Source organism: Stenella coeruleoalba (assembly GCF_951394435.1).
Source record: "Stenella coeruleoalba genome assembly, chromosome: X".
NCBI lineage: Eukaryota > Metazoa > Chordata > Mammalia > Artiodactyla > Delphinidae > Stenella > Stenella coeruleoalba.
In genome coordinates this window covers 31,317,227-31,461,405 of record NC_137152.1, presented here as the reverse complement: position 1 = coordinate 31,461,405, position 144,179 = coordinate 31,317,227, and positions in this window count along the sequence as shown.

Here is a 144,179-nt window from a genome sequence, read left to right as displayed (position 1 = left end):
CTTTGTAAGAAGCTGCTACACTGTTTTCCAGAGTGGCTGTACCATTTTGCCTTCCAGCCAGCAGTGTATGATAGTTCCAGTTGCTCTACATCCTTGGCAGCATCTGCTATTGTCAGTATTTGTTTTGTTTTGTATAGCTAGTCTAACAGGTGTGTGGTAGTCTCTCACTGGGATTTTATTTTGCATTTCCCTAACAGCTAATGATGATGAGCATCTTTTCATGTGCTTATTTGCCATCTGTATATCTTCTTTGGTGAAAGGCTATGTATATCTTTTGCCCATTTTCTGATTGTTTTGTTACTGTTGAATTTCAAGAATTCTTTATATATTCTGGATACAAATCCTTGGTCAGATTTGTGGTTTGCAAATTCTTTCTCCCAGGCTATAGCTTGACTTTCCACCCTCTTAACAGGGTCTCTTACAGAGACAAAGTTTTCATTTTGATGACATCCAGTTGACCAGTTTTGCCTTTTAGGGATCGTGCTTTTGGTGTCAAGTTTAAGAATTCTTTGCCTAGCCCTACGTCCTAAAGATTTTCTTCTACTTTTTCCTAAATGTTTTATAGTTTTATGTTTCGCATTTAAGTTCATGTTCCATTTTTAGTTAATTTTTGTACAAGATGTGAGGTTTAGGTTGAGATTTTTTCCCCCTAAGGATGTACAGTTGTTCCAGCACCATGTTGAAAAGGCAATTTTTCCTCTGTTGGATTGCTTTTGCACCTTTATTGAGAATCAGTTGTACACCTTTCTGTAGGTCTTTTTCTCATTTCTCTCTTCTTTTCTATTGATCTATGTGTCTATTAATCTATGTGTCTATCCTCCTGCAAAATACCACATCGTTTTGATTACTGTAGTTCTACAGTAAGTCTTAAAATCAGGTAGTGTGTTTCCTCCAACTTAATTCTTCTTTCTCAAAATTGTTTTAGCTCTTCTAGGTCCTTTACTTTTCTGTATAAATTTTAGAATCATCTTGTTTATATCTAAAAAGATTATGCTGAGAATTTGATTGAAATTGTGTTACATTTACAGATCAATTGGGGGGAATTGACATCTTTTCTGTGTTGAGTCTTCCAATTCATGAAGACAGTATGTCACTCCATTTATTTACGTCTTTGATTTCTTCCATCAGCTTATAATAGTTTTAGTATACAGATCCTATACATGATTTGTTACATTTATACCTTGATATTTCATTTTGTGGAGCTATGGTATTTAAAAATGGTATTTAAAATGGTATTTAAAAATATTTTGGTTTCCAAATTTATTTAAAATATTTTAAATGGTATTTAAAATATTTAAATGGTATTTAAAAATATTTTGGTTTCCAAATTACTAGTATATAGGAACATGATTGCCAAATTGTCAATATACCAAAATATTGTGTGTTGACCTTGTATCCTGTGACCTTGGTTAACTCCCTTATTAGTTCTAGAAAAAATGTTTGCAGACTTCTTGGGATTTTCTCCATACACAATCATGTTGCTTGTAAAGAAGGCCAGTTTTATTTCTTCCTTTTCAATATGTGTACCTTTAATTTCTATTTCTTACCTTATTGTACTGGCTAGGACTTCTACTATGAAGCTGAATAGGAGTGGTGAGAGTGTATTTCCTTGCCTTGTTTGCAGTCTTAGAAGGAAAGTGTTCAACCTTTCATCATTAACCATGTTGTTTGCTATAGGTTTTTTGGAAAATGCCTTTCAACAGGCTGAGAAAGTTTCTTTCTATTCTTAGTTTGCTGAGACTTTTTGTTTTTTTCATGAATGGATGTTGACTCTTGTCAAATACCTTTTCTGCATTATTTGATATGATCATGTAGTTTTTCTTGAATAGCCTGTTGATATGAAGGATTACATTGATTTTTGCACATTAAATGAGCCTTGCATTCCTGGTATAAACTCCACTTGGTTACAGGGTATTCTTCTTTTTATGTATTCCTAGATTTGATTTACTAATGTTTTTCATGGTGTCTTTGTCTATGTTCATAAGGGATATTAATATGTTGTTTTCTTTCCTTGTAATGTCTTTATCTGGTGTTGGTATCACAGTAATGCTGCCCTCATAAAATGAATTGGGATGTGTTCTTTTCTATTTTCTGAAAGAGATTGTTTGCAAGTGGTGTTATTTATTCTTTAAATGTTTGGTAGAATTTGCCAGTAAAACTATCTGGACCTAGAGCTTTCCTTTTTGAAAGGTATTTAAGCATGAATTCAATTTCTTTAATAGTTATTGGACTATTCAGGTTATCCATTTCACCTTGAGTGATTTTTGGTAGATTTTGCTTTTTGGGGAATTGGTCCATTTAATTTGCCAAATTTTTGTATGTAGAACAATTCATAATATTCCCTTATTATTCTTTTAATGTCTACAATGTCTATAGTGATACTCTCTTTCATTCTTGATATTGGTAATTTGTGTCTTCTCTCTTTTTTTTTTTTTTTTTTGCGGTACGTGGGCCTCTCACTGTTGTGGCCTCTCCTGTTGTGGAGCACAGGCTCCGGACGCGCAGGCTCAGCGGCCATGGCTCACGGGCCCAGCTGCTCCGCGGCATGTGGGATCTTCTCGGACTGTGGCACGAACCCGTGTCCCCTGCATTGGCAGGTGGACTCTCAACCACTGTGCCACCAGGGAAGCCCACAAATAGTTTTTTAAAGTATAAAAGGATTAAAGAGAAAATGACATATATAGAGAACAAAGAAGATCTACCACATGTATGATTGGTGTTTCTCAATAAGAGAATGGATTAAATGGAACAGCAACATCAACAAAAATGTTCAAACATAATTCAAGAGTGCTTCCAGAAATAAGACTTGAATTTTAGCTTGAAAGAACAAAACTGTCCCAGGTAAAATGGATATAGCATAACTAACTTCAACACATATCCTGATGAAGTTAATAGACTTGAGATATAAAGAAACAATCCTATGAGAATCCTTGCAAATAAAACCAAATCACTTGTGAATGGGAAAAAAATTGTCTAGCTTCCAGCCTTTCTATAATAGCATCCAACATTAGAAGACGGAGGAGTAATGTCTACCAAGTCCTCAGGGAAAGAGAATATGTGCCAAGTCAGATGCCATCCAAGTATAATGGCACAAACAGATGCCTTTATAGTTCCCAAGAGCCTTTCTTGAAGGCACAACTGCCTGATAACTTTCTACCAACAGATATAATAGTCAAAATGACTGGTAGTGATCAGTGAGTCTATTAAAGGCTAAAGCAACTATAGAAAAAGAATATCATATGAATGTTATGTATACTGTAGTGCTATAGATAGAAATCATAATATAGCCAACCAACTTCTGGAGATCCTAGAGGGGGAACATATGGAGGTAGTGTAAGTATGCTAGTTTCTTTATCTTTTGAGAATTATTTAAGTTCAATAATAGAGACATAAGTATTTTTCTCTGAAGGTATAAGTTCACTTTAAGAAAGTTGTTATCTGTAGAGATTAAAGAACATTTATTTATTTTTAACATTTCATTTATAAATAATTTTAGATTTACAGAAGAGTTACAAAGATAGTACAGAGTATTCCTGTATAGTCTTCACCGAGTTTTCTCTAATGTTAGCATCTTACATAACCATTGCTCTGGTATGAATGTCTGTGTCCCCTCAGAATTCATACACTGAAATCCTAATCCCCAAAGGGGATGGTATTTGGAGGTGGGGACTTTAGGAGGTGCTTAAGGCATGACTGTGGAACTCTCATGAATGGGATTAGTGCCATATAAAAGAGGCTCTAGAGAGGTCCCTACCTCCTTCCACCATGTGAGGACATAATGAGAAGACACGTAGTATAAACCTGGAAGAGGGCCCTCACCTGACAATTATGGCACCTTGATCTTAGATTTCCAGCCTCCAGAACTGCGAGAAATAAATATCTGTTCTTTATAAACTAGCCAGTCTGTGGTATTTTGTTATAGCAGCCTGAATGGACTAAGGCAACCTTAGTTGGTACATTTATCAAAACTAAGAAATTAATATTGGTACAATACTTTTAATTAGACTACAGACATTATTTGGATTTCCCCCTTTCTCTTTCAAGATCTGATCCAGGACACCACATTGCATTTAGTCTTTTATGTTGCTTTAGTCTCCTACAATCTGTGACAATTTCTTAGTCTTTCTTGGTCTTTAAGGAACATTTATTTTAAAAAACTTTTTATTATGGAAAACTTTAAAGTTATATATATAACATATATAATATTATGTGTTGCATACTATTATAATATATATGTAATTTCATCCATACATTTCAGTAAACACCTCTACCTAATAAGGACATTGAAAATATAAGTACCATGCCACTATTACACCTTAGAAAATGAACAGTAATTCCTTAGTATCATATCATCCCAGGTTATAGTCAAAGTCCCCCAGTTCTCACAGATGATTTTCAGTTTGTTCACGTCAGGATTCAAGCAAGTTTCATATATTGTATTTGGTTATCATAGCTCTTAAATTTCTTTTATTCTGTAACAGCCCCCACCTCCTTTTCCTCCATACCATTGATCTATTGGAAAAACTGGGATCCTTTATTCTATAGGATGTATTATATTCTGGATTTGGTTGATTGCTTCTGTGGTGTGTCATGCATCTCATTCTCTGTGCCCTGTGTTTCCTGATAATTGGTAGTTAGACATAGAGGATTGATTAGATGAAGGGATTTTTTTATAGGCAAAAATATTTAATAGGTGATGCTGTGTACTTTCCATCATATCACATCCATCAAGAGGCAGATAATGTGTGTTGTCTCTCTTATAGTGACGGTAAAATTGGTGAGTGGGATTGGGTGGTGTCAGCCTGACTCATCCATTGTAAAGTTTCCTACCAATCTTTTTCCTAATGGTTTTAGCAGCCTTTGATGATCATCGCTAACATCCATTATTTTATTATGACCTGAAAAATTATAATACTCTTATTTTATCATTATTCTGCATACTAGCTAAAATCCTTCTAAAAAGAACATTCTTTGTCAACAATTTGGCTACCTAGAAGTTCAGTTCAGGGACTTTCCTGGCAGTCCAGTGGTTGGAACTCCATGCTTCCATGGCAGGGGGTGCAGGTTCCATCCCTGGTGGGGGAACTAGGATCCCGCATGCCGTGTGGCCAAAAAAAAAAAAAAAAAAAATTCAGTTCATATACAGGAAAGGAAGGATAAATGTTTGATTTTTTTCTCTCTTTTTTAAAAAAACAATTTTCAGAACAATGAATTGGTGCTCTAGCAACCTCCAGTGATGACAAATGAGCTTTCTGGGGTTTTGTTTCATTCTTAAAGTATCATTGTGATCTCATAAATTAAAATAATTGATGTTTATCAATTGCAATACTTATTCATTTTGATGCTCAAATGATCCCATCTTAAACAAGTGGATGCACCTTTAAGTTGTGTCCTTTTGACACAACCCCAGTAGTCATTGATAGCTTCTTTGCTTGTTTTATACACTTCCTACCTTTGAGTGGAATCAGCCATTTCACTAAGGATCCCTGTTTCCTTTAGGTGAAAATGGTATTCAGAGGCCACCATTTTGGTACGTGTGCTCACCACTATTTAGTCGCTGTTGTATCTAAACCTTTTCAGTGTACAAAGATAAGAGATGCAATTTTTTTTTGAAAAAAAATCACGAGTTTTTAGTGATACTTCCAATTTGAAGTTTTTTACAATTCAATGGTATTTATTACATTCACAGAATCACCGCAATCAATTTTAGAACGTTTTCACCACCCCCCAAAAAACCCTATACTCATTATGGTCATTCTCCATTTCTCCCCAATTCCCCTCCCTCCAGCTCCTGGCAACAACTAATCTACTTTTTGCATCTATGGCTTTGCCTATTCTGGACATTTTATATAAATGGAGTCATACAATATGCAGTCCTTTGTAACTGGCTTCTGTCACTTAGCATTCAGTTTTTAAGTTTCATTCATGTTGTAGCATGTATCGGTACTTCATTTCTTTTTACGGCCAAATAAAATATACTGTATTTCATTATTGATTCATCTGTTGGTGGACACTTGGGTTTTTCCACTTTGAGGCTATTATGAATAATGCTGCTATAAACATTTGTGTACAAGTTCTTGTGTGGACATAAGTTTTCATTTTTGGGGGGATATATACCTAGGAGTAGAATTGCTGGTCCACGTGGTAACTCCATGTTTAACCTTTTGAGCAATTGCAGACTGTTTTATATTTCTACCCACAGTGGCTACACTATTTTATATTTCTACTCACAGTATATTTGTGATTAAAGGGCTTATACTTAATTTATTTGATTTTATACTAGCATTTCTCTTTTATCTTTTGTGGAAAATCTTGGTTCCTAGCAACATTAACATAATTATTAATTAGGTTTATGGTGTGTGTGTGTGTGTGTGTGTGTGTGTGTGTGTGGAAATAGCAATACTAATGTTACTAGCTAAGATTGCTGAAAGCAGTTTAAGATGTTTTTAGAGTGCTTTGTCCTTGGGGTATATTCCACTAGGTTTGTGTAGTCAAAACACTGTATTTTAAAGCAATTTGAAAAAATTATTTTTCAGTGTGAGAGTATGCCACCATCTGATGCATGAGTGCCTCTAACTGGCATAACCTAAACCACATCCAAAACCCCGGCTGCAAAGGAGCCTTTTATCTTTCCAGACTCTACACACTAAAATGTGTGTTGAACAAGTCAGTCTGCTGAATGTACCTCTACAAGGTTATAGGTAAGGGATTCAAGGTCATCTGCTAAAAAGTTAGTTGGGGGGCTTCCCTGGTGGCGCAGTGGTTGAGAGTCTGCCTGCTGATGCAGGGGACACAGGTTCGTGCCCCGGTCCGGGAGGATCCCACATGCCGCGGAGCGGCTGGGCCCGTGAGCCATGGCCGCTGAGCCTGCGCGTCCGGAGCCTGTGCTCCGCAACGGGAGAAGCCACAACAGTGAGAGGCCCGCGTACCGCAAAAAAAAAAAAAAAAAAAAAGTTAGTTGGGTAGAGGATCAGAAAATGTGGTGACAACTTAGAATCCCTGCTTTGGGGCGGTGAAGGGAAATGGACTCAAAGACACATCAGTTTCTAATTAGTGGTCAGAACCCATCTGAGAAAAGAGGGCCTAAATTCCTAATGGCATCATTTGCACCGTTGCATCTGGAGCCCAGGTAAGAGATGAGGAGAGTGGACTTTGTACAGGTGGGAGTGTAAAAGAGCTGGTGACTCAGGATGCTGGGGTGCTGGCAATAGAGGAATAGATGTGATATACCATGAAGCTCTAGGCTGGAAGAGAGAGGAAGTTCAACTAGACAGAAAAATAATGATAAGCACTTGCAATGAGCCAGACACCGTCCGAAGTACTTTACATCTGTTAACTCAATCTTTACAACATGTTAAATCATCCTCATTCTACAGATAAGGAGACTGAGATCCTGAGAGGTTAATTTGACCAAGGTACCCATCTAGTCAGAAGTTAAGAGTCAGAATTTAAACCCAGCAGTCTGGCTCCAGAGACAGAAGCAATGAGACATTATTTTATAGTCATAATCTGGCAAAAAAATTATAAAAGCTATAACATCTATAGCTTGTGGGGATATGGATGAAAAGAGCACATTGCTGCTCTTTTGCTGCACATTGCTGCACATTGCTGGTGGACATTGAAGTATTACAGCCAATTTAGAAAGTAATCTGGTAACATCTGTTAATATGAAAAGAATTAATTTCCCCAGCATCCCCACTCCTGGGAATCTACTCCATAGGAATGAAAGTACTAGTAAGTAAGGACATACGTAAAAGGATGTTTTATTGAAGCATTGCTCATAGTTGCAAAAAAACTGGACGCCAAGAAAAAGCCTGTCAATAGGATAATGGTTGAATAAACGATAGTACCTTCAGACCACAAAAATGATGCAGCCATTGCAAAGGATGCATTAGGGCTATAGCAGGTGGCATGGGGGAGTTCCGTGAGGTATTATGAACTGAAAAAAAAACCCAAACCAAGATGCAAAATTGCTAACATAAGAAAGGGACTATATTTGAATATCATCATTTTATAATCTCCAATGAATTCATGGATCTAGGTATAATCACCATAGCTACTAACATCACAAAAATTGCCAACCAGACTTTTTGTGCTTCCTGAAGGAAGAATACATCACCATCTATGAAGTAGTAATAAAAATCGGAGCTGCATCTGATTAAGCCTCTAGAGCCAACTATAAACTTACAAGAAGCCCAGAGGAAAGAGCATCTTAAACTCGATCATGGGAATATAATCACCAAAATCTAGACTGTGGGAAAAGCTGCAGGAGAAATGTCTTATTTTCTTCAACAAATAAATTGCAAGAAAAAGAAAAGTGATGGAGGGGGAAGCTATAGATTTAAAAGAGACTCAAAGGACATACCAACCGATTGCAAGCATTAGCCCTCATCTGGATCTTGATTTAAGCAAACGAATTGTTTTTTCAAAAGCCATGTTCAGTATTTATTGGACAGTTGGAAATTTAACACTGAGTGGATATTCAGTGGTATTAATTATTTTATTTATTTATTTTTGCTAATGGTTTTGTGGTTTAAAAAGAATCCTTATCTGTTACGGATGCATATGAATTATTGATAAATGAAATGATATGATGTCTGGCATTTGCTGTAAAACAATAAGGGGACAGAATGAGCGGGGATATAGAGAAAGTAAGATTGGCTCTAAGTTGATAATTGTTGAAGCGGGATGATGGGTACGTTGGGTGCATTATGCTGTTCTCTCTACGTTTTTTTAATGTTTGAAAATTTTCCACGATAAAGCTTTTCTAAAATGTTATGGGAGGGGTCCTAGATATATGTCCCTCCAGATCCACTCTCCACTCTTCCCCACCATGCTCTGTGCTGGGAAGCTGACCTCTACGGATAGACTCGGTAGGCTCCTGTGCCCTCTGTTGGGTTTGGAAAATGGGATACCTGTAGAGGATGAAAGGAAGGAAGGACAGTGAGGTTGGGTTTTTAATTTCCCACGCTCTCTCCCTGATGCGTCTTAGTGAGCTGGCTGCTTTCTCTAATCAACCACAAGCCTCAGCTCCTGCCAGGGCCGTCTCCATCCATCCCTGCTGGCCCCTCCTCTTGCCCCAGGGTACCGCCCTATCTGTAGTGATTTCCTTATACCCTGCCCACACTTTCATAAATAACCCCTTATTAAACTCTTCTCAAATTACCCCATTTGAGTGTGCCATCTGTTCCTTGCTGCAAAGGCAGAATCAGGGGAAGAAGCCCGGGCTAGTGGGGAGGTGGCAGTAGGGGGGATTGAAGTGAGATGAGAAGCAGCTGAGGACAGAGGTGATAGCCAAAATATTTAACAACTGGTAGACCACAAGCACTGCACAATCAGAATGGATTCCAGGTCTAAACAACTACTACTGCTACTAGCACTGATCCATCCCAGCTGAATCTCAGCGCTGCTTGTGTTGAATTCAGATCTGCAGGACAGGACTGGTTGGATTATTTGAACTCAAGTTTTCCCAGATGGTTGGGGTTTGGTGGTTAGCGGGACTCTCAGGTTCTCACGTCCCAGGGGAATCTCAGCTGCCACCAGGGGCCCTGATGAAGCTGCAAAGCCTTGGTGGCCTCTGGGAAAAAAGCCCTTAAATTCTCCCCAGGGAGCTGAAGTTGGAAAGGTAAGTGGTGCTTCTGTTAAAGGACAGTGTTCAGGCTGCAAAATCCAAACCTGGGGCCAGGGGAAGAGTCTCCTTCCTATGCTGACATCCTGGTCCCACACGACCAAGGAAACTCTGTGTGTGTGTGTGTGTGTGTGTGTGTGTGTGTGTTGCTGGGGATAATGCTATACAGTTCATGTGTCTCTCTAACTCTATGGAACCTAAGCCTCTTTTAAAATGTTTTAGTTTTAAAATACATGCATTTAACATTTTATGTAACTGATAGTTCAAAATGGTTCAGAAATTAAAAAGTATAACCAGACGCACAGCGAAAGGTCTCCCTCTAATGCCTGCCCCCATCTGCCTAGTCTCCATCCTCCCGAACTAGGCAGCTACTGTAACCTTCCAGAGATTTTTAAAAATGCAGGTACGAGCAAATGTGAATATATATCCTCACTCTCCTCCTTTTAACATGATGTATGCTCTGTTCTGCTTTTTCCCTTAAAAACGTATTGGAGATCTGTATTGACACATACAAACCTTCCTGGCTCCTTTCTTCCAGCTCGGGGGTATTCCATTGTACAGTAATGATCCCTATTGATAAAAATTTAGTTTGTTTCCAATCTCTTGCTGTTGCTAACAATGTACATGTGTCGAATGAATGAATGAGTGAGCAGGTGAATGTTCAAATGGATAACTTTTTAAAAAATATTTAGTTATTTGGCTGCTCTGGGTCTTAGTTGTGGCATGCGAAATCTTTTAGTTGCAGCATGCAGGATCTAGGTCCCTGACCAGGGATCGAACCCAGGCCCCCTGCATTGGAAGCGTGGAGTCTTAACCACTGGACCACCAGGAAAGTCCCCGGATAACATTTTTTTAAATTTAAATTTAAATTTTTAAAAATTTTATTGGAGTGGAGTTGATTTACAATGTTGTGTTAGTTTCAGGTGTACAGCAAAGTGATTCAGTTCTCATATATGTTATCACAGAATATTGAGTAGAGTTCCCAATGCTATACAATATGTCCTTGTCGGTTATCTATCTTATATATAGTAGTGTGTGCATGTTAAATCCAAGCTCCTGATTTATTTCTTCTCCCATGTTTCTCCTTTGGTAACCATAAGTTTGTTTTCAATATCTGTAAGTCTGTTTCTGTAAATAAGTTCATTTACATCATTTTTTAAAAATTAGATTCCAGGGCTTCCCTGGTGGCGCAGTGGTTGAGAGTCCGCCTGCCGATGCAGGGGACATGGGTTCATGCCCCGGTCCGGGAAGATCCCACATGCCGCGGAGCGGCTGGGCCCGTGAGCCATGGCCGCTGAGCCTGCGTGTCCGGAGTCTGTGCTCCGCAACGGGCGAGGCCACAGCAGTGAGAGGCCCGCGTACCGCAAAAAAAAAAAAAAAAAAAATTAGATTCCACATATGAGTGATATCATATGATATTTGTCTTTATCTGTCTGACATACTTCACTTAGTATGATAATCTCTAGGACCATCCATGTTGCTGTGAATGGCATTATTTCATTCTTTTTTATGGCTGAGTAGTATTCCATTGTATATACGTACCACATCTTCTTTATCCGTTCCTTGGTCAATGGACATTTAGGTTGCTTCCATGTCTTAGCTACTATAAATAGTGCTGCTGTGAACATTGGGGTGCATGTATCATTTCACATTATGGTTTTCTCTGGATATATGCCCAGGAGTGGGATTGTCAAATGGATAACTTTGTACATGGATTATTTCCCATGTCTGCTAATATATCTGTGGGGTAAATTCCTGGGTCAAAAATCATATGCTCTTGTAATTTTGACACGTATTGCTAAATTGACTTTCATGGATGTTGGGCCAATTTACACTCCTGCCCAGCAATGTCTGAGAGTGGCCAAGGCCCCTTAAAGACAGCTGTGGAAGGGCTGGAGTGTCCTCTATGGTTGCCTCGTTTGAAGCTAGTGCCCTGTGGGATCCATCTACCCAGCCGGGCACTGTCACCAACCCTCTTCGATCACAGCATTCCTGAATGTAAGCCAGACCTTCTATATTAGTTCTCTATGGCTGTGTAACAAATTACCACACACTCAGTGACTTAAAACAACATGAATTTATTACTCACAGTTTCATGGGTCAGGAATCCTGGCACAGGTTAGCTGCGTCCTCTGCTCAGGGTCTCACCAGGCTGAAATCAAGGCGTCAGCCAGATGGGGGTATGATCTCATCTGAGGCTCAGGGTCCTCTTCAAAATTCATTTAAATTGTTGGCAGAATTCATTTTCTTAAAGTTGTAGGATTGAGATTTCCACCTTCTTGCCGGCTGTTGGCAGGAGATCTCTCTCAGCATCTACAGACTGCCCCTGGATCCTCGCCATGTGGCCCTCTCATAACATGGCAGCTACATCTGCAAAGGCAGCAGGAGAATCTCCTTCTAGTCTGCTATGGCAGAATCTTGTATGATACAACCTAATCCACAGAATGATTCTCCTACCATATTCACAGATCCTGCCCACACTCAAGGGAAGGGGATGATACAGAGCATGTACACTGGGGGGCGGGACTCTTGGGGGCCATCTTAGAATTTTGCCTACCACACCTTCATTTGTTCTTCATCCCAGCTTTGCTCAGCTGTTAGATTCAGCCTGAATTTTGGTTCCTGCTGATCTGGCTGCTGTCCCTGATTCAGGGCTCCACATCACCCCCTCTTCAACCTTGTGTGCACCAGAGCCCTTGCTGTTTGATCCTTGCTTAGACCATGCCTCAGTCTCCTGGTTGCTGGCTGCATATCCATACTCTTTTAAAGACCAAATCATGTTACCAGGTGGCTCTCAGCTGCCTACCTCCAGTCCCTGCCTCAGCCAACCCATGAAGGTTGGGCAGCCCTTCCAGGATAGGATTTGGAACCTGCAGATAACATGGGCCAAATGCTAAGCCCATGGCCAAAAACCACGCCAGTCACCTCCTCGCCACTCCTCTCTTCTTCCTCTGAATGCTCGATGTTGAAGATGGTCCACACTGATACACTAATGCCACTATCTTCATGGTCATGTCTTTTATTTTTTTAATATTTATTTATTTATTTATTTGGCTGTGTTGGGTCTTCGTTGTGGCATGTGGAATCTTTCCTTGCAGCGCTCATTGGTGCACGTGGGCTCTTTTTTGCGGTGCGCGGGCTTCTCTCTAGTTGTGGCGCGCAGGTTCCAGAGCGCGTGGGCTCTGTAGTTTGTGGCATGGGAGCTCTCTAGTTGAGGTGTGCGAGCTCAGTAGTTGTGGAGTGTCGGCCAGCTGCCCCGCGGCATAGGTGGGATCCTAGTTCCCCGACCAGGGATTGAACCCGCGTCCCCTGCGTTGGAAGGTGGATTTTTCACCACTGGACCACCAGGGAAGTCCCCATGGTCATGTCTTTAAGATGAATTTCTCCTGTATCCTTTGGTTCTCACAGAGTCCTCTTTAAAATCTGAATGATTAAATTATTAGTACAATTCCTTCTTATCTTAAGACATATTTCCTGAACTTCTTAGGCTTACCCAAAAGAGGTATTAGTTCCAAGAGTCTCTCTTTAAGAATCTCTCCTATCCATCTCCACCCCTCTGGCTCCCACTTTTCTACCAACCTACCTACCAGGGCACCACAGCAGGAGTTACACAGCCCTGGAAAAACCTCTGGACTTGACAAATTTGCCTCTAGTTTTTGCAACCCTATTGGTAATGCTAGAAGTATTTTTCCTCCCAAAGAAATATTTTATGAGTCATCAGGAGACCATATGCCTGTAACCACATCTGAGACCAGGACTGTTTTCTCTGTAGGAAAATTGAGATATTTTGAAAATTTACCTAGATAGGACTGAGATGTTTTCAGCTGCAAATTCCTCTTTGGTGAAGATTACAAATGTGTTCATCTTTTTTATGTAAATCACTATAGTTAGATTACATAAACACACAGAGCACCAAGTAAGATTTTTAAGTCTTTTATGTCTAGGGCTAAGAATACCAGATAGACATGAAACACAAAATCTTGTCTTGCCTTTATTGATGACTCCAAATTTTATAAAGGGTAATGTATGAAGAATCATCCTTAAATTATCCATATGTAAATATTAGTATCTCTCTATATTAGGTGCCAGGGTTGACTTTAATGAAAATGGCAAAGGGTACATCTATCTCCCTCTTCTACTGATTTGCCAGCATGCCTGAAGTCATACCATTAGATGCTTTTCCTCTTAGTCTTAAAGGCTTTCTGTTCTTCAGGAGACTCTCTATCTCATTTCTTTTTTAACTAAATATTTTATTTTGAAATAATTATAAACGCAGTTGTAAGAAATAATAGAGATTCTATGTATCTTTTGTTTGTTTGTTTTTGTGTTTTTGTTTGTTTGTTTTTTGCGGTACACGGGCCTCTCACTGTTGTGGCCTCTCTGGTTGCGGAGCACAGGCTCCGGATGCGCAGGCTCAGCGGCCATGGCTCACGGGCCCAGCCGCTCCGTGGCATGTGGGATCTTCCCGGACCGGGGCACGAACCCGTGTCCCCTGCATCGGCAGGCGGACTCTCAACCACTGCGCCACCAGGGAAGCCCTCTATGTGTCTTTTATCCATTTCCCCCCAAAGGGAAAACTGTAGCACAATATCACAATGTAATATAGCACAATATCACAATGCAAAACTATAGCACAATAATACCACAACTAGGATATTGACACTGATACAGTCAAGGTACACAACAGTTCCAGCAACACAAGGATCCCTCATATTGCCCTTTTATGGCCACACCCACTTCCTTCCCATGCCACCCCTCCTTGGCCCCTGGCAGCCACTAATCTGTTCTCCATTTTTATGATTTTGTCAAGAAAGTTACATAAATGCAATCATACATTATGTAGCCTTCTGAGATTGGCTTTATTCACTCAACATAATTTTCTGGAGATCCATGCAGGTTGTCATGTGTATCGACAGCTTATTCCTGTTTATTGCTGAGTGGTATTTCATGGTATGGAGGTACCACAGTTTGTTTAACCAGCCACCTGTTGCAGGACGTCTGGGTTGTTTCCAGTTTGGGGCTATTATGAATAAAGCTGCTATAAACATTTATGCACAGTTTTTTTGTGTGAACATAAGTTTTTATTTCTCTCATAGGAGTACCAGTGCTGGGTCATATGGTAAGTGTATATTTAGTCTTTTAGGAAACTGTCAAACTATTTTCCAGGGTGGCTGTATCATTTTGCACCTCCCCCCCCATCACCCTGGAAGGATAAGCGATCTAGTTTCTATGTATCTTCACCAGCATTTGATGTTGTCACTATTTTTTATTTTAGCTGTTCTGATGGGTTTGCATTTCCCTAAAGGCTAAATTTAGTTTTTTAGGAAGCCGCCAAACTATTTTCCAGGCTGGTTTATTATTTTACATGCTCCCCCACCCCGAGCAAGTTATGAGCGATCTAGTTTCTCTGTATCCTTGCCAGCATTTGATGTTGTCACTGGTTTTTATTTTAGCCATCTGATGGGCCTGCATTTCCCTATAGGCTAAGGATGCTTTACATTTTTTTGTGTGTACTTATTTGCCATCTGTATATCCTCTTCAGTGAAATGTCTCTTCATTGTTTTAATCCATATTCTAAGTGGATTATTTGTTTTGTTTTGTTTTTTGACTATTGAGCTTTGAGAGTTCTTTGTATATTCTAGATAGAAGTCCTTTGCCAGATATGTGGTTTACAAATATTTTCTCCCAGTTTGTAGCTTGTTTTGTTCATTCTCTTAGCAGGATCTTTCCCAAAGCAAACGTTTTTTATTTTGTTGAGGTCTAATTGATCAATTTTCCCCTTATTGCTTGTGCTTTGGGTGTCAAGTCTAAGATCTCTTTGTCTAGCCCTAGGTCCTGAAAATTTTCTATGCTTTTTTCTAAAGGTTTTATAGATTTATATGTTACATTTAAGTTGGTGATGCACTTGAGTTAATTTTGTGTAAGGAGTGAGACTTAGGTCAAGTTTCATCTTTTACCTGTGGATGCCCAACTGCTCCAGCACTATTTATTGAAAAGGCTGTATTTCCTTCATTTAATTGCTTTTGCACCTTGTCAAAAATAATTTCACCCTACTTGTGTGGGTCTATTTCTGGTTTCTGTATTCTATTCCATTGATCTGTGTGTCTGTCCCTCCACCAATACTGCACAGTCCTGATTACTGTACCTATATGATAAGTCTTGAAATTGGGTAGAGTGACTCCTCCCATTTTATTCTTCAAATTTTGTTTTAGGTATTCTAGTTCCTTTGCCTTTCCATATAAAATTTAGAATAATCTTACCTATATCTACAAAAACTCTGTTGTCATTTTGATAGTAATTATGTTTAACATGTGTGTCAATTTCTGGAGGATTGGTCATACTTACTATGTTTAATCTTCCAATCCATGAACATGGTATGTTTCTCCATTTATTTAAAAAGTCTGTTTTTTTCATCAACGTTTTGTAGTTTTCATCATACAAGTCCTATATATCTTTTGAACAATTATAATAGTATTTTATTTTTAATTTTGATATCTACATGTTCATTGCTAGTATATAGAAATATGATTGATTTTTTTTGTGTGTGTGTGTGTGGTACGTGGGCCTCTCACTATTGTGGCCTCTCCCGTTGTGGAGCACAGGCTCCAGACACACAGGCTCAGTGGCCATGGCTCACGGGCCCAGCCGCTCTGCAGCATGTGGGATCTTCCTGGACTGGGGCACGAACCCGTGTCCCCTGCATCGGCAGGTGGACTCTTAACCACTGTGCCACCAGGGAAGCCCGTGATTGACTTTTATATGTTGTTCTTGAATACTACAATTTTAATGAACTCACTTATTAATTCTAGGAGAGATTTTTTAGGATTTTCTTACATGATTACATAGGTAATCATGTCATTAGCAAATAGGCACAATTTTATTTCTTCCTTTCCAGTTTGTTTGTATGCCTTTTATTTCTTTTTCTTGCCCTATTGTGTTGGCTAAGACTTCCAGTCCTATATCAAATAAAAGTAGTGGGAGCAGGTATCCTTAGCTTGTTCCTTAGCTTGTTCCTTAGCTTGTTCCTGATCTTAAGGGGAAAGTATTCAGTCTTTTACCATTAAGTATTATGTTTGTCATAAAGTTTTTATAGTTGCTCTTTATCAAGTTGAAGAAGTTCCCCTTTATTCCTAGTTTGCTGAGAGTTTTCTCATTGTCATAAATGGATATTGAATTTTGTCAAATGCCTTTTCTTCATCAATTGATATGATCATATGATTTTTCTTCTTTAGCCTGTTAATATGATGGATTGCATTGAATGATTTTAGAGAATTGAACCAGTTTTACATCCCTAGAATAAATCCTACTTTGTCATGGTGTACAATTATTTTTATATATTTTTGAATTTTATTTGCTAATGTTTTGTTAAGAATTTTTGCATGTATATTCATGAGGCATATTAGTATGTAGTCTCTTTTTGTACTGTCTTTGTCTAGTTTTCTTATCAAGGTAATAATATGTTCATAAAATAATTGGGAACAGTTTCCTTCTCTACTATTTTCTAGAAGAGATTGTGTAGAAATGGTATTAATTCTTCTTTAAATATTTGGTAGAATTCTCCAGTGGAACCATCTGACTTCAAATATTTCTTTTGGGGGAGTTTTTAAACTACAAATTCAATATCCTTAGTAGTTATATTTCATATTGAGTGAGTTGTTGTAGTTTGTGTTTTTTGAGTAATTGAACTGTTTCTTCTAGCTTGTCAAATTTATGTGTGTAGAGTTGTTCCTAGTATTCCTTTATTATCCTTTTTATGTCTGCAGGGTCTGTAGTGACATCTTCTGCTTCATTGGTAATTGGTATCTTTTCTCTTTCTTTGTCAGTCTTACTAGAGGTTTTTCAATTTTATTGATGATTTCAAAGAAAAGGCTCTGTGTTTCATTGGTTTTCGCTACTGTTTTACTGTTTTCAATTTCATTGATTTCCACTCTTATCGTTATTATTGCCTTCCTCTTGCTTGTTTTAGGTTTATTTTTCCCTTCTTTTTCTAGATTCTTGAGGTGTATTCTGCTGCTGTTGGGTAGAGTGTTCTATAAATATTGGCTAGATTCTGTTGGATGAAGGTATTGTTCAGTTTTTCTATATCCTTGCTGATTTTTCATCTAGTTGTTCTATCAATTGTTGAGAGAGGGGTGTTAAAATTTCCAACTACAATTTTGAATTTGTCTACTTCTCCTTTTAGCTCTAGTAGGTTTTAATTCACATATTTTGTGGCTCTGTTGCTTGGTGCATATACATTTAGGAGCGCTATGTCCTCTTTGGTGTATTGACCTTTTAAATCATTATATAATGTTCTTCTCTGTCTCTGGTAATTTTCTTTTCTCTGCAGTCTACTTTATCTGATATTAATATAATGATTCCTACTTTATTTTGATTAAAGTTTGCATTATATATCTTTTTCCATCCTTTTACTTTCAGTCTGCCTTTATCATTATATTTGAAATGAACTTCTTGTAGACAGCATGTAGTTGAGTCCTGGTTTTTCATCCACCCTGCCAATCTCTGTCTTCTGATTGGTATATTTAGACTGTTTACATTTAGTATAATTAAATCTGCCATTTAATTTGTTTGTTTGCTCTCTTTTTCATTTTCTATTTTATTTTTTCTGCCCTCCTGGGAGTTCCTTGAACATTTTTTAAAAATTCATTTATTTATCTGAAGTGTTTTTGAGTGTATCTCTTTGTGTTGTTTTCTTATTGGTTTCTCTAAAAATTACATTATATACACATAACCTATGACACTCTACTTGTGTCATCACTTTACCAGTTTGAGTGAAATATAGATACCTCTCCTCTTTTTGTATCTATTTACCCTCCCCCATTTATAATATAATTGTCTTGAATATTTCCTCTACAAGCATTTTAAACCACATCAGACACTGTTATAATTTTTGCTTCAACTATCAAACATAATTTATAAAACCCAAGAGGAGAAGGAAAGTCTATTGTATTTACCTATTTTTGCTTACCATATTCTCTTTTCCTTCCTCATGTTCCAAGGTGCCTTCTCTTATCATTTCCTTTCTGTTTAGTGAACTTCCTTTAGTCATTCTTTAGGGTAGATCTGCCAGAAACAAATTCTTAGTTTCCCTATATCTGGGAATGTCTTATTTCCTCTTCATTCCTGAAGAATATTTTCACTGGATGTAAGAGTCTGGATTGACAGTTATTTTCTTTTAGTACTTGAAAGATACTGTGCCACTTCCTTTTAGCTTTGTTTCCTGATGAGAAATCCTCTGTTAACTCAAATTGTTTTTCTCCTGTCATACGGTGTCATTTCTCTTATTTTTTTAAACTTTTTATTTTATATTGGGGTATAGCCAATTATCAATGTTGTGATAGTTTCACAGCAAAGCAACTCAGCCATACATATACATGTATCCATTCTCCCCAAACTCCCTCCTATCCAGGCTGCCACATTAACATTGGGCAGAGTTCCCTGTGCTCTACAGTAGGTCCTTGTTGGTTATCCATCTTAAATATAGTAGTGTGTACATGTCAATCCCAAACTCCCTAACTATCCCTTCCCCCCTGGTAACCATAAGTTCATTCTCTAAGTCTATGAGTCTGTTTCTGTTTTGTAAATGAGTTCATTTGTATCATTTCTTTTTACATTCTGCATGTAAGGGATATCACACCATATTTCTCTTTCTCTGTCTGATTTACTTCACTCAGTATGACATTCTCTAGGTCCATCCATGTTGGTGCAAATGGCATTTTTTCATTCTTTTTATTTTTATTTATTTATTTATTTAGGGCTGCATCAGGTCTTCATTGCTACATGTGGGCTTTCTCTAGTTGCGGTGAGTGGGGGCTACTCTTTGTTGCAGTGTGCGGGCTTCTAGTTGTGGTGGCTTCTCTTGTCACAGAGCACAGGCTCTAGATGTGCAGGCTTCAGTAATTGTGGTGTGTGGGCTCAGTAGTTGTGTGGCTCGCAGGCTCTAGAATGCAGGCTCAGTAGTTGTGGTGCATGGGCTTAGTTGCTCTGTGGCATGTGGGTTCTTCCCGGACCAGGGCTCAAACCCATGTCTCCTGCATTGGCAGGCAGATTCTTAACCACTAGGCCACCAGGGAAGCCCCTCATGCTTTTTAATGGCTGAGTAATATTCCATTGTATATATGTACCACATTTTCTTTATCCATTCCTCTGTTGATGGACATTTAGGGTGCTTCCATGTCTTGGCTGTTGTAAACAGTGATGCAATGAACACTGGGGCACATGTATCCTTTCAGGCCATGTTTTTCTCTGCATATATGCCCAGGAGTGGGATTGGAGGGTCATATGGTAGCCTATTTTTAGTTTTTTTAGTTTTTTTTGTTTTGCTGTACGCAGGCCTCTCACTGCTGTGGCCTCTCCTGCCACAGAGTACAGCTCCAGACGCACAGGCCCAGTGGCCATGGCCCATGGGCCCAGCCACTCCGCGGCACGTGGGATCCTCCCGGACCAGGGCATGAACCCGTGTCCCCGGCATCGGCAGGTGGATTCCCAACCACTGAGCCACCAGGGAAGCCCTATTTTTAGTTTTTTAAGGAACCTCCATACTGTTCTCTATAGTGGCAGTACCAATTTACATTCCCACCAACAGTGTAGGAGGGTTCCCTTCTCTCCACACCCTCTCCAGCATTTATTGTTTGTGGATTCTTTGATGATAGCCATTTTGACTGGTGTGAGGTGATATCTCATTTGTAGTTTTGATTTGCATTTCTCAAATAATTAGAGGTGTTGAACATCTTTTCATGTGCCTCTTGGCCATCTGTATGTCTTCTTTGGAGAAATGTCTACTTAGGTCTTCTGCCCATTTTTTGATTGGGTTTGGTTTTTGTTTTTTTGGATGATATTAAGCCTCCTGAGCTGTTTGTAAATTTTGGAGGCTAATCCCTTGTCAGTCACATCATTTGCAAATATTTTCTCCCAGTCTGTGGGTTGTCTTTTCATTTTGTTTATGGTTTCCTTTGTGGTTCAAAAGCTTTTGAGTTTAATTAGGTCCATTTGTTTATTTTTGTTTTTATTTCCATTATTTTGGGAGATGGATCAAAAGAAATATTGCTGCAATTTATGTCAGAAAGTGTTCTGCCTATGTTTTCCTCTAGGAGTTTTATAGTGTCCAGTCTCACATTTAGGTCTTTAATCCATTTTGAGCTTATTTTTGTGTATGGTGTTAAAGAACTACTGCTGTCGGTGCCCTTGCCCCACAGTGAGCCACAGCCACTCTCCACTTCTGCAGGAGACCCTCCAACACTTGCAGGTACGTCTGGTTCAGTCTCCTATGGGGTCACTGCTCCTTTCCCCTGGGTCCTGGCACACACTAGACTTTGTGCGTGCCCTCCAAGAGTGGAGTCTCTGTTTCCCCCAGTCCTGTGGAAGTCCTGCAATCAAATCCCGCTGGCCTTCAAAGTCAGATTCTCTGGGGATTCCTGTTCCCATTGCTGGACCCCCAGGCTGGGGAGCCTGATGTGGGGCTCAGACCTTCACTCCAGTGGGAGAACTTCTGTGGTATAATTGTTCTCCAGTTTGTGGGTTGCCTACCCGGCGGTTATGGGATTTGATTTTATCATGATTGTGCCCCTCCTACCATCTCATTGTGGCTTTTCCTTTGTCTTTGGATGTGGGGTATCTTTTTTGGTAGGTTGCAGTGTCTTCCTGTCAATGGGTTTTCAGCAATTAGCTGTGATTTCAGTGCTCTCACAAGAAGAGGTGAGCTCACGTCCTTCCACTCCACCATCTTGAACCAATCTCTGCATACCAGTTTAAAAGATGAGTTCAGTGCGTTTGACTTTTTTGAGGCACCAGGAGGCCATTTGGGGTCCAGAGTTAGGTCAGCCTGGTTAGGTCCACTCTCCCTCAGCCGCTGAGCCTGGCTTGGTATCAAGGAAGTGGCATTCAGACACGAATCATGAGGCAAAGGGTGGAAAGAGCATCTGTAGGTAAGACTGCCTACCCTGCGACTGCCCAGGAGCCTCCTGATGCTGTGCCTCATTTCTTTTATTGCTTTCAAGATTTTTCTTTGTCTTTGGTTTTCAAAAATTTCATCGTATGTGTCTTTGTTTGGGTTTCTTTTGGTTTATCCTGTTTGAGGTTCACTGAGCTTCTTGAGTCTTAGGTTTATGTCTTTTGCCAAATATGGGATATTTTCAGCCATTATTTCTTTGAATACTTTTTTTAGCCCTACCCTCTTTCTCCTCTCCTTTTGAGACTCCAGTAATACCAATACTAAATCTTTTGTTGAAGTCCTACGTGTCCCTGAGGCTCTGTTATTTATTTGTTTATTTATTTATTCATTTATATATGTATGTATGTATAGTCTACTTTCTCAGATTGGGTAATTTCTATTGTCCTACCTTTCAGTTCACTGATTCTTTCCTCTGTCGCTTCTATTCTTCTGTTGAGCTCATCTGTTGAGTTTTAAAATTTTGGTTACTGTATTTTTTAGTCTAAAATTTCCATTTGGTTCTTTATGTCTTCTATTTCTTTATCAAGACTTTCAATATTTTAATTTGTGTCAAGTGTGTTTGTAATTGCTCATGAATTAGTTTCATAAAGCCTGCTTTAAAATCTTTGTCATATAATTTTAACATGTGTTTTATCTCAGTGTTTGCACCTGTTTTCATTTACTTTGAGATGTTACTCATTCCTAGTATCACAAGTGATTTTTGATTGAAACCTAGACATTTGGAGTGTTATGTTATGACTCTGTATCTTATTTAAGTCTTTTGTTTTAGCTGTTTTTTTTTTTTTTTTTTTTTGACACAGCTCCAGCAAGAGAGGGGTGGTGTCCCTCCCATTACTACCAGGTCAGCATAGAAGTCTACTCAGCTTCTGTTGACATCTTTTGGAGGGGATCCCCTTATTACTGCTGGGTGGGATGGGAGTTCAGGCTCCCCACTATGTCTCCACTGACACACCAGGTAGAGAGAGGGTGGCCTCAATATTGCTGAGCAATGGTGAAAGTCCTGACTCTCCGCTAGGTTTCTTCTGATACCACCTCAGCAGAAGGGACACAGGGTGGAAGAACAGATTCCCCATGTGGTTTCCTCATTACCACCCAGCAGGGATGAAAGAGCTGGCTCCAAACTTGGCCTTCTCTGATGCCATCCTGGCAGGTGGGTTGAGGTACCTAGTTTCAGCCTGGCAAGGGTGAAATTCTAGGCTCCTCATTCAGCCTTGCTGGCATGAGTGGAGGTGGGGCCACAGTTTTTTTCTGTGGTGTTTAGCTCGAGTAGAGCAGTTACTGTCTAAAAATTTTCTCTTCCTATATGGTTTCTTTCGTGGTCCTTTGGCTATAAAAAACAAGCTTTTTGGGCTTTTTTTTTGTCCGCACTTGTTTGCATTTATGGGTGCCAGCTTCCTCGGGTACAAATCTGGGATATATGAGTCAAAAAGAAAATCCAGACCACTCAGTACCATGTTGTTCCTTGGATGCTGAGGTCCTTAGCAGGTCTTCCTTCCTTCTCCACTTTCAGAGTCTTCTTATGTTCGTTTCATATATAGTGTCTGGAGTTTTTAGTTGAACTTAGTGGGAGGAGTAAGGAAAAGTATGTCTGTTCCATCTTCTTGGAAACAGATGTTCTCAAGTTTTAAAAACTTTTTATTAAAACATGACATACATACAGAAAAGGGCACATATCTTAAGTATACAGGCCAATGAATGTTCACTAACAATACACCTATGTAAACAGAACTCGGGTCAAGAAACAGAACAACGCCCCTTAGAAGCCCCCTCATGCCCCCTCTGATCACTAGCCTCACTTGCAATGTTAACCCCTATCTAACTTCTGACAATATAGATTACTGCAGCCTGTTTTTATACTTTATATAATGGGTCCCTTTAAAAACTGGAAATATCCCTGGGAGATTTAATGCCTTAAGATGTCATTGACCAACACCTTATAATGGATTAGTTTATCATATAATTGTATTTATGTTCAATAAGAATAAATTTATTAATAATAATATTATAAAATACTTTAAAGTTTATAATAGCCTTTCTCATGATTTATGTCATTTGATCCTCACATATTTTTATGATATATAATATAATATTGATATAATTATGAGGTGGATTATATTATTAGCTTCATTTAAAGTGAGAAAATTGAGACTCCAGAGAAGTTAAATGATTTGTCTAAGGTCACCCAGGTAATAGGCAGAAAGATTTAGTAGCTCCAGGAGAAAGACCTTCATTGTCCCCTTGTCTGTATATCAATTTTAGAAAAGGTTCTGATTGGCTCTGCTTTGGTCACGTGACTACAAAATGCCTCTCAAAGAGGGGCAGGGCACTATGATTGACTGGCCCACCAGGGTCATGTGAAATAGAGGAAGGAATCTTAAAGTGACCCATACAAAGAAATGAAAAACCATGCTGGACCATGAAGACAGAACTTCAGTTACCACAGTCCACAGTGGGACACAACCAGTTCTACCTATTTCTCTATTTTTATAGAAATGTGAAAATAATCAAAATCTCTCTCTCTTTCTGTATCCACATTTTTATGACTCATTTTAACAGTTTAGAATTACATTTCATAAAATCTGGAATGGACTGTAGAGACCATTTATCTCATTACATAGATGAGGAAGAGGAGGCTGAAAAGAAAATACCTTGTTCAATTTCATATAAATACTTGCTTTGTGTTTTTTCTCCATTTTTATTTATTATAAAAATAATGTAATGAGGTAAACAATTTTTAAAAAATAATTTTATTTATTTATTTATTTATTTATGGCTGTGTTGGGTCTTCGTTGCTGTGCACAGGTTTTCTCTAGTTGTGGCGAGTGGGGGCTACTCTTCGTTGAGGTGCGCGGGCTTCTCATTGCTGTGGCTTCTCTTGTTGCGGAGCACGGGCTCTAGGTGCACAGGTTTCAGTAGATGCAGCATGTGAGCTCAGTAGTTGTGGCTCACGGGCTCTAGAGCTCAGGCTCAGTAGTTGTGGCGCACAGGCTTAGTTGTTCCACAGCATGCGGGATCTTCCCGGACCAGGGCTCAAACCTGTGTCCCCTGCATTGGCAGGCGGATTCTTAACCACTGCGCCACCAGGGAAGTTGCGAGATTAACCATTTTTAATGAAGAAATATGCAAAATGAAGAAATTCTAGAGATCTGCTGTCAAACATATACTTACAGTTAAATATGTTAAGGATAGACCTCATATTAAATGTTCTTTCCAAAAAAAAACCCCCAAAACAAAAAACACCACAAAAGAACACAAGGAAGTTTTTTAAGGTGATGGATATGTTTAGTACTTTGTGGTGATACTATCACAGTTGTATGCATATGTTAAAACCCATCAAGATGTATACGTTAAACATATGCAATTTTTGTATATCAATTATACCTCAGTAAAGCTTAAAAAAGGAAAATTCCACAACATCAGCACTCAATACAATAAATACTTTCATGTGTATTCCAGACATTATCAAGATATGTATATATTTAGACATAGTTGTAATCATGGTATACATTGGCTTTCAAAAAAATGAAAGGTCACATATACATATTTTTCTAATAACAGCGTATTTCTATACTGCAAAATTTGCAGGTAACTGGCTTATATCTGTCATTTGGTGAGAGGTGAAAACCCCCCCTGCACGGTGGTGGGAGCTCTTGTTTTTCTCTTGATTCTCTCAAGCTGGATTAGCACCTCCTCCTGACCCAGAACTTTGGCCTTGAGCAAAGCTGTGGGATAGGTGGAGGTCTCTGGAGCTCTCCATTTCTCCCTGTGAGGGTACATTCTTCCTCCAGTGCTGTTCCAGATCCTCACCTCCTCAGTCCCTGCCTCTTCCTGGGGCCTTTTCTAGCTCTCAGAGTGTTGACATCTAATTCCTACTCAAGGACTCACTGTTTTGATCTTGGCAGAAACTCATTCAAAGTACAACCTCTCAGGGACATCATTCTTTGAGAAAGGGATCCTTCTAAGACAGAGCAGTGTTCCTAAACTGAAAAAAGAGAGGAAAGCTGTTTTTAGAGGGCCCCGTACAAGAAAATTGGCCCTGTCGTAGTGCTGGGGCTGCAAAGACGATAAGGCACAGTCTCTGCCTCCAAAGAGTTCAAATTCCCAGCTTCATTCCAGGTGCCTGTAGTAACCTCCAGCTATCTGCAGGCTGCCCCGCCTCTGCCTAAAACAGTGAGGGGTCCTTGGACTCTCCATCAGTAGGCCCTGTCAGACAAGCCATCTGTATCATTCCAGATCCTGGCAGGAAACAGATAGCACCCTCAGATTGGGTAAATTGAGGCGAGTTTAATAGATGATTTACAAAGGCCTATTAGGGTGTAGGGAAACCACAGGCCAGAAGGAGCAGAAGGAGGGAGTAGTTATTGGAACCTCACGAGAGAATTCTGTAAAGAAGGCATCTTGACAGGTGCAATGACTTGTGGTTCAGGGATGTAACCAGCCAGCCCTCAGAGACCCAGCAAGGACGCATTTGAGGGAAATAGACACCCTGATCTCTCTCCTCCCAGCCTCCTGTCTCCTAGTGGTGGCCAAAGGCAACTGGAAGGCAGAGGGCATAGGAGCCCATTGCTGGAGTCCATTGAGGTCTGTTGTAGGGTCCAGGGTGGATGGAGAAGGATGGAGCGGATCAGGAGGGGAACAGGAAGCCATCTGACACACCCTCTGAGTTTGGAAATACTCTGCTGTGGTTCTGCCCAGGGTGGTTTCTACCAGCGCTCCCGAGGCTTGGGGTGGAGGTGAGGGGGCTTGGGGAGGTCCCCCTCCCTGAGTAGTTCTAGCAGGAGGTGAGACAGCCGAAATGATCCCCTTCTGCCTGGGGCTCTTGAGTTTCCTCTCTGTTTATCCTCCAGTTTCCAGAGAAGGCAGTGTTGCCCAGTAAGGAGAGGAGGCCGAAGAGGTGAACAGGGGCTGGATGTTGGAGGGCTTTGAATGCTACCTGACGGCTTGACCCTTATTCTGGGGCCAGTGTCTCCTGAGTGTTGGTCTGGGCCAGGCTACATGAGAATCACCTGGCACCTGATAAAAACACCACCCGGATAGAGCGCCCAGCTACAGGGGATTAAATATCTACTTTTTTCACTTTCCTTTTGCATCAGAATTTGTCCTTTCAGGCACTAGAGAGGGCTAGAAAATCCGCTAAAGGAGATTTTTTTTTTTTTGAAGAGTTACTTGACTTGTCTCCCTTCACTGTGTAGTATAGTGCTACGAGGCCCCATCGCTCTGGGAAAAGGTTTTCTGGGTTGTTTGTTTGTTTTGTTTTTTGATGGTTAAAGAGGTTTTTGTTTTGTTTTAGGCCAGGCAAAAAAGAAGGGCCCTGTTCATGGTTTTTCCCGCAACAGTTGAGCTGTGGGAGCTCCATTGTCCCTCTAACGGAGTGGGGATATTTGGGGCCATCTTCTTCTCAAAGGACTACAGCAGTCGGCTCATTTGAGCCTCCAGAGTGGCAGGAGAATTAGAGATTGCAGTCCTTCCTGCTTCCCTACCTGACATCCAGAAATTTCAAGGAACGAGCTTCCCTCCAATGTGCCTGGGCTTCCTGACCCTCCTCACTCCAGAATCCAGATCTCTGCCATCCTGATCTTGTGAGGCCTGAGCCTAGAATGAGTCCCATCCCACTCCACTGGGGGTGGGAGTGGGGCAAGCACTTGATGGGCTTGGCTAGATGAGGGCCAGGAAAGAGTTGAGGCCCAAGGGCCCTGGCCTAAGATGAAGAAAGAGTAGTCTCTGCGGATGGGGCCACCATCAGAAGTGGAGGGTAGCTGCATAACCAACACAAAAGATGAAACACGTTGGTAGGATTTCTCCTCTCCAGCACTTAGAAAAGCAGCTTATAAAGTTGAGAGAGTGTATGTGGAGAGACCATTTTCATATATATTTGTCTTTATGACGGTCTCTTAAAATAAGATTTATAAAATCATAAGTGAGCTCAGATTTGCAAATGGAAAGAGTTAGGATCCCTCCAAAATCAGGTAACAGATGTGTCGAAGTTTGAGCGCAGAGGATTTGGATGGGGATTCAGACGGGGCACGGGGAGCTGAGGAGCCGTGAGATCGCAGAAGAGCTCCCAGGTTGGCCGTTGTGCGAGGGAGAGGGGGAGTCTAGGACACAGAGGAGCAGCCTGGTCTGGGTATGTGCATTACGGAGAAAAGTGACCACTGGATGACACAGTAAGAGATGGCCCAGGAAGAGGGTGTAGTGTAAGAAGAGAGGGGAAAACCAGCATTTAAGGTGCAGGCAGAGAAAGAAAAGTCCCTGGACAATAAGAAAGAATGATTTATCATATTTTTTTTTAAAGAAGAAGTGAATGGTATCAAAAATAACTGAACTAACATTGACTCTACTCTGTGCCAAGCATGATGCTAAATTCTTTATATACAAGAATTCATTTTCCAGAGAAATCCTCAGTGGTAACCTGTCGCCGGTGCTCTTGGTGCCCCTCCACCTCAGTGTACTCCACCTGCCTGTATCTGCCTCAGGGCTTCGGCCCAGAGAATGGCGGGCTGGAAGTGCCGGGGGTTCTGACAACCCTGTGAGCAGCCCTCAACAAAAGACTATGGCTGGGGGCTTCCCTGGTGGCGCAGTGGTTGAGCGTCCGCCTGCAGATGCTGGGGACACGGGTTCGTGCCCCGGTCCGGGAGGATCCCACATGCCGCGGAGCGGCTGGGCCCGTGAGCCATGGCCGCTGAGCCTGCGCGTCCGGAGCCTGTGTTCCGCAACGGGAGAGGCCGCAACAGTGAGAGGCCTGCGTACCGCAAAAAAAAAAACAGTGAGAGGCCTGCGTACCGCAAAAAAAAAAAAAAAAAAAAAGACTATGGCTTGTTAGTGTATAAATACCCCAGCTCCCTCACTTACAATGTGGGATGACTCTGAGGTTCATGTTCTACGCCATTTCCCAGAGTTCCCCAGTGGGATTAGGCCCCAGTCGCCTGCAGTTATCTTGCTGGATAATCCACCCTTTAATGCCTTCCCTCCGTGGCCTCACTTCCCTGCACCCCTATGCATGTTTTCCTTCACCTCCCCAGTAAACTACTGTACTTGCTCTTGAATGCTTGTCTCGCAGTTAGCTTCTGGAGGAGTCTAAACTAAAGAAAGACCATTGAATAATCTGAGAGTGAAAGATTAGAAGACTGTAAACATCTAAATGTAAATGAAAAACAATCCCTAGGATATAATGGTTGTTAATTACCAACTCCCCAAGCTTGACAAGAATGTTTATTTATTTAGTTATTTATTTAATTGAAGTATAGTTGATTTACAATGTTGTGTTAATTACTGCTCTACAGCAAAGTGGTTCAGTCATACACATATATACATCCTTTTTTTAATTTTTCCACTATGGTTTATCATAGGATATTGAATATAGTTCCCTGTGCTATACAGTAGGACCTTGTTGTGTATCCATCCTATATATATAAACTTACATCTGCTAACCCCAACCTCCCACTCCATCCCTCCCCCAAGCCCCTCCCCCTTGGCAACCACCAGTCTGTCTTCTACATCCGTGATTCTGTTTCTGTTTCATAGAGAGGTTCATTTGTGTCCTATTTTAGATTCCACATATAAGTGATAGCATATGGTATTTGTCTTTCTCTTTCTGACTTACTTCACTTGGTATGATAATGTATAGTTGCATCCATGTTGCTGCAAATGGCATTATTTCCTTCTTTTTTAAGGCTGAGTAATATTCCATTGTATATATGTACCACATCTTCTTTATCCATTCATCTGTTGATGGTTGTTTCCATGTCTTGGCTATTGTGAATAGTGCTGCTATGAACATAGGGGTGCGTGTATCTTTTTGAATTGCAGTTTTGTCTGGATATATGCCCAGGAGTGAGATTGCTGGATCATATGGTAAAGAATGTATATCTATACTTACATTGAATCTTTTAAGAGGCAAAGCTCTTCCAGGATCATAAACACCACTCAGGGATTTCTCACCTTTGCCAAGCATCAAAGCTCCCCCCTTTTATTCTAGACGGGAAAACCCCCTCCAAATGTCTACCTGAAAAATACTAGCTTAAAAAGAGCCTGGACTTCCCTGGTGGCACAATGGTTAAGAATCTGCCTGCCAGTGCAGGGGACATGGGTTCAAGCCCTGGTCCGGGAAGATGCCACATGCTGTAGAGCAACTAAGCCCATGCACCACAACTACTGAGCCTGCGCTCTAGAGCCCATGAGCCACAACTACTGAGCCCTCATGCCACAACTACTGAGCCCACATGCCGCAACTACTGAAGCCTGTGTGCCTAGAACCTGTGCTCCACAGCAAGAGAAGCCACCGCAATGAGAAGCCCGCACACCGCAACAAGAGTAGCCCCACTTGCTGCAACTAGGGAAAGCCCATGCACAGCAACGAAGACCCAATGCAGCCAAAAATAGATAAATAAATTTACAAAAACAAAAGCAAAACAGAAAACAAAAAGAGCCCAACTTTGCTTTTCTAAATCCTCTACGGTAAAACTCAGACACATCTGTTATCTGATTTTAGAGAAATCCTCTCTTTCCATTTGCAAATCTGAGCTCACTAGAAAATATTTTATAAATCATATGTTACGGGACAATAATACAGACAAAAATGTATTAAAATGATCTCTCCACATACACTCTCTCAATAAGCTGCTTTTATAAGCACTGGAGAGTAGAGATCCTACTAATATGTTTTAGGTTTTGTGTTAATTATGCTAATGAAACTTTAATAAAACTTTGGCTATGTTGTCATTTTAAAAATGTATCAGAATATACCACCAGTCAGCAAAAATCATGTCAAGTAAAAGACCGTGTATTGAATTTTTGAAACTATGACAATATGGCAGGATAAATAGGGGGGAAATTAATGAGATGACTAATTGAAATTTTGTTGGTACTTCCTCATTGTTTCCATCAATGGCCATTAATTTGCTTAAAAGGGCTTTTGTGACTCACACATATGTTAAAATTTCATAAGTCTTGCATTTTATAAAAGGGAACCTGGTTGAATCAACATTTCCAATTACCAACTACATTGTAGGCTTTACTAAACAAATAAATACTCTTGAGAATAAATAAACAGAAACGTAAGTTACATATTTGCTTGTTGATTCCACCCCGTTAGGGTAAAATGTGCAGCCCAAGATTCTTAACTGATAAATGTTGCTAATAAAGCTGCCCCTGCTGTCCTGCATGAAAATGTGTATGTTTACAAAATTATGAAACAAGCTATCTTTAAAAAATTTTTAATTATTTTAACATCTTTATTGGAGTATAATTGCTTTACAATCGTATGTTAGTTTCTGCTTCATAACAGAGTGAATCAGTTACACATATACATATGTTCCCATATCTCTTTCCTCTTGCGTCTCCCTCCATCCCACCCTCCCTATCCCACCCCCCCAGGCGGTCACAAAGCACCGAGCTGATCTCGCTGTACTATGCGGCTGCTTCCCACTAGCTATCTACCTTACGTTTGGTAGTGTATATATGTCCATGCCTCTCTCTCGCTTTGTCACAGCTTACCCTCCCCCCTCCCCATATCCTCAAGTCCATTCTCTAGTAGGTCTGTGTCTTTATTCCTGTCTTAACCCTAGGTTCTTCGTGACATTTTTTTCCCTTAAATTCCATATATATGTGTTAGCGTATGGTATTTGTCTTTCTCTTTCTGACTCACTTCACTCTGTATGACAGAGTCTAGGTCTATCCACCTCATTACAAATAGCTCAATTTCATTTCTTTTTATGGCTGAGTAATATTCCATTGAATATATGTGCCACATCTTCTTTATCCATTCATCCGATGATAGACACTGAGGTTGTTTCCATCTCCGGGCTATTGTAAATAGAGCTGCAATGAACATTTTGGTACACAACTCTTTTTGAATTATGGTTTTCTCACGGTATATGCCCAGTAGTGGGATTGCTGGGTCGTATGGTAGTTCTGTTTGTAATTTTTTTATTTTTTTTATTATTTTAACATCTTTATTGGAGTATAATTGCTTTACAATGGTGTGTCAGTTTCTGCTTTATAACAAAGTGAATCAGTTATACATATACATATGTTCCCATATCTCTTCCCTCTTGCATCTCCCTCCCTTTCACCCTCCCTATCCCACCCCTCCAGGCAGTCACAAAGCACTGAGCTGATCTCCCTGTGCCATGCGGCTGCTTCCCACTAGCAATCTACCTTACGTTTGGTAGTGTGTATGTGTCCATGACTCTCTCTCGCCCTGTCACAGATCACCCTTCCCCCTCCCCATATCCTCAAGTCCGTTCTCCAGTAGGTCTGTGTCTTTATTCCTGTCTTACCCCTAGGTTCTTCATGACATTTTTTTTTCTTAAATTCCATATATATGTGTTAGCATACGGTATTTGTCTTCTTCTTTCTGACTTACTTCACTCTGTATGACAGACTCTAGGTCTATCCACCTCATTACAAATAGCTCAATTTCGTTTCTTTTTATGACTGAGTAATATTCCATTGTATATATGTGCCACGTCTTCTTTATCCATTCATCCGATGATGGACACTTAGGTTGTTTCCATCTCCGGGCTATTGTAAATAGAGCTGCAATGAACATTTTGGTACATGACTCTTTTTGAATTATGGTTTTCTCAGGGTATATGACCAGTAGTGGGATTGCTGGGTCATATGGTAGTTCTATTTGTAGTTTTTTAAGGAACCTCCATACTGTTCTCCATAGTGGCTGTACCAATTCACATTCCCACCAGCAGTGCAAGAGTGTTCCCTTTTCTCCACACCTTCTCCAGCATTTATTGTTTCTAGATTTTTTGATGGCCATTCTGACAGGTGTGAGATGATATCTCATTGTAGTTTTGATTTGCATTTCTCTAATGATTAATGAAGTTGAGCATTCTTTCATGTGTTGGCAGTCTGTATATCTTCTTTGGAGAAATGTCTGTTTAGGTCTTCTGCCCATTTTGGGATTGGGTTCTTTGTTTTTCTGTTATTGAGCTGCTTATAAATTTTGGAGATTAATCCTTTGTCACTTGCTTCATTGGCAAATATTTTCTCCCATTCTGAGGGTTGTCTTTTCATCTTGTTTATGGTTTCCTTTGCTGTGCAAAAGCTTTGAAGTTTCATTAGGTCCCATTTGTTTATTTTTGTTTTTATTTCCATTTCTCTAGGAGGTGGGTCAAAAAGGATCTTGCTGTGATTTATGTCACAGAGTGTTCTGCCTATGTTTTCCTCTAAGAGATTGATAGTTTCTGGCTTTACATTTAGGTCTTTAATCCATTTTGAGCTTATTTTTGTGTATGCTGTTAGGGAGTGATCTAATCTCATACTTTTACATGTACCTGTCCAGTTTTCTCAGCACCACTTATTGAAGAGGCTGTCCTTTCTCCCCTGTACATTCTTGCCTCCTTTATCAACGATTAGGTGACCATATGTGCGGGGGTTTATCTCTGGGCTTTCTATCCTGTTCCATTGATCTATCTTTCTGTTTTTGTGCCAGTACCGTACTGTCTTGATTACTGTGGCTTTGTAGTATAGTCTGAAGTCAGGGAGCCTGATTCCCCAGCTCCGTTTTTCGTTCTAAAGATTGCTTTGGCTACTCGGGGTCTTTTGTGTTTCCATGCAAATTGTGAAATTTTTTGTTCTAGTTCTGTGAAAAATGCCAGTGGTAGTTTGATAGGGATTGCATTGAATCTGTAGATTGCTTTGGGGAGTAGAGTCATTTTCACAATGTTGATCCTTCCAATCCAAGAACATGGTATATCTCTCCATCTATTTGTATCATCTTTAATTTCTTTCATCAGTGTCTTATAATTTTCTGCATACAGGTCTTTTGTCTCCTTAGGTAGGTTTATGCCGAGATATTTTATTCTTTTTGTGCAATGGTAAATGGGAGTGTTTTCTTGATTTCACTTTCAGATTTTTCATCATTAGTGTATAGGAATGCCAGAGATTTCTGTGCATTAATTTTGTATCCTGCTACTTTACCAAATTCATTGATTAGCTCTAGTAGTTTTCTGGTAGCATCTTTAGGATTCTCTATGTATAGTATCATGTCATCTGCAAACAGTGACAGCTTTACTTCTTTTCCAATTTGGATTCCTTTTATTTCCTTTCTTCTCTGATTGCTGTGGCTAAAACTTCCAAAACTATGTCGAATAAGAGTGGTGAGAGTGGGCAACCTTGTCTTGTTCCTGATCTTAGTGGAAATGCTTTCAGTTTTTCACCATTGAGGACCATGTTGGCTGTGGCTTTTTCATATATGGCCTTTATTATGTTGAGGAAAGTTCCCTTTATGCCTACTTTCTGCAGGGTTTTTATCATAAATGGGTGTTGAATTCTGTCAAAAGCTTTCTCTGCATCTATTGAGATGATCATATGGATTTTCTCCTTCAATTTGTTAATATGGTGTATCACGTTGATTGATTTGCGTATATTGAAGAATCCTTGCATTCCTGGAATAAACCCCACTTGATCATGATGTATGATCCGTTTAATGTGCTGTTGGATTCTGTTTGCTAGTATTTTGTTGAGGATTTTTGCATCTATGTTCATCAGTGATATTGACCTGTAGTTTTCTTTCTTTGTGACATCTTTGTCTGGTTTTGGTATCAGGATGATGGTGGCCTCGTAGAATGAGTTTGGGAGTGTTCCTCCCTCTGCTATATTTTGGAAGAGTTTGAGAAGGATAGGTGTTAGCTCTTCTCTAAATGTTTGATAGAATTCGCCTGTGAGGCCATCTGTTCCTGGGCTTTTGTTTGTTGGAAGATTTTTAATCACAGTTTCAAGTTCAGTGCTTGTGATTGGTCTGTTCATATTTTCTATTTCTTCCTGATTCAGTCTTGGCAGGTTGTGTATTTCTAAGAATGTGTCCATTTCTTCCAGGTTGTCCGTTTTATTGGCATAGAGTTGCTTCTAGTAACCTCTCATGATATTTTGCATTTCTGCAGTGTCAGTTGTTACTTCTCCTTTTTCATTTCTAATTCTATTGATTTGAGTCTTCTCCCTTTTTTTCTTCATGAGTTTGGCTAATGGCTTATCAATTTTGTTTATCTTCTCAAGAACCAGCTTTTAGTTTTATTGATCTTTGCTATCGTTTCTTTCATTTCTTTTTCATTTATTTCTGATCTGATCTTTATGATTTCTTTCCTTCTGCTAACTTTGGGATTTTTCTGTTCTTCTTTCTCTAATTACTTTAGGTGCAAGGTTAGGTTGTTTATTCCCGATGTTTCCTGTTTCTTAAGGTAGGATTGTATTGCTATAAACTTCCCTCTTAGAACTGCTTTTGCTGCATCCCATAGTTTTTGGGTCATCGTGTCTCCATTGTCATTTGTTTCTAGGTATTTTTTTATTTCCTCTTTGATTTCTTCACTGATCACTGTGTTACTAAGTAGTGTATTGTTTAGCCTCCATGTGTTTGTATTTTTTACAGATCTTTTCCTGTAATTGATATCTAGTCTCATAGCGTTGTGGTCGGAAAAGATACTTGATACAATTTCAATTTTCTTAAATGTACCAAGGCTTGATTTGTGACCCAAGATATGATCTATCCTGGAGAATGTTCCATGAGCACTTGAGAAAAATGTGTATTCTGTTGTTTTTGGATGGAATGTCCTATAAATATCAATTAAGTCCATCTTGTTTAATGTATCATTTAAAGCTTGTGGTTCCTTATATATTTTCATTTTGGATGATCTGTCCATTGGTGAAAGTGGGGTGTTAAAGTCCCCTACTATGAATATGTTACTGTCGATTTCCCCTTTTTTGGCTGTTAGTAGTTCCCTTATGTATTGAGGTGCTCCTATGTTGGGTGCATAAATATTTACAATTATTATATCTTCTTGGATCGATCCCTTGATCATTATGCAGTGTCCTTCTTTGTCTCTTCTAATAGTCTTTATTTTAAAGTCTATTTTGTCTGATATGAGAATTGCTACTCCAGCTTTCTTTTGGTTTCCATTTGCATGAAATATCTTTTTCCATCCCCTTACTTTCAGTCTGTATGTGTCTCTAGGTCTGAAGTGGGTCTCTTGTAGACAGCAAATATATGGGTCTTGTTTTTGTATCCATTCAGCCAATCTGTGTCTTTTGGTGGGAGCATTTAGTCCATTTACATTTAAGGTAATTATCGATATGTATGTTCCTATTCCCATTTTCTTAATTGTTTTGTGTTTGTTATTGTAGGTCTTTTCCTTCTCTTGTGTTTCTTGCCTAGAGAAGCTCCTTTAGCAGTTGTTGTAGAGCTGGTTTGGTGGTGCTGAACTCTCTCAGCTTTTGCTTGTCTGTAAAGGTTTTAATTTCTCCATCAAATCTGAATGAGATCCTTGCTGGGTAGAGTAATCTTGCTTGTAGGTTTTTCTCCTTCATCACTTTAAATATGTCCTGCCAGTCCCTTCTGGCTTGCAGAATTTCTGCTGAAAGATCAGCTGTTAACCTTATGGGGATCCCTTGTGTGTTATTTGTTGTTTTTCCCTTGCTGCTTTTAATATGTTTTCTTTGTATTTAATTTTTGACAGTTTGATTAATATGTGTCTTGGCATGTTTCTCCTTACATTTATCCTGTATGGGACTCTTGGCACTTCCTGGATTTGATTGACTATTTCCTTTCACATATTAGGGAAGTTTTCAAGTATAATCTCTTCAAATATTTTCTCAGTCCCTTTCTTTTTCTCTTCTTCTTCTGGAACCCGTATAATTCGAATGTTGGTGTGTTTAATGTTGTCCCAGAGGTCTCTGAGACTGTCCTCAGTTCTTTTCATTCTTTTTTCTTTATTCTGCTCTGCAGTAGTTATTTCCACTATTTTATCTTCCAGGTCACTTATCCGTTTTTTTGCCTCAGGTATTCTGCTATTGATCCCATCTAGAGTATTTTTAATTTCATTTATTGTGTTGTTCATCATAGTTTGTTTCATCTTTAGTTCTTCTAGGTCCTTATTAAATGTTTCTTGCATTTTGTCTATTCTGTTTCCAAGATTTTGGATCATCTTTACTATCATTATTCTGAATTCTTTTTCAGGTAGACTGCCTATTTCCTCTTCATCTGTTATGTCTGGTGGGTTTTTATCTTGCTTCTTCATCTGCTGTGTGTTTTTCTGTATTCTCATTTTGCTTATCTTACTGTGTTTGAGGTCTCCTTTTTGCAGGCTGCAGGTTCGTAGTTCCCATTGTTTTTGGTGTCTGTCCCCAGTGGCTAAGGTTGGTTCAGTGGGTTGTGTAGGCTTCCTGGTGGAGGGGACTAGTGCCTGTGTTCTGGTGGATGAGGCTGGATCTTGTGTTTCTGGTGGGCAGGTCCACCTCTGGTGCTGTGTTTTGGGGTGTCTGTGGACTTATGATTTTAGGCAGCCTCTCTGCTAATGGATGGGGTTGTGTTCCTGTCTTGCTAGTTGTTTGGCATCGGATGTCCAGCAGTGTAGCTTGCTGGTCGTTGAGTGAAGCTGGTCTTGAGATGGAGATCTCTGGGAGATTTTCGCCATTTGGTATTATGTGGAGCTGGGAGGTCTCTTATGGACCAGTGTCCTGAAGTTGGCTCTCCCACCTCAGAGGCACAGCACTGACTACTGGCTGCAGCACCAAGAGCCCTTCATCCACACGGCTCAGAATAAAAGGGAGAATAAGTAGAAAGAAAGAATTAGTAGAAGTAGAAAGAAAGAAAGAAAGATAGGATGGAAGGAAGGAGGGAGGGAGGGAGGGAGGAAGGAAGGTAGGAGGGAAGGAAGAAAAAAAGAAAGAAGATAAAGTAAAGTAAAATAAAGTAAGATAAAATATAATAAAGTTATTAAAATAAAAAAATAATTATTAAGACAAAAAAAGAAAAAAATAAAAAAAAAAACCAGACAGATAGAACCCTAGGACAAATGGTGGAAGCAAAGCTATACAGACAAAATCTCACACAGAAGCATACACATACGCACTCACAAAAAGAGGAAAGGGGGAAAAATCATAAATCTTGCTCTCAAAGTCCACCTCCTCAATTTGGGATGATTGGTTGTCTATTCATATATTCCACAGATGCAGGGTACATCAAGTTGATTGTGGAGCTTTAATCCGCTGCTCCTGAGGCTGCTGGGAAAGATTTCCCTTTCTCTTCTTTGTTCTCACAGCTCCCAGGGGCTCAGGTTTGGATTTGGCCCCGCCTCTGCGTGTAGGTCGCCGGAGGGCGTCTGTTCTTCGCTCAGACAGGACGGGGTTAAAGGAGCCGCTGATTCGGGGGCTCTGGCTCACTCAGGCCGGGGGGGAGGGAGGGGCACGCAGTGCAGGGCGAGCCTGCGGCGGCAGAGGCTAGCGTGACGTTGCACCAGTGTGAGACGCGCCGTGCGTTCTCCCGGGGTAGTTGTCCCTGGATCCCGGGACCCTGGCAGTGGCGGGCTGCACAGGCTCCCCGGAAGAGGGGTGTGGATAGTGACCTGTGCTCGCACACAGGCTTCTTGGTGGCGGCAGTGGCAGCCTTACGTCTCATGGACGTCTCTGGGGTCGCGCCCGTCTCTGGAGCTCCTTTAAGCAGCACTCTTAATCCCCTCTCCTCGCGCACCAGGAAACAAAGAGGGAAGAAAAAGTCTCTTGCCTCTTCGGCAGGTCCAGACTTTTCCCCGGACTCCCTCCCGGCTAGCCGTGGTGCACTAACTCCCTGCAGGCTGTGTTCACGCCACCAACCCCAGTCCTCTCCCTGCACTCCATCGGAAGCCCGAGCCTCAGCTCCCAGCCCCCGCCCGCCCCGGTGGGTGAGCAGACAAGCCTCTCGGGCTGCTGAGTGCTGGTCAGCACCCATCCTCTGTGCAGGAATGTCTTCGCTTTGCCCTCCGCACCCCTGTTGCTGCGCTCTATTCCATAGCTCTGAAGCTTCCCCCCCCGCCCACCTCTGGTCTCCGCCCATGAAGGGGCTTCCTAGTGTGTGGAAACCTTTCCTTCTTCACAGCTCTCTCCCACTGGTGCAGGTCCCGTCCCTATCCTTTTGTCTCTGTTTATTCTTTTTTCTTTTGCCCTACCCAGGTACATGGGAGGTTTCTTGCCTTTTGGGAGGTCTGAGGTCTTCTGCCAGTGTTCAGTAGGTGTTCTGTAGGAGTTGTTCCACGTGTAGATGTATTTCTGGTGTATCTGTTGGGAGGAAGGTGATCTCCACGTCTTACTCTTCCGCCATCTTCCCGGAAGCCGAAAGAAGCTATCTTAAGCCTGGAAGATAGACGCTACATCTTGAGGTCTGTAAAAGCCTTTTACATGGAGAAAAATTATTCCATTGTGTTTGAATCATTGTTATGACATACAAACAACAACAAAGTCACTTAATTTACTTGAGGTCTATTTGACACTATGACTTTGGGCTTTTATCTTTCATTCAACTCAACAAACTTAAGTGTCTACATTTCGACTTTTGTAGATAGTCACTGGTAAACTCACTTCATCTCTTTTTAAAGGCCCCTTTAATATAGTTTGGCTCATATACACTGTATTTGCCTAAGAAGAATGAGCTAGAATGGCATGGGAACTGTAATAACAACAATTATGAAAGCAACAACAAGGGCTAATGTTTATTCAGTGCTTACTGTGTGCTGAGTATCCTTTATACACACTGTCTCATTTTAGCCTTATAACAACTCCATGAGATAAGTCTCATTATCATCCCTATTTTAGAGATGAGAAAATAGGTACAGAAAGCAAAGAACTTGCCCAGGTCACACCACTAGGGATGGCAGAGCAAGACCCAAACCCAGCATCCTAGATAAGCCCTTGGTGCTAGCTTGTTGTTAGCCATAGCTGAGCTGGCAAAAATCAGTTTTCTGAAGTAACTAACTACTGAACAAATACGGAACACCAAACTTCAGTTTGTGTCTGTAGTTGTCAAGAGATGTTCTTAACTAACAACCTTTGTTTTACTTTCCAAATGGTTTTACTTGTGTCGGCTTTGAAGCCAGCATCATGTCAAAGGGATTACTTCATCACTCTAAGAACTAAGTCTGGGGACAGATTAGCTTTGCCAGATTCTGAGGATGCCTGAGGTTGGTTGAGGTGATTTAGGAGAGGACCCGACTGCATAATTTATTGGCTCCAGTCTTGGCTGGTTCTTCCAGTCCTATCTTTTACAGCCTTCATCTACCACCATTGTAGGCTGAATAATGTCCCCCAAAGATATCAGGTCCTAAGCCCTAGAACTGTGAATGTTACCTAATTTTGAAAAAGGGTCTTTGCAGATGTGATTAAGTTAAGGATCTTTTTAAAAAAATTAATTAAGTTTTAAATTGAGGTATAGTTGATGTACAATATTATACAAGTTTCAGGTGTACGCATAGTGAGTCACAATTTTAAAGGTTATACTCCGTTTATATTATTATAAAATATTGGCTATATTCTCCGTGTTGTACAATATATCCTTGTAGCTTATTTTACACCTAATAGTTTGTACCTCTTAATCCCCTACCCCTATATTGCTCCCCCCCTCCCCTCTCCCCACTGGTAACTACTAGTTTGTTCTCTATATCTGTGAGCCTGCTTCTTTTTTATTATAGTCACTAGTTTGTTGTGTTTTTTAGATTCCACATATAAGTGATATCATAGAGTATTTGTCTTTCTCCATCTGACTTATTTCACTAAGCATAATGCTCTTCAAGTCCATCTATGTTGCTGCAAATGGCAAAACTTTGTTCTTTTTCATGGCTGAGTAGTATTCCATTGTGTGTGTGTGTGTGTGTGTGTGTGTGTGTGTGTGTGTGTGTGTGTGTGTATCACATCTTCTTTACCCATTCATCTGTTTATGGGCACTTAAGTTGCTTCCATATCTTGGCAATTGTACATAATGCTGCTATGAACATGGGGGTGAATGTATATTTTCAAATTAGTGTTTTTGTTGTTTTGGATATATACCGAGGAATGGAATTGCTGGATCATATGGTAGTTCTAGTTTCAGTTTTTTGAGAAACCTCCATACTATTTTCCACAGTGGCTGCACCAATTTACATTCCTACTAACTGTGTATGAGGGTTCCCTTTTCTCCACATCCTTACCAACATTTGTTATTTGCGGCCTTCGTGATGATAGCCATTCTGACAGGTGTGAGTGATATCTCATTGTGGTTTTAATTTGCGTTTCTCTGATGATTAATGATGTTGAGCATCGTTTTATGTGCCTGTTGGCCATCTGTATGTCTTCTTTGCAAAAATGTCTTTTCAGATCTTCTGTCCATTTTTTAACTGGGATTTTTTTTTGATGTTTAGTTATATGAGCTGTTTATATATTTTGGATATTAACTCCTTATTGGTCATATCATTTGCAAATATTTTCTCCCATTCAGTAGGTTGTCTTTTCATTTCATTAATGGTTTCCTTTGCTGTGCATAAGCTAAATTAAGGATCTTGAGATGAAGAGATTGTCCTAGATTATCCAGGTGGGACCTAAATGCAATCGTATTTATCCTTATAAGGGGGTGGGGCAAAGGGCGATTACACACACACACACACACACACACACACACACACACACACACACACGCTGATGTGAAGATGGAGGCAGAAATTGTAGTGATGTGGCCGCAAGCCAAGGAACACTGGCAGCCACAGAAGCTGGAAGAGACAAGGAATGGGCTCTCCTCTAGAGGCTCTGGAGGGAGAGTGGCCCTGCCTACGTCTTGATTTTGGCCCAGTGATAGTGATTTCAGACTTCTGGCTTCCAGAACTATAGGAGAATAAATGTGTGTTGTTTTAAGGCATCAAGTATGCGGTCGTTTGTTACAGCAGCCACAGGAAACTAATACAACTGCTAATCCTTGCTGAGACATTATGTTCCAGCTTTGAAGAGGAAACCGAAGTCCTGTTTTAGTGTGTGGTTTATCAGGCAAATGAACAGCTGAACTTCAATCCAGGATTTCCCTCCGTGACACACACAGAACATCACTGGTGGTATGTGTGTGTCAGGAGGCCCTTCCTAAGCCATGTGTCCCTCTTTAGCTCTTGCTCGCTGCTGTTGCTGCTGTCTTGGGTTACCCCACCAGCACAAGCATCCCATGACCTTGGAAGATCAAGAAGAGTGTTACTGTGCTCTTCTAATGGATGGGAAATGCCAGATTTCAAATGTCACCGAGGCAGTGTGTAGAGAGGCCAACAACGTGGGACTAGAACTCTGTGTACATTCTGCCTTAGGCTCACTTAACAAATGAACATTTTTTCCATGCCTTTTGGCAGCCTGGCACCTCTTCACACCCTCCCTATGTTAGGAGGACTTTGTATATTTTGCCTCCCAAGGCAGAAACTTGCTTTCTCAGACTGACTTGCAGCCAGGGTGTGGGTATACAATGGTGCTCCCATGAGAGCCCGTGATTTGGAAAAGGGTGAAGGCAGAGGCACGGCATGGAATCCATTCTAGTGAGGATGGCAGAACCTGAAGGAGAAGTTCCGGCCTTCAGGGCAGCACTGGCAGAGGTCCTAGTGGGAGAATCCCATGCCCAGCACTGGCCACGTGAGCAGTGGTGCTCAGGTCCAGCAGCGGGAGCAGTTTGATGGCATACTTCCTGCTTACAAGCCTGATTCTCTCACTGCCCTAGAGATCCTGTGAGCTCCCCTAATATCCTTCAATACATTCCTTTTTGTTTAACCGATCAGAATGGATGTTTTTGCAACTAAGGACCTGCCTGATGCGCCTGCTGTGTGGTTCTGTGTTGCCATCTTGCTGCCTGGTTGCTTCAGCAGAAGATGGGCCCTGTGGGCTATCTGTGGGACTTGGTTTTCTTGATCCCCACTTCTTGTAATCCAGCTTTCTAGAGCTTAGCAGGAGGTAAATGAGAGCTTAAAGCAGACAGGCATCTGGGGTGTTGAGATCCTGAGCAGATCAGTTGTAAGGTTGGTGTGTTTTAGCACTGGGCTCAAAAGTGCATGTTGGCCCTTAGGTTCACTTGATGGCCTGGTCATCAAGTCTTCACTTGATGACCTGGTCTCATCATGTAGAAAATGAGAGAGCCTTGCTCTATTCAACAGCCCACTCACAGTGGGCAGGACTTCTCCAAACAAGCCATAGAATGGCACCAGCGACACAGATCTCTTTAGCTGAACTTACTTCTCCGTCCATACAACTTAGCTCTTTATCAGATGCCATCTGATATCATGCTCAGGTTGTCTCATGAGGACCCAGCAAGACTGAAAACTCCTTGAGAGCAGACCACCATCTCCTTCTTTGGGCTCTTTCTGGCACCTGGCTCAGAGGTGAATACACAGGAATCATGCAGTGCATGCTGCTGGACATAAGGGCATGAGGAGTGGGGAAGCAGCCTTCATTTCATCCTTTTCAGTTCATTATCACGCTCTGAGGAAAGAGGAACTGATGGCTTTGGTGAGCACAATCTTCCTGCTGCTTCTGTATTCTCAGGTGGAGGGGTGATGTTTTCCTGAGACCAGGGCTCTGGGGACAACCCCTCAGACTCCCTTTTACCCTCACACTGTCACACAGACCTGGATATACCATTGGATTAAAAAGCTGTTCTGTCAGGGCCAACTTTTAATTGATGAGCCATTCACAACTAGTTGTTACAGTAAAAAATAGACTTGAAAGCATTTGTCAGGGTTTATTCTCATGATTAAAAATTTTGCACTTGTCATTTGTGTTTAGAACTCTGAAGAACTCAAACATATGGACATTCTGGTGCATAGGAATTATTGGGTTTTTAGTGCCACTTGTTATTCGCTTTACACAAGTTGGTGGAAAAACTGTGGTTTAGTTCTTCATTTTCCTCTAAATGTATATATTCATATAAAAACACAAATTATAGAATAAATATAGTTGGAATGCCATAATTATATAGAGTTTCAACTAAATATGATAAATATGGTACCTTCATGAAGATTTAATCTCAACTCACTTCTTTCCTAGATTGAAAACAGTACACTTTTTCAATTTATTTCACCAGTCTGGACCTCATTTTCCACCTCTCTAACAAAAGGAGAGTTAAATGTTTATTCCTCTGAGATGGTGTTTTTGTTTTTATAGTCCACTCTGGGAATTCTGTTAGCTTAAGCCTTGAATCACCGGGCTGGTAGTTTAAGCATCAGTTAATTGCAAATAGGTCTGGATTTCCACCCCATTTCCTACTGTAATGGATGTGATTTTTATTCTTGCTTGATACGTTATTGTGGTGTTCCCCCAGCCCCATCCTGAACAATTATATTTCTTTGTAGGTAGTGGCTTCCACGATAAAGCAATATATCGTTCCAACAGAGAGGCTCTGAACTTATTTCTTTATTAGCTGTTGAACCAAGAACATTATAACGAACAGGGTGAATAAAATAAGAGCTGCATGTGAAACTGTTCACCTGGCAGGGCCTCCCACAAGTGCAGTGAATATTACTCCTGACAGCCATTCAAAATGTAACTGCGTCCACAGAGAATAATATAGCCCTTTAACCCTATTTGGTTAGGTTATTTACTTCTCTGCCCTGTCTTCAGCCACCAATCTTTTTAGAATAGTGACTTTCAAGCTTTTCTGAGCCCAGTTCAAATACATTTTACATCACACACACACACACACACACACAGAAATATAAAACTGAACAGCTTAACAAATCCATATCTACTCTCACCACTTGTGAAAAATCCTGATAATTTCTACTCTCTTCTAATTAATAAAATTGATACTAAATCGATTTCAAATCCTGCCAATGGGTTCTCAAACCACAGTCCAAAAAACACAATTTTGAAAGCTATTCCTCAGGTATTCAAATAGGAAATCAGAAAGATCTTAATTTCCTCAACTCTGTTTTTGCTATTTCTTCTGAGATTGACTTCCATATTTCTAAATAGTATGAATACACTCCTGTTTCTTTATTTTTTTTGCTTTTGGATATAATCCATTTTCTTCTTGTGGGAAATGAGGATTTAGCTCCCTTCCACGCACCTTCTTCAAATATGCACGTATTTCCCCTCCTTACCTCCTAAAATATCATGAGTTTTTTTATTAAGTCAATATTCATTGTTTATATTATCATGGTTGTATGTATTAGGCTCCTAGCAAGAAACAGATGGCAAACTCAAATTGGGTCATTTGAAAAGAGTTTAATAAAGGACGATTTAAAATTTTTTTCTTAATTATTTATTTTTGTTAGGCACTTATTATTTTTTTAATTGAAGTATAGTTGATTTACAATGTTGTGTTAGTTCCAGGTGTACAGCAAAGTGATTCAGATATATAGAGGGCTGGCCAAAAAGTTCGTTCAGATTTTCCATAACCCGGACGAACTTTTTGGCCAACCCTTATGTATATTCTTTTTCAGATTCTTTTCCCTTATAGGTTATTACAAAATACTGAATATAGTTCCCTGTGCTATACAGTAGGTCCTTGTTGATTATTTTGTATGTAGTAGTGTGTATATGTTAATCTCAAACTCCTAATTTATCCCTCCTCCCCTCTTTTCCCTTTAATAAGGGACCATTTGTAAAAGTGTGGGCATGGTATAGGGAAACAACTAGGCACAGGGCTGGTAAAACTGCGGGGGTGTCCCATGATCACTCCTAGGCCCCAAAGAACCTGGGGACCAAGGGCTAAACAGACAGAGCTGCTTGATCGCAGCTGTAGCCATTGTGAAAGCATGCAGCCAGCCTGAGATGGCCACGTTAGGAAGACAGCCAGGAATGACATACCCCCAACCCGTCCTCCTCCCTCCCTCTGCTGTCTTGCTGGGGCTCTCCAGGGGCAAAACCTTCCTGGAAGCCAGAGGGCACGGGAGCCTGTTGGTGGACTCCACAGAGGTCCGTCTCCTGGGCACAGAGCAGGTGGAGAAGGGTAGATGGATCTGGAAGGCGAAGAGAATATAGTTGGCACATTATGTCATTAGTATTCACAGCTGAGCACATTTTGTGTTCTTTCCTTTCTTAAATAACTCTTATTTGCCTTGGAGTTAATAATTGGCTTCTTTTTTTCTTTTTTAATTTATTTATTTCTTTATTTTTGACTGCATTAGGTTTTCGTTGCTGCACGCGGGCTTTCTTTAGTTGCCTCAAGCGGGGGCTACTCTTCGTTGCAGTGCGTGGGCTTCTCATTGCGGTGGCTTCTCTTGTTGTGCAGCACGGGCTCTAGGCACGTGGGCTTCAGTAGTTGTGGCACGTGGGCTCAGTAGTTGTGGCAAGAGGGCTCTAGAGTGCAGGCTCAGTAGTTGTGGCGCACGGGCTTAGTTGCTCTGCGGCATGTGGGATCTTCCTGGACCTGGGCTTGAACCCGTGTCCCCTGAATTGGCAGGCGGATTCTTAACCACTGTGCCACCAGGGAAGCCCCTTGGCTTCTTTTCTTAAAAAAAAAATTGGGAGGGTGTTTCTTATGTTTTAAATCTAATCTTTACTTTTACTAAAGTTATTCAAACTCCTAAACAGTAAATCAGTCCTACAAGGCTAATGACGAAAAAAGAACAGTCCTCTGCTCCCCATCACCTCCATTTTTCACTCCCCAAAGGCAACCATTCGCTTCTCTCATAACTGTTTCTTTTGGTATTTCCCTTCATATCCCTAAATAACATGCTTATGTTGATGACTCTTGCTTTGTACAGTGTAAGCGTTATCTATTGATGTTTCCATTTGAAAAATAAAGATTTTTGCTCTTTCACGAACTCAGCCCTCCTTGTTTACCACATCCAGCTACACTTTCCATTCTTCAAGCCTCCCAGTATAGATGTATCATGATTTGGCTGAACCCATATTCATTCTTTACATTATTATAATATGTAAATGTAATTCATGGCTAAGCTATGTAGTACCCCATGATTACTTGTCCTTGCTTGCTCAACATTTTCTTCCTCCTGGAATTAATAGTTGTGTGGTTTTCTCACCTGTGTTGTTCCCTACATACTTATGATGAATTCATCCCCCCAGTCTTCCTTTATTATCTATATCTCCTTTCACTATGTTCAAATTCATCAAGTATTCCATCAGTTTCATCTTCTTGAAGAACTCTTTCCTGGAGATATTTGACTCACTCTAATCTATATTGATCGTCCTCTACTCCTGGGGCTCAGCCGCTGTCCTGGTGTTTCCTTTCACTATCATCCTGGGAGCTCCCATCACCTCTCTCTTGAGTTACATCCCCTGTTTCCTGGTCCCCGTGTCTTTCTCTTCCTTTGTTTTGATGAAGCAGTTCCAGTAGTTTCTGAGAATTGGGTGCATGGGAAGTAAATTTTTTGAGACTTTGCGTATCTGAAAATATCTTTAATTTATCCCCACATTAATTGATTGTTTTGCAGGTATAGAATTCTAGGTTAGAATTAATTTTCCTTAGAATTTTGAAGTTTCCATTGTCTTCTAGGTTCCAAATGTTGCTGTTGAGAAGTTCAGACTCATTCTGATACATGATCCAATGTAACTATTTTTTTCCCTGAATTAATAAGGAAAATGTATTATTTCACATAACAAGAAGTCCAAAAGTAGGAATGTTTCAGGATTGGTTAAGTTCTTTCCAGCCTTATACTCTTCCATCATGAGCTTGCAGGCTTTCCTAGCCTGTCTCCCCTCATGGTCATAAAATGGCTGCCATAGGTCCACATGTTGCCTCCAGACAATACCATATTCAGCAGCAGAAGAGAGTCATCTCTTTCTTTTGTGTTTTATTAAAAATGAGAAAACCTTTCCCAGAAATTCCTCTCTGACTTTCCTTCCCACATCTTTGGCCAGAGCTGGGTCAAAGCCTGCCTTTAATTCAATCACTGACAAAGGGGAATAGGATCACTCTGATTGATTTACACAATCCTGCTGGAGGTAAAGTCCCTTTTCCTGAGGAAGAGATATCTGAACAAAATAAGGATTCTGTTAGCAGGTAAGGGAGGGGTGGGATGGCTGTTGGCTAGGCAACCAACAGTGTCTGTTACAGCATGGAGTCTGGCACATAGTAAGCATTAAATATATGTTAGCTATTGTTACTAACTCTTAATAGCTGTGGGAACTTATTCAAGCCAGATACCTCCTAGAATTCCAATTTCCTCATCTTTAAAATGGGGATAGGATTATCTCATTTGTTGGATGGTTATAAAATTAAAAGAGATGACATATATAAAGTCTTTGGTCTTTATCATTATTAATAAATGATAGCTATTTATTATAGTTGCATATAATTATTGCCAGAGTACCAAGTTTACTGAGGTTGACCCCAGCCTGGTGTGACTAATTTTTCCCCTGCAGCTCAGAACATTTTGTCTCCTGTGTTCTGAAATTTCATTATTATGTGTCATGGTATAGTTGGTGTTTTTTCCTCAGCTCACACACATCCTGGAAACATATCCTTCAAGTCAGAGAAGTTTTTTTGAATTATTTCTTTGATGGTTTCTATTCTTCCATTTTCCATGTGTTCTCACCCCGGAACTCATATTTTTCATGTGTTGGACTTCTTGACTGACTCAAAGATTTTTTTTAATATTTTATCTCCTATTTTCCATCTGTCGTTTTGCTCCACATTCTGGGAGATTTCCTCAACTTTAGCTTCCAATCCTATTGAGTTTTTGATTTCTCTTATCCTATTTTTAATTTCTTTTCTATTCTCTTAATGTTTTCTTTTTATTTGGTCACATTATCTTCTCTTATTTTCAGAAAATAATAGATATCAAAGATGATACCTTTCAGCATAGTCTCGGTTTCCTCCAAATTCTTTTTTCTCAATGTCTTGCACCTTAGAGTTTCATGAGATGTCTGGCGGTCCTAGGCTATCTTCTCACTTTTAAGATTATAACCTAAAAACCTGATTGGATGAGAACTTGGTTGGGGTTGTTGATTATAGATTTCACTGTAATCTAGATATCAGGATAGTTAGGTCTTTTGTCTTGGGCTGTCAGATTTTCAGAGAAGAAGCTTCCAATCTCCTACCTGGAGAATATATATCTGACTTTCAGTGGAAGTCATGTGGGAGAAGAGTGATGAGGTCCTGATGTTCAGTAAGCTTTTGCTTAGTTCCTGTTTTCAATGTAGGGTACCACTCTCAACAGTGCTTAATGTCCCCCAGTCCAGAGACCCTTTCCCCTCCAGAGAATATACCTCAGTATTCAGCTGGAGTGGAAGGAGCTGCAGTTCCTTTGCTGAGCTTGAAGATCTGGGTATAAACTTGCTTCTAATACCAACGCTGCCAGTTATTATGTTACTGTCTCCCAGCTCTAAGCCCAACTCTTCTGTACTCAGTTTTGTAACAGCTGGGGTTGGGACTCTGCAAACCACAGTCATTTTGCCAGCTGTTCCTTGTTAGGCTCTTCCCATAGAAGACAACAGAGGGAAACTAGAAGGCTGGGGAAAAAAAGAAGGAACAAGCTACTTCTGGTTGTCTTCCTACTGCTGTGAGCAGCACCCAGCAATGCTTCTTCACTTCAGCAGCAGTTCCTCCAGCAATAGGAAGTTGGTTTGCAGTTTTTCTAACACTCACAGAAGCAGCTTCATCATGGCCCCACACCAGAGACACCAGCACCAGCTGAGCAGCAACACCTTCCCAGGGGTCTGGGTCACAACCCCGTGGGCCCTTCCTCCAAGCTTCTAGGTTCTAATAACACCATCCTTTTTCCTTTTATTGGCTCCAGCCCTGGGAGTGGTAGCTGCTTCCTATAGTTACTGCCTCCGTGATACCTTAGAGTTCTCTTTTTACCCTTTCAGTTACCTAGTTAATAACTTTATGCCTCGTTAACAATTCTTTGTATTAAATTCCTTCTGTTCAAATAACTGGTGTGGTTTCTGTCTCCTGACTGATAACAGCCATTTTCAACGAAACCTCTTGTTTTCTAGCCGCACTTACAACCCACTTTCAGAGGTATGGGTTGCCTCCACATCCCAAATAGTTCTGGAGTTTCACAGCAGAAATGAGGTTGCTTCTTGGTCTTCCTAATCTCCTTTAGAAACTTAAGAGTCAGCCTCTTCTGGTCTGCTGGGTCAGTAACTACTTGTCCATCTGCTTTCTTGCTTCTAAAACTTTGTTGTTTCCTTTCCCAATCTGTCCCTGTAGAGTTTTGCTTTTTAGAAAATCTTGATTATTGTCATAATGGACTTTGGGGGAGGGAACTCATTTACTTTAAAAGAAAATAGAACAAGAGACTAATTTTTTAAAAGGAATAACAATGACCTTGGAAAAATACCTCCACAACAAGTCTGGGTGGTTGTCTCCTCTGGGGGAGGAGAGTGGAGCAGGATCCAGGAGAAAACAAGGGGAAATTTCTTTTACTCTATTTCTAAATTCTATATATGCGTTTCAATTGTTCTATGCATGATAAATTTCATGATTTTTGAAAAGGTTAACTTCAACATGAAACTATATCAGTTACCATGTATTCAGCTGCATAGAATACAAACTTGACCACAGAGGTTCAACCAAAGAGGAGTATCTTTTTCTCCCATAATGAAGAAGTTTAGGAGAAGGCAGTCCAGGATTAGTACAATATCTCCATAGTGTCATGGGCACCCAGGCTCCTCCTAGCTTTGGGTGCGATCATGCTTGGCTTTTTGTCTTCCTGCTTCTTAGATGGCTGTTTCATCTCTGATGATCACATCCATATTTTAGGAAGAATGGTGAAGGACAAAGGGCAAAAAGCCAAAGAGAAAAGCTAGCTGAGTTGGCCTCCCTTTAAAAAGCTTTCCTTGTACACCTGAAGCTACTATAATGTTATTTGTCAGTTATATTTCAATTTGAAAAAAATAAATAATGTTTTTTGAAAAAAAGTGAAACCAGGCCCTCGTATGTTTAAATTATGATTAAAATTGGTTTATGATCAAATAAAAAGTAAGGACTGACATCTGGGGAAAAGCATGTGAAAAAGATGAAACCATGCTGTGCTTAATTAAAGAAGTTTACATTTGTGGATGATTAAACTGGCATAGCAGCCCCCTGGCACTATTTCCAAAATGTCCTTGCTCTCAGGTTGTTTACTGTAAAGTGTCCACATTATAAAATGAAATATGTGTGTAATTGTCTCACAAACCGTGCCTGACCCTGTGTCTTGGCTCTGTGTTGTAAATACAGAAGGGCAAGGACGCTGTTTTGACAAGTATTAAGTCGCCTGTGGGTAGAATTGTTTTCTTTAAAAAAAAATTAATTTATTTTTAATTGAAGTATAGTTAATTTACAATGTTGTGTTAGTTTGTGGTGTACAGCAAAGTGATTCAGTTATTCATATGTATTTTTTAATATTATTTTCCGTTATAGTTTATTATAAGATATTGAATATAGTTCCCTATGTTATACAGTAGGACCTTGTTTATCTATTTTATATATATAGTAGTTTGTATCTGCTAATCCAAAACTCCTAATTTATCTCCCCCATCCCCCTCTATTCCATCTGGTAACCATAAGTTTGTTTTCTATATCTGTGAGTCTGTTTCTGTTTTGTAAATAAGTTGATTTATATCATTTGTTTAGATTCCACATATAAGTGATATCATATGATATTTGTCTTTCCCTGTCTGACTTACTTCACTTACTATGATCATCTCTCGGTCCATCCATGTCGTTGCAAATGGCATTAGTTCATTCTTCTTTATGGCTGAGTAATATTCCATTGTATATATGTACCACATCTTCTTTATCCAGTCATCTGTTGATGGACACTTGGGTTGCTTTCATGTCTTGGCCATTGTAAATAGTGCTGCTATGAACATTGGGGTGCATGTATATTTTCAAATTAGAGTTTTCTCCAGATATATGCCCAGGAGTGGGATTTCTGGGTCATATGGCAACTCTATTTTTAGTTTTTTAAGGAACCTCCATACTGTTCTCCATAGTGACTGCACCAGAATTTGATCTGACCTATTTATTGTCAGATTTTTAAATTATTGTCATATTTAAGAACACTTGCAAAATCTGCATATATAAGTCTGCCTATGCAGATGCCCATGAAAATTGGGTCATGGAGTTCCAAACAGTCCAATTTTTTCTTATAAACCCAAATCTATGTAGTGCATACCCTCTCTATGGACATTACTAGGAGCCAAAACAAACTTTATATACATATTTTGATGCTCCTTTGAAAAAACTTTTTAAGAAAAAGCTTCCCTGAATGGCCCAAGCAGCAGCCTTGCTTACTTCTCATTGTGTAAGACTCTAGTCACAGGCCTCCCTGAACAAAGAAGTCTGGAAAAGTGATATGTTTTACCTGGGCACATTGTCTGAACAAAACCAGAGCCTCATGCGGAAGGAGGATTTGTGAAGGAAATTCTTTGGAGAGGGCTATTGCCATGCTATGAGTATCCCCTCCCCTGTCCAGGGGGAGGGAGGGGAGCTGCCTTCTCACCCAAGCATCATGAGAGGTACAGGAAGAAGGGCAAAATGGATATTACCTAGGCAACTAATGGTATCTGCTACAGTTGCCATAAGGATTAAAATAGACTATTTTAATAAGGATTAAAATAGTCTATATTAATAGAGACAATATTTACAGAGCCCCTAGCAGTGTGTCACAGTGATCATCCAATAAATCTAAACCTCTTTAAAAACTATTCATCCCAACCTATCTTGTTCATTAAAGAGAAAAAAAAAAAAAAAAAAAAGGAAAAGAGAACCAAACAGGTAATTTCAGTAATACTAAATATAAGAAACATTGTTGATTGTTCTTTAATGCTCAGGTTTTTTTTTTTTTTTTCTAGTTTGACGTTTGCACGTTGAAAGAGTATAACTTCTGCTGTGGAGAAAGTCTAATGCATAGAATGTACATTCAACTTGGTATGTGAAGGGAAACGTATTGCACATGACTTACTTTGCTGTAGCATCCTTATAGCTTTCTTTTAGCTCCTTCTCCAATCTGGTGAAGAGAATTCCCTCTATGTTTCCATCCTTTTTTTGTCACCTATTCACTTTATTTCTAGCACCTCATTTGTCTTTTCTTGCACTAGGACCCTGTGTTCTCTCTCCTCTGATTGCTATCTGTTGGCTATATCATCTAATAAATGAGTATTAATCACATTGTAAAGAACAATATGGTACTAAACTGTTTGCTCTTTTGGTTAGAATGCTTTTGGTAGCAAGGAGAAAACACTTGGCTAAAATTGGCTTTAAAATAATGGCATTTATTAACTCATATAATATGTCTGGAGGCAGGTGGTTCCAGAGTCGTCTAATTCAGTGGTAGAACATTATCAAGGACTCAGTTTTTTTTTCTTACTGTTTCCCTATCTTTTTTATGTTGGGTTTTAGCTTCACATTTGTGTCTCATGATCACAAGATGGCTGCAGCAGCTTCAGGCATCACATCCTCACAAAATAGCCTTGAGTGGGGTAGCAAAAAAGGGAGATATTTCCCATCTTGTGTTCCTTTCGAAGACTGAGCAAAACTTTCCCAGAATTCTCCCCAGCAGACCTCCCCTCAGATTTCATTGGCCAAGTTTGGATCATATACCCATGCCTGAACCCACTACAGACAAAAGAAATGAAATCACCCTAATTGTCTGGGAGTGGGTATGGGTGGGGAATACTTTCCGTGAGTACATGGCCATAGAAGGTGATTCCAGAAGCAGAAATGGATTTGGGTAGATAACCAACAGTGTCTGCTATATTTGGTAATTCTGAACTACTGCAAATACAAAACAATGCTGGAAAGGCTTAAAAAGAGGTGAAGGTGGGGAGAATCTGTTGGCTAGTTTTCCTGATTCCGTCATAGAATAATTATCAACTTCTGACATGAAAAGCCTTATCTGTGGTTTCAAGTTCTTTCAATTTACCTACTTCCCTTACTCCAAACACCTGGCTACTGGGTACTAGAACTTGGACTGCAGCCTAGTTTTGCAGTTTGGGTTAAATTGTTTGTTCCAAATACTAAACAGACTAAACAGTGTTATGGAGGAATAAATTCTGCCCTGACTTAATGAGGGACCACATGTTATAGTCTCACTCTGTCCAGTGCACCACCATGATCCATAACAGCTATGCAGAACCTTCCTCTATTTTTCCCTTTTTTTAAAAAATTGAGTTATAGTTGATTTACAGTGTTATGTTAAATTTCAGGTGTACAACATAATAATTCACAAGTTTTAAACAGTAAACTCCATTGATAGTTACTGTAAGATATTGGCTATATTCCCTGTCTTGTACAATATATCCTTATAGCTTGTTTATTTTATACACAGTAGTTTGTACCTCCTAATGCCCTATCCCTGTCTTGCCCCTCTCCCCCTCCCCCCCCGTAACCACTAGTTTGTTCTCTATATCTGTGAGTCATTTTTTTTTGTTGTTGTTATATTCACTTGTTTGTTTTATTTTTTAGATTCTACATATATCATATAGTATTTGTCTTTCTCTTTCTGACTTAGCTTAGTATGATAATCTCTCATGTTGCTGCAAATGGCATTATTTCATTCTTTTTTATGGCTAATATTCCATTATATATATATATATACTACATCTTCTTTATCCATTCGTCTGTTGATGGACACTTAGGTTGCTTCCGTATCTTGGCAATTGCAAATAATACTGCTATGAACATTGGGGTGCATGTATCTTTTCAAATTAGTGTTTTTGTTTTCTTTGGATATATGCTCAGGAGTGGAATAAGAAAACATAGGCAGGGGCTGCCCTGGTGGCACAGTGATTAAGAATCCACCTACCAATGCAGGGGACATGGGTTTGAACCCTGGTCTGGGAAGATCCCATATACCGCGGAGCAACTGAGCCCATGCGCCACGACTACTGAGCCTGCGCTCTACAGCCTGCAAGCCACAACTACTGAAGCCCGCATGCCACAACTACTGAAGCCTGTGCACCTAGAGCCTGTGCTCCTCAACAAGAGAAGCCACCACAATGAGAAGCCCACACACCGCAACAAACAGTAGCCCCTGCTCGTCGCAACTAGAGAAAGCCCGCACTCAGCAATGAAGATCCAACACAGCCAAAAATAGATAAATAAATTTTTTTTAAAAAATAAAGAAAACATAGGCGGAACACTCTTTGACATAAATAGCAGCAACGTTTTTATTTTTTTGGATTTGTTTCCTAAGGCAAAGGAAACAAAACCAAAAATAAACAAATGGGGCCTCATTAAACTTAAAAACTTTTGCACAGCAAAGGAAACCACTGACAAAACAAAAAGACGACCTATCGAATGGGAGAAAATATTTGCAAATGATATGACCAATAAGGGGTTAATATCCAAAATATATAAATAGTTCATACAACTCAACATCAAAACATCGAGCAACCTGATTAAAAAATGGGCAACCTGAATAGACATTTTTCAAAAGAAGATATACAGATGACCAACAGGCACATGAAAAGATGCTCAACATCATTAATCATCAGAGGCAACTCATCATATGGTAAATTAAAACCACATTGAGATATTACCTCACATCTGTCAGAATGGCTATCATCAAAAAGACCACAAATAGCAAATGTTGGTGAGGATGTAGAGAAAAGGGAACCCTAGTACACTGTTGGTGGGAATGTAAATTTGTGCCACCACTGTGGAAAGTAGTATGGAGGTTTCTCAAGAAACTAAAAAGGTAGAACTACCATATGATCCAGCAATCCCACTCTTTTGTTAATGTTTATCATCCCTCCCCATGTACTCTTCCTTAGACTGGAGAACTTTGTTCAAAAGGAGAAGGAAACCAATACCCTTTAACAGCCTTGTGCTAGGTGTTTTGCACAGGAACCATCAGAAGTAGATTCTATCATCCAAGGTCCAGAGAGGTGAAATAACCTAACTTAAATTGCGTAGTAGGTTTGCCATTCAAACCCAAGCCTGTCCCTTCCAAAGTTCACGTTCTAGAACAGCGGGTAGACGTTTCCCAGATTTTTCTCTCTCTGCTTTGGTACATTGCCACCTTGGCCTTCCCTTGATGGGGGGAAAGAGAACAAATCTGGAGTCAGAATACCTAGCCTGGGATCCCAGTGTCCTAATGTAGTACCCGTGTGACCTCAGGCAGGACAGGTCACCTCACCAAATCTACTACTTGATTTGGCGTTAGGTTATTTTGCCTCTCTGGACCTTGGATGATAATATCTACTTCTGATGGTTCTTGCAAAAATCAAATAAAAGAGCCATGTGAAATGCCCAGCACAAGGCTTTAAAAGGATATATGCTCTCACTTGTAACATGAAAGATAATGAAGACATCTACCTCATAGTGTTGCTGTGAAAATTAAGCAAGGTAGTAGATCTTTTTTTTTTTTGGCCAGGCCATGTGGCTTGTGGGATCTTAGTTCTCAGACCAGGCCCTCTGCAGTGAGAACACTGAGTCCTAACCACTGAACCACCAGGGAATTCCCAAGATAAGAGATCTGAATCATCTTTATAAACAACAAGCACTATATGAATTCAGTGAGTCATTACTGTGGATGGATTTATTATTTACCTACACAACAAGATATTAAAATGAGACCTTTCTGATGCTATTTTGCACCAATATGGAAGACATTGTAATCCAAAATGAGTGTGGACAGGCACACAGAGGCAGACTTTACAAAAGACATGCTTTAAGAATTTCAAACGCCCTCAACAATTTTGATTATAAAGGCATCAAGAAAGGGGAGAGGGAAGGAGGGTTTGTGAAGAGGATTCTTTGGGGAAGACTGTTGCCATGCTACGAGTATCCCTCCCCCCACCACCGGGGATGGGGGAGGGGGAGAGCTGCCCTCTAACTTCTGGCTTCATGAGGGGGTGCATTAAGGGGACCCCTTAAAGAGGTTGCAGTGTGTTCCCTGTGGTTGGACTGAAGCCTGAGTTAAAGACAGCCTGTGGCCGGGGGAGAGACGGGCTGTGCTGGACTCAGCCAGCACTCCCGCGTAGGGGAGCTATGGTGAATAAAGAATCAGGCTGGAGCCTTCTTTCCTTAACCTTTCTGGAAATATAAGACCCATATTCAAATAAATAAGGAAACACAAGCTTTAAATGATACATTAAACAAGATGGACTTAATTGATATTTATAGGACATTTCATCCAAAAACAACAGAATACACATTTTTCTCAAGTGCTCATGGAACATTCTCCAGGATAGATCATATCTTGGGTCACAAACCAAGCCTTGGTACATTTAAGAAAATTGAAATCGTATCAAGTATCTTTTCCGACCACAATGCTATGAGACTAGATATCAATTACAGGAAAAAAAATCTGTAAAAAGTACAAACACATGGAGGCTAAACAATACACTACTTAATAACGAAGTGATCACTGAAGAAATCAAAGAGGAAGTCAAAAAATACCTAGAAACAAATGACAATGGAGACATGACGACCCAAAACCTATGGGATGCAGCAAAAGCAGTTCTAAGAGGGAAGTTTATAGCAATACAATCCTACCTTAATAAACAGGAAACATCTCAAATAAACAACCTAACCTTGCACCTAAAGCATTAGAGAAAGAAGAGCAAAAAAACCCCGAAGTTAGCAGAAGGAAAGAAATCATAAAGGTCAGATCAGAAATAAGGAAACGATAGCAAAGATCAATCAAACTAAAAGCTGGTTCTTTGAGAAGATAAACAAAATTGATAAACCATTAGCCAGACTCATCAAGAAAAAAAGGGAGAAGACTCAAATCAATAGAATTAGAAATGAAAAAGGAAAAGTAACAACTGACACTGCAGAAATGCAAAAGATCATGAGAGATTACTACAAGCAACTCTATGCCAATAAAATGGACAACCTGGAAGAAATGGACAAATTCTTAGAAATGCACAACCTGCCAAGACTAAATCAGGAAGAAATAGAAAATATGAACAGATCAATCACAAGCACTGAAATTGAAACTGTGATTTAAAATCTTCCAACAAACAGAAGCCCAGGACCAGATGGCTTCACAGGCGAATTCTATCAAACATTTAGAGAAGAGCTAACATCTATCCTTCTCAAACTCTTCCAAAATATAGCAGAGGGAGGAACATTCCCAAACTCATTCTACGAGGCCACCATCACCCTGATACCAAAACCAGACAAAGATGTCACAAAGAAAGAAAACTACAGGCCAATATCACTGATGAACATAGATGCAAAAATCCTCAACAAAATACTAGCAAACAGAATCCAACAGCACATTAAAAGGATCATACACCATGATCAAGTGGGGTTTATACCAGGAATGCAAGTATTCTTCAGTATACGCAAATCAATCAACGTGATACACCATATTAACAAATTGAAGGAGAAAATCCATATGATCATCTCAATAGATGCAGAGAAAGCTTTTGACAGAATTCAACACCCATTTATGATAAAAATCCTGCAGAAAGTAGGCATAGAGGGAACTTTCCTCAACTTAATAAAGGCCATATATGACAAACCCACAGCCAACATCGTCTTCAATGGTGAAAAACTGAAAGCATTTCCACTAAGATCAGGAACAAGACAAGGTTGCCCACTCTCACCACTCTTATTCAACATAGTTTTGGAAGTCTTAGCCACAGCAATCAGAGAAGAAAAGGAAATAAAAGGAATCCAAATTGGAAAAGAAGAAGTAAAGCTGTCACTGTTTGCAGATGACATGATACTATACATAGAGAATCCTAAAGATGCCACCAGAAAACTACTAGAGCTAATCAATGAATTTGGTAACGTTGCAGGGTACAAAATTAATGCACAGAAATCTCTGGCATTCCTATACACTAGTGATGAAAAACATGAAAGTGAAATCAAGAAAACACTCCCATTTACCACTGCAACAAAAAGAATAAAATATCTAGGAATAAACCTACCTAAGGAGACAAAAGACCTGTATGCAGAAAATTATAAGACACTGATGAAAGAAATTAAAGGTGATACAAATAGATGGAGAGATATACCATGTTCTTGGATTGGAAGGATCAACATTGTGAAAATGACTCTACTACCCAAAGCAATCTACAGATTCAATGCAATCCCTATCAAACTACCACTGGCATTTTTCACAGAACTAGAACAAAACATTGCACAGTTTGTATGGAAACACAAAACACCTCGAATAGCCAAAGCAATCTTGAGAATGAAAAATGGAGCTGGAGGAATCAGGCTCCCTGACTTCAGGCTATACTACAAAGCTACAGTAATCAAGACAGTATGGTACTGGCACAAAAACAGAAAGATAGATCAATGGAACAGGATAGAAAGCCCAGAGATAAACCCATGCACATGTGGTCACCTTATCTTTGATAAAGGAGGCAAGAATATACAGTGGAGAAAAGACAGCCTTTTCAGTAAGTGGTGCTGGGAAAACTGGACAGGTACATGTAAAAGTATGAGATTAGAACACTCCCTAACACCATACACAAAAATAAGCTCAAAATGGATTAAAGACCTAAATGTAAGGCCAGAAACTATCAAACTCTTAGAGGAAAACATAGGCAGAACACTCTGTGACATAAATCACAGCAAGATCCTTTTTGACCCACCTCCTAGGGAAATGGAAATAAAAACAAAAATAAACAAATGGGACGTAATGAAACTTAAAAGCTTTTGCACAGCAAAGGAAACCATAAACAAGACCAAAAGACAACCCTCAGAATGGGAGAAAGTATTTGCAAATGAAGCAACTGACAAAGGATTAATCTCCAAAATTTACAAGCAGCTCATGCAGCTCAATAACAAAAAACCACCCAATCCAAAAATGGGAAGACCTAAATAGACATTTCTCCATAGAAGATATACAGATTGCCAACAAACACATGAAAGAATGCTCAACATCATTAATCATTAGAGAAATGCAAATCAAAACTACAATGAGATATCATCTCACACCTGTCAGAATGGCCATCATCAAAAAATCTAGAAACAATAAATGCTGGAGAGGGTGTGGAGAAAAGGGAACACTCTTGCACTGTTGGTGGGAATGTAAATTGATACAGCCACTATGGAGAACACTATGGAGGTTCCTTAAAAAACTACAAATAGAACTACCATATGACCCAGCAATCCCACTACTGGGCATATACCCTGAGCAAACCGTAATTCAAAAAGAGTCATGTACCAATATGTTCATTGAAGTTCTATTTACAATAGCCAGGACATGGAAACAACCTAAGTGTCCATCAACAGATGAATGGATAAGGAAGATGTGGCACATATATACAATGGAATATTACTCAGCCATAAAAAGAAACGAAATTGAGTTATTTGTAGTGAGGTGGATGAATCTAGAGTCTGTCATACAGAGTGAAGTAAGTCAGAAAGAGAAAAACAAACACTGTATGCTAACGCATATATATGGAGTCTAAGAAAAAAGAAAAACGAAAGGTCATGAAGAACCTAGGGGTAAGACAGGAATAAAGACACAGACCTACTAGAGAATGGACTTGAGGACACGGGGAGGGGGAAGGGTAAGCTGTGACAAAGTGAGAGAGTGGCATGGACATATATACACTACCAAACCTAAAATAGATGGCTAGTGGGAAGCAGCCACATAGCACAGGGAGATCAGCTCGGTGTGTTGTGACCACCTAGAGGGGTGGGATAGGGAGGGTGGGAGGGAGGGAGACGCAAGAGGGAAGACATATGGGAACATATGTATATGTATAACTGATTCACTTTGTTATAAAGCAGAAACTAGCACACCATTGCAAAGCAATTATACTCTAATAAAGATGTAAAAAAAAGATCCATATTCAAATGTGCACAAATAGGTTTACAACTTGATGAATTTTCACAAACTGAACATCCCCATGAAACCAGAACATTAAATTACCAGCCTCCCATGAGGACCCTTGTACCCCATCTTAGTCACTACCATTACCCGCCAAGGAAAACCACTTTCCTGATCTCCAAGAGCATAGATTAGTTTCGCCTCTTTCTGTTCTTTATATAAATGGAATCATACAGTGTGTACCCTTTACTGCCTGGCTTTATTTACTCAACATTATATTTATGAGAGTCATCATACTGTTGTATGTAGTTGGAGATAGTTTATTCTCACTGCTGTAAAGCATCCCATTGCTTAAATATTCCACAACTTATGTATCCATTCTACAGTCAGTAGGCATTTGAGTCGTTTCCAATTTGGGGCTATTATGAACAGATATGGACATGCAGATATGCCCAGGAGTGGGGTTTCAGGGTCATGCGGGGTGGTATTTGTCAAATCTGGAGCAGTTTGAAGTCTTGCCCAAGAAGACTTCTTGGAGAGAGAGTGGCATCAACACTGAGAGTCTGGACAGAGCATCCCCCGCTCACCTCCATCCCAGAGTCCAGGGCCAAAAAGGGAGCGGCAGTTAGAGAAACAGTGTATGGTCCACATCAGAAGAGCTGCAATCAGAGTGACCCAGCAAAGGCATCTCCCATGAATCCCCCGGAGAAAGGCACGTGCCAGGGAACACTGGCAGCCTACAGAACCTAGCACAGTGTTGGGCCTGTCTCCAGGTGGCTGTTGTGAAGGGCTAGTGCTGAAGAGGGAGCATCGGGGCTCTGGTTCTGGACACCAGGTTTTCATCTGACCAATTCCATTCCATGACTCTGTAACCATGGGAAGGCCATTTTCCCTCTCTGGGCCTCCCTTTTCTCGTCTCTCTGATGTGTGGCTCCTTTCCACTCTGAACTACTAAGAACTGCCCGTCATCTAAACTCCTTGAGAACAGGGACCACATCGTCTCTTTCTTCTGTATTCCTGAAGCTCTGCACACCTATGGGTACAATACGTCACTGGATAAGAAATGTCTTGCAATTTCACTTTCTTAAAGAAAAAGCTACTTTTATAAGTCCGGCGATGCACAGAACAAAAATTAAATTGGGGCATTAAAATTAACAGCATGGTGTGTGTGCCTGTCCAAATACAGATGTTATATAGCATCCCAGCTTTATGGAAAAATCCATTTCCATTCTTGTCACACAACTGATCTTCTCCAAAGGAGCAGAGCAAAGACTGTCTGTGCGTTGTAAATTTATTGACTCATTATCTTATCCAAGGACATTGGGTAGTTAGAAGATTCCAGCATAGACGCAAAGAATTCTCTTCATTTGGGAACATGTTTTATCACTTGCTACTGCCTCATTCCTAATGCTTAGCATTTAAAGGTTATATTGGGGGGAAAAAAAGACTCCAGACATGATGTAGTCACTGTCTGGATCAGCATTATATTTCAACAGGATGTTATCACTCAGGCAAAGAGAAATCATTTTTACTGGGTAAGAAATTATTCCACTGTGCGGTATTATTCAAGCAATTAGAAATCACATTGTGCGGCGAATTATCAGATCTTCTCACTGGAGTTTGTTACTGTGCCATTCATGTTTAAAATGTGGGGCAGTGGAGAGAAAAAGGCTTTTTTTTTTTTTTTTTTTTTTTTTGGTAGAAGCATGGATACTTTAAAGAATTCAGGCAGCTGGGCAGGTGAGCCATGATATCATTTTGTTTCCAAGGAAATTCTTTTGGAGTTCCCCTGAAGTTCCCCTGTCTTACTTCACCCATCAGCAACCTCGGTTCCTTGGAGTCGTTCCCTTTAGCAAAGGAAAACTTAGCTTGGCCCCCTAGGGCTTTGTAGGGAACTGACAACTTAAAAATTGATGTTGTTCCAAAAGTTTGTTGGCAAATCTGTCTTAGAATTCAGAACAGATTGTCCTCAGCACATTACGAATGACTTTGGTTCCCAAGCAGACCACTGGAGCCCACGTCACCTATAACGAAGTGGGACTCTAGTATTAATGATGATCAGGAAACCATTTATTGGGTAGTGTTATTTCCTTGTGAAAATCCACTCTAATTTCCAACTTGGGAGAACAGAAATGCAGCTGCCTTCTTTCCTCCCTCTGCAGTCAGAAATGGGGCTTCCTACAGCTTGGGGGTTTGCAGCACGCAGGACAAGAAAAGGAGTTGGATGACGTCCAGAAGCAGAGGCAGGGGCTTCCCAGCAGTGACAGAAGGAAGAAGGGAAAGGAGCGGGGGTGGGCCCAGCAGTGATGCAGTGGCAGAAGTGAGAATATTTATAGCTTCAGCTGCAGTCAAGAGGAAAGTCCCTGGACCCAGCAGTGATTTTGTTCATGGGACACTGGTAACTTGGCCGGTCATAATTGAGGGACTGTCCCAATCGATATACAAGTCAGTGGTTTAACTTTATTCTCAAGTCCCCTGAAACCTAAGCTTTCTTTCTGCTTTTAAAAAATCATCATGGCCAACAATTCCACTTCTGGGTATATAACCGAAAGCAGGGTCTCAAGGAGATATCTGTATACTCATGTTCATTTTGTTCATTTGTACACTCATTACTCACAATGGCCAAAAGATAGGAACCAAGTGTCTACTGATAAGTGAATGGATAAACAAAATGTGATATACGCTGTAACATGGATGAACCTTGAGGACATTATGCTAAATGAAAATTTAAGCCAGTCATAAAAACACAAATCCTGTATAATTTCAATTGTATTAGGTACCTAGAGTAGCCAAATTCATAGATACAGAAAATGGAATGGTGGTTGCTATGGGTTGGGGGAGGGGAGATTGGGGAGTTGTTATTTAATGGGTATAGGGTTTCAGTTTTGCAAGATGAAAATAGTTTGGGGGATTGGTTGAACTACACACTTAAAAATGGTTAAGATGTAAATTTTTTTTAAAAGATAGTAAATTTTATACCTGTGCATTTTACCACAACTAAGGTTAAAAAAAAATCATGGAATATTTCAGATGTACAAAAGGTATACAGAACAATATAATAAACACACAGCTTAAGGTATAAAACATTTCAGATATGGTTGGAGCCTTCTGTGTACCCCTTCTCACTCTCAGCCTCTCTACCCCCAAGACAACCACAAATTTGAAGTTATCATTTCCATGTGTACTTTTATATTTTTATTACATATATATCACATATATATATACTATAAATCCTATATGTTATATCCTATTATAAATCATTAGGGATATATATATTTAAACTAAATAATTTATATTTTTTGCATGTTAACATTTTATAAATGGGAGCACACTCTATGTATCCTTCTGCAACTAGCTTTTTCCCTTCAAAATTATGTTTTAAAAATGAGTCCAGGGCTTCCCTTGTGGCACAGTGGTTGAGAATCTGCCTGCCAATGAAGGGCACACAGGTTCGAGCCCTGGTCTGGGAAGATCCCACAGGCCGCGGAGCAACTAAGCCCATGTGCCACAACTACTGAGCCCGCATGCCACAACTACTGAAGCCCGCATGCCTAGAGCCCATGTTCCACAACAAGAGAAGCCACCACAATGAGAAGCCCGTGTACCACAACAAAGAGTAGCCCCCGCTCTCCACAACTAGAGAAAAGCCCACGTGCAGCAACGAAGACCCAATGCAGCCAAAAATAAATAAATAAATAAATTTATTTTAAAAAATGAGTCCGTGTTGATAGTGTGGCTCTGGGTCATCCGTTTACATTGCTATATAGTATTCCATCCTATGACTAGACATACCTTTCCTACCAGTCAGACTCAGAACCCAGCTATGTACTCACTCCCCTTTCCTGCCTTCTTTCCACACAGGATGTTGGATTTTTAATTCACAACCAGAGCAACACCCCTTTATAAGAGCCAAATTGTGCAGACCCCCTCATCCAAGCCCTCCTTCCCGGGCCTCAGGAGAAGCTTTGCTGGAAATGGTGGCTGCCTGGTGAGTACGGATTCAGAGCATTATCTGACCTTGAGAGAGAGTTTGTCCTTGCCCTGGGATGAGGACTGAAGGACCACCTCCACCCTGGGTGGCAGGATGGTTCATGTACATGGAGTTCCCTGGCTCTTTCCCCTGGAGGGAGTTCAAATCATGCTGTCAGAGTGTCACTAGTTCACTCTTTAAAAGGGAAAAGGAATCCTCAGAATTTAGAATAACAGAATCATACAGTGTGAGAGCTAGGAGAGTTATTTATCACTCCCTCCTTCCCTGACATCTCGGTGTGGGCCAAGAGATATTTGGGCACCAGCCAAACCAATCGTCTGAGGAGGTTTCGAGACAGCAGTTACTTGAGGTCTTTCTAGAAGGGGCAAGAGGGTGAAGCCTTGACAAGAATAAGCAGCAGCAGAGTGCTGGAATGACTGAGCATCAGCCTTGGTGATTCATCAGTGGCATTTAGAGCTCGCTCGCTCGCTCTCTCTCTCTCTCTCTCTCTCAACTCAACAAGGCAGGGAACCTCCTGGTAAAAGGCTCTGTTCCAGGATTTCTGGCACTTGCTGTATCGAGCATTTCTTGAGAACTGTCTGGCCAGTCCCTTGCTGGTGCCCGCCACGGTGTTCTCAGCAGGATCTTTGAAGTAGGAAAAGGGCTTCTTCGCGTTCTAACCAATGACTTTGACTGCATGGAGACAGCTAATGCACCCTAGTTGGCTGCTTTCCCCATCACCCCTCTATCCTACAGGCAGGACCTGAAAAGGAAGCCCAGAGGTTAGAGCTGACGTGACCCATAGAGATGTTTCAGCTCAACACCTGATTCATCAAGTGGTTTATTTAATTAATATTTAATAAACGGGTGCCAAGTCCCTAGGGTGGGTCAGACTCTGTCCTGGGAATACAGTGATGACTAAAATCAGATGTGGCCTCTGCCCTCCTGAAGATCACGTTATAGTGGGTCAGGCGGGGGTAGGGGGGAGAGGCGATCAATATTAATTAAGCCGTCACAGAAAGGTAAAATATGCCATGCTATGAGCCAGACTTAGGGAAGTCAGAGAGGGCTTCCTTGAAGAGGTGCTGCTTGGGCTGAGGTGTGAAGCATGAGTAGCTGTTAATAAGACAGAGAGGGGAGGAAGAGCTTCACAGGGAAAAGGAACAGAAGGGGTAAAATGGCACATAGCAAAGAAAGGAGGCCTTGTGGTCTTTTATAGCAAATACAGAGAGCGGAGTCAGAGGATGAAGCAGCCGAGCCGAGGCCACACCACCCAGAGCCTTGAGGCCTATGTTAAGTACTCTGCTCTTTATCCTAAAAGCAATGGGAAGCCATCTGTGGTCTTCAACTGGGGCATGGGACATGATTGAAATGGAATTTTCAAAAAGAACTTTTTGACTGCTGTATGGAGAACCAACTAGAGAGGGGCTAATTGGGAGGTTCTTTTTATTTTATTTGTTTATTTTTATTAGATCTTTACAATCAATTCTTCTATATGAAAAGAAAACTCAGATGACATTTTTATTGAGATCCTATTAAATAAATATATTACATTAGAGAGAATTAACATCTTTATAATGCTATATCTCCTTTTCCCTCCCAGTTTTATTGACGTATAATTGACATACAGCACTCTATACGTTTAAGGTGTACGGCATAATGATTTGACTTAGTGCGGCATGAAATGATTACTGCAGTAAGTTTAGTGAACATCCATCATTTCATACAGATACAAAATAAATGGAAAGGAAAAAAATATTTTTTCCTTGTGATGAGAACTCTTAGTATTTCCTCTCAACTACTTTCATATATAACACACAGCAGTGTTCATTATGTTAATCATGTTGTACATTACATCCCTAGTACGTACTTACAACTGCAAGTTTATTACCTTTTGACTGCCTTCATCTAATCTCCCCTACCCCCATTCCCCACCTCTGGTAACCACAGTTCTGATCTCTTTTTCTCTGAGTTTGTTTGTGTTTGAACTATGATTGACCTACAACACTATATTAGTTGCTGGTGAACAATATCATGATTCAATATTTCTATACATTTCAAAAACATTGCCACAGTAAGTCTAGTTACCATCTGTCACCATACAAAGCTATTACATAATTATTGATTATATTCCCCACACTGTACATTTTATCCCTGAGACTCATTTATTTTGTAACTGGAAGCTTTTACCTCGTAATCTCCCTCACTTGTTTCTCTCTTTCCCCCACCGCCCTCCCCTCTGGCAACCACCTGTTCTCTTTATCTATTGCTCTGTTTCTGTTTTGTTTTGTTTGTTCATTTGATTATTTTTTTAGATTCCACCTATAGGTGAAGTCATACAGTATTTATCTTTCTCTGTCTGACTTATTTCACTTAGCGTTAATACCCTCTAGGTCCATCCATGTTGTTGCAAATGGCAAGATTTCATTCATTTTTTGTGGCTGAGTAATATTCCACGTGAGATATATATCACATCTTCTTTATCCATTCATCTATTGATGGGCACTTAATAGCCAAGATTCGGAAGGTTATTTTAGATAAGAGATATTGGTGGTTTAGCCTAGGGTAGTGCTGCTGGTTGTGGTAAAGAGAAGCAAACAGATTTGAGAGATATTTAAGGGGTTAAATTAATATGACTTGGTGATGGTTTGAGTACAGCGGTGACAGGGAGGTGGGTGTCCAGGAGAGTACCCAGGTTTCTTCAATGGGTGGTGCTGCTGAGTGAAATGGAGGACCAGGTTCGTGATAGAGGAGTGAGTGCTGAGTTTCAGGTGCCTTTTTGATGACTAAGAGGAGATATGGAGCACACCACTGACTCTATATCGGTCTGGGACCGAGAAGAGAGGTCTGAACTGGAGATCTGTACAGCTTTGAGTCATCTGCAAAAAGGCAGTGATTCAGTCAGGGTTCTAAAAGGAAACAGAGGGCACAGTCAAATTAGGGTAATTCAATGAGGATTAATAAAAGGAGTATATTAGGTTTCTGCTGCATAACAAACAGCACCATAACCTCAGTGGCTTAATAGAGCAAACATTTTATTTCTTGCTCACGGGTCTGTGGGTGGGTTGTACTTCAGCTGATTTAGGCTGGGCTCAGCTGGGTCAGGCTGACACCGGACTTCACGTCCCGTTCATGTCTGCTCCCACAAGCCTGGACCCCTCAGAGAATGGCGCTATATCAAAGACTCACAGTTGGCCTCTGCTGTCTGTGTTGTGGATGCTATGACGCTGAGTTCACAAGATCATTGAGTAAGCAGCAGGGTAGCTGGAGGAAGAGGCTGGCTGACATCCAGGGATGGGTCATCCAGTCCACCTAATTATTGAGAGCCTCCTCTGCAGTAGATGCTGTCTGGTGGGCATTTACGTGGATATGGTAACTTTCCTATTTTGGGCTTAGTCCCAGAGGTCCATCCACATACCTGCCCTCAAGACAGCCTTGTCACCAATTTTCCAATCTTGTTCCTTCCTAGTCCTTGACTAATAGGATAACCCAATTGTCATTGCCCACGAGCCAGTGTGAATCCAGTCATCTGGCCGTCTTGGTCCCAACAAATAAGCAACCAAACGTTCTACCTCCTGGGAGGATTTGCCTTCATCATCATTTTCAGGGCCACTCCTGAAATGGGGGTGTAGTATAGCAGTCGACCACTTCTGGCTGGTGCCAGCAGACCCATTTGGGAAGTGGACCCAACAGGTCATCGGGGATGGAGGCCATGAGGCCACAGTTGTAACTGAATGAGAGGCACAGTAGCAGTAAGAGAAGGTACCATGGGAGTCTAAGCCACCTGCTTGGACAGTTTTCTCTTGCTTTCCTGACATATTAGAGCCTGGTTTTACATATTCCACTTCTGTTTTATAATTGAAAACTGCAATGCATGTCCAAGTTTATGGTTTGGTAGATCAGATAACATCTAGGTCGTAAAAAAAAACATTGAGTCGATGTTGAATTTTATTGAATGCTGTTGCATGATTTACAAAAATAGGCATGCGAATTTTTCTTTGGCTCTATTAATATCTCGTATCATAGTAATACATTCTTGCACACTGAACCCCCCTTGTATTCTTAGTATAAACCCTATTTGGTGGTAGTAATTTATTCTTTTAATATGATGCTGGGTTTTATTTGCCAATATTTTATTTTGGATTTTTATATTGATATTCATGAGTGAGAAGGGTCTGCAGTTTTCTTTTGTGTGTAATTTTTGCTAGGTTTGATTTCGATGTTATCTTGACTTAATAGAATTGTATTTCCTTCTTTGTCTATGGTCTGGAACTCTAAAAACATTAGAATTCTCTGTTCCTTAGAGATTCGCTAGAATTCACTCCTGAAACCGTCTGGCCCTGCTGTTTTGTGAAACTTTCCCATCACCTACCAGTTCTGCTGAGTCTCTTTGGGTCAGTCCATCCCTTGGTCAGGAAAGCTTTCTTTAACAGACCAAACTACCGGCAGGCAAGACCTTTGGATCAGTGTTTCTCAGAGTATAGCCTGGAATCACCTGAGATACCAGTTAAAAGGCCTTTGACCTTTTGAATTAAACTTTCTTAGGGGAGGGGCCAAGTTTGCATTTCGAATGGGCTCCCTGGGTAATTCTCCTGTACACTCTAGTTTGAATTCCCTGCATTATCGAGAAGCTTCCAGTTTCTCTGTGTTAAAGCAGAGACTATTCTGTCTTTAGGCCTCCCCACTCCTGGTTAGGTGCCTGTAAGCCAGGCAAAGCCAGAGCACTCGTTTTCCTTCCTTTGCCCCAGTATCTATTGATGCCTCAAGGAGGATTATGTGCCCAGCAATTCCCTTCTCCTTTCCCAAGAGCATCCTCTGGTCCTGTTTGCCCCACTTTACCAATGGTGCCTATTTGGTTGGAAAAGCTACATGACTGTGGCCAGAACTTCACTGGCCAGAAGGTCAGGGATGGGTAGTGTGACTAACCATCCCGATTTACCCAGACTTTCCTATTTTAGCACTGAAAGCTCCAGGTCCTGGGAAACCCCTGAGATGCAGGCAAACAAGGATAGTTGGTCGTCCTATATCCTGCATCAGAACTGGTATTATCATGTAGTCCATCCACCTTTCACCACATTAGCTGTCCACAGATTATTTCTGGGAAGTCTGGCTGGATGAGTAGGAAGGAACATCCTTCCCGCCACCATCACCACTGCCCTAAACTACACTTAACGCCCTAAATTGTGGACCCCGCTCCAAACCTAAACAAGATTCACATGCACATTAAAGTTGGAGAAGCATTGCCCCAGAGCGCTTGTTCTCAAACCTGGCTGCGCAGCGGAATCACCTGGGGAGTTTTAAAAAATACTGATACCTGGGTCTCACCTCCAGTGATACTGTTAACTTGGTCAGGGTGTGGCCTGGGTGTCTGAATTTTTTCCAGCTTTATTGAGATATAATTGACAATGACATCGTATAAGTTTAGGGTGTTCAAGGTAATGATTTGTTCTAAGTATATATCGTGAAGTGATTACCACATTAAGGTTAGTTAACAAATCCGTCACCTCATAATTTAAAAAATTTTTAAGATCTACTCTCCTGGCAAATTTCAAGTACACGATACAGTATCGTTAACTTTAGTCACTATGCTGTACTTTAGATCCCCAGAACTTACTCATCTTACAGTTGAAAATGTGTACACTTTGACGGACATCTCCCCATTTCCCCCACACCCCAGCCCCTCGTAACCACCATTCTACTCTGTTTCTATGAGTTTGAGTTTTTCAGATTCCACATATAAGTGAGATATGCAGTATTTGTCTTTCTCTGTCTGACTTATTTTACTTAGCGTAATGCTCTCAAGTTTCATCCATGTGGTTGCAGATGGCAGGCTTCCCTCCTTTTTTATAGCTGAATAATATTCTATTGTATATATGGTATCTGGATTTTTTTAAAGCTCTCCAAGTGATTCTAACGTGCAACCAAGGTTGAGAACCACTGCTCTAGAGAATAGGGTATGTTCAGCCCAGATGCTAGGGTAGACTTGGATGACTGTCCAAACCTAACAATCTTGCACCACATTGATTTTCTACCCCCTCCATCAGCCCTCTTCATAACCTTCAAAAAGGATAAAGGCTAGCACTTCAGTTGGCCCACACTTCTTCCCTTCTTATCTAATATCCCCTGATTCTATACCATACCATTCTGTACAATACCATACCATACGACTAAGTTACCAGCCACAGTCCTTGATGTTTCATTATTATTACAACAGTGATCAGGCCTAGTCCAACTCCAATTACGTCCATTAACTCCTCCCCAGCTCTTGCGCCTCTGGACTTCTGTTGCCTTTGTGATCAGTACCATGCAGTATAGCACCGTATATGGGTTGACTTTTATTGTTCTCTAGTTATTTGGTCTTTATTTTATTAACCAATGCTCTTTGGGTGGCAAGTGACAGAAGCCTCACTCAGCTTGGCTTCAATGAAAAGCCAGTATTTTGACTCATAAGAGCCAAATGCAGATGTACCGACTTCATTCAGGCGTGGTTGGCTGCAGGTCCTCAGATGATGTCATCAGAAAGACGCCTTTCTCTCTTTCCCTTAACTCCAATGTCCTCTCTTTAGGCTTCATTCTCAGGCAGGATCTCTCCTCTTGGTAGTGAAAATGGCCAGTCTAAGGCACAGTAGGTTGAGGGTTTCTAATTCTCATCACACTTTGGAATCCCCATCAGATAATTTTTTTTTTTCACATTATGCCTGGAACCCCAGTCACTCTACTCAGCTGCATTTTACAGAAATTCAGCCCCAGGAAGGGCAAATACATACCAGAGAACACACACAAGCCCTGGGAACCCAGAAGATGGACACTAAAGACCTCATTCTGCTCTTTCATTAATGCCAGATGCCAGGCCAAGATGGACTGTGACAAGTCCAAGAGCATTTCACTCATTTATTAGACATTTACTCACCACCTACTATGTCTCAAGTTACAGTGCTGGGGACTTGGATGTATAAGACTCGATCCCTGTTTTGATGATCTCAGAGGGTAGCAGACAAGACAGACACACTAACAACCATAACGCAACATCGCAAGGGCTGCTGTGCAGGTGTGGGATGGGGGGGTGTTTGGGGAACATACTAGAAGCATGTGCTGCCAATCTCTCTGGGCTCCAGGTTCCTCAGGTACAATATTTAAGAAAGATTGTGTTGAATGTTTTCTAAATTCTTTCCCAACTTGAATTTTCTGCTGTTTATTTCTTTCCTTCCATGGTAATGGGGACATTTATTTAGCTTGGTGGGGATGTGGGTGGGCTCCAGCTAAACACACTTATGGATCACCTTAGGGGTTCTTTTAACAACAGGAGAAGTAGTTTCCAGAATGTCTGTTTAAAATGATTTATGTATGCTACAGAGGAGAATCACTTAGAATGGCAGAACAACAGAAGCAAAGGGTCGTGACTTGTAGGGAAAATGGAAAGTGGGTGTGTTTAATGAGGATGCTAAAAGGTCTGCAGACTTCCATCAACCTATGGGAAAGGGAAGGAAAAAGGACTATTACACAAGAAGAATTTCTTTTTTAATATAAATTTATTTAGTTTTGACTGCGTTGGGTCTTTGTTGCTGCGCGTGGGCTTTCTCCAGTTGTGGCAAGCGGGGGGCTTCTCTTGTTGCGGAGCACGGACTGTAGGCGCGCGGCTTCAATTGTTGTGGCATGCGGCCTCAGTAGTTGCGTCTCGCGGGCTCTAGAGTGCAGGCTCAGTAGTTGTGGCACATGGGCTTAGTTGCTCCGTGGCACGTGGGATCTTCCTGGACCAGGGCTCGAACCCGTGTCCCCTGCGTTGGCAGGCGGATTCTTAACAACTGCACCACCAGGGAAGTCCCCACAAGAAGAATTTCATTTGAATAGCCCATGTTCAAAATTTAGAGTGCAAATAGATGCTGAGACAAGGAAAGGGCTTTCGTTTCATTTTGGCCTTCAAGTGGAAACCTGAATGTGGCTGGAAGTTTTGTGCTAAACCTTAGGTATTGTTCCACATCAAAATTTGAAGTGTTTCTGTTCCTTTATTCTTTGTATGTTATGTTTTCTGTTCTTCCTATTAGCTGTTAGAAAGCTGTCAGTCTTTAGGAGGAAGTCTGTGCATAATAATAGCCACCAATTATACAGCACTTAACATATGCTACTGTGCTTTTCACCCTTCTCACATTTTGCATACTCCATTTGCTTAATCCTCTTCCTCTGAGTGGTAGGTGGGTACTGTCATTATCCCCATGTTACACCTCTGAAAAGAAGATCTCAGAGAAGTTGAGATAACTTGCCCAGGGTCATGGAGCTAAGAGACACAGAGGCAAGACAGAGATTTCTGACTCCAGAGCTCATCTGATGGTAGATGATAGAGATAGATGGTTGGATGGAGAGATGGATGGACAGACGGGCGGATGGACGGACAGACAGGTAGGTAGGTAGGTAGGTAGGTAGATAGATAGATAGATAGATAGATAGATAGATAGATAGATAGATAGACTGATGAAGAAGTCCCTACTCTTAGCTTTCAGTGGTTTAACTAGAATCACAGACTTAGAAGAGGTCTTAGGGAGGTGGTCAAGTTGGTCGCAAATTGAAACCTGGAATTCTCACATGGCTGCCCTCGCCCAGGGCACTGAGCCACCATAGAGAGGCCCAGGGGTTAGCCGGACTGTAGACCCTCCTTTAGCCCCCACCTTTCAGAGGAATATCTAGGCCTCTTGAGGCAACCAATAGCATGCTTCCCAAGCCTTTTGAGTAAGAATCACCTGGGGCGGTTAAAAAATTCAGTGTTCCATGTTGAAATGATTACATGTTGAAATGATAGTATTTTGGATACACTGGGTTAAATAAAACATATTATTAAAATTTATTTCACCTGTTTCTTTTTACCTTTTAAAATGTGGCTGCAAAAACATTAAACATTACATACGTGGCTTGCATTATATTTTATGGACAGAGCTGCTCAAAGCGTGTGCCAACCAGAAGGGTAGTTCTGAAGGGACTGAAAGTAGGGAGGAGAGATTGGGCAGGAGGTCCGTGGAGCTGCTTTCTCCTCCCCATCCTTCCCTGCCCCCTTCACCTTCCTCAAAGCAAAAAGGGTAATTTATTTGGGGGTGTTCCATAGTACCCAAGGCCAGGAGACAGCAAGAGAAGGATTGGGGCGGAAATGCTTTCTGTCCCTTATTTCTGCCTTTCTCTCTTTCTTTGCATCTGTTCCATTTTCTTTCTCATGGCAAATCCACCATCCCCACTTCCTGGGCCGCGTGGCAGAAAATGGCCTCCACCAAGGGCCCCCAAGCTTAGAGTTTTCGAGTTAGATACAGAAGCCAAAGTGAGTTTAAGTCTTAAGAGTCAGAATTCCCAGGGAAGGATTGTGATTGGCCCAGCTTGCATCTAGTCCCTTTCCAGACTAATCAACTGTGCCCAGTGCGCCATGGGCACATTGTACTAAGTCAGCTGTCTGAGGATAAGAACCTCATTACTAGAGTGGGAGGGGCAGGGTGATTCTTGGAAAACCAGGGAGGTGAGGGGAATAGGAATATGCTAAGCAGACAAGCACATGGACTAATTGGCATTCACTCAGTGGAACTTCTGAAACCAGGCAGTGTTGGCACCTATGCCCACATGAAATGCTGGCCATGACAGGCAGCACAAATGGTCCAACACTCTGGGCCTGTGTTTGTTATAGAATGAATTGTATCATTCCCTCCAACCCTATCAAATTCATATGTTGAAGCTCTAACCCACAGTTTGACTATATATGAAGACAAGGCCTTTAGGGAGGTAATTAGGGTTAAATGAGGTCATAAGTGTGGGGCCCTAATCCAGTGGGACTGGTGTCCTTATAAGAAGAGGAAGAGATACCAGAGAGCTCTCTCTCTCTCCCACTTACACAGACACAAGGCTATGTGAAAACAGGGCAAGAAGGTGGCCGTCTACAAGCCAGGTAAAGAGGTCTCACCAGAAATAAATCCTGACAACACCTTGGTCTTGGCTTTCTAGCCTCCAGAACTGTGAGTAAATAAATTTCTGTTGTCTAAGCCATCTATTCTGTGGCATTTTGTTATGGCAGCCTGAGCACACTAATATAGTATTCTTATTAAATTCTAACTTACTGCCTGTTTTCCATTAAGCACCAGTTTGATTTCTCTGAAATTAGTAGCAGGCTTTTGTGGAATGCACTCATAGGAGAAGATCTTGGGGATCTAGGGCTAGGCAGAGTTCTTAGACTTGATGTCAAAAGCATTAACCATAAAAAGAAACATTGATTAATTGGACCTCAATAAGATTAAAAACTTTTGATCTGTGAAAAGTCTATGTGAAAAGGTTGAAAAGATAAGGTACAGCCTGGGAGAAAATATTTGCGTACCACATATCTAAGGACTACCATCTAGGATATATATATTTTTTAATCTCTCAAAACCCAACAGTAAAGAAAACAAACAATCCAATTAGAAAATGGGCAAAAGACATAAAGAGACACTTCACTGAAGAGGACATACAGACGGCAAATAGACACATGAAAAGATGTAGAACGTCATTAGCCATTAGGGAAATACAAATTAAGACCACAATGAGATATCACTACACACATACCTGAGTGGCTACAACTTGAAAATAGCGACAACACCTAATGCTGGAGAGGATACAGAGAAACTGGATCTCTCATACGCTGCTGGTGGGAGTGTACAATTGTACAGACACTCTGGAAAACAGTTTATCAGTTTCTCAAAAAATTAAACGTGCAACTACCATAAAACTCAGCAGTTACACTCCTGGGCATTATCCCAGAGAAAGGAAAACTTATGTCCACGCAAAAACCTGTATGTTCATAGCAGCTTTATTTGTAATAGCCTAAAACTAGAATCAGCCCAGCTGTTCTTCAACAGATGAATGGTAAACAGACTGTGTATTCCATACTATGAAATTTCACACCATCTAGTATTCCATACCATGGCTGAATCTCTAGAGAATGATACTGAGTATAAAAAGCCAATCTCAAAAGGTTACATACTGTGTGATTGCATTTACGGAACATTTTTGAAATGACAAAATTTTAGAAATGTAGAACAAATGAATGGTGCAGGGAGTCAGGGACAGGAGTGGGAGAGAGGTGGGTGTGGTTATAAAAGGGCAATGGGAGGAGGGATCCTTGTGGTGTTGGGACTATTCAGTATCTTGACTGTGGTGGTGGATAGATAAGCCTACACAGGTGATAATACCGTATAGAACTTAACACACACACACACACAAGTACAAGTACAATTAGGGAAATCTGAATAATATCAGTGGATTATATCAATATCCTAGTTGTGATATTATTATACGGTTTTCCAAAATATTACCATTGGTGGAAACTGGGCAAAGCATACATGGGATCTCTCTGTGTTATTTCTTACAATTGCGTGAGGATCCACAATTACCTCAATAAAAACTTCAATTAAAAATATGTATTACTTACTGCAGGATGAGGCATTGGGTTTGAAAGCTACCACAGTTCTCTGTAAAGAACTTAAATGTCCATTCACCACACAAAATTTTTATTGTTTCTTCCTCTGAGCTTCCATTATAGTGCTTATCATACCGTTTATCATTACCTGTAGACTGTCTCCCTGACCGCACTGAGCTACTTAAAGTTGGGGCCGTGATTGATTCTTTGTAACCTTAGTGCCAGCTGCATTTAAACCTCAATATGCTTTGGTTGAATTGAATTATTCAGCTCTATATACACCATGGAGTTTTGCATGTAATAAATCTTCAATAAATTTTGTTGATTTGAACTGCACTGTAGTGTAGGGAATGAGATGGCTTTTTGCTTTGTTCCTTGGATAAAGGTAATGACAGTGAGGGCATTTCCATGGCACATCTTTCCTCTATTCTAAGATGCCATGTCATTAGTTGACCATCATTTAATAAGAGATTTTAAGGGGGGAGAAAAGAGTTAGGTAGTACGTTTGATTTCAGAAATGTTAAAACCTGAGGCCATTGTGCTCCTTTAACTCAAAGAATGATGGTAATGAAAGAAAAGTGACTTTACAGTCTGAAAAGCTACCTTTTTGTCCTGGGAGATGCTGGTTGGTTTCCTGAATTGGATACTGTATTGAAAAAAAAAAAAAGAGAGACAGAGTGGGAGGAAGGGAGGTGGGGGAGAGGGGGAGAAAGAGAGAAAGAAAGAAAAGAAATTTCCCCAAGTGTAGGAGGTAACTATTGGAGAAAGGGGCATGTCTGAAGTAAGTTATACCATATGAACACAAAAAATCTGGAGTGTTTTTTTTAGCTAATATTACTCACTGAAACCAAAGGATGGAAGATTATGCGTTCCTGCTAGCTGATGCTGCTGACAGCATGCTGTTTGGACAGAATCCCAGGAACTGCAGGCAGAAGCATAATTTTGCTTTAACTGTTTAACTACTAGTACATTCACTCTCCTTGTGTTTTCCAAATTTCAGTCCCCTTAGGTCTCTGTTCAAGTCTTCAGAATAGTTCTTGTTGCTACTTACAATAAAAATAAAATCATTTCCTTCTATGGTATGGTTTGGTATTTGCCCCCCTGAACAGTTTCTGGCCCCTTCAGAAAAATTCACCTCATTGGCCAGCAACAGATGCTTGGAATTCCTCCCTGGCAATAGGAATTCTCCTTTTCAGCCTTCACTTTTAAATGCAAATAATCTCAGAGTGGGGATACAATTTGCTGTAATGTAAATCAGTTTGTCAAGAGATTAGCAATGAGTTCTTGCTCACACAAATTCAATACAAAATGAAAAATTTATGAATAAAGGACCGTATTAGGGACTATGGTTTCTAGAGCTTGTTGACAGAGAATAATTTCCTTTGGACACTCATTTTCTGGAATCTGTCAAGCAAGGGTGAATTGCAGTAATTTTAAGGTAAAGTTCAATTCAGCACCTACTGTGTTTCAGGCACTGAACTAGGTACTGGAGATACAAAGTAATATTTCCTACACTTGAGGACATCAGGATGAAGTGCAGGGAATAAGATACGTGAAGGGCAATTATAATATAAATGCTAAGTGTTGAAGGATAGCAGAATATGCCACTCCAAAATATGCCACTGTGCCATAAGGATCCTTTTGAGTTGAAGGCAATTGAGAAGAAGCAGATACAAGAAAAGCTTTCTGCCCTCCCCCATTTGCCTAAAAGCAGGATATAAATTTGTAAAGATGCTCCCCCTCCCCTCTCTACCAAGAATGACAAAAGTTAATAACTGGGGACAACTCTAGACCCTCATCAGCTCAGAGACAGGGCCAAAGAAATCTATGTACCAAACCTTACTAAGTAGTCCTTAATTTCCATTAGTTCTCCCCAAGCATTTGCCCTCCCACAATTTTCCACCCTAGAAACTCAAAGTCCTTCTCCTTTGTCTTGTTACGTCTCTAGAAATGTATTGTTCTTTTGTTCTGACACTATATAAGCCCAAGTTCTAACCTCCCCTTTGAGTTACTCATCTTTGAGTGCTCCCATGTATCACGTGTGCATGATACACAGGCTCATAAACTTCTGCTTGTTTTTCTCTTGTTAATCTGTCTTTTATTAGTCTAATTTACAGGGCCCCAGATAATGAACCTAAGATGTATAGAGGGAAAAAAGATAGGTGGGAAAAGGTGAACCATGACCTTTAGTTAATATCATACACAAAAATTAACTTGAAATGGCTCAAAGGCCTTAACATAAAAACTAAAACTATAAAATTTCTAGAAAAAGAATTGGAAAAAATGTTCTCAGTTTTAGGATAAGCAAAGATTTCTTAGATGGGAAATCAAAAACACCAACCATAATAGAAAAACATTTGACAAAATGAACTTTATCAAAATTAAAACGTCTACTCTTTATTTTATTTTATTTTTTTAAACATTAGCTGTTTTTTTTTTTACATATTTATTTATTTGTCTGTGCTGGGTCTTAGTTGTGGCATGCGGGATCTTCGCTGTGGCGTGTGGCATCTTTAGTTGCAGCATGTGGAATCTTTAGTTGAGGCATGTGGGATCTTTAGTTGCAGCATGTGGGATATAGTTCCCTGACCAGGGATTGAACCCGGGCCCCCTGCATTGGGAGCACAGAGTCTTAGCCACTGGGCCACCAGGGAAGTCCCTCTACTCTTTATTTTAAAAAATGAAAGAGGCCACAGACTGCGAGAAAATATTCACAATACATCTATCTAACAAACGTCTTGTATGTTGAATGTACATAAAAAATGCACACAGCCCCAAAAGACAAACTATCCAATTAATAAATAAGCAAAAGATTTGAAAAAAGATTCACACATGAAAAAGATACATGAAATAGACCTAAAACTAGTAAGGGAATTGAATCAGTAATCAAAAATCTCCCAACAAAGAAAAGTCCTAGACCCAGTAGCCTCACTGGTGAATTCTACCAAAGAAGAACTCTCACCAATCCCTCTCAAACCTTTCCAAGAAATTGACAAGAACACTCTAACTCATTGTATGAGGCCAGCATTACCCTGATACCAAAGTCAGACGAAGCACCATAAGAAAACTACAGACCAACATCCCTTATGAACACTGAGGCAAAAATCCTCAACAAGATACTAGCAAACCTAATTCAGCAGCATATTAAAAAGATTAAATACCATGACCAAGTGGAATTTATTCCTGAAATGCAAAGGTAGTTCAGCATCAAAAATTGGTCAATATTAATATGCCACACTAACAGAATGAAGGGAAAAACCCCACGTGATTATCTCAATAACCCGGGGGACATGGGTTTGATCCCTGGTCCAGGAAGATCCCACATGCCACAGAGCAACTAAGCCCATGCACCACAACTACTGAGCCTGTGCTCTAGAGCCTGTGAGCCACAACTACTGAAGCCTGAGCACCTAGAGCCTGTGCTCTGCAACAAGAGAAGCCACCACAATAAGAACCCTGTGCACCACAATGAAGAGTAGCCCCCACTCGCCACAACTAGAGAAAGCCCGCACACAGCAATGAAGACCCAACACAGCCATGAATAAATAAATAAAAATAATAATAAAAAAATAAAATAACATCAAAAATAAGAAAATACTCAGGAATAAACTTAACCAAGGAAGTGAAAGACTTATATACCAAAAACTACAAATCACTGATGAAAGAAATTAAAGAAGACACACACAAAAAATGGAAAACATCCCCATGTTCATGGATTGTGTAGGGAAGGAAAAATAATTTTCCTTCTACCTTTCTAGGTTCTTGGTTGAGACACGCCCCCCACCCCATAATTAAAGACAGATTAACAAGAGAAAAACAGAAGTTTAATAACGTTTACCTCTTGAATACCTGGCAGATACCCAGGAAAACTGAGTTACTCTCTGAAATGGCCCAAGACACCACCTTAAATATTATCTTCAGTTAAAGGCAAAAGAGAGATGTTGGAGGGCAAGGGAGCCAGTTATGGGAGGTTATCAGAAAAGGCACAGTAAACAAGGGTAAGGTTGTTATGCAGATTTAAGTAGGTGCCTTCTCCATTGATAAGCATTTCCTGTGATTTAGAGCTATTATTCTCTTCCTGGTACAGAGAGGGAGACACGCAAATGGAAATTTCCTTTTCCTTTCCTAACTTCTACTTGTTTTTCAGAACTTCTGCTGTGCCTGCTGTTTCTTGAAAATAACCTGTCAAGATAATTCTTTTTTGCAAAGAGGCATATTTTGCAAAGAGGTATATTTTGGGGTCTCATATTATGCTCCACTTCAATTGGAAGACTTAATATTGTTAAAATGTCCATACTTCCCAAAACAATCTACAGATTTAGTGTAATCCCTATCAAAATCCCAATAGCATTTTTCACAAAAATAGAAAAAATTCCTAAAATTCCTATGGAACTGCAAAAGGCACTGATTGGCAAAGGAATCCTGATAAAGAAGAACAAAGCTGGAGGCATCACACTTCCTGATTTCAAACTATGTTATAAAGCTACAGTAATTAAAACAGTATAGTACTGGCATAAAAACAGACACATAGACCAGTGGGACAAAACAGAGAAACCAGAAATAAACCCACACATATATGGTCAACTACTCTTGGCTAAGGGTACCAAGAATTAGTATTTAGTATTAGAATTAGTAATTAGTATTAGAAGTAGATTAGTTTTTCTCATTGTCTTATTAAAAAAATTTTTTTTCATGGTAAATATATACAATATAACAGCACTAAGATTTGTCCAAGGTGAGCAAAAGATTCTGTCCTCTTTCTCACAACAGTTGCAGAGATGTGTGAAAGGAAGGGAATTCATGAACATTATGGACAGAAACCAGACAAAGCATTAGAAGTTTGGCTGGTTTACTTGGAAGATGAGGGAGTGACACTAATAATGCTTTTCAAGGAAGAAGGCAAGATCTGTGCTGTCCTCTGGCTCAGCCCCTCCAGCAGTCTATCATGTCTGCTTTAGATCCACTAGGAGAGGACAACGAAAGTCTCAGAGGTTTTTTGCAGTTGGTTCTGGCTCCTATAAGAGAGCTTTGGGCCTCCCAGGGAGGTTTCCCCAAGACAGAAAAATGGCCATGGGAAGCCACAGATGAGGCATTGACTAGTCTTCAGGCTCTTACTGCCTAAGGTTGGGTTTACAATTCTGGTGAAGATGACCCACTGGAGAATGAGAAATTGACCCAATCAAACCTAGGTACATTCTTACAGTCAACCCTGCTGCCCTGGAAAACTCCCCTCATGTTGAAACCAGGTGAGAACATAAGAGATGTTATCTTGGGACTTCCCTGGTGGCACAGTGGTTAAGAATCTGCCTGCCAATGCAGGGGACACGGGTTCAAGCCCTGGCCTGGGAAGATCCCACATGCCGTGGAACAACTAAGCCCACGAGCCACAACTACTGAAGCCCACGCACCTAGAGCCTGTGCTCCGCAACAAGAGAAGCCAACACAATGAGAAGTCCACCCACTACAACGAAGAGTAGCCCCCGCTCACTGCAACTAGAGAAAGCCCACGCAAAGACCCAACGAAGACCCAACGCAGCCAAAAATAAATAAATAGATAAATAAATTTATTTTTAAAAAAAGGGAGAGATGTTTATCTTGGTGATGGGGCAACAGATGCCCTGGATTAAAGTGGAGTCCTCAAAGAAGGTTGCTGCTGTGCAAGCCAAGCCCATGTCAGCCATGGAGTGCAAACCCAATACCTCCAGCCAGGAAGCCATGTAGCTATGACTAGAGTAAAGGGGTTCCCAAAGCTGAAATCGATGGTGTCAGCCATAAGAACTTTGCTGCTTAATGTAAAGTGTTGAGTGGGTTAAAAACACTGGAAGTTTGTTTGGTTGCATCACGAGCTGCTGCCACATTGCTCAAATGCAAAGCCCTTTTTACTTAATAGCACACAGCCACTTTCTCCCTCCATGCCCCCAATCTCTCCCTCCTCTACCATAACCTTGGCCACTTTAAGAAAAAAGTGATTTAGAAATGGGGCCACGGTTTTACCGACCCCAAGCAGGATTGAAAACCTTATGCACCCATCCAAGGGGAGTTTGGGGGAAGTGAAGGATTCAAACATTGATGGCTCTGTTGGATACAGATGCCCAAGTCACTATCCTACCAGACCTGGGGAAGGAAAAGGCCCTCAGATCCAGCTAATAGTGCTTATGCATCGTTGACAGTGGGGAAGGAAATCTAATCGGTGGAGTCCATTAGGCCAATTTAATGTACTGTCATTGTTGCTTCCTCACCTGAATGTATGGTAGGAATTAATGTGTTATATCCCCATCTCTTAAGTGCCAGAGGCAATTTTTGACATTGGGAAGAACAGCATAGACAGAAACAGTGGGAAGTTGTCTTGGTTGGTTCAGGATCCTATAACAGAATAGCATAGACTGGGTGGTTTATAAACAACAAAAATTTATTTCTGATGGTTCTGGAGGCTGGGAAGTCCAAGATCAAGGTGCTAAAAGATTCATTTTCTGGTGATGACCTGCTTCCTGGTTCATAGATGATCATCTTCTTGCTGTGTCCTCACATGGCAGAAGGGGCAAGGAAGCTCTTTGGGGTCTCTTTATAATGGCACTAATCCCATTCATGAGGGCTCCACCCTCATGACCTAATCACCTCCCAAATGCCCTACCCTCTAAAACTCTCACCTTGGGGGTTAGGTTTCAACATATGAATTTTGGGAAAACACAAAAATTCAGTCTTTAGCAGAAGTATAAATAGCTTTTCAATCCACCTCCCTGTCTTCTCTTATGATTCACCAGAAGCTAAAGAATCCCCAGGAAGAGAAGGGGAAATAACAGCCTTGATTAAAGGCTTAAACGCATCAGACGTGATAAGTGATGTAGTATCTCAAAATGACAGCCCTCAATGGTCAGTAAAAAAGACTAACAGGAGCTGAAGGCTTATAGCAGATTATTACCAACTGATTTCAATTGTTCCTCCCATAGCCCAGGCTGTTCCAGACATTGCGACTGCAACTGAATCCACTACACAGGCTGATGACAGGTGGTATGCAGTTCTTAGATGTCACTAACACCTCTGTGCCATCTTACTGACATTTGAGGATCAAGGTCAGTTTGCATTCAGGTAGTAAGGCCTCCTATATATGTTTATAGTATCCCCCAGGGGTACCTAAGCTCCCCTGCCATTTGCCACCATTTGGTGAGTCGGGATTTGGCACGAGTTCCTCTACCCGTCCACGTCCAAAGCCTTTACTATGTGGATGATGCTTTGTTGGCAAGTCAAAAGCCTAAGGCTCAATGACCTTGACGGTTAAGCTACCAAGCCATGGAGGTAGCCAGGAAGAGTAGATGATAATCCCAACAAAATTCAGCGGCCTTATCACCAAGCAAAGTTTCCTGGGACTAAGTGAGTGGATTTGTAAAACTCAATCCCTGTGGCGGTTATGGAAAAACTGCTCTTTGGCCCTCCAAACCAAACAGGAAGCCCAGCACCTTATTGGACTCTGTGGGTACTGGAGATGGTATGTGGCTCACAAAGGCATGCTGCTTGGTCTTTTATGTCAGCTGACCTGCTAATCAGCATCCTTTGAATGCGGCTTATACTAACAGACCATGTTGGAAGCTGTCTTACAGGCTATGGCGTGCTCTCTACCTTTAGGGTCCCATAAATTGAATTATCATGATGGATGATTTGCTGATTAAAGTTTCTGGCAATGGGAGGCAGCCTCCACCCAGAAATGCCCCTTGGGGTTTTGGACTAATCACCTCCCTGACATGGCTGCTAGAAACAACCCTTTAGAAAAGTAGCTATTAGCTTGCTTCTAGGCTCTTGTCAAAACTGAACACCTGACCCATGGAGGCTTTGTGACTCTCTAACCTGATATCGCCATTTGGGAGTAAGCCAACTTGAACTCCATGACGAACAAGGTGGGATGGGCCCGATAAGCTTCACTTGTCAAAAGGAGGTGGTATATTCAAGAAAGCAGCTGGCCTGGCCCACGTAGCATCTCAAAAGTGACGAGTATCCCTTTGGGAGATAATTTATCCCCCACTCTCTTGCCTGACACAAAGCTAATGGGACCCTTGATTCACAGACGTTCCCCTAATGCCTGGGCCTGGTTCACTGATGGTTCAAACTGAAACCCAGTGGTGTCCACTGGGATGCTGCAGCTGTTCAACCTCACCACCAGCTATGCGGAACCAAAAATGAACATGGCGGCATTTAGTGGGCGGAACTCAAGGCCATTCTCATAGCACTGATCAATATTTCCTTCGATGAACCTTGTTGTGTTTTCACTGACTTCTGGGCTATTGCCAATGGCCTAGTTGCTTGGTCTGCCACTTGAAAAATAATAAAGACATTCTTACTTGTGGCCGTATGCTGTGGAAGCAAAACATGACTTCTGATCAAACCGTCTGGGTCACTCATGTCAATGCCCGTGGAAAGGCCAATTCTCAGATGAGACCATCTGAAAATCAGGCTGCTGATGAAGGCTGCACTGCCCAGATTATCACCACTGCAGCTTAGATCAGACATGGCAACACATTCACCCTCACAGATTGGGTACAAAATAAAGAAACGTATGCTTTTATTGCAGAGGCTACCACTTCATGCCAGGCTTGTGACTCTTGCCAAAAGCTGACCCGTTTGTCTCACAATGAGGGAGGCCACATTACATGAGACACTGACTTCATCTGGTCCTGGAAGATGAACTACATTGGACCTTTGACCCCCTCTCAGGCCTATTAGTGGGGCCTCACTGCTGTTGACACTTTTTCAGGTTACTGTCCTGCTGTTCCAGTCTGATCAGCTGAGTCCAAACAAATCAGTGTGGCCCTTAAAGCTAATCTGTGTCATGTGATCAGCTTCCCAGACCATTTGCAGGCAGGACAATAATGTCCCTTTTGTGGAAAAAGCCACACACAATGGGCTGATTGTCAAGGTATTCAATCATCCTCCCATGCTCCTACCATCCACAGGCATCTGGTGTTGTGGGTTTTGACCAGCCTCCTCAAAAATCAACTTAAAAAGATTTCTGACTCTATTTTCCTCACCTCTTTCTGGTCTATATACCTTAGTGAGGCAGTTTGGCCACTGAATGAAGTTTTCCCCAAAAAGGAATCATCCCTTTTCAGCTACTTCTTAGGTAGCCAAGGACAAAAGAGATGGGGTTATTAGAAACCTATTTTGAAAAGTTAGAACTTCATCCTGATCATTTCTAGGCATGGTACTTCTTTCTTTCCCTAATGGCAACCCCAAGCCAGCCTGGTTGATATACTCCTTGGATGGCAGCTTAGTTCAAAAAGGGCCAAGAGGATTGAAACAATTCTGGTTCAGGTGTCTGGATTCTCTGTTGTACTGCCATGGTCTAGATCATAAGGATAATGATCACTTGGTTGAGTAAACTGCTCACTGAATCTCCCTACAATGACCTACATGGACCAAAGTTGGGGGACATAACAGGTCTCAGTTTTATTTAAAAAAACCCTTGTCCCTCTTGCATCTGACCCTTGTGGACAAAAAGTCTGGGTATGAGCAATGGAAGAAGGTGAAGCTGTAGCTGCTGAAAGGAGCCACCCAATTGTGTGGAGAGCAACACCAGCACGTGGCGAGGGAGCACCTCAGATGCCGAGATGAGCAGAGGAAGGAGGGACACTAATGACTTTTTGTCTTTTAGAGCCATCCCTGGAGCCTTCTTCATGAAGGAAAAGGCCCTGGTGTGGCTCTCCATAACTGTTTTGCTTGTACACTTTATATTTTAACTGACTGCTGGCTTTGCTGCCCTCTGCCAGACAGCTCTGACCACAGTTTGATCACCATTACCCTCAATCTTACTGAGAAGTCTATCAGAAACAGCAGAGCGGGCCCTAGCTGCTAAACCTTCACACCAAACACCTGTCAGCGCCTCAGATATCCTTTCCCAACTTCATTTTCATAGCCGTGACTCATTCCACAGGGTGGACAAATATCATTCAGCTGGTGGTGTGGACAAATGGAACAGATTGGATAACTGCCCTCAGACTGGCTTCCCAGAAATGCGCACTAGACTCAGTTATTCAAACACAATTGAGAATCTAAGGTGTACCAGGTGTCTGGGAAGCCACACTGGAGACACTTAATCTCTGTTCTCCAGCTGATGTAAGTCCCACTTGGGAACCCTGACAATCGTCAGGCTTAGATTGACAAGTGTCCTCATGATGTCCCTTTGTTGGTGGGTAGAATAATAGTCCATCCTTTCACTGAGGGAGCTTTTTATCTCTCATCCCCGCCATGCTTCTTGTTTGCTGAGAACAATAGATCCTCCATCAGTGCAAGATTACCACTTTGGTTTTGGCTTTTTCTTTGTTCCTTCTTCCCTTCCCAGATTTAATTATCTTACCTCAGCTATGCATTTTAAAGGATATTTGTTTGATTTTATCCAGAATTCCCATGTGTTTGTAGTTGAGAGTTTTTAAGATAACTAGGACGACTGGCATACCATACATGAAACAGAAATGCCCTCTCTGATTTACTTTTTTCCTCTATTCCGTATAGCTTAGCTCTACTCTCTACCCCTTAGCTTCTGCCAATGCACAGTTTCTGCTCCTTTGTAACCTGAGTTTTTTCTGCCCTAAATGGTCCCAGAACTAATTCGTGGCCTCTCTCTAGACATGGGCTCATCTTCAGCTTCCTCTGCCATTTGTTTCTGTGTCCCGCATTTCTTGGATTACAGGAAACAGCCTTCATTCAGCCTCCATGACCTTCCCTGAGTTCCAATGGGCAGATCCAAGCAGCTGTTAATTAGGGAAGGGAGGGGATGCAAGACCAGGGAGAAACAAACAGTCAAGAGCAGCCTTGGGGCAAGGTCCTGTTTCCCCATCAACGGATACACACAACAATATCTTTGAGCTATTTTGCAGATATGAAACCCCCTCCAGGTGGGAGAAGTTAACGATTAACAATGATATGCTGCCTGCAATCCTGTAGAGCCCAGACCAGTTGGACCTGAAGGGTGATGATGCTGACTCCTAGTTAGCTCACCACCAACCCATCAGAAGAATGTCCATGAGCTAATCACACCCTCTTTGAACAATCACTATAAAACTTCTCACTGTCTTCTCCAAGTAGGGACACATAGTTTTTCGAGGCAGGAGCCCGCTGTGTCCCCCTTTGCCTGGCAAAGTAATAAAGCTATCCTTTTCTACTTCACCCAAAACTCTGTCTCCAAGATTTGATTTGGCGCCAGTGTACGGAGAAGCGGAGCTTTTAGCATCAGAGCCAGTTTGGTGTGTGGGGCCAGGCTACATCAGAGCATCAGAGGTTCCTGGCCTGTCTATGGATTGGCTCATTGGTCAAGTGCCCACCCTGGCTCAGTCAGTTATGACCATGACAGGGGTGGGGAAGTGGGGTGCACTGAGTCACATGGAACAAAATATGGGACAACTTTCACAACAGGAGCTGAAGGCAGGGGAGGTTCCCGTAGAAAAAAATATGGGTGGGGAAGGCATTTGATATATCTAGAGGTCGTAGAGGGTAGAGCAAGTGATTGATTAATATATCTGCCTTTTCGGAACATACATCCCCTCGTCCTGGAGGTGGAGGGACCAAGAATACAATAGATTGGTGAGTTAGACTAGAAAGTGAAGAAACAGAGACCACCAAGTATGACCAATCCCAGGAGTCTTTAAACCTTTATCTTGGAATCCCTTCAAAGAAACTTAAAAACAAACAAACGAAACTGCTTAGCTTTTCACACATTTGGAAGTTACCTAATATTTTTCATTATAAGTTTAAACAGTTGTAAATTATTTTTATTAGTTATGGTTAAAGGCTGTGTGCTGTGGCAAAGAGATTCCCAACATTAGGAGCTTAAAGAATAAAGCAGTTGATTTCTTTCTTATATAATGGTTCCAAGTTTCAGGCTAGTTGGATACTCTGGCATCTTCAACCCACGGTTTCTAAGGTCACTCTAGTTACTATTCCAGCTAGCAGAGAGAAAGAGAAGAATCCCAGAGTCAGGGAATTTCTCTTAGGTAAGGGAAGCTGAAGTTCTATCACTTCTACTCATATTCCATTGGTGAAATCTTTATCATATGACCATGGGTTCCTTTTCCTGTGAGGGAGACTGGGAAATGTAGTCCCATGCAGGCAGCCACATCATAGCTATGGCTTTACTGTTATGGAGGAAGGGAAAATAGAATTTAATGAGTGTGGCTCCCAATGGTCTGTATAAATATAAACAAAAAAAGTAATTGTCTGCTCTCTCCCTACCCAATATCCAATAGTGATATGGGAAGAAGATAACTATAATGAAACTCTTATTTGGATAAAGGAAGAATTAGTAACACTAACAGTCATTGATCCATAGTGATTGTTATGCCCACTTAGCAGGTAATGCAAAGACTCCTATCCCTGACAGTAGATTAAATTCCTTGACTAGCCTGACTGCCCCGATTCTACTGACGGGGAGAATCTCCATGTTTGTTATCCTCTAGGGAGCCTGGCCTTGCTCTCTGGGAGTTTCTTCTTTGTCCATTATTCCCCATGATCACATATGAAGAAGAAGTTGGGGAAATACTCTTCTCGGGAGCTGTATCATTTTCACAACTTGGTTCTTGGTATTGCAAGTTTTCCCAAATATTACCATCCTTTTCGTCATCTAGAAAATTGGTAATGCTGCGTTAGTTAACATTCTACTATTGTTGCTGGGATTTCCCAAGCCATAGGCACCTGTTTTGCAAATTTTGATGCTGATACTTCTTGATCCCAACAGAGGAATTTGAACCTTCATTAATATCAAATCCATGCTTTGCTGCTCTGTGCCTTTTGCAAATACAGTAATTCTTCATTTCAATGGCAAACGATGGGATAATGTTTTGAAAATGTTTTAAATGGCAACTGAACTTAACAGATATAGTAGCAACAGTGCGTATAGCCCAACCAAAGTGATGGCAATATGAATTACTATGGTTAAATTCCTGCATGTTTCAACAATTACATCAGGACAGATGCTTGACAAACAGATTGTGACTCACTATCAATTGTAAGACACTTCTGATTTCTGGAATGTTAAAATGTGAAAAAAAGGGTGTCTTAGGATTGATGAATCAAAGAGATACATGCACCTCAATGTTCATAGCAGCATTATTTATGACAGCCAAGACATGGAGGCAACCTAACAATGAATAGAACAACAGATGAATACACAAAGAAGACGTGGTATATATATACAATGGAGTATTACTTGGCCATAAAAAGAAGGAAATCCTGCCATTTGTGACAACATGGATGAACCTTGAGGGCATCGTGCTAAGTGAAATAAGTCAGACAGAGAAAGACAAATACTGCATGATTTCACTTATATGTGGAATCTAAAACAAAACAAAACAAAACAAACAGAAGACCCAAACTCATAGAGAAAGAGATTAGATATGTGGTTATCAGAGGCATGGGGTGGAGTATGGGAAAATTGGATGAAGGTGGTCCAAAGGTACAAACTTCCAGTTGTAAGATCAATACTGAGGATGTAATGTACAAAATGATGACTGCAGTTAACACTGCTGTATTGTATATTCTGAAAGTTGCTAATAAAGTAAATCCTAAAAATTCTCGTCACAAGAAAGAAAGTTTTTTTTTTCTTTTCTTTCTATCTATATGAGGTGATGGATGTTAACTAAATTTATTGTGGTAATCATTGCATGATATATGTAAGTCAAATCATTATGGATCTGGACAAAGTCAATTGAATTTTTTGGTTTCCCAGTGCATATAAAAGTTATGTTCCCTGGCAGTCCAATGGTTAAGACTTCACGCTTCCACTGCAGGGGGCACGGGTTTGATCCCTGATCAGGGAACTAAGCTCCTGCATGCTTCATGGTGCGGCAAAAAAAAAAAAAAAGTTATGTTTGTACTATATTGTCATCTAATAAGTGTGCAAAAGCATTATGTCTAAAAAAAACTGTACATACCTTAATTAAAAAACACTTTATTGGGTTTCCCTGGTGGCGAGGTGGTTAAGAATCCGCCTGCCAATGCAGGAGACACAGGTTTGATCCCTGGTCCGGGAAGATCCCACATGCCGTGGAGCAGCTAAGCCCATGCGCCACAACTACTGAGCCTGTGTTCTAGAGCCCATGAGCCACAACTACTGAGCCCGTTGTGCCACAACGACCGAAGCCCGTGTGCCTAGAGCCCATGCTCCGCAACAAGAGAAGCCACCGCAATGAGAAGCCCGCGCACCACAACGAAGAGTAGCCCCCGCTCTCTGCAACTAGAGAAAAGCCTGTGTGCAGCAACGAAGACCCAATGCAGCCAAATATAAATTAATTAATTAATTAATTTTTAAAAACCACATTATTGCTAAAAAATGCGAACCATCATCTGAGCCTTCAGTGAGTCCTAACCTTTCTGCTGGTGGAGACTCTTGCCTCAATGCTGACGGCTGCTGACCGAGCAGGGTGGTGGTGGCCAAAGGTTGGGGTGTCCGTGACAATTTCTTAAAATAAGACAACAGTGAAGATTGCCACATCAGTTGACTCTTCCTTTCATAAACGATTTCTCTGTAGCATGTAATGCTGTTTGATAGCATTTTACCCACAGTAGAACTTCTTTCAAAATTGGAGTCAGTCCTCTCAAACCCTGCCGCTGCTTTGTCAACTAAGTTTATGTAATATTCTAAATCCTTTGTTGTCATTTCAATAATCTTCACAGCATCTCTGCCAGGAGTAATTTCCATGTCTAGAAACCACTTTCTTTGCTCATCCATAAGAAGCAACTCCTCATTTGTTACAGTTTTATCATGAGATTGCAGCAACTCAGACACATCTTCAGGCTCCATTTCTAATTCTAGTTCTCTTGCTATTTCCACCACCTCTGCAGTTCCTTCCTCCACTGAAGTCTTGGACCCCTGAAAGTCATCCATGAGGACTGGAATCAACTTCTCCCAAATCCCTGTTAATGTGATATTTTGATCTTTTGTTCTTAATGGCATCTAGAGTAGTTTTCTGGAAGATTTTTTCAATTGACTTTGTCCAGATCCATCAGAAACATCACTATCTATGGCAACTATAGCTTTATGAAATGTATTTCATAAATAATAAGACTTGAAAGTTGAATTGACTCCTTGATCCATGGGCGGCAGAGTGTACGTTGTGTTAGCAGGTATAAAAACAGCATTAATATTGTCGTACACCTCCATCAGAACTCTTGGGTGACCGGGTACATTGTCAATGAGCAGTAACATTTTGAAAGGAATCTTTTTTTCTGAGCAGTAGGTCTCAACAGCGGGCTTCAAATATTCAGTAAACCGTGTTGTAAACAGATGTGCTGTAATCCAGGCTTTGTTGTTCCATTTATAGAGCAGAGGCAGAATATATTTAGCATAATTTTTAAAGGCCCTACAATTTCCAGAATGGTAAATGAGCATTGGCTTCAACTTAAAGTACCAGCTGCCTTAGCCCCTAACAAGAGAGTCAGCCTGTCCTTTGAGGATTTGAAGCCAGGCATGGACTTCTCTAGCTATGAGAGTCCTAGATGGCATCTTCTTCCAGTAGAAGGCTGTTTCGTCTACACTGAAAATCTGTTTGGTGTAACCACTTTCATTAATGATCTTAGCTGGATCTTCCGGGTAACTTGCTGCAGCTCCTATATCAGCCCTTGCTGCTGCACCTTGCACTTTGATGTTCTGGAGACAGCTTCTCTCCTTCAGTCTCGTGAACCAACCTCTGCTAGCTTCACACTTTTCTCCTGCAGCTTTCTCACCCCTCTCGGCCTTCACAGAATTGAAGAGAGTTAGGGCCTTGCTCTGGATTAGGCTTTGTCTCAAGGGAATATTGTGGCTGGTTTGATCTTCTATCCAGACCACTAAAACCTTCTCCAAAGCAGCAGTAAGGCTGTTTCACTTTCTTATCATTTGTATGTTTATTGGAGTAGCACTTTAATTTTCTTCAAGAACTTTTCCTTTGCAATCACAACTTGGCTAAATGTTTGGCACAAGAGGCCTAGCTTTTGGCCTGTCTCAGTTTTCAACATGCCTTCCTCACTAAGCGTAATTATTTCTAGCTTTTGATTTAAAGTGAGAGACGTGCTACTCTTCCTTTCACATGAACACTTAGAGGACATTATAGGGTTGTTAATTGGTCTAATCTCAATATTGTTGTGAGTCGAATCGAGAGGCCCCTGAGGGGAGGGATGGAGACTGGAATGGCTACTCAGTGGAACAGTCAGAACACACAACATTTATTAAGTTCACCTTCTTATATGGGCACGGTTCGTGGCTCCCCAAAACCATTATAATAGTAACATCAAAGATCACAGATCACCATGATAAATTTAATAATAATGAAAAAGTTTGAAATATTGTGAGAATTACCAAAATGTGACACAGAGACACAAAGTGAGCAAATGTTGTTGGAAAATGGTGCCGATAGATTTGCTTGATACAGGCAGGGTTGCCACAAAACTTCAATTTGTAAAAAATGCAGTATCTGCAAAGCACAGTAAAGTGAAGCTCATTAAAGTGAGGTATGCCTGTACACAGTTCGCCCTCTGTATCCAAGGGTTCCACATCCACAGATTCAACCAACTGAGGATCAAAAATATTCAGGGGTGTTCCCAGGTGGTCAGGTGCTTAAGATTCGGCATTTCACTCCTGTGGCCCGGGTTCAATCCCTGGTCAGGGAACTGAGATCCCACAAGCCGCACCGTGTGGCCAAAAAAAAAAAAAATCGGAAAAAAATTCCAGAAATTTCCAAAAAGCAAAACTTGCATTTGCCACATGTAGGCTACTATTTACATAGCATTTACACTTATTTACATAGCATTTACATTGTATTCGGTATTATAAGTAATCTAGAGATGATTTAAAGTATGTGGGATATGTGTAGGTTGTATGCAAATACTACACTCTTTTATAGAAGAGACTTAAGCCTCCACAGAACTTGCTATTCACAGGGGTTCTGGAACCAGTCCCTATGGATGCCAAGGGACTATTGTATCTCAATAAAACTGAAAGAAAAAAAGGAATTGATGAAATATGAAAGTAGACATCTATTTAGTTTGCTTCCAATCACTTTCACATGCCAGTGTCTACAACCTAAGTAATTTTCTGGACGTAATTCTTAGGTCTGCTTTACTCTTTACTTCCTGATTGTCTCTGTGCCTCTTATCTCTTAAAGTATGCTAACTTGTTGCTAACTTGTTGCACCTGGAACAAAAGATTTGATGAGAGGAGGGGTGTTGACCATAATCTGATCCTTGCCTCCACACTGGCTCCATTGTTTGCCTTAATGTTTGACATAAAGGTCTTGATGAGTCGTTAAATAGACTGATTACAAGACATATCTCGAGCTTCCCTGGTGGCGCAGTGGTTGAGAGTCCGCCTGCCGATGCAGGGGACATGGGTTCGTGCTCCGGTCCGGGAGAATCCCACATGCCGTGGAGCGGCTGAGCCCGTGAGCCATGGCCGCTGAGCCTGCGCGTCCGGAGCCTGTGCTCCGCAACGGGAGAGGCCGCAGCAGTGAGAGGCCCGCGTACCGCAAAAAAAAAGAGACATATCTCTTGGGTCCGGGAGCAGTTGGATTTTCCAATCCTGTGAGGCTTTTAATATAATGACTTTCTCTGTTCCCTTCTACCTCTGCTTGCAAACTGGCTGTTTCTTGTCTGAGTTCATCTGTTTCTTGTAATACCTCGCTAAAGCAGCAAGGAGAAGCCACTACGCGTTGGCATTCTGGCTTTTGCCCTAGAGCTACTGACTTGGTAGGTAGATGGTGTGCCTTTCGAGTTAACATAGGTAACAGTTGTGTTACCACACCAAAGTTGGGTCCTCTCGCCCACGCTCAGTAAAGCCAATCTGCTGACACCAGGTTGTGGTGAAGGAAAGTGCAGTGTTTATTGCAGGGTGCCAAGCAAGGAGTCCAGGGCAAAGCATTTTTAAAGGCCAGGTGAGGCGTGGTTGCGGGGTATTTGATGGTGAGGTAACAGGGTGATGTCACAGGGGTTAATATTATCAATCCTTAGACGCCAGTGGGTCTGTGGGCTATGTGCTCATGATCATCAAGTAGTTAATTTCTTCCATTTGGTGGTGGTTTTATTTTATTTTATTTTATTATTTTTTTAATGCACCACACGGTTGCGGGATTTTAGTTCCCTGACCAGGGATTGAACCTGGGTCCACGGCAGTGAAAGAGCCGAGTCCTAACCTCTGGACCGCTAGGGAATTCCCTGGTGGTGGTTTTAGCGTCTGTAAAACAACTCAAGAAATGTGCATCAGACACTATTATCCGGGTACTTCAGAGAGGAGCTAAAGTAGAGGATAGGGGGAGGGGGTCTGTCCTGGGTCTGTCCCATAGGGTCCTGCTCGGTTACAGTTGTACCAGTTATCTTGGGGTCACCAGCTTTCCAGCCTGCTCTATTTCTTTCTTTATCATTTGCTGCCTAGGCATTAAGCAAATGATGAAAATTTTAGGTACCAATTGCTGTATTAGTTAAGGAAGGCCTAGCTTCTATAACAAACAGAGCCCCTACAATTTAGAGACTTCAAAAGCAAAGTTTATTTCTCTCATGTCACATTCTGAGCTGAGGATTCACAGTCAGACAGGGACCAATGTAATAGAATAGAAATAGGTCTGTACAGTCATGGACATGATATATAGAAGAGGTAGTGTTCCAGATCAGTGAGAAAGGATGTACTTTTCAATAAATGGTTTGAGACAATTGGATACCTGTGTGTAAAAAGGAAAAAGAAAAAGAAGAAATCAGACAGCTGTCTCACACCACACACCGAAATTAATTCAAGGTAGACTAAAGATACTTGTCACAAGCCGGAGTGGGAAATTTATAGTCAGGGGGCATTCAGATCACTTCTCATTCATTTATTTCAAAGGTGGTTTTTGCCAAAAGCAAATAGGGCTGTCTTACTCACATATTTCTCCAACATTGCCATGATCTCCTTGGGTTCTATAGCCTATGGTTAAGGCTGGGGCCACAGGCAGAGATGAAAGGAAAAAGCACGTCTGCTTCCAGTGCTAGGGTGACCATACCTAGTCCTGCTGTCCCTGCCCCAACCTTAGCAAGAGAGAATTGATTCCACAAAGCCATGTCCATACAAGCAGTAGCAATGAAAGCCCTGACGGTTATCTGGAGACAACCAGACGGGATAATTTTGGTCAGTAAATTTGTGTGGGATCATATCTGGCTTTCTCCACAGCGCAGATTCACTCAATAACTGTCAACCTTCTCCATCTGAGAGATGGTAGAAAGGGGGCAAAGTAAAAAAACCATGATATCCAAATTCCTAAACGATTCGAACTTACACTCTCAGTAGGTTGGAGTTGCTGCACCTGCCGTGTTCCCATGTGTCACTTTCCTTTCTGTCTTTTAACTGAAGTAATTAACTTTGGAAGAAGGAGACGATGACTCACCTAGGGTCCCAGGCTCTCATGTAAGGGATGCATCACTGACTGCTGACAGCAGCTTGACACTTCCTTCTTCAGACCCAGAGGTGGGACTGCTGCGAAATTCTGGTATGGGGATTAACTGCTCCCCTGCAGACTTTTCCCGCCACACGGGGTGCTGTGAAATCAGCACTGGCCCAATCATCTATCCCAGATGTCTGTGGACCTTCAACTTTACACTTACCTTCCCTGTTACCACCGGGGTTGGAAGCCTACAAACCACATTTCCCAGATTCCCTTGACAGCTAAGTTCTGGTTGGGTTCCAATAACAGAAGGCAGTCACGACAGATTAGAAGGCAGTAAGAAGGTAGACGCCATTCTTTTTGTGGAGTAGCCATGGTAGTGGTGGTCCAGGTAATATCAACAAAAAGTACGGGATTGTGAGCTCCAGTCTCTGGGTGGTAGCAGCTTTCTGATATCCAGCCAACACCCTGTCCCCCTAGAATAGCAGCAGTTTCCTTGTCTCTGAGTCACACCAACACCGTTTACTCCTTTAACCCTTCCAACACCTTTGTAACCAATTCCCTGCATTAGAGCCCTCTCTGCTTTAAGTACCTCGAGCAGTTCATATGTCCTTGATTGGAAATTGACTGATACACTAGCTTTGGCATGATGCTCTTTTAACTGCTCTAAAACCTCTTCTGAAAAATGTGAACTCAACTAAATGAATGTTAATTGAGCACTTATTAAATTCAGAGCAGAGTACTGCCTGATCATAAGACTTGACCTCTGACATTCTAAAAGAAATGATTAGAAATGTCCACAGATAACTAATGCCCATCAGAAAAACATAAATGTCATGAGATGAGCACACATTTTCTGAAACCACCAGATTTTTTTTCTGAACAGTCATAGGATACAACGACAGCAATAGTAATAGCGAGTTGCCAAGTGCCCGAAATAATTATCTCATGGCTATGAAAAGGCATTGGGAAATGTTTTGCTCTGAGGGAACCTGGAGAAAAGAAAGGTGAGGGGATTGAAATTCACACAGGTCTCAGCAAGAGTGGAAAGACACTGAGCTCAGCAGTGGGTTCTACAGTGTTAATTCTGGACACATGGAGTAAAGCCCCAGGGAGTTGTTTGTTTCTTAGGGACTTGAGATCCCTTCCACCCTATGATGCTCCCTCGCCTGGAGGGTGGTATTAATTGATCACAAATCTATAAGCTACACTGAGCTGTCTATCCTCTGATGTCGCTGGCTGGGAATTGTGGGAGAAGGGGGGCAGGGCCTCTCATCAGAGTGTTCTGGGATGAAGGAAGGATGGATCCTCTGTACTTTGGTCACGCCGTGACCCAGCTATCTGAAACAAGGGAATTTTGTTTTCAGTCCAGTGATCTATCATTTAGGGAGAGGAGGAAGAGGAAAATGGACAAAATATAAACGTAGGAAGATTGTTGGATTCCCCAGAATCAAAGTGACTTAGTACAGAGCCAAGTCAGAGGGAATAGTAGGGAGGCTACAGGGAGGTCAAAGGGCTCTTCTTCCCTGGGAGGCTGCACTCAGAGCAGGGCATTGACCTTCCTGGTCCACCTGAGGATCATCCAGGAAATCCCGGCTTTAGTGAAGTGGGCATTTTCCCTCCAACCCATAGCCTCCTCCATTTGCCATCTGATATCTGAAGTCTCCCCAGATAGGGTGTTTATATCTTTAGCTTTAAAACCTCCATCCCAGTCCCATTGTTAAAATGACTGCTCCCAGCCATTTCCTCCTTAGTACAGATGAAGACTTTACAAAGGCAGACTTCACGGGCATTAAAAGTCCAAGATACATGAAGATGTGGACCCTTCTTCTCCTGGGGAAGATGGAGACAGTCGCCTTAGGGAAAGTTTGGAGAAGGGGAGGTTGGCAATCAAAGCCAACTCCACATTTTGATCAGGACTGGCTCTGGCAACTGGGTGTGGTGGAATGATTGGTGGGCCGGAAGTGCCACAGAGTTGATGCCCCCAGGAGCAGCCCCAGTCAATGGGGGATGGGAACTTGGTGATAAATACTGTACGTGCAGCATCCACCTGGACCATTCTCCTTTGCCCTGTGAGACATGGGGGCCGCCTGCTGTGCCACAAGCGATGCATTCCATTGCCTCTTACCCAGGAGTCTCCTGTCTCTGCCAGCCTCTATGAATATGAATCTGTGGCCGGCTAACTTAATAGCCTGCAAGTAGGGCAAAACCTCAGACCCTTCACATTTCTTGACATTTATATCACTATATATTTTTTTCTGAAATTTCTCCAGGAAGCATTTATTCTTTTAAACATTTGAAATGAATGAATGACCCTGATAACTTCTTGGCAATAACAGACCCTTTATTGGCTTCCTTCCCCTTCCTGTCTCACTTCTCCATTCCCACACTGGTATTTTCTAGGTTTACCTCCCAAATAAACAACTGGCACTCAAATTCTTGACTTGGGGTCTTCGTCTTAGACGGCAAGACCTAAGACAGTATGTTCCATAGATGTTGGTACAAACCCCGCCCCCCTGCCCACCTCAGTCTGCAAGAGAGATTAATGCAAGTTTGTACTACATTTAGTGGACTGAGAGACAGATAGGGAGGTAGAAGAAGGGAAAGCCTGAGGATTTGTATGTATTTCCTGCTTGTAGGGAAAGGTGTGCTCTGCCTAAGTCTCACTGCTATCTTCCTTCCCTTCTCACCACCTTTGCATGTCCTTCCCCTTTCTTCCCATTGATTTAATTCCCAAATAACATATTCATTTAATGACTGTGAAACGGTTTAGACCCCATGGATAACGGAGTGTAATGACTGATGTGGGATATGGTAATTTTTCTGAGCAGTGAATTACAATAATAAGCATTCGTCAAGTACTGAATAGAAAATACTACAAAATATCTAGTTTAAAAAAGCATTCTGGGGCTTCCCTGGTGGCGCAGTGGTTGAGAGTCCGCCTGCCGATGCAGGGGACGCGGGTTCGTGCCCCGGTCCGGGAAGATCCCACATGCCGCGGAGCGGCTAGGCCCATGAGCCATGGCCGCTGAGCCTGCGCATCCGGAGCCCGTGCTCCGCAACGGGAGAGGCCACAACAGTGAGAGGCCCGCGTACCGGAAAAAAAAAAAAAGCATTCTGGTAATAGGTGCAAGTAAATAAAAGGCAGGATCAAATTAAAATGCAAAATAGCGACTAGACAAAAAACTATAAAGGATGGATCAGTGGGGGCCTTAAAGATAGCATTGAATTTGATTCAAAATGTTTTTCTCTCATATGTGTAACAAAACATGCTATTCACATTCAAGTATTCTGCAAAATGTAATGAGGAAAGCAAATCAAACTTTAAATAATGATGCTTTTGAAAGGCAGCTGGACAAAACAAGACAGTTGGACCTTTTTAAAAATACAAAGTAAAATCAATTACTTTGATTTGGGATGACCTTTTAAATTTTAACAATCTTTTCCCTCCTACCTGAAAAGTCCTCTTTTTCTTCCTCAACGCTCTATTTAAACCCTACACAGCTTTCAAGGAACCAGCTTAACTGCCCTGTCCTCCGAGACCCCTCATGGTATTTATTATCCTTACTACTCGTTTTGGCACTTAATGATAATAGCTACCTTTTAGAGTGTGTTTATTATGTGCCAAGTCGTGAACTAAATCTCCTGGGGTGATTACCTCACTAAACACGACAATCCTTAAAGTAGCTACTGTCATTATCCCAATTTACATGAAAGGAAATGGAGGCACTGAGATGCTGAGTAATTTGTTCAAGATCACAAAGTGAGTTGCAGAGTTAGGATTCCACTCTGGGTCTATTTCATTCAAAGAGCCACTATACTATACTGCCCCTGCCGTGCATCCTAGAGCATTTTGAATCAGTGATTGGCTCATGTGGCACCCCTCTCCTTGGACTGTATCCTTCCCAGGATAGACATTCTGGAACACTTGCCTGTGGTGCTACTATAATTATGTGTCATATTTTACTTAACAGACTTTTTTCAGATAAATAATGTGACTCATTTTTTCTGCTTATAAATTTAAGAGTTGACAGTTATGTTAAAAATGATCGATAATATTACTGCAATTTATGTCAAAGAGTGTTCTATGTTTTCCTCTAGGAGTTTTATCGTATCTGGTCTTACATTTAGGTCTTTAATCCATTTTGAGTTTATTTTTGTATATCTGTGAAAAAATGTTCTAATTTCATTCTTTTACATGTAGCTATCCAGTTTTCCCAGAACCACTTATTGAAGAGACTGTCTTTTCCCCACTGTATATTCTTGCCTCCTTTGTCATAGACTAATTGACCATAAGTGTGTGGGTTTAGTTCTGGGCTCTCTGTCCTGTTCCATTGATCTATGTGTCTGTTTTTGTGCCAGTACCATACTGTTTTGATTACTGTATCTTTGTAGTATAGTCTGAAGTCAGGGAGGGTGATAACTCCAGCTCTGTTCTTCTTTCTCAAGATTGTTTTGGCTATTCAGGGTCTTTTGTGTTTCCATACAAATTTTAAAATTATTTGTTCTAGTTCTGTGGAAAATGCCATTGGTATTTTTATAGGAATTGCTTTGCATCTGTAGATTGCCTTGGGTAGTATGGTCACTTTAACAATATTGACCCTTCCAATCCAAGAACACAGTATATCTTTCCATCTGTTTGTGTCATCTTCAATTTCTTTCCTCAGTGTCTTATAGTTTTCAGAGTACAGGTTTTTTGCCTCCTTAGGTAGGTTTATTCCTAGGTGTTTTATTCTTTTTTGATGTGATAGTAAATGGAATTGTTTCCTTAATTTCTCTTTCTGATATTTTGTTGTTAGTGTATAGAAGTGCAACAGATTTCTGTATGTTAATTTTGTATCCTGCAACTTTACTGAATTCATTGATGAGCTTTAGTAGTTTTCTGGTGGTGTCTTTAGGATTTTCTCTGTATAATATCATATCATCTGAAAACAGTGACAGTTTTTTTTTTTTAAGATTTATTTATTATTTATTTATTTATTTTTGTCTGCTTTGGATCTTAGTTGTGACACACAGGATCCTCACTGAGGCATGCAGGATCTTTCATTGAAGCACACAGGCTCTTCATTGTGGTGTGTGGGCTTCTCTCTAGTTGTGGCGTATGGGTTTCCTCTTCTCTAGTTGTGTTGCACAGGCTCCAGGGTGCATGGGCTCTCTAGTTTGTGGCACACAGGCTCTCTAGTTGAGGTGCATGAGCTCAGTAGTTGCAGCATGCAGGCTTAGTTGCCCCATGGCATGTGGAATCTTAGTTCCCTGACCAGGGGTTGAACCCATGTCCTCTGCATTGTAAGGTGGATTCTTTATCACTGGACCACCAGGGAAGTCCCACAGTGACAGTTTTACTTCTTCCTTTCCAATTTGGATTCCTTTTATTTCTTTTTCTTCTCTGATTGCTGTGACTAGGACTTCCAAGTCTCCGTTGAATAAAAGTGGCAAGAGTGGGCATCCTTGTCTTGTTCCTGATCTTAGAGGAAATGCTTTCAGCTTTTCACCATTGAGTATGATGTTAGCTGTGGGTTTGTCATATATGGCCTTTATTATGTTGAGATATGTTCTGTCTATGCCCACTTTCTGAAGAGTTTTTATCATAAATTGATGTTGAATTTTATCAAAAGCTTTTTCTGCATCTATTGAGATAATCATATGGTTTTTATTCTTCAGTTTGTTAATGTGGTCCATCACATTGACTGATTTGTAGATATTGAAAAATCCTTGCATCCCTGGGATAAATCCCACTTGATCATGGTGTATGATCCTTTTAATGTATTGTTGGATTTGCTTTGCTAGTATTTTGTTGAGGACTTTTGCGTCTATGTTCATCAGTGAAATTAGCCTGTAATTTTCTTTTTTTGTGATATCTTTGTCTGGTTTTGGTATCAGGATGATGGTGGCCTCACAGAATGAGTTCAGAAGTATTCCTTCCTCTATAATTTTTTGGAATAGTTTCAGAAGGATAGGTGTTAACTCTTCTCTAAATGTTTGGTAGAATTCACCTGTGAAGCTTTCTGGTCTTGGACTTTTGTTTGTTGGGAGTCTTTTGATTACTGATTCAATTTCAGTACTGGTAATTGATATGTTCATATTTTCTACTTCTTTCTGGTTCAGTCTTGTGAGACTGTACCTTTCTAAGAATTTGTCCATTTCTTGTAGGTTGTCCATTTTATTGTTGTATATTTGTTCCTAGTGGTCTCTTATGATCCTTAGTATTTCTGTCATGTTGGTCGTAGCTTCTCGTTTTTCATTTCTGATTTTATTGCTTTGGGCCCTCACCGTTTTTCTCTTGATGAGTCTGGCTAAAATAGAACTTGATGGATATTTCCTCAATTATGATTTGATACACACGCACATGCACACACACACACATGCGTGCGCGCACACACACACACACACACACACACACACACACACATACATTTTCCCAAGGACAGCATCTTACAGAATTAGGAAATGATAGAGGATTTCATGCTAAAGTGAGGACCAAGACAAGGAGGCCCATTGTCTCCACTAGTTTGAAACATTGCATTGGAGGTATTAGCCAATGAAATTAGACAGGAAAAATCAAGTAGAGGCATAATATGGGAAAGGAAGAGGTAAAACTGGGGGGCAGCTGATATTATTATATATCTAAAATATCCCCAAAGAGTGAAAAATACCACAAACAATAAGAAAATTTACTTAAATACCAGGATATTAAATTAGCAGGCCGAAATCAAAAGACTATATATTGGGTTGGCCAAAAAATTTGTTCAGGTTTTTCCATATGATGTTATAGAAAAACCCGAATGAACTTTTTGGCCAATGCAATATTATAAGCAATCACCAGTTAGAGGAAACAATGGAAGAGATGACACCACTTACAATAGCAAAATAAAAGAAAGTAAAGTGCCTAGGCATAAACATAATGAGAAATGTGAAAAATCTTTATGAAGAAACTATAAAACACTCCTGAAATATCTGAAGAGTAGAAAGGCATAACATGTTCTTTGATAGGAAAACATAAGAGCATGAAGATGTCAATTCTTTATAAGCTAATCTATAAATTCAACACAATATCAATATAATTTCATCAGTCTTTTTTCCTACAGCCAGAAATGTTGATTATAAAGTTCATTTGGAAGAATAAACAAGCAGGAATAGATAGCCCTTAAAAAATAAAAGCAATGAAAAGAGCTAGCTCTAACAAATATGAAAACGTATCATAAAGTTTTTATAATTAAAACAGCATGGGGCTTCCCTGGTGGCGCAGTGGTTGAGAGTCCGCCTGCCAATGCAGGGGACACGGGTTCGTGCACCAGTCTGGGAAGATCCCACATGCCACAGAGCGGCGAGGCCCGTGAGCCATGGCCGCTGAGCCTGCACATCCGGAGCCTGTGCTCCACAACGGGAGAGGCCACAACGATGAGAGGCCCGCGTACCGCAAAAAAAAAAAAAAAAAACAAACAAAAAAACCAGCATGATGTCAGCACATGAATGGACAAATGCAACAGAATATTAAAAAGCCAGAAATAGACTCACATGAATAATTAGTATATGATAAAGGCTTAGCTCAATCATAGGAAAAGAAACACTTTCTAATAAGTGGCATTGGAACAACTGAATAGCCATATGGGAAAAGATAACATTTGACTTATTCCTTATACTGGGTAAATTCCAGATAGATAAAAGTTCTCAATGTGAAAAATGAAAGTATACAAATAAGAGAAAATGTGGGTGAATACCCTTATATTCTGAGAGTGGGAAAACTTTCCTGTGCCTCAAATTTTAGAAGCAGTAAGAAAAAAGGTAGATAAATTTGATCAAATAAAAGTAAAAACGGTTTACATGGCAGAAAAAAAAACCACAAGAAAAGTGAAAAGACAAATGACAGATTGGGGAAAAAATTTGCAGCTTATGTCATAATCAAGGGGTAAACATTTTTAATATATAATGAGCTTAAAACTGAGAAGAAAAGCACAAGACCCAATAGAAAAATTGGTAAAATATAGGCACAGCTAACTCACAGAAAAAGAAAGGAAAATAGCCCTTAAACATACAAAAAAAAATCAACTTCCCTCATAGTAAGAGAAATGCAAATTAAAACTATACAGAGATAGAATTTCTCACCTACAAGATTGACAAAAATTCTAAAGTTTGACAACATATGCTGTTGGCTGCCTAATCTCCCTGAGCAATCGTCCATTTGGAGGGCTCAGCATTGCTTTCTGCTGCTGAAAGCTTGGACGTTCAGCAGTGGCAATAGTTAGATTGGCCGTAGTGAAAGGAAGTTCATGTGGTTGGGGCCATGGAGAGCCTCCACACTGCCACCATGTCCACTCTGTTCATAGGCACTAGAGTGGTCGAGGAAAGAGGCTGGTGACATCCACAGGACCAATCATTCAATGCATGTAATTGATGCTCTGTGGTGGGCATTAATGCAAGACACAAAAATTCACACTCTGTGCCCCTCTCATACTTTTACCTAGATACCTCTTCCCCAGAACAGTGTGTATATTTTTAGCAACCTTCTTCTAGCCTGATGTTTACAATTTTCTCAGTCAAGGTTCTTAGTTATAGACAACAGTTTCATTCTAGTTAGTTTAAGCAGAAAGAGTTTGGATAAGACTCAGTCAGAAATAATGCAGCCAGGACAATGTAACCAGTAAAAATATACAAACACCCCATGGGAAAACTATGCCTGAAACACCACCAACCTTGGAATTGGTGTTAAGTGACCCAACTTACAGTATTTGCCCAACCAACATAGTCACTATTTCTTTTTCAGCCCATTTAAAGAGCATAATTAACTATGTAAGTTCCACTAATGTTTCTAAATTCAAGTATCATAATTATCAACTACCCATATGCAAGTTTTCATACCGTCAATGTGATATCCAGTGTCTTTAATATGATATCCTGGCACTTAGTATGCACTTAATGAATACTTGTTGAAAGACTGAATACATGTCACTGAGTCCAAGCTCACTCTGCTCGCAGGACAACAGGCCAGTAAATCGAGAGATGAGGTGTTGAGGCAAGGAATAGCGACTTTATACGGAAAGCCGGCAGAGTAGAGTCCCCAAAAAACCATCTTATCAGGGTCTGGATGCCAGTTTCTTTTATAGAACAGAGGGAGGAGGAGGTGAGGAAGTAGAGTTAAAAGGCCACTTATCTTGCAAAACATCTCCTCGAATGGCCTGCATCAGGGAGGGGATGTGTTAATTTCTTCTTTTCTGCAGCCATTCACAGGTAGACAGGGTCAGAATGTCTCTCTGTGAGCTGAACAAAGGCCCTTTAGTTTAAGAGTCAGGCAGAGGGGCAGGGTTCCCTTTTACAGGCCATTATGTATGCTTACAGCTATGGACAGTGATTATAATAGCAAAAGCAATGAAAAGCAAAGGTTAAATTAAAAGAAACATCCAACACAGAGTCAGAATTGGCTCTTCCCTGTTACATACAGACCCTTCAGGAAAAACATTTTTTTTTTTCCTGAAAACCTGCCTAGGAATTTTTCTACTCAAACACAGAGGATGGGTGACACAGGTGGGACCAATTCCTAGAGAGCTGCCCAAATTCTACACCTAATCTCAATGAGAGAGAATGGCATCATTTCACAGTAATCTTGAATTCATTCTTACTCATACTTAATAAAGGAAATTGTTCATAAATTTCAATATTTTTTGCATACTTCCAGACGGATCTCAGTGTCTCAGGGTAAGGGAGAAACTCTGGTCTAGGCAGAAGCTGTGAGCTCTGGCCTTTAGAGAGGTAGCTAGCGTTGTAGACAAGTTTCTTTGTGGTCGCCTTCATTTAGATTCCTCCAAAAGTGGACCCTGAGACAAAGATTTGGAGACAGGTAGTTTATTTGGCAGGTGACCCCGGGAAGCACAGTGAGAGAGTGAGGAAGTGAGATAAGGAGAGGAGGGAAGCCAATAAACGGTGTGTCAATGAGCAGGCAACTGGGGCTCAATCCAGCTGGAGCCCCACTGACACTGAGTACAACATACTTCAGAACCTCTCTGCTGAGGGGCAAGGAAGCTGGAGTATTTATCTATTCTCATCCCTCATTATGTAGTTAGTTGAAGTCCCAAGGGTTGCCCTGGGGTTGTTCATTCCCAGACATTTCCAGCACGCTTCTTGGTTCAGAAAGCACAGAGATGCAGGAAGCCATCAGTGTGCATAAGGAGTGGCCGTAGTGACCTCGGGAGTGGAAAATGGGCATTAGGTATGGGGCCTGATAGCATCTGCTTACAGTAGGCAAGCTGAGAAGGTTAACTAACTAGATGTCGGGAGGTGGGGAAACTAAGAATACATTGGAAAAGTACCTCTTCCTGCTTGAGCTGTACTCTGGGACGTGGTACCTTGGAATTTTCTTTCTTTTCTGGCTTCCACCCTTGTGGCAAAAGGAAGCAACTGTCAAGCAGTAGAGAGAGTGAAGACTCCTGCCCTCCCAGTGATTAACTGCAACTATTCATCCAAAAAGAAACAAGCATTTGAGGCAGAGGAAGGAGAGGCAAATAGCCCAAGACAGCTTTTACTCGGAACAACATGCTGAAGACAAACTTCTGGAAAAGGCTTTTAACTTCACTTTGGGGGTTTGGAGTTGGTTAATAAAACTAAAGCTTGATATTGGTGACGAAGTTGCCATATGCAACCTAGATGTCTAATGCTTTCAACGTCTTACTTTATATAGTAAATATAAAGTTTGGAAGCATGTGAATCAACCGATGTTAGACCTGCGCGGTCTCCTAGGAGTTTCGACTCGCCCAGGAAACAACAAGAGTCGGAAGTCGATGCAAAACGCAAGAGGTTTATTGAAGGCCGGTGCACCGGGGTTCCTCGGTCCTCACGCAGGAGGTCGAAGAAGGAACCCCTTTTGGGCGCGAATATGTCAGTTTTATAGGTTCCCACTTCCCCGTATGTAAATTATAGATTTGGTTGTGTTCTCCTGCTGATTGGTCCTGGCTTAGGCTCGGACCAGAGAGGGAACTTATCCCCAGCTGCCTGATTGGTCTTTGACAGACACCTTTTTTACATTTTGTTATCTCCCTCCTTCTCGGAAGGGGGCCGGACATCCTGGAAATTCACCCATTGTCTAAGAAGCCCCTATTGTCTGGAGAGTTCTTAATCATTAGCTGGAACAATGTCCCTCGAGTCCCACACCGATAATAGTTGTCATGGTTAGGGCATGGAGTGTGTATTATATATATTTAATATATTTAGTAGATGGATATGCAATATACATATTTGAGATATTTTTATAATTTATATATAATATATAGCATCCTATATTCTTTATACCTAATATATATTTAATTTATAGTAGATGTATATACGTGTATATGTATTTAATATGCACCTACTTAAATCATGAAACTTAAAATTTTATTTATTGAGAATATATTTTATAAAGTGTATTCGTCAGGAGAGGCTGGTTATAAGGAGTGAGGTAACAAACATACCCCAAATCTCAGTAGGTTAGTACAACAAAAGTCTCTTTCTCACAGCCACCCAGGTACCCAGGCTGCCGGAACTTCAGCATCTTGTAGCTACACTGCCTGCAACATGCAGCCTCCTCAGTCGCCCTAGCAGAGGAACGTAGATAGGAGAATCTCCCTGAACTTTTCACCACCTCAGCCCAGGAGTGACTCCTCCCCTCACAGCCCACTGGCTAGAACTAATCACATGGCTCTGCCTGGCTGCAAGGGGGCTAAGAAATGTAGGGCAGAAAATGGAATATTTGGTGAACATTATTAGCTCACAAAGCCTGCTTTTTAATTAGATAGGTAGATGGTAGATAGATAGATAGATAGATGAAAATTCACTGCAGCATTTCCTGCCATTGTATCTAACCTGCCAAATTGGTTTTCTCAGAGATGATTAATAATTTGGAGACTGAATCTACAAACTGAGAGAGGCAACAGTAATACAACTCACAGCAGGGTTTCATGCAGAGTGAATGTCAAGCTACCGAATATCTAGAATCTTACCTATGTAGGTAAAGCACAGTGTTGTATGTTGGGCTCCTTAGGAAGCAAATTCTGAGCTGGAGTTTATTGGATAGGCTGTTTATTAAGAAGTGTCCTTGGGGGCGTCCCTGGTGGCGCAGTGGTTGAGAGTCCGCCTGCCGGTGCAGGGGACACGGGTTCGTGCCCCGGTCCGGAAGGATCCCACATGCCGCGGAGCGACTAGGCCCGTGAGCCATGGCCGCTGAGCCTGCGCGTCCGGAGCCTGTGCTCCGCAACGGGAGAGGCCACAGCAGTGAGAGGCCCGCGTACCGCAAAACAAACAAACAAAACAAACAAACAAACAGAAAGAAGTGTCCTTGGGACTGATACCGAGCAGGGCCCTGTGGGGCTCCTGGGCGCAAAGACTTTCTGTGTCCCCCATTTCTTGGATTACAGGAAACAGCCTTCATTCAACCTCCATGACCTCCCCTGAGTTCCAATGGGCAGATCCAAGCAGTTGTTAATTAGGGAAGGGAGGGGATGCAAGGCCAGGGAGAAACAGCCAAGAGCAGCCTTGGGGTAAGGTCCTGTTTCTCCATCAACAATACCCACAACAATATCTTTGAGCTATTTTGCAGAAGTTGAAACCCCCTCCAGGTGGGAAAAGTTAACAATTAACGTTGGTATGCTGCCCACAAACATGTAGACCCCAGACCAGTTGGACCTGAAGGTTGATGATGCTGACTCCTGCTTACCTGACCACCAACCCATCAGAAGAATGCAAGACTGTTACTGCTCTGATGCTTATCACATACACCTGACCACGAGCCCTGACTATAAGACCTCTCCCTATTTCCCAGGGAGTGGGGCACAGTTCTTCAGGCGCTAGCTTACTGTGTTCCCCCTTTGCCTGGCAAAGTAATAAAGCTATCCTTTTCTACTTCACCCAAAACTCTGTCTCCGAGATTTGATTCAGCACTAGTGTACAGAGAAGCTGAGCTTTCGGCATGAGAACTAACACCTGGAAGCATGCTGGTGTGGGGCAGAAAGTTGAGCTGTACCACAGGCCTGATGAAGACCTCAGCCAACCCAAGTGGAGCTCAAGAGCTAAAATGGTCCTTCAGAATTGTCTCCCCATGAAATGAGGTGGCCAGGCCTTCATACCTCTTCATCTATTGGTCGTTGGATGTGGACTGTCCAGGGGATTAGATATATTAAAAAATATACATAAAAATATATGTGTACACACACGCACACAACACTCTTGGCAGCTGGGGCAACAGGTCCTTCACTGAACAGGAATCTAGACAGCTTATCACAGTGTCCTCCACACATTATAAAATCCATCTGGTTAATATTGCTCTCCCAATACGCATAAGCATTATGTGGCTTTTAGAAGTAATTATTATTACTTGTTTTCTTGCTTTTCTTTTTTTATTATTTATTTTTTTTATACAGCAGGTTCTTATCAGTCATCCATTTTATATACATCAGTGTATACATGTCAATCCCAATCTCCCAATTCATCACACCGCCACCCCCACCTGCCGCTGCTTTCCCCCCTTAGTGTCCATACGTTTGTTCTCTACATCTGTGTTTCAATTTCTGCCCTGCAAACCGGTTCATCTGTACCATTTTTCTAGGTTCCACATATATGCATTAATATACAATATTTGTTTTTCTCTTTCTGACTTACTTCACTCTGTATGACAGTCTCTAGATTCATCCACGTCTCTACAAATGACCCAATTTTGTTCCTTTTTATGGCTGAGTAATATTCCATTGTATATATGTACCACATCTTCTTTATCCATGTGTCTGGCAATGGGCATTTAGGTTGCTTCCGTGACCTGGCTATTGTAAATAGTGCTGCAATGAACGTTGGGGTGCATGTGTCTTTTTGAATTATGGTTTTCTCTAGGCATATGCCCAGTAGTGGGATTGCTAGGTCATATGGTAATTCTATTTTTAGTTTTTTAATGAACCTCCATACTGTTCTCCATAGTGGCTGTATCAATTTATATTTCCACCAAGAGTGCAAGAGGGTTCCCTTTTCTCCACACCCTCTCCAGCATTTGTTGTTTGTAGATTTTCTGATGATGCCCATTCTACCTGGTGTGAGGTGATATCTCATTGTACTTTTGATTTGCATTTCTCTAATAATTAATGATGTTGAGCAGCTTTTCATGTGCCTCTTGGCCATCTGTATGTCTTCTTTGGAGAAATGTCTATTTAGGTCTTCTGCCCATTTTTTGATTATGTTGTTTGTTTTTTTAATATTGAGCTGCATGAGTTGTTTATATATTTTGGAGATTAATCCTTTGTCCGTTGATTCATTTGCAAACATTTTCTCCCATTCTGAGGGTTGTTTTTTTGTCTTGTTTGTAGTTTCCTTTGTTGTGCAAAAGCTTTTAAGTTTCATTAGGTCCCATTTGTTTATTTTTGTTTTTATTTCCATTACTCTAGGAGGTGGATCAAAAAAGATCTTGCTGTGATTTATGTCAAAGAGTGTTCTTCCTGTTTTCCTCTAAGAGTTTTATAGTGTCCAGTCTTACATTTAGGTCTCTAATCCATTTGGAGTTTATTTTGTGTATGGTGTTAGGGAGTGTTCTAACTTCATTGTTTTACATGTAGCTGTCCAGTTTTCCCAGCACCACTTATTGAAGAGACTGTCTTTTCTCCATTGTATATCCTTGCCTCCTTTGTCATAGATTAGTTGACCATAGGTGCATGAGTTTATCTCTGGGCTTTCTATCCTGTTCCGTTGATCTATATTTCTGTTTTTATGCCAGTACCATATTGTCTTGATTACTGTAGCTTTGTAGTATAGCCTGAAGTCAGGGAGTCTGATTCCTCCAGCTCTGTTTTTCTCCTTCAAGACTGCTTTGGCTATTCGGGGTCCTTTGTGTCTTCATACAAATTTTAAGATTCTTTGCTCTAGTTCTGTAAAAAATGCCATTGGTAATTTGATAGGGATTGCATTGAATCTGTAGATTGCTTTGGGTAGTATAGTCATTTTCACAATATTGATTCTTCCAATCCAATAACATGGTATAGCTCTCCATGTGTTGGTATCATCTTTAGTTTCTTTCAACAGTGTCTCCCCTCTGCCAGCAATAGCACTTTTGCCCCAAAGGGGAGCAGCACTGAAACAAGAGGGGCTGGAGCGGGCACCAGGTGTGGGCCGGGGTGCATGCTGAGACGGTCCTGGCATGGCAGTCATAGTTTGAGACAACTCCTAATCCACCACCTCTGCAAGTGCCAGTGTTACCCAAAAACTGGGTTCACCTCTTGGTGGGTGTCAAGCCAAAAGACCAACCGAGCCAAAGATTAGGAGGATGAAGGATTTATTATTACTTGTAGCAAGTAAGGAGAGCACCAGAGATCTTTCCCAAAGCAGTGTCTCCCCAAACAGCAAAATTGGGGAAGTTTTAAGCTAAGGGTACATACATATTCATGAAAGGGCTTGGGTGGTCGACAGAGTCTAAGCTTTAGTTGATTGAAGTCACAAGGGTCAGAAAAGGTCAACATCATTATCCATTAGGTTCCAGTCGATCTGGTGCTTGAGTGCTTCAGGCTAATATTTGCCACTGAAACAGAACTGAAAGTCTTTACAACTGATATATTATCTTTGCTATTGTTAATTCTCTTAGCCTGATAATAGGCAATGTTTCTGCATTCTTTTTTTCCCTTAAAAATTAAGCCTTAAACAACCAGGCAAACTTTCTACATAGATTAGGATGAAGTGGGGTTGCCCTTAGGATCCTGAAATGTAAGAATGGGAATTGCAGTTGTTATTTATTCTTCCTGGGTAGGTACCTCCATAGAAAGATACAGTAATGTTTGGCAGATCTTGCTTTAAAACACTGATCACAAATATAAAAAAACATCTTTTTCATAGGAAGGAAAAGCAATTCCTTGGGAGGTACCAGAAAGTCAAGCTTCCATGGGGGTTTTCAAAGCACCCCCCCCGGAATACTTACTTTTGTACATCTAAAACTTGATACAAAATATAGAATAAGATTTTCACTTTTGTCCTGCATTGAATAAGGCACATGTTGGCAGCTGCACTAAATTATAACTAATATGTAACGAATATATATGAGTGGGGAGAAACATTTTAACATCAGAGAATTATCCATGACCTAACCCACTTCCCTGTCCAATAAGAAGCTAGGTTCCAGGCTTGAGTAATTGGTGAAGGGGACAAGTTAGAGGTACTTGAATAAGCTTAATTGATTTATACCAAAAAGGGCAGAGGGTACTAGCAGAAGAGATATGAGTAGAGCTGGAAGGTGTTAAAAGAGGCAGAAAAAGACAAAAGCAACCTCTAAATGAGTTTGAGAGAGGATGGAGGATTTTGGAGGGAGACCCTTTGGGGTCTCTGTCATGTATGTGTGATGTTGAGGTTGGGGGATGGAAAGAGAAGGAGAAATGAGGAAAAATATTTTTTAAAGTTTTCCCATGTAGAATAAAGAAAGAGCCCCCAAATAAATCCATGCACCTACGGTCCCCTGATCTTCAACAAGGGTGCCAAGAACACACAATGGTAAAAGGATAATCTCCTAATAAATGGTTCTGTGAAAACTGGATATCCACATGCAGAAGAAAGAAATTGGACACTTATCTCACACCATATACAAAAATTGACTCAAAATGGATTAAACTTAAATGTAAGACCTGAAACCGTAAAACTACTAGGAGAAAGCATAGTGAAAAAGCTTCTACACATTGGTCTGGGCTATGATTTTTTGGTTATGACACTGGAAACACAGGCAACAAAAGCAAAAATAGACAAGTGGGATTATATAAGACTAAAAAGCTTCTCCACAGCAAGGGAAACAATGAACAGAGTGAAAAGGCAACCTATAGATTGGGAGAAAATATTTACAAACCACATCTTTGATAAGAAGTTAATATTCAAAATATATAAGGAACTCATACAACTCAATAACGAAACAAAACCATCACCCCAATTTAAAAATGGGCAAAGGACATGAACAGACATTTCTCAAAAGAAGACAGGCAAATGGTCAACAGTACACTAAAAGGTGCTCAGCATCACTAATCACCAGGGAAATGCAAATCAGAATGATAGTAAGGTATCACCTCACACCTATTAGGATGGCAATTATCAAAAAACCCCCAAAGATAGGAAATGTTGGCAATAATGTGAAGAAGAGGGAACCCTTGTGCACTGTTGGTGGAAATGTAAATTAGTATAGCTATTATGGAAAACAGTATGGAGGTTTCTCAAAAAATTAAATAAAGAACTATTTTATGGTTCAGCAAGCCCACTTTTGGGTATAAACCGAAAGGAAATGAAATCAGTTATCTTGAAGTGATATCTGTATCCCCCCCATGTTCATTGCAGCGTTATTCACAATAGCCAAGACGTGAAAACAACCTATGTCAATCAATGGATGAATGGATAAAGAAGATATGTGTGTGTGTATGTGTGTGTGTGTGTGTATAAAATATGCAATATTATTCAGTTTTTAAAAAGAAGGAAATCCTGCCATTTGTATCAACATGGATGAACCTGGAGGACATTATGCTGAGTGAAATATTCCAGACACAGAAAGACAAATACTGCATGATCTCACTTATATGAGGAATCTAAAATAGTTGAATTCATAGAAGCAGGAAGTAGAATGGTGATTGCCAGGGGCTGTATGGAGAGGGCCATGGGGAAATGTTGGTCAAGGGGTACAAAGTTTCTGGATGAATAAGTTCTGATGCTCTAATGCACAGCAATGTGAATTATAGACAACAATACCATATTGTATACTTGAAATTTGCTAAGAGGGTAGATCTTAAGTTTTCTCAACACACACAGACACACACAGAGAAAAAAAGGTAATTATGGGAGGTGATAGATATGTTCATTGATTGATAGATATTGATTGTGGTTATTATTTTATAATGTATATGTATGTCAAAACATCAAATCAGACACCTAAATATATACAATTTTTTGTCAGTTATACCTCAGTAAAGATGGGGAGAAAGTTTTCTTGTATAATAGGAATAGAACCCCTCTTGGAATTTTAAAAATTATTTTATTAAAAAATTAAATTGCTTTTGAAACTGTTTCTTGAATGTTGAACTGACATTTCTTTGAAAAGAGCACTGTGTTAAGACTGGAACACGGTATAGCTCAGCTTTATGTGTGTTATATATACAACCACTATTTATTTTAAAATAATTTATGAAAGCTCCTACTTTGCTCAGTTCTAGAGGGAGTGGGAAGTATTGCATAGTTGTTAATAGCTTGTGTCACACAGAAACCCTGAGAATTAAAGAAATCCCCTTATAAACCTATGCTTTATGCCAAGACTCATTCAGATGATAAATTCAACTACCAGAAATCCAGTGATTTTCTCTAATTGAAGCACTCTGTGGTTCCTTTTTCTTTCTTCATTCATCTTTTCTCCCCCCTCCTCAAATAAAATCTGAATATAGTTGTAAGTACAAATGAGGTTGAGAACTTAGGCAGAAAATTTTACTATAAATATAAATTTGGAGCTTAAAATCTACATTAAATGATGCAAATCACTTTCTAGATTATATGTGGAAAATACGTATTACCGTGTTGATGAGGGCATGTTCAGTGTAGCTTTTTGGAATTTCTCTGAGCTTCAATTTTGACATTACTAGGTGTCATGCACTTAGATTATCTTACACAAATAAAAATCATTATTGGAATTATTACCTACCTTCTAAAATATTCTTACTTTTTTTACATTCTTGTCTCATTCATCCTTACAGAGTCCATCTGAAATTATCGTTTTCAATGATATTTCTTTTTTCTTTTTTTATAACCATTTTAAAATTGAAGTATAGTTAATTCACAATGTTATGTTAGTTTCAGGTATACAGCAAAATGATTCAGTCATATATATATATATATATATATATATATATATATATATATATATATATTCTTTTTCAGATTCTTTCCATTATAGGTTATTATAAGATATTAAGTATAGTTCCCTGTGCTATACAATAGGTCCTTGTTGTTTACCTCTTTTATATATAGTAGTGTGTATATGTTAATCCCAAACTCCTAATTTATCTCTCCCTCCACCCCCTGCTATCCCCTTTGATAATCATAAGTTTTTTTTCTATGTCTGTGAGTCTATTTCTGTTTTGTAAATAAGTTCATTTGTATCATTATTTTTAAGATTCCACATATAAGTGATATCATATGATATTTGTCTTTCTCTGTCTGGCTCACTTCACTTAGTATGATAATCTCTAGGTCCATCCATGTTGCTGCAAATGGCATTATTTCATCCTCTATTATGGCCGAGTAATATTCCATTGTGTATACGTACCACATCTTTTTTTGGGGGGGGAGGGGGGTACGTGGGCCTCTCACTGCTGCGGCCTCTCCTGCCGCGGAGCACAGGCTCCGGACGCGCAGGCCCAGCGGCCATGGCTCACGGGCCCAGCCGCTCTGCGGCACGTGGGATCCTCCCGGACCGGGGCATGAACCCATGTCCCCTGCATCGGCAGGCGGACTCCCAACCACTGTGCCACCAGGGAAGCCCTACCACATCTTTTTTATCCATTCATCTGTCAGTGGGCACTTAGGTTTCTTCCATGTCTTGGCTATTGTAAATAGTGCTGCTAGGAACATTGGGGTGCATGTATCTTTTCAAATTAGAGTTTTCTCCAGATATATGCCCAAGAGTGGGATTGCATGATCATATGGTAATTCTATTTTTAGTTTTATAAGGAACCTCCAGACTATTTTCCTTAGTGGTCGCACCAATTTACATTCCCACCAACAGTACAGGAGGGTTTCCTTTTCTCCATACCCTCTCTAGCATTTATTATATGTAGACTTTTTAATGATGGCCATTCTGACTGGTGTGAGGGCAACGGTATTTCTTTTCTGTTTAAAATATCTGTGGCTAATACTTCAACAGTAATAAGCACACCTAGGTTCCCAGATCTTCTTTTGTAGAAATTATATCCCACTAAAAAGAACCAGGGCTCTTTGGAGAAGTGGATGACTCTAGGCTGGAATAGGTGAGTTATAAGAGTGACTTGGAATATCTTGTGCCAGGAAATATGGAAGCAGTACTCAAAAACTGATGAGGTCATGTAAAAGGAAGACAGAAGCTAGCTTGAAAGGGCTCCCACTTGCTAAACATGTGACAATTTGTGTATCAAAATGAATAACGACTAAAATAGATTATAACACATTGAATTAAAAAATAATTCATGCCAACACTACTCATTAAAAATATTAAGGATGAGGGGGGGTGGGTGAAGGGAAAGTTGTTTAGAGAAGAATGCCAGCTGATAAATGTAGGATTGTTAGAATTAGAAAACTAACATTTTGCAATCACTACTGTAGTAATAGATTCAGGCAAGAATCATCAGTAGATGTTAAATCATTGAGTGAGACATTGTTAGGGAAGGATATGGTCACACAGTCTCAAAGTACCACTAGTTACGATTATTAATTACACAGAGAAAAAAATGATACTTTTGTAAATGGTCTGGTGGATACCACTTGAACCAAATGAGCAAAGTTAACGTCACCAAAATGGGAAAAATTGACATCAGGCTTTCTGTGATGTGATGCGTTGAGGACACACATCATGCATGCCGTATTCCTGTTTAAAAAAAAAAAGATTCTCACAGAATACTAAGGTCACGTGAAACCTCTAAACGCATCCATCTCACTTCCTTCCGAGAGAATTATTCATAAATCTGGATAATTAGGTGCACTCCGAATGCATTCGTAGACGAGTGATTGTAATATTTTACTACCACCAAGAAAAGTATTAACAATGAAACTATGGTACACTCTTGACTGTAAGATGGATTTCTTAATAAACCGTGGGTTTTTGTTTAAAAAAAGATTCTAATCATAAGGAAATGATCAGACAAACCAAATTCAGGAACATTATGCAAAATAGCTGACCTGGACTCTTCAAAAATGTCAATGTCACGAAAGATAAAAAAGTTCAGGAAATATCTTTAAAAGAAGGTAAAGAGACATGGCAACTAAATACAATGTGTGATCTTTAATGGGATCGTGGATATTAAAAATGCAGTATAAAGGACATTATTGTTACTGGGACAATTGAAGAAATAGGAATACAGAATACATATTAGATAACAGGCATATCGATGTTAGATTTCCTGAGTGTGATAGTTTTCCTAAGTGTGATAATTGTATTATAGTTACATAGAAGAATGTAATATTTCTTAATAAAAATATGCTTGAAGTATGTATGAGTGAAATGTCAAGATGTCTGAAACTTATGTTTAAATCTCTCAGATCATTCACAAAAAAAGAGTGCATGCGTGTGTGTGTGTGTGTGTGAACATTTACACAAAAACACTTAAATAGAAAACAAGTATGGCAAAATGTTAACAACTCGTGAGTATAAGTGGAGGGTATGTGGGTATTCACTGTACTATTTTTACAACTTTTCTGTAGGATTAAAAATTTTCAAAATAAAAAAGCTGGAAAAAGAAAATATCATGTAAAAAATAAAATTAAAAAAATATGCTGAGCCAAGGATAAAATGCAAGAGACAAAATTGTGATGGGAAAGTTACAAGTATAGTGAGGACAAAAAGTCGGAATCTATGACTTTTTTTTTTTCCGGTACGCGGGCCTCTCACTGTTGTGGCCTCTCCCGTTGCGGAGCACAGGCTCCGGACGCACAGGCTCAGCGGCCATGGCTCACGGGCCCAACCGCTCCGCAGTATGTGGGATCTTCCCGGACCGGGTCTCGAACCCACGTCCCCTGCATCGGAAGGCGGACTCTCAACCACTGTGCCACCCGGGAAGCCCTGAATCTATGACTTCTTATGGTTCTGTTCCTACAAGTCCACCCTACTGCCTCTGAATATTCTATCATATGCCACATAGTCTTCAAATTAGGAACCAAACACACTCCCATGATGTTAGGATCATAAACTCTTGACCTTGTGTCACAAGAAAAAGTTGTATGAGAAGTTCATTCTATGGCTTAAACTGCTTCCTGTCCTCTTTCCTAGAGACATGGTCTCCAGGACCTTCTTGTTTGAACGGCTAACAGATTTTCTTTTCTTTGGCTGTAGGCTTGTCATAGGGATAACATAGTCCCTACAGTCTGGAAGGAGAGCCAGGTGCCAGCAATTCCAGGCAATTTAAAATGCATTTTTGAAAGTCAGAGAAAATTTATCTAGTTTGCAAGGCTTCCTTCCTCTAATGTTTATTGTGAACCTTTTCTGGGCATATTCTGAATCTGCCTCTTCTCTCTTCCCTCATGGTTTTCCCCTGTCCTGGTAACCTGGAAGATCACCACTGTTGATTCTCTATGTGTGTCACCCATGAGCATGTGTGTGTATTCCCTCTTCCTTCCTTTGCTTATTATTTATTAATCCATGATAATTACTTATTTATGTAGGTCACTCTATTTTAAATGATAATTTTACAAATGTTTAAGCAGATGAGCATTTGTGCTCCAAAGGGCAGGAGAGATGAACAAGAGACATAAAATATACCACAGAGAGCTGGATTAGGAAATAAACATAGACCCGGAATCTCTTCTTCTACCTCTCTTGTCATCTGCCTTTTATCATTTTAGGAATTGTCCTGATCTCCTGTTTTTAAAGACCCTTTACTATTTTAAATATCCTCATGATTGTTTTGGATTCCACTACCTTGAAAGTGAGGCAAGGTTTGTTTGCTGTTTTCAAGCAGGATCCACGATGGCTATAGAACACGGCTAACCTGACCAAACTGGAGACTGGAGTCTGAGAGTTAGGGATCCAGACTAAACCAGGCCCCTGATTGGTCAATAAATTTTTACTGAATACCTACTATTAGTCAGGCCCAATGTTTGGAAGTAGAGGGAAAGACTGGCTGAGACACAACCCTAACTTAGTGGTCCACGGTATCCACGTCAGGTTCACACTGTTTTCACCTGAAGAAGAGGATGGGGGAGAAGATGGTGCTTACCACGTGGATATGAGTGCATCATTTAGGAATTGTGTTCATCTGCTAGTAACAGACACTCAATAAAGAATGGCTGAAATCAGGCTTCCCTGGTGGCGCAGTGGTTGAGAGTCCGCCCGCCGATGCAGGGGACGCGGGTTCGTGCCCCGGTCCGGGAAGATCCCACATGCCGTGGAGCGGCTGGGCCCGTGAGCCATGGCCACTGAGCCTGTGTGTCTGGAGCCTGTGCTCCGCAACGGGAGAGGCCACAACGGTGAGAGGCCCACGTACCACACACAAAAAAAAGAATGGCTGAAATAAATTGGGAGTTTATTTTTCTCTTTTGCAGGTAGAGGTAGGCAATGTAGTGGTGGCCTGGCAAGCCCATGAAGTCATCCAAGTCCCAGGTGTTGCCTATCTTGTTGCTTTGCCCTTCTTAGCATACAACTTCCACCCGAAAGTTTGCCTCATGGTTGCAAGATGGCCACTGCAACTCTAGCCATTGTGTCTACATTCCAGGCTGGAAGAGAGAGGAAAGGGAAAAGGGGCAAAAGACCACTTTCCAGGTGAGCCAACTTCCTTTTAAAAGAGCTTTCCCAGAATCCCCACCTATAACTTCTGCTTACATCTTATTAGCCAGAACTTAGTCACTTCCCAGTTGTATCTGTAAGGAAAAATTCAACCAAAAAAAAAAAATCAGAGTTCTGTGAGTTCTTACTCATTTGAAAGTACAAGCCCAGATGCTTATTATGTTGGCTTGTCTTTTCAACTGGGCTCTAGTACTTTTTAAGTTAACTTTGCTGGTTCCTTTTCATCACACAATTCTCTAAATTTTTTTCTCATAAGAATACAAGTTAAGAAATTCACTTTAAATATAAAAATGTAAGTAGATTAAATGTAAAATAATGGAAAAAGAGATATCATGCTAACACGAATCAAAAGAAAGCTTGAGCAGCTAGATTAATATCAGACAAAGTAGATTTCAGAGCAGAGAATACTATCAGGGAAAAAGGAGATCATTTCATACTGATAAAGGGGTCAATTCATTAGGAGGACATAATCCAAAACATTCATATACCTTATAACAGAGTTTCAAAATATATGAGGCAAAGTCTGAGAGAACTGAACAGAAAAGTAGACAAATGCACAATTATAGTTTACTTCAATACCCCCTCTAAATAACTGATAGAGCAAACAGAAAGAAAAGCTGTAAAGCTATAGAAGACTTGAACAAACAACACAATCAACCAATTTGACCTAAGTGACATTTATAAAACATCCCATCTAACAACAGCAGAATACATATTCTTCTCAACTGCATATGGAACATTTGCCAAGATAGACCACACTGGGAGCTATAAAATCAGTCTCATAAATTTAAAAAGATCTAAGTCATATAGAATACGTTCTCTAAGCACAATGGAATTTAAATTAAAAATCAACAACAAAAATATCTGAAAAATCCATAAACACTTGAAAGCTAGATAACACACATCTGAATAACCCATGGGTCAAAGAAGAAATCAGAAGGAAAATTAGGAAGTATTTTGAATTGAATGAAAATGAAAGCATAACGTATCACAATTGTGGGATGCCACTAAAACAGTACCTAGGGCACATTTTATAGCACTGAAGACTTATGTTGGAAAATAAGAAAGGTCTCAAATCAATTACATTAACTTCTACCTTAAGAAACTAGAAAAAGAAGAGCAAATTAAACCCAAACTAAGTAGAAGAAGGGAAATAATAAATATCAGAGCAGAAATCAGTGAAAGAGACAACAGGAAAATGACAGAGAAAACAAATGAAACCCAAAGCTGCTACTTTGAGAGCAATAAAATTGATTTTCTTGAGTTCACTGAAGAAAAAACAGAAAACTGAAAAAGTACTATATTAAATAAATTGAATTTTCAGTTAAAAACCTTCCTACAAAGAAAATACCAGGCCTAGATGTCATTACTGGTGAATTCTATGAAACATTTAAGGAAGAATTAATAGGAATTCTTTGCAACTCTTACAAAAAAACTGAAGAGAAAGAAGTACTTCTCAACTCATTCTATAAGTCTGGCACTACCTTGATACCAAAACCTAATAAGGACATTACAAGAAGGGAAAATTAAAGATCATATCCCTCATGAACATAGATGCAAAAATTCTAAACAAAATTTTAGCAAATTGAATCCAACAATATATTAAAGTATAATGTGTCATGACCAAGTGGGGTTTGTCCCAGGAATGGAAGTTTGGATCAATATACAAAAATCAATTATATGTTTATATACCATTAACAGTCAGAAATTAAAAATTTTAAATACCATTTAGAGTAGCATCAAAAAATAGTAAAAACTTAGCAGTAAATCTAACAAAACTGTGGAAAATCTGTATACTAAAAACTACAAAGCATTGCTGAAATTAAACAAGACCTAAATAAATGGAGAGATATATTATATTCATGTGTCATAAGGCTTATTATGTCAGTTCTCCCCAAATTAATCTGTAGATTAAATGCAATCCCAGTCAAAATTTCAGCAGGCTTTTTGGTAGAAGCTGACAAGATGGTCCTAAATTTCATAGAAATGCAAAGGACCTAGAATAGCCAAAATAACTTTGAAAAAGAGGAACAAAATTAAAAGATAAAACTAATTGATTTCAAAGTCTTATTATAAAGCTACAGTAATCAAGACACTGTGGGACTGACGTCATGATAGGTGATTAGATCAATGGAATGGAGTAGAGTCCAGAAATAAACATACACATATATGGACAACTGATTTTTGACAAAGGTACAAAAACAATTCAGTGGAGAAGGGATAGCCTTTTCAACAAATTATGCTGGAACAACTGGCTATCCAAAATTAAAAATTAAAATGTATTTGAATCCATACCTCACAACAAAAATGGATTCAAAAGAGATCAATGACCTAAATTCAAAAGAGATCAATGACCTAAATGCAAAAATTCTATAACGTCTAGAGGGAAACAGAAAACTGTGGTCTTGAGTTAAGCAAAAATTTCCTCGAAATAGCACCCAAAGCTCAATCCATGAAAAAAAAACTGATAAGTTGGATTTCATCAAAATGTAAAAATTTTCCTCTTTAAAAGATACTGTTAAGAGAATGAAAAGATAAGCAACATACTGGGAGAAAATATTTGTAAATCATATATGTCATAAAGGGTTTGTATTGAGAATATGTAAAGAGCCCTCAAAGCTCAATAATAAGAAAACAAACAACCCAAAAAATAAAAGTGAGCAAAATATTTGTATAGATACTTCACCAAAGAAGATATATGGATGGCAAATAAGCACATGAAAAAATGTTCAAAATCACTAGTTATTTGGGAAATGGAAATTAAAACCACAATGAAGGGAATTCCCTGGTAGTCCAGTGGTTAGTGCTCTGTGCTCTTACTGCCGAGGACCCGGGTTTGATCCCTGGTCGGGGAACTAAGCTCCCTCAAGCCACACTGCATGGCATAAATAAATAAACAAATGAATGAATAAATAAATAAATAACATTTGATTAACAGATTTGATCTATTGGTCATATATACAATCCCAAACCAATAATAAGATAAATACTTCTTACCAGACCAAAAAAGAAAAAAACCACAATGCAATACTATCTCACACCTTTTAAAATGGCTAAAATGAAGACCGTGCCAAGAGTTGATATGGGTGTGAAAGAACTGTAATTTGTATACACTGCTGATAGGACTATAAAATGTACAACCACTTTGGAAGACAACTGGAAGTTGCTCAAGAGGTTGTATATACACCTACCATGTGATCCCGCTATTCCACTTCTAGGTATCTATCTAGGAGAAACGAAAGCATATGTCAATACAAGGACTTGTCCATGAATTTTCATAGAAGCTTTATTTAATAGTCAAGAACTTGAAACAATCACCCAACTAGCCATCAGTAGGTGAATGAATAAATAAATGGAAGTCAAAAGGAATAAACTATTGACACACATGAACATGTTCATTATCCTATGAAGGTGATATTTTAATAGATACATATACGTCAAAAGTTATCAAACTGTATACTTTAAGTATATGCAGTTTCTCATATATCAGTTACATCTCCATAAAGGTGTTAGAAAACAGATTTTTCGACGACTGGTCAATGTTCATTGCATGGTTGTACTTAGCCATGTTCTCTTCAATTATCTCTAAACTTTTAGTATTTGTTCATAAATATTTATTTATTTATTTATTTATTTATTTTTTGCGGTACGCAGGCCTCTCACTGCTGTGGCCTCTCCCGCTGTGGAGCACAGGCTCCGGACGCGCAGGCTCAGCGGCCATGGCTCACGGGCCCAGCCGCTCCACGGCATGTGGGATCTTCCCGGACTGGGGCACGAACCCATGTCCCCTGCATCGGCAGGCGGACTATCAACCACTGCGCCACCAGGGAAGCCCCATAAATCTTTTTTTAAAGTTTAGTGTATCTATTTTATTGAAATGGTTATTCTCTAAACATCCACATCATTCCATCTGTACCTTCTTCCTACAAACATTTTTTCTTCTACCATTCAATTTTTTTTTTGCTTTTTCTAAATTGAAGTATAGTTGAATTACAATGTTGTGTTAATTACTGCTGTACAGCAAAGTGACTCAGTTATACATATACATTCTTTTTCATATTGTTTTCCATTATGGTTTATCACAGGATATTGAATATAGTTCCCTGTGCTATACAGTAGGACCTTGTTGTTTATCTGTCCTATGTATACCAGTTTGCATCTGCTAATCCCAAACTCCCAATCCATCCCTCTTCCATCCCTCCGTAAATCTTTGAATGTATTTTAAGTTATTTTCTTAGGATTATAAATTTCTGAAAGTGGAATTACTGGGTAAAAGATTCTTAGGGTTTAAAAGAAACTCTTGGTATACATTGACAACTTGCTTTCCATAAAGGTTATGTCAATTTACACTCCTATGAGCGCTCAATGATAGGCTTTGGTCATTTTAAAGAAATTTATGTTCAGAACTCATTGAACATTTTACAAAGTCAAAATAGCTTTCTGAGCAACCCTTACTATTGCTCTTCTCTAAAATTGTCTGAAATTACTTACTTTTTGCTCAGTTATCCTCAATTTTTGCTTGTTGCTATGCTCTGTCATTGCTTGATTTCACAAACATTTTTACTTCTTCAAAAAACAGTTTTTATAACAGCTTTGTTGAAATGCTATTCACATACCATACAGTTCATTTAAAGTGTACAACTCAATGTTTTTTAGTAATGTTAACAAAGTTCTGCAACTATCGCCACAATCACTTTTAGAACTTTATCCCCTCAAAAAGAAACCCTGTATCTATTATCAGTCAACTCCTCATTTCCTCCCAAACCCACCAGCCCTAGGTGACCAACAATCTACTTTCTGTCTCTGTGCATTTGCCTATTCTGGACGTTTCATATAAATGGAATGAATACAATACAGAGCCTTCTGTGACTGGCTTCTCTCTCTTAGTTTAATGTTTTCAAGGTTCATTCCTATTGTAGCAAGTATCAGTACTTCATTCCTTTTCTGATTGCCAAATAACATTGCATTGTATGATATACCATACTGGGCAATTCAACGGAGAAGGAAAAGACTATTCAACAAATGGTATTAAAACCATTGAACACCCACATGCCAAAAAAAAGTGAACCTGGGTCAAAGTCTCATACCTTGTCCCAAAATTAATTCAAAATGGATCCCATATCTAATTGTAAACCTTTTTGAATGAAAAGCAGGAGAAAATCGTCATTGTCAATGGTTAGGCAAAGATTCCTTAGACATGACACCGAAAATATGATCCATTTGAAAGAAAGACTTGTATCCAGTATGTATAAAGAACTCTCAAAACTACACAGTAAGAAAACAGACAGCCCAGTTTTTTAAATGGACAAAATCTTAAAATACAACCCAGAAATCACACTCCTAAGCATTTAACCCGGAGATATGAAAATGTATGTCCACACAAACCTGTACACAAATGATCAGAGCAACATTATTTGCAATAGCCAAAAACTCAAAACAACCAAAACGTTCTTCAGTAATTGAATGGTTAAACATACCATGGTACATCTATACCATGGAATAATTACTCTGCAATAAAAAGCAACAAACGCTTGATACATGCAACAACTTGGATGGATCTTGAGAGTATCATGCTGAGTAAAATAAAGGCAATCTCAAACTGTTACAGACTATATGATTCCATTTATATAGCATTCTCAACGTGACAAAAGTATAGAGATGGAAAACAAATTACTGGGTGCCAGGGATTGGGATGATTGAGGGGAGGCTATGGCTGACTATGAAGGGGTAGCTCAAGGGAGATACTTGTGGTGATGGAGCAGCCCTGCATCTTACTTGCAGTGGTGGTTATACAAATCTACACAAATGACAATATGGCGTAGAACTATATACACACATCATACCAATGTCAATTCCTGGTTTTGATATTGTTACTATAGTTATGTAAGATGTAACCATTGGGGGAACCTGGGTGAAGGGTACATGGGACCTCTCTGTACTATCTTTGTAATATCCTATGAATTTAGTTATTTCATAATAAAAAGGTTTTTTTTAAGATGAATTGGGAGATTGGGATTGACATATATACATTAATATGTATAAAATGGATAACTAATAAGAACCTGCTCTATAAAAAAAATAAATAAAATTAAGTTAAAATTTTTAAAAAAAATAGCAAAAGACTTGAACAAATACTTCACCAGAGAGGATATATGGATGGCAAATAATCACATAAAAAGATATTAAACATCATTAGCCATTAGGGAAATGCAAATGAAAACCACAAGGAAATACCACTATATACCTATTAGAATGGCTACAATAAAAAATACTGACAGGGCTTCCCTGGTGGCGCAGTGGTTGAGAGTCCGCCTGCCGATGCAGGGGACATGGGTTCGTGCCCCGGTCCGGGAAGATCCCACATGCCGCGGAGCGGCTGGGCCCGTGAGCCATGGCCGCTGGGCCTGCGCGTCCGGAGCCTGTGCTCCGCAACGGGAGGGGCCACAACAGTGAGAGACCCGTGTACCGCAAAAAAAAAAAAAAAAAAAAAAAAAATACTGACAAGGAAGCAGAGCAAGTGGAACTCTCATACTTTACTCGTTGGAATGCAAACTGGTACAGCCACTCTGAAAAACACTTTGGCAGTTTTTTATAAAGTTAAACATACGCTTACCATATGACCTAGCAATCCCACTCCTAGGTATTTCCCTAGAGAAATGAAAACTTATATTCACCCAAAAATCTATACATGAATGTTCATAACAGCTCCATTCATAGATGCCAAAAACTGGAAACAACCCAAATGTCCCTCAACAGGTAAATGAATAAACCAGTGGTGGTACATCCATACAATAGAATTCTACTCAGCAATGAAAAGGAAAGAACTATTGACAAATGCAACGTCATGGATGACTCTCAAAAGCGTTGTGCTCCGAAGTCTCAAAAGGCTGCATATTGTGTGATTCCATTTGTACGACATCTTTCAAAGATAAAACTTCAGTGACAAAAAACAGATTAGTGGTTTCCAAGGGTTAGGGGCAGGGCAAGGGCATGACTATAAAATGTTTTCTGCAGAGGGACAGACAGTAAATACTTGAAGTCTTCGTGGGTCACATATGGTCTCTGTTGCATGTTCTTCTATATTTTTGTTTGTTACTTTTGTTCTTTTTGCAAGGCTTAAAAATGTAAAAACCATTCTTAGCTTCTGGCCCTAAGAAATAGGCCACAGGCCAGATTTGACTCGGATGTGGTTTGCCAACCCCTGCTACAACAAGATAGCAAGAGGAAGTGGGGTGGGGTGTGTGATGTAGTTGTTCTCTGTCGTAACTGTGGTAGTTGTTACACAGATCTATAGATGTGTTAGAATTCATAGAAGCGTATATACACAAAAATGTCAATAATATTGTATGTTAATTATGAAAAAAACCCAGTAACCTATCAAATCAGGTCAGTTCATCTCTGGCACAAAAGATCAAAGATTCACTTTTCCCTAAAATATAGAGATCAAGAAATCTTTTAAAAGATATGACTTCTGTCTATTCTACTTACAAAATTGTTTACTGTAGTAATTCCCACAAATTAAAATGGCAGTCTTGTGTGAATGAGATAATGAATTCAGTTGTAACTTGCTAGGTTATGAGGACGACAACTGTTTCTTTGAGGACAGGAAAGGTACTTGATTATTTTCTGTTACAGAGAGATAAATGGATTTATCACTTACAATAATGTCCAGTTTCTTAGCTAAGCAATGAACACTGAAGCTCAAAGCAGTATGTGAGTTTCAGCCCTTAAACAGCAATTCAAGCTGAATTGTTTTCGAATAAGGTACCCTTATAAGTGTTAGAAATTATAACTTGTGTTCTAGAGAATATGCCCTTTCTTAACTTTTCCAAACCAGAGAAGAGAATCTGACATTTGCTTGAATACTCTGGACAAGAGGGTCAGTGTACCACAGCACAAGCTCTTTTTCCACAGGCCTTGATTACTGTCAGAGAGAATACCCAGCATATTATATAAAGAAAATTGGCAGAACTGAATTCTGTGGTCTGGCCAAATGAATCCATTTTTAATGCTTCCCTAAAATTAGTCTTTAAGAAAATAAAAATATTTAATCTTTAGTAATGACTCTTGCAGTGGTTGGTGTGTGTACCTCAGGGTTGGGGATGTTTTAGGAAATTATATGGCCTAATGCCAGAATCATTGGCCTGGTGAGCCCTTTGAAAAGGAGTGTAGTCCTTCAAACTATATTTATCAAGTGTGTACTTCTGGCAATCATGTGATAGAGAATGAAAATCTTTCCCTACATTTCACTCTGGATACAAAAGGATTTCAAAACTAAGCATAAAACATGAAGCATAAAAGGACAATGTCTTTCTGTGTCCCTACAGGATGGAGTCGTACCAATGGCTGGCTTGGCGTTTCTCTCTGTATTTCTTTAGACACCGTTTCTTCCCATCATCCCAAGCGCTGCCCCACACTCCAAAGCAAGTTCTTGTGCTTATGTGACAAGAACTTTTTTTTCTTTATGCCTGTAAGAATATGTTCATGCAGCGAAAATGTACTGAGCACCTATTACATGCTTGGCCTTCACAAGCAAACAAAAAAAAGTCCCTGCCCCTGTACAGTTTACTTTCCAGTGGGGGAAGATAGACCACAGACAATAAGTATAATAAATCAGTAAATTATATAGTATGTTAGATATATTTCAATTGCTTAAGGTGACTAGTTAGCTATCTTTGCTAAGTCGCTGATAAGTTATAATTCTCCCCTCTCTTTTTTGCATCATCAATTTCCCCCCTCTCTACTGGACTGTTCCATTAGTGTACCTTGCAAAGAAACTGTTATCTCTCTAATCTTAAAAAGAAGCCCTCTCTTGATTCATTCTGTTCTCATCACAGAAGTCAGGGTGGTCCTGGTAAAGCATAAGTCTGATGATACAACACCTTTGAACCTTCCAGTTCCTCTTCAGCTCACTCAGAATCGTTATAAGATCTCACAATGGGTGGGGCATGAGCTGCCCTCAATTACCTCTCTGACCTCTCTCTCTCTCTCTCTCTCTAGGTCTTCAATGTCTTTCAATAAAGGTTTTTTCTGTTGGTTTTTTAATTACATTTTTCAACTTTTCCCTTTGAAATAATTATAGATTCACAGGAAATTGCGGTGATAGTACAGAGAGACCCCAGGTATTCTTCACTCATTTTCCCCAATAGTTACATCTTCCCTAACTGTGAAGCCATATCAAAACCAGTAAACTGACATTGGTACAATGTGTGTGTGTAGTTCTGTGTCACTTTATCACACGTGTAGCTTTGTGTAACCACCGCTGCAATCACGATACAGAACATTTCTGTCACTGGAAAGAACTGTCACTGGAAAGAACACCGTTTTGCTAACCCTTTATAGTCACCCCACCAACTCGAATCCTGGCAACCATTAATTTAGTCTCCAGCTTTATAATTTCGTCGGTAGAGAATGTCGTACGGATAGAATCACAAGGTATGTGAGCTTTTGAAATTGGCTTTTGTTCACTCAATATAATCCCTTAGGATTCACCCAAGCTGTTGCATGTATCAGTAGTCGCTTCTTGTTTTTTTAAATCACATTTCCTCTTTTTTAAAAAAAATTTATTGGGGTCTAGTTGATTTCCAATGTTGTGTTAGTTTCTGCTGTACAGCAAAGTGAATCAGTTATACATATACATATGTCCACTCCTTTTTAGATTCTTTTCCCATATAGGTCATTACAGAGTATTGAGTAGAGTTCCCTGTGCTATACAGTAGGTCCTTATTAGCTCTCTATTTTATATATAGTAAGTAGTCACTTCTTTTTATTGCTGAGTAGTACTCCGTGGCACAGATGGACCAAAGTTGCTTAACATCATGTGTGAAACACATCTGGGCTGTTTCCAATTTTAGGCTAGTACACATAAAACTGCTATGAACAATCATATACAGGTTTTGGTGTGGACATAAGTTTTTTTGTTTCTCTGGAATAAATACCGAGAAGTGTGATTGCTGGGCCATATTGGAAGTGTGTTTAGTCTTTAAAGAAACTGCAAAACTGTTTTCCAGAGTAGCTGTGCCATTTTACTTTCCACCAGCAATGTATGAGAGATCCAGTTTCTCCATAACCTCACCCACACTTGGTGTTGCCATTATTTTTTTCCAGTTTTATTGAGACATAATTGACTTATAACATTGTATACATTTAAGGTGTATACCACAGAATGATCATCACAGTGAGTTTAGCTAATATCCATCATTTATTCATTTGGTCAGACCACCGAAGTCCGTTCTGTACGTACTGTATACCATATACTGTATGATGTCACTTCTATACGGAATCTAAGAAACCAAACTCACAGAAACAGAGATCAGATATGTGGTTGCTAGAGGCAGGGGCTGGGGGGATGGAAGAATTGGGTGAAAGTGGTAAAAAAAGGTACAGACTTCCAGTGATAAGATAAATAAGCTCTGGGGGTGTAATGTACCACCTGATGACCATAGTTCACGATACTGTATCGTATATTTGAAAGTTTCTAAGAGAGTAGAACTTAAAAAGTTCTCATCACAAGGAAAAAATTGTAACTCTGAGAGGTGACCTCATCTCTTATTTCTCTTCCCTTCCCTCATTTTGCTCAAGCCGCACTGGCCTTCTTGTAATTCATCTGACACATCAGACAAGCTCCTGTCACAACATCTTGGCATTTGCTCTTTCCTCTGCCTGGAATTCTCTCTCCCTGAATACCCTCACTCTCTTCAGATGTTATTTAATGTCACCTTCTTATTCATCTTCAAACCACCACCATCACCGCTGCCCAAGACATCTTATCCCCCTCCCTGGCTTCATTTGTTTTTTCTCTTTAGCACTTAGCTCTATTGCTATAGCTCTTTTTGTATCTATATCTGTATCTATATCTTTATATTTTTATCTATAATTTTATTTATCTTGTTTTTATCTGTGTTTTTCCAACCACAATATAATTTTATGAAGGTATGAACTTCTGTTTTGTTTTCTCTTTAATCTCAGTGTTTAGAACGATCCCTGGCACATTGTAGGGGCTCAGTAAATATTTTCAGTGAATCGTGTTGCCTACTCTAATTAAATGTGTTTCAACAGGGAACTATTGGCTGACGGTTATGCTTTAAGAACTATAATGCTGGTCACTGGGCAAATATTTTCCACAAGCTATTCCTTCAATATCCTTCAATCACAACGTTTTGATTCTATCAATAGTTATAACTCTAACTAATAAAAGATAATGTTGTCTGTCAGGTCCCCATTCAGTGTATTCATAAGAGTTGTGAATATGGGCTCCTCCTTCTTCTCCAGACTGTAGATCTTCAAGAGCCAGGATTTTGTTTGTTTTGTTCTTGGGTATGTGCTCTTTTTTCTTCTCAGCAATTCCTTCATGATCGCTTTCCTTTCTTGTGTCATTCATCTTCTCCCACTCCCTGCCCTAAAAAATTGGGGACACTGGTTGATATCCAGGAAAACCTTTCATCTTTTACCTTAATCTCTTTTTCAGTGTTAGCTCAATTTTGAACAGGCTTAAGTGAAATAAATTATTTCTTAGATACAGATAATATTAGACATACAGTTGTATTCACCAAGCTCTGCTTACTATAAATCTCTCTTCTGGAACTAGCACTAATTGTAAGTTGAATTTTCAAATTACTTGGACATCATCACTCTGCAATGTATTTTTAATTTTCCTTAGTAAATCCTTTAATTATTCTTCCTATAATTTTAAAGCATAACCAGTTATTATGGCATCTAATGGGAGTATACCAGGCAGTTGGAAAAATATTTGAAACTAGATTGATTTTAAAATTAAGACTTGCTTTCAAATGTGTGTACCTTAAAAACATCTTGCAAGTATATGCTTCCTTCTATGGCTCCTCAATAAAATATAATGACTAGAGAAGTAGATCCCCTACTTTTTATTATAAAGGCTCAATATTCAAGATAAATGCTTCTTGTTAATCTTTACTTTTTTGATTTTGGTAATTCTTAAAAATAATTTTCAAAATTTATTCTCAGCTAAGGAATTGGAGTTACATTTCCAAACTTGGGCATCATAAATTATTACGTGAACTAGGGATGTTTTTAAGGTTTAAGATACATGATTTTAAGCATTTAGGGAATTTAAGGCAAAAGTATAAAGTTATTTGTGGAGAAATTCAAAGTGTTGCACAACGATGGAAATAAAATTCTTGGGATAAGAATAGTGTGTGTGGAGGTGGGTTTGAAATATCCCATTGAAACATCTTCCTTTTTAAAAATGGAAATTCCCTATTTTAGTCACTGAGAATTCTAAGCACATAGCATGCCAGATTTTAAGATATTTACTTTTAAATATGAATCTAGATATTTATATCTATATATGCATAAATCATCTTATGGTATAATCAAGGTCACAGTTATTTGGTTTAAAAATACCTACCTAGAGCCTCTAGACTACTTTCACTGGTTTCACATTTGTTGGACTTTAACTTTATTGAGTAATCATTTGTACTTAGGTCATGAATATTTGCTTATTTTACTTGTCTTCTGATGGCAGTTGGGAGTAAAATTCAGTCTGAAGGTCTCCCACCTTGAACAGAGAATATACTATAATAACAGGTCTCATTATCCCACCATGATAGAAACCTCAAACATCTTTATTTAAAGGATTCGAATTACATCTGTTGCAACACCAAAACACCAGCTCATTAATTGCCTTTCTTCTCCACTCAGAACTACCTTGTGTAAAATATAATACCATACTCCCTAATGTAACTTGATTTTCATTAAATTGTTAAAAAAGAAATTAGCAAGTTGAGGTAGTAGAGGTGAAGAGTGTCACTTTTTTTGTTGTTTTTTCCCTGTCCATTCCCAATTATTTCTGCCACCTGGTGCACAAAAGATGTGGTCCAACAAAGGGGATTATATAACACGCACACACATCTGTCACAGTACTGGTCCCAGGAGTTGACATACTTCACTTTTGTTCTTTGGTTTCCCATTTTTATGTTTAAGGTATTTAGCTTCTAGCTTTCTTTTTAAATAGGAGCTATTTGTGCAACAAAACTGGATGATAAATCCCCCCCCAAAAAAACCCCACAAACTATGAGCAAGTAGGGACAAACTAGTGACAGCTACAATACTTACAGTATCAGCTTATGTACAGAAGGAAGCATGGGGAAGCAATAGGGACTCTCACTGACCTGAGGACAACAATATAACCAACAGGTTCTCACTGAGAGCTCATACAGCCAGTATGAGGACAGGAGCTAAAACTGTAAAGTTTATAACATTCCAATAGCTACTGAGTACCATGGATCTACAGTAAGGTCTAAGAGGGCTAAAACAGCCTGACTGAAACATATGAGCTTTTGGGACTAACCGGTGAAAGCATCCTTTGATGATAAAGATCCGCACTGAGGAAATCTGCTGATGAATCTAAATTGAACAGGATAGTGACAATACAGACAAAGGAGAGAACCAGCCCAGAAAAAGTAGAGGAAGGAATGGAGGCTGAAGAGCTCAGAAATTAAGCCACCATAGTTTTCAACACTTAACAAAACCAGCAGGAGAGAGCTCTAGCCATAAACTTATAAATCCATATCTCCCTTCTAAAAGTTCAGAAAAATTAGATTCACTTGAAAATGAACAATGTGACATAAAAGACAGAAACCATGTGATCATCTCAATAGATACAGGAAAAAAAAGCATTTGATATTCATAATACAAACTCTCAACAAACCTAGAATAGAAGGGAAATTCCTCAACCTGATAAAGACGTACAAAAACCCTGCAGTTAACATCATACTTAATGATAAAAGAGTGGACGTTTCCTCTTAAGATCTGCAATAAAGCAAGGATGCCTACTCTTTCCACTTCACTGTTGCCACTTCAACATTGTACAGGAGTTCTGGCCAGTGCAATCAGTCAAGAAATATAAAAGGCATCCAGATTGTAAAGGAATAAGTAAAACTGACTTTATTTGAAGATGACATGATCCTATATGTAGAAAATCCTAAGGAATTCACATACAAAAAACTATTAGAACCAATAAATAAGTTCAGCAAAATCACAGGATACAAAATCAGTATATGAAAATCAATTGTATTACTATTTACAAGCAATAAACAATCCAAAGTGAAATTAAGAGTTCCATTCACCTAAAACTAACATAATATTGCATGTCAACTATATTTCCAAAAATAAAAAAAAATTTCATTCACAATAGCATAAAAATAGGGAATTCCCTGGTGGTCCAGTGGCTAAGACTTTGCCTTTCAATGCAAGGGGTACAGGTTTGATCCCTGGTCGGGGAGCTAAGATCCCACATGCCTCATGGCCAAAATACTGAAACATAAAAACAGAAGCAATATTGTAATAAATTCAATAAAGACTTTAAAAATGGTCCACATCCAAAATAAAAAAAATCTTTAAAAAATAAATAAAAATAATAAAAATACTTAGGGATAAGTTTAACAAAATAAGTACAAGACAAGTACACTGAAAATTTAAAAACACTGATGAGGGAAATTTAAAAAGATCTAGGGGCTTCCCTGGTGGCGCAGTGGTCGGGAGTCCGCCTGCCGATGCAGGGGACACGGGTTCATGCCCTGGTCCGGGAGGATCCCACATGCCGCGGAGCAGCTGGGCCCATGAGCCATGGCTGCTGGGCCTGCACGTCTGGAGCCTGTGCTCCGCAGTGGAAGAGGCCACAAGAGTGAGGGGCCCGCGTACCACAAAAAAAAAAAAAAAAAAAAAAAGATCTAAATAAATGGAGAAACATCTCATGTTCATGGATTGGAAGACTCAGTATTATTAATATGGAAATTCTCCCCAAACTGATCTGTAGATTAACACAATTCCTACCAAAATTCCAGTCGATTTTTTTTGGGGGCAGAAATTGACAAACTGATTGTTGGGAAACAATTTTCTATGGGATATTTCACAGTTCTGTAGTTAGGTCTTCTGAGCAAAGAACATGTTTGAACAGCAAAGGCTTTAGAAGCTAGAGATTTAGAGATATGTCTCTTTAAGAGAGGTATTTGCTTACATTCCAAGGTGATATATCTAAGAGGCCTTTCCCTCTCCTCGGGAAAGAAGATTTGTTTACAATCCTGAATAAAGATGAAGTCATTCTCTCTGTCTCTGTTTCTGTCTGTTTGTCTGGCTGGCTGGCTGTCTCCTCCTCCCTGCCTAAAGAGGAGAATGGGCAGATGTGCCAGCAATCTTATATAAGCTTAGAGACTCATAATTTGGGGGATCCTTTCCTGTGCTGAAACCCACTGCATGTGCAGGTAAGCATCTGACCCTCATTTGTGTTGCCCTGTAGAGAACAGCCACATGGGGAGCTAATGCAAGATGCTACTCTGGATTCTGCTTTTACTGTGAGTGATAAACCATCTGTGTCACTGACACAAGGGTCTGATGTCTGCTGTCAGTATATGTGTGTGAAACTGTGGCAAACTCACTTTGTTGGAAAGTAGGATAAAGTCTCAGATCCTTCACAGTTTCTGACTTAGTATGGATCCTAAAATTAAATGGAATAGACCTAGAATACCCTAAGCAATTTTGAAAATAAAAAACAAGGTTTAAGGGGCTTCCCTGGTGGCGCAGTTGTTGAGAGTCCGTCTGCCGATGCAGGGGACACGGGTTCATGCCCCGGTCCGGGAAGATCCTACATGCCGCGGAGCGGCTAGTCCCGTGAGCCATGGCTGCTGAGCCTGCGCATCCGGAGACTGTGCTCTGCAACGGGAGAGGCCACAGCAGTGAGAGGCCCGTGTATCGCAAAAAAAAAAAGCAAGGTTTAAGACTTTCATTCCTCAATTTCAGAGCTTATTATAAGCTGTAGTTATCAATATAGTATGGTGTTGGCATAAAGACAGACATATAGATCAATGGAAAAGAATTGAGAATCTAGAAATAAACTTTTATATTTATGGTCAATTGATTTTTGACAAAGGTGCTAGGCATTTCAATGGGGAAAATGATAATCTTTTCAACAAATGGTGCTGGGGAAATTGGACATCCACATGCACACCATACTAAAAAATTAAACTGGATCAGAGACCTAAATGTAAAAGCCAACACTATAAAATCTGTAATAGAAAACAGGAGAAAATCTTAAGGACCTTGGTTAGGAAAAGGTGTCTTAGATATGACCCCAAAAGTATGATTCATAAGAGAATGAATTAATAAATCCAACATCATCAAAATTCAAAACTTTTAAACTTCTAACTGCAAAACACCACAAGAAACACCAATAAAAACCACTAAGAAGATGAAAAGAAAAGGCACAGACTGGGAGAAAATATTTGCAAATCACATATCCAGATAAAGGATTTGTATATCCAGAATATACAAAGTACTCTTACAACTCATTAATAAGAAAACAAGCAAACCAATTTTACAAATGGACAAAAGGTGGACTTATTCCCTACACCTAAACAGGACTGCCTGCTAAGAATGATTAATTAGGATCCAGAGTCTCACAACATAATACCCAAGATACCGAGGATACAATCAAAGACAACTTTTCATACCCAAAACCAGGACAATTGCAACAGATGCCAACACTGAGATTACTCGGGTGTTGGAATTACCTGACAAGGATTTTAAAGCATTAATCATAAAAATGCTTCAGTGAGCAATTATAAACACTCTTGAAACAAATGAAAAAAAATTCTCAACAAAGAAATAGAAGATATTAAAAAAGAAATTCCTGGAAAGTACAATTACTGAAATAACCCACTGGAAGGGTTCAATAGTAGATTGGAGAGGATGGAGGAAAGAATCAGTGGACTCAAAGACAAATCAATATAAATTACACAATCTGAAAAACAGAGAGCTCTTACATTTAGGTCTTTGATAAATGTGAGTTAATTTTTGTATATGGTGTGAGGTATCGGTCCACATTCATTCTCTGGCATGTGAATATCCAGGTTTCCCAACATTATTTGTTGAAATGGCCAATTGATTTTTGACAAACATGCAAAAGCAATTCAACAAAGGAAAGACAGTCTTTTTAACAAGTTGCGCCAGAACAACTGGACATTCATAGAAAAAAGAAAAAAGTGAGCCTTGACCTAAACATCACACTATGTACTAAAATTGTATGTACTAAAATTAATTCAAAATGGATCATGGGTTTAAATGTAAAATGTAAAGCTATGAAACTTTTAGAAGAAAGCATAGGAGAACATCTTCAGGACCCAGGACTAGGTGAAGAGTTCTTAGAAATGACACTAAAATCACAATTCAAAAAAGAAACAAATTAACAAACTGGACTTCATCAGAATTAAAAACTCGTACCATGAAATACTCTATCAAGAGGATGAAACGACAAGCTACAGTGTGGTTGAAAATATTTGCAACCATATATCTGCTAAAAGCTTTCTTTGTAGAATATGTAAAAAAATTCAAAATGTAGGAAAAAATCCAATTATAAAATAGGCAAAAGACCTGAACAGGTATTTTACCAAGGAAGAGAGATGGATGGCAAATAAGTACATGGAAAGATGTCAACATCATTCGTCATTAGGGAGATACAAATTTAAACCACAATGAGATATCACTACAGAATTATTAGAACAGCTAAAATAAAATATAACAATGATACCACATGCTGGTGAGGATGCAGAAAAACTGGATCTCTCATACGCTGGCAGTGGGAATGTAAACTGGTCCAGCCACTCTGGAAGAGTTTGGCAGTATATCAGTTTCCTAGTGCCGCCGTAACAAATTACCGCACACTTGTTAGCTTAAACAACAGGAATTTATTCTCCCACAGTTTTGAAGGCAAAACCCAAAAATCAAGGTGTGGCAGGGCCATGCTCTCTCTGAAGACTGTAGTGAAGAATACTTCCTCTTCCTAGTTTATGGTAGCTCCTGGTAATTCTTGATGTTCCTTGCCTTGTAACTGCATCACTCCAATCTCTGCCACCATCATCACATGGCTTTCTTCCCTCTGTGCATCTCTCTATGTAAATCTCCCCTTACTTTCTCCTATTCATCAAATCCAATCATTGGATTTAGGGCCCACTTTAATCCACTATGACTTCATCTTAACTTGTTTACAGCCTGACTGATGCTTGGACCTTAAAATACTCTACCCCCCAATTTCCCCTTCCATTTTTACATGTCATTGCCAATGTTTTAATTCCACCTTGTTTTTAATACACCCGAATTAATTATTGTTGTCATCTTTTTTTTTAATAGTCAATGCCTATTTAGATTTATCTGCATATTTACCAATTTCTTTCCCACATATTTACCAATTTATTTGTTCACCATCACTTCCTGCATCCTACACTGTCCTTCAGGATTCAAAATATTTCTTCCCAAAGTGAATCCTTCAGAGGTTCTTAGAGTGACAGTCTGTGAGTGATAAGCTCCTTCCGTCTTTGTCTGAAAATGTCTTTATTTTGTCCTTCTCTGAATACAAAATTTAATCACATGGGGTGGCAGCTTTGAAAATATGCTACTCAGATCTCTTGCTATGGGAGTGTAACTGACAGATGGCCTCAGCTGCTGCACTCTGAATCCACCACCACATTAGCATGGAAACCACCGAGGCCACATTTCACACAGGCTGCTCTCAGTCAGTGACTAAGCAGGGCAAGGATACTAAGGCAGACCCATTCTGGCAAGACATGTGACTCCTCTGATGGGCTACTTTGGCTTAAGGACTCCTCATTAGCCTGGCTGAGCCTTTCTCAGAACTGCACTGCAGTTTCAAAATCTGCCTAGGCAACGCTCCCTTTTTGCCAGGGGTCAGACTTGCATTGTGGTCTGAAGACTCTTTCCTACTTTCTGGTTCTCCCTCCCCTTTTACTCACAGAGGCATTTCCCCCAATCAGTCTCTTGCATGTCCGATTCCATCTTGGCTTCTGCTTCTCAGAGGACCTACAGTAACACACATGGTTTGTAAATTAAACCAATATAACATGTATACACGAGTACTAGGGATGCAATGTACAGCATGATGACTATATTTATCACTGCTGTATAGTATATTTAAAAGTTAAGAGAGTAGGTCCTAAGAGTTCTCATCACAAGGAAGAAAACTCTCTTTTTTCTTTTTCTTTTTTTTTGTATTTATATGAGATGATGGATGTTCACTAAACTTACTGTGGCCATCATTTCACAATATATGTAAGTCAAACCATTATGCTGGACACTGTAAACTTATATGGTGCTGTATGTCAATTATATCTCAACAAAACTGGAAAAGAATAAAGTGAGATATTAGCTCGAGGTTAAAAAAAGAAATAATAAAATGTATGCAGTAACAAAAATCTCAGTCCCACCCTCACCCACATCTACCATTTCCCCTACCACAAGCACATTCACACAGGTGTACTATTCTTTATCATTTTTGGTGCACCCTTTGAGTTTTTTACTGAAATAAAATATGAATACGTAGCCTCATTTTCCTCTTTCTTACTCAAAAGGTAGCAAACTATAAACACTGCTCTAGGTCTTACACATTTTATCTTCCAGCTCTCTTAAATTTCTTTAAATATTTTCAATCTTTGTGTCACTGTGTCACAAAATTCTGAAACATTTCCTTAAATCTGTTACATAATTCATTTATTCTCTTTTTAGCTGTGTCTAATTTGCTTTTTAATTCATCCATGAAATCTTTTTTCAATGCCTGTATTTTTTTATCTTTGTATTTCTATGGTTATTTTTCCTAAGCTATCTGTTCTTTTTTCATAGAGTCTTGTTCTTAGTGTTTTGATCCTTCTTTTAGGTTTTTGATTATCTAAAATATTCTGATTTTATGTTCTCTTTCTAATTTTATTCTATTATCTCTGGTTTGGGGGGCTCTAATCCTTCCACTTATTATGTCTGCTGATTTCTACTTGTGGTGAGTTGTTTCCTTATGAGGCCTTATAATTTTTTATTGTAAGTTCAACAGCAGTGGGTTTTTTTTCTTTCTTTCTATGTGTATCCAATGCAACTGGGTCTCTTTGCATTTACTTTTGCCAGGTGTATCAATTAGGGTCCAGCAAGGAGACATAAAACACACCAGTAATTTGAACATCATTAATACAAAGAATTACTAATGAGTTAAAGGTGATTACTAAATGGATAAAAGAGAACTCTGAAGAACACAGGAGTAGCATTGCAGGGAGCCCCTACTGTCTCTAGAGTTGAGGGAAAGGATCCAAGGATGAAAAAAACTTAAAAGAGCACTGCCCCTTCCCTACCCCTAGGCTAAGACTCAGACCTCAACCTCATCAGAGAGGGTGGGTTGCAGCCCACTGGATGGTGGGGAAATCCTCCGAGGTGCAACAGGTCAGAGCTGGTCCACAACTGGAAGGCCAAGGCTGGTGATCAAGGAGCTGCTCACCAGGGTGCTAGTGAGCTGGGGCTAGTGAGCTAGGGCTGGAGAGCAGGGAGCTGCCTGTTAGGGTGCCAGGGAAGCTCACTGGGGGTGTGTGCCACTGGGTCTCCTATACACTGTTGGCAAAGATGCCACCTGCTGGGACTCTGGTGAAGATTGCTGAATGGTGAGCACCACTCCATCTCCTGCACATCACTGACAGTTGCACCATAGATTCAGGAAAGAAAAACACACCAGACCAGAAAGAGGAGCTCTTGCCTCTTCTGTGCTGTTCCTCCAGCACCCTCACTTGACAAAGCCCAACATTACACTATCTGGCAAAGGAGAAATGTTTACGAGGTCCAGTATCACAAAGCATGGCCAAGAAATGTAGATTTAGAGCTGAGAGGCAGCAAACTGATAATTGGCACATTGAGTTCTTGAGGAGGTATCACTGGACCAGGACCAATTCTTCACGTTGGTTTTATAGTTTGGGATTATCAAACCACGTAGGTAGTATAAATTTGGACTTCAAACCCAGAAGAGGCATATCCCTGGGATTTTGATTTTTCAGGGAGACTTCCTCCCCTCAGAGCTTCCCATATAGCATCACCTGCTCATAAAGGAGGCTCCACTCCCATGTGGCTGGTAATTATACAGCCAGAACAAGGTCCATGCAAAAATACTTATATGTCTTTGTACTGAAAGAATGACGTTACAGATTAATTCAGATAAATGAAACCTATGTAGACCCCCTCATTGCTAGCGATGCCAAATTCATTACATGGAACAAAAATCCATTGACAGAATAATAAAATACTTCAAAGAAATATAAGCACAAAACCAAGAACAACCATAAAAGAAAGTTAGCAAACTCCCCAAGTGGAAGAAACAGTTAACATGGCAAATCAAAGACTTTAAAATTAAGTATAATATCCCCAGAGAGATTCTAGAGGAAAGTGCATGAGGGAAGAGATAACTAGAGCTTTTAGAAATGAAATATATGATCATTGAAATAAAAAAAAACTCAAGAGATGGGCTGAAAAGAATAACAAGCACACCTAGGAATGATATTAAAACTATTTGCTCCCTAGTATGACATAGGTATCAAACAATCAGAATATACACTTAATCAGGAAGACTCAAAACAGAATGCCCTAATGGTGTATACTGGCTTAATTTCCACCTTAAACACAGACGAAGTTGAACCAAGAGATTTTTCCAGAATACAGTGCATAGAGACAAAGAAATGCAAAGTATAAGAGACACACCAAGAGACAGGGATGATAGATCCAGAAGTTTAAATGTGCACATGATAGTGATTCTACATGGACAAAACAGATAGTAGAAGGGAGGGAATGAAGAAATAATAAATAAAATATTGTAAGAGCTCAAGAAAGATACTAGTCTTGAGGATGCTAGGTCTCACCAAGCGCACAGATGGATTTTTTTTTACAAAATTGTTTCATTTAAACCCAGTAGAGACAGAGAAGCTATCATTGTTCTTATGTTACTGGTGAGAAAATTGTGGTATAGGGTAGATAAATAACTTAAGTAAGTCAGGATTTGAACCCAGACAGTCTGATTTCTAATCTTCTGATGTACTACTTTGCTGCCATATTGACAGAGGCTTCAACTTTACTTACTTAGTAACTTTGTGAGCACCTCTGAATTCCAAGGCAGTGGGTGGGTATAGGAGGGGAGTAATTAGAGGTGAATAAGATGCTCTCCCTATCCTAGTTTACCCTTTTGCAGCCAGCGGGTATATAGAGAAAGCGATGGCATAATGGGAAGAGAATGGATGTCAGCATCAGATAGAGCTGGGGTTGAATCTTCACTCTAGCCCTTACAAACTGTGTGCTCTTCACCCAATTACTTAATCTGAACTTTGGTTTCACAACGATAGGATGGGAATAACAATAGTACCTACTTCATTGGCTGGTTGTGAAGGTTGAGATATCATCCTATGTAAAGCATTCAAGCTCTTGTTATTTTAGACAATACTAATGTATCTTGGGAACTCACAGAGAATTTAAAGTTGGGTAGATTAGGGAACACTTCATGGGAGAGAGAATATTTGAGCTAGGTTGTAAAGAAGAAATGAAATGTTTAATATGTAGAAACGGGAAGAGATCCCTTGAGGCTGAGCTAACAGCATGAGCAAATGCGTGCAGGCAGGACGTTAAATTGGGTCAGATCAGACAGTACATTAAAGGAAATATTAGTAAGGAAAGCTTGAGCAGTGGCTTTGGTTTGTATTTTGGCAAAATAAATGAAACGAGATTATGAACTCCCGTCAGATGGAACTGCTGTGATTTCTTCCTTCATTTTGCTACACTGTGTCCCACTGAGTAGAACTGAATAGCATAGAAGTTATATGTGTTTCACATGTGTTGACAGGCTAACGAGACGTCTGTTCCCATTTGCTTTTGCTCTCACCTGGTCCCCATTCTAGAGGCTACAAAAAGCCTTGGTTTCCCGGTCTCCCTCATAGCCAGTAGTGGCCATGCTTCACGGTTTCTGACTGATGAACTAGAAGCAGAAATCTGTCAGAGGGCTTCTGGGAGAGTTTTGCTTTATATAATGAAAAGGACAAAAATCCTGGAAACATTTCTTTTTCTCTACTTCATGCCATGCCTGGAGTTGCAGCAACCATGTTGGGACCATGAAGTTATGGAGCAGAGGATCCTGATACAGTTGAGACATTGAACCAATTCCCCAGCAACCACAAATCTCCAGTCACCTTGTTATGTGAGAAAAATGAACTCCTGTCTACTGCTAGCCACATTGTTCTTGCAACCAAAATCATTTCTAGCTGATACAACAGGAGATATTTGGACTTTGAGAATTTTTTTAAAAAATCAAGTACAACTAGTTTTTACTCAGGCAGAGTTTCACTTATTCTCTTTTTCTCAAATCAGTGCCCACAGTCCTAACGACATGGAAACCTAATCTAGTGTTTGGCTGAGGTCACACTAGAACTGGGAAAGTCTGCAAATGGGCTGTGACAATTACAGCAGAGACAGATGGGTTTAGTGTTCCTGAATACAGGTTTCTGCATGGTCTCTTAAATCTCTTTATTTTTTGTTCTATGTGGAAAAGTGTTCTGTTGTCAAAGAGAAATGCTTTGACATTAATTAATGACCTATAACATCAGAATAATTGAATGCAACATCCATAAAGAGGAAATAACTGACATGGAAATTCAGCCTGACAGAACTGTTATTTTGCTTCCAGATATAAGGTACCAGAGTCTCACTTTTTCCTGCCCTGAAAAATTGTTGTACAGTGATTCCAGGCGATGATAAATGCTCACCCTAGTATCAGCTCTCAAGGTATAGGTTCATCCATGTGTATTTTTGTATTGTGGTGGCCCTCAAAGTCAAATAGTTTGGATTCAATATAGTCTAGGTTCCAATACAACAAATACATTTCCAGTTGTTTCGGCTGGCAAAAATATAAAACTCTGAAAAATTAAGAAAACATATATAAATGAAATTACTGAAGAATGGACAACCTCATGATATTTGGCAATCTTATTTTGGACCCTTGGTTTAGTGAATATGCTGCTATACCGCTACCTATGTCTCAATGATACCTAATTCAACAAGCTTTTGGTAACATTTAGAGGGAGTAATTTTGGCAGCCTTCATAAATATCAAAGAAAAACCAAAGTTATAATTCACGTGTTCCTGAGGAGCATTGTTTTCTCTCTAAACTTTGCTTTTAGCTTAGAAGTGGGAGTTTCCTTCCCTTTTGGCTCATTCTATCTTGTTCAAAAGTGTCTAGAAATAATGGGCTAAATTTTTTGGAAGTAAAAATGAATTCTCTACAAATCTTTCCAGTGATTTAGGAAGAGGTAGTCTACCATGGGTCCCAAACGTCCTTGCCTGGCCTTGCTAAGTGTGCCACACTAAGGCCTAACCATCCCCTGATACTGAATAGTTTCTATAGAGAGTCATGTATACAATTAAGTCGGTCAAGGTGACCAAAACATGAGTACTCTGGGGAAAGGGGACTGGCTTGTTTTTTGTTTGTTATAAATTTATTTATTTTTGGCTGCGTTGGGTCTTTGCTGCTACACGCGGGCTTTCTCTAGTTGTGGCGAGCAGGGGCTACTCTTCGTTGTGGTGTGCGTGGGCTTCTCATTGCGGTCGCTTCTCTTGTGGAGCACAGGCCTTAGAGTGCGTGGGCTTCAGTAGTTGCGGCACGCGGGCTCAGTAGTTGTGGCTGGTGGGCTCTAGAGTGCAGGCTCAGTGGTTGTGCCACACGGGCTTAGTTGCTCCACGGCATGTGGGATCTTCCCGGACCAGGGCTTGAACCCGTGTCCCCTGCGTTGGCAGGTGGATTCTTAACTACTGCGCCACCAGGGAAGTCCGGGACTGGCTTGTTTGACACTTACCACAAAATGTACTGAGCCCTTGGCCCTGGATTGCAGTGCGGTCTGCTATGTGTGTAGCCTAGCTCATTGCCTCATGAGACTTGGGGACGTAGGAATTGGTACCACCATGCTGATGCTCCTCTTGTTTTCTATGCTGTAATAAAATGCTTTATTCTGATTTATCAACTCCCGTTGTCTACTTTTTTGGCATCTGTGGAAGTAAGAGGTTTACTCTGTGTTAGCCCAATCAGACTACCAAGGACACATTTGTAGTGTAACAAAATCAGGTTCATTGATCCACTGCAGTGAGGGAGATCACACAAGAGGAACCATGGGGCATCTCAGCAAATAAAGGAAAGGCTAGAGTCATTATGGAATTTAGGGAAAGGGTGGAGTTTAGGTGACGTTTAAATGAAGCAGTGTTTTGGTAGGCTCAAAGTAAGGCTGTGTGTAAAGAGCTCAATGTCAGCTCTGAGCTGCAAAGTGGGATACAGCTGCAAAGCTGTATGTGGGATATTGAATCCAGGACCCCTTTCTGAAGCTATGCACCTAGGATGGAAATTGTGGCTGCTTCTCTAGGTCAAAGTGACTTAGATCCTCCAGGCAAGAGTGGGATGTTTTATTCTTGAAGATATAATTTCAAACAGCAAAGCTTCTGACAGTCCATGATTTTAGAGAACAAAGTTTCTCAATGAGTATGCCAGCAGTAGTCGCACAACGAAAGTGGTTATTAGGACATTTTCTACCTGCAGCGTGTCCTTGAGAGAAATATTATTTTCAGTTGACAGTGCAGTTGACTTTGCGTATTATTCAAGCCTAATGAATGGCTGGGAAGATTCTGAGCTAAATTTAACTTTCACAGTGTCTTCTTTTGTCCAAGGGCTATGAAATTCAATCCATAGGACATTATTTTGTGAAATCCAGATCTGCACCACTGTCTGAGTTCCATTGATTGGAAGGCTATTTGGACAGTTGGATTAGTAAGTTCTGCTCATTTCTTTCATTGTAAGATGAACTGGTGAGTCAATTTCTGTGACAATATCTGAATGGTAACATTTAAGACTCTGAAGATCACACATTTGAACACTGTAACACAGACAAATACTAAGAGAAGGTTTTATCATCAGAGTTTGAAGAATACTTGTAAGTTAAAAGGTGTCTGAATTAAATTAAGACAACAGGTCTTATCCCCAATCTGAAGAGCCCACAGAGCCAGATATGGGGGTATTAGCTAAGTTATCTCATTTTTAAAGGAAACTTCTTTGTCACCTATAAAGTCACTTAGTATTGAGTTCAATTACCTAGGAAACCAATTGATCCGTACCATAGGAAGTTGGATAG